This window comes from Motacilla alba, chromosome 3 (genome assembly GCF_015832195.1).
Source record: "Motacilla alba alba isolate MOTALB_02 chromosome 3, Motacilla_alba_V1.0_pri, whole genome shotgun sequence".
NCBI lineage: Eukaryota > Metazoa > Chordata > Aves > Passeriformes > Motacillidae > Motacilla > Motacilla alba.
Genome location: NC_052018.1, coordinates 102,087,219 through 102,231,397, shown reverse-complemented (window position 1 = coordinate 102,231,397; position 144,179 = coordinate 102,087,219). Strand labels below are relative to the sequence as shown.

The following is a 144,179-nucleotide window of genomic DNA, read 5'->3' as shown; positions in this document are numbered from 1 at the left end:
ACATTAACATAGCACTATTGTGCTAAGAAAAATGTCCTGCACATGAACAAAGCTAGGAGAGCAGTGCCATATGTCATTCCAACTCGGAATGAGTGTCTGTTTTCACTGGTGATAACAAATGTAGAGCCTGCTCATCTGCATCCCAGGATAGTAGCTGTAAAGGAAGAAGCTGCTTTGTAAATGCTGTGAAATGGTTTCTGATTCTTTCCAGTGAATTGCACTGGAAATGAAGGCACAGGTTTGTGACTCTGCTGCTCTGAAAACACTCCACAGGAAACCATGAAGCAAAATTATCATAAATTTACCAGCAGTTTTTAAAAATGGGTTTCATCAGTGGTCACTGGGTCAGCCCCTAAAACTGAGTTTTCTTTTCCTGGGGAAAAGAATTTCTTGAACACAACATGGCTCTGTCAGCTTTTTGCTTGCATTAGTTATTCTGGTTTTAAAGTTTAAGGTAATAAAGCCGATTGGGGGTTAGGTCTGTATCTGCTCAATCTATTTCATAATGAATTTTAAAATAATTTGGAGTGCTACAATGACAAATACTTTACCCCTTCAGAGTGACCTAGCCTAATGTACTTTTCAGGACTGATAAATAGAGCTTGCACTTTTTGACATCAGCCTATTCCCTTGAGTGAATTTTAAGTTGCATTGTGTTCACTGTGGGGCCATCTTCTGGTCAGTTTGCTGCTATAAATAAGCACACTATTTATAACTGTATGGAAGAGGAAATCTGCATTAGAAACATTTATGGTATCTACTGGAAGTGCTAATTAAATTATATGGTGCATACGTGCCTCACTGATTTAAATATGTTGAACAGTTCACAATATTATTTTAAATAAATGAACATATGCTCTCTTCTCCCTTGCTACCACTCTTTCTCATTATCCTGTTAAACACCTTAATTTTAATTGACTCCTCCGCAAAGGCAAACAAAAATATCAAAATTCAAAGCTGCATGAAGGATCTGTGGCATTCCAGAAGCAAATACCATCTCCTGTAGTCTTTTCTTTTTTCTTGATCAGTTTTTCCCTTGGCAAAAAAATCCATGGTGCGTACAAAGCATGCAGTGAAAGATCATGTATGCCATTAAATGACTGATTTTTCTCCCCTTGTCTACCTGGTTTTTCTTTTAGTTTTCATGAATGGAGAGCTAGTTAACAAAATGAAGCTATTTCTATGATACTGTACAGAGAAGAATGCTTTCTTGGTCTTAAGAGCTACTTGCAAACTTTTAGAGGTCACAAACGTGTCAGTCACAATCCATTACCTGTCTTTATTATCCATGAAAGCTATCTAAGTGGAAAGTTACTTTCAGTCATGTAATATGTCCTATGCTATGTTCAGTCTGATTTTTACCCTACAACTATTGTTTTCTGTTTGTAAAACCAGCAGTGAATGATACTGCAAACCTCCAAAGCCAGGGTCTGGACTGAGGTATTCATATCTCTTGAAGGCATATTTTTTATCCAGGCTTGTGCAATAACTACAGCCTATTCTTTACTCCTATATGTGTTCGTCTGTGCAGTTTCAGCAGAATAATCATTTTTTCTGCGCGACAACTGTTTAAGGGTTAAGATGTTTATTACCAGCATTCTCGAAAACTTGCTCTGGAGTCAAAGCAAAAAACACTGGAGGGAGTGATTCCTGCCCACTCTGTGCTTTGGGTTCAGCCAGCAATAACTGGAAGAGGTTTGGGACAGAGGGTCGTTACCTAGGCAAATGGCCTCAAGGTCATGATGATAGTGGGTTATGATGATGATTATCATTATTATTACCTGTAATTACAAGTGTTAAATCAGCAGTGATATTACAGGTGACATGCCCTGCCCTTGGCCCAAGAAAACACTGATAGAACACAAGGAAGAATTTCCCATCAGTCATTGTTTGGAGAAAGGCATCAAAATAAGATGGATTCTAAGCATTCAGGCCTGCTCACTGGGGAGGGGCTGTCATCAAAGCCTATAGGGAAATCACTATGGATTGGGGTTTGTAGCTTTACTGAAGAATTCTTTGACTACAGGCTTGCTGTTGGAGGCAGAAGGTGAAAAAACCCTCCACAGCTGGATAAGGACCACCTAGATTTGAACTTTGTGATCTTCTGTCCCTCTTACCATCTATTTTCCTTGGAAGTCCTGAATTGTGTAATCCTGAAGTGTGTAATGTCTTGGTTGCTCCTTTTTTTTTTTTTTTTTTTTTTTTGGTTGTTTGTTTGATGGTTTGTTTGAGGGGGTTTTTTTTGCAACTTATAGCAATCATTTTACAGGGATAAAAAGAAATTATAGCATACCTGCTTTCACCTGCTTTCATTTTCTCATGGTGTTCTGTAGGTTGTGTCTAAGAAGTACCAGTGATCACATTATCTGTTAGGATAAATTAGCACAACAGCTGTGTTCCAAAATAAACAAAAAAACCCTGCTGTACTTGATAATGCATTAGTGAAAGAAGATAATCTCCACCTCTGTGGAGGTGCAGATTATAATAATCAAGATGATTGGAAAATTAGGGAGATCATGGTTGGTTTACAGTGTCTGTATATATTTCCAGTTCACAATGTTATTTTTTTTGTGCTCCATTCTTGTTTTAGATGAGCTTGAATCACTGATTCAGTTCTGCATTTGGGATTTCTTTCAGACTCCAAGTAATTTTTTCCTTCTTGTCTCTTGATTTTTCAATGTTGCAGCTGAATTGTTGTTTCTAGAAAGGTTTTTTTACCTATTGCAAAGGAAACTGTTGCCAACATAAGCATAAAGTGAGGTTTTGGGCATTTGCTGAACAAAACATGGAGTTGTTTTTTTTTTATCCCACAAAGCAGAGAGAAAAATTGTGCACAGGTAAAACACTTGCAGACTATCTGAGGGATAGATGAAGTTCTAAAGACGTTTTTTACAGTGTGCCTAGAGGCAAATGAGAAGGTGAGAAAAGGAAAGAGAATTGAAGTTCCCAAAGCAGTGGCAGTTCTTAAGTTTTTTAGCTAGCACACATCACTAGCAAAACTTAGTGGTGTATTTGTGTGCATGCATGCACACATGGAGGTGCTGCAACGGAGACTAAAGCAAACAGTATTGCACAAAACAGTAGTATAGGTTATTCATCGCTGGATAATGCTAAAGAAGCATCTTTACTATTTAAATGTTGGAAAAAAAATAAGCAGAAAAGGCCCTTACCTCATAAAGGAAATTGTAATTCTCTCTATTCACTTACAGCTCCATGTCCCTCCTTGAAATTTCAGGGATAGCCTGGGAAACTGTTTATGGTGGACAGTTGTACAGGTTGCAGTAAGGCTTCTCTTTTGGTGTCTTGCGTCAGGCTTGGTGCCAGCACTGTCACTGTTAGCACAAGAGGGGGGAAATTGTTAGAAAGTGGGGTATGATGGACCCAAAATCTTGTAGACTTAATATTCTCTAGGTTGTAACCAGCCATCTCTGAGAAGAAAGTGGTATTGGCAGTTAAACAACATCTGCATGGAGCTAAAAGCAATAAAGAGAAATTATGTCAACCCATTATTCCGTGGGGGTTTTTTGGTTGTTTGGGTTGGGGGTTTTTAGGGGGCTTTTGTTTGTTTGTTTTTGTTTGGGTTTTTTGTTGCTTTTTTTTATTCCTGGCTAGAATCACACAATGGTATGAAATTTAAAAATATTTATGTTAATGAATTTCATGCTCCTACATCAAGAATGCTCTAAACTGTGATACTTGTAGGTTGCAGCAGGTCCCTCCCAAACATTGTGTTTGAACTGTTCTCTTCTGGTAACCAGAGGCTGAGATCCAGGGGTTCCTTAACCTCTATAAATCTAAAAATCTATTCTAGAAATCACTGTCCATGACCCAGTGGAAAATTCCTGGCTTACACCAATTCATCCCTGATGAATTCAGTTTAGGGACATTTGCTCATAAGCGCTCAGGGGCCATATCTGCTAACAGAAGTAAACAAGTATGGATCATAAAAAAGTCAGATATTCAGCTGAACAAAACCACAGGGAGTTCCAAAAGTGGCAAAAAAAATGTGAGATTGCAGTGTTCAACATTTAATTGACGGTCTTTTTTAATAAAAAAAGACCTTTGTCCTTTGTATCTGCATGGAAGCCACAAAGGTTGAAAATCACAGAAGAAAATTGCAGTAGATGCAGATTGTTTCCATGCTGCTATCTCCCTTTTCCTCCCAACCTGGCTGAAAACACATGAGTGAGTGGTGCTGTGTTTTCCATTTTCTCCAAGGAAGTGAAATTCTGGGGTCCCCTCTTGTCTCTGACTTCTGAGTGACTCTGTGGCCCCCACTGCAGTGCCTGAGCCTTTCAGCAGCATATTGAGAGATGTCCTGATGCCTGTTACATGTTTCATCCTCTCTTCTCTTCACTTCTGGGCTGGGTTTTATTAGATTTCTGTGTGGTATACATATGTCCAATTCATTAAGACAGGTTGAAATCTGGTTTTCTCTTGGAAGTCTGCAGAAAATGTTGAAGCCTGTGATAGAGTCAAAAGTGTTGATGCTGCAGGGTTGTACTTCACAGCCTCGTAAAAGCCCCTCAAGGAAGTCTGTCTCCTGCACAAATGAGATTTAGCCTTTGCAAAGACAGTTCCTCTCTGCTTGAGGAGCAGCAATGCCTGTGATCTTCCTCTCAAGTTTTACATGCCATCACCACTCCTGGATATCTTTCTACAAGAGCCCCTTTTTGCATCCATGGCCTAATGAATCTCAAATCTTCATATTGTACCTTGGCAGTGCTCAGACAGTAGAGGATGACTGCTGCGGGCTATAATTTCCTCTGCATATGTAAAACAGGTGAGCAGCCTCCAGCCAAGCTGAAAATTTACTGCAAAAAAGACTTCAGCAATGAGAACAATTTCTCCTTCCTAGTGCCAGAGACATTGGCGCCATGATCAGTCACCTCTTGTTTCTAGAAATAACACACCATTTTTAGTAAAAACTGGGGAAAGTGGTCTGTTTGATGTGTTGCATGTAGGAACAAAAGAAAAAAACAAAATTGAGGATTCTTTTTGGTTTCATCATGAAGAGCGCTGAGCACTGTTTTCATGTTTTACAGTCCATATAAATTCAGTTTAGCCCTAAAATTCCCACTTACCATATAAAAATAATAGCTTTAACGTACATGGAAACTTTTATTCCCCTGAAACTCTGGGGCTGCATGCTTCCCTGCCTATGGAAAAGAACTGTCATTTTCTTCCAGGAGCCTGTTGCCAAGATTTGGATTCCACCTCCAAAATTCAATATCTTTATTTTTTTTGCTCACAGACAAATGTACCAGCATAGAAAGGTCTTGGTGGTTATTACATCCCCTGGGCAGCATCTCATCTGCACCTGAAACACTGGGACAGCCTGCTAGGGTTAAAGATAGGGTTAGTGTTAGATTTAAGGTTAGGATTAGGGGTTAGGGTTAGTGTGACATTAGGATAAGGATCAGATCATTTGTGTTAGGGGCTTAAGCTTCTGTTTCCTAAGAGAATGTGTTTTCAAGCAGGCTTCATAGGTCACCTTGATGCAGCCCTGACTATATTCATTTAAAAGTATTTGCTGTACTGGCCATTTCAGCTTCTTGCAAGCTTAGTTTTCTTGCTGTGGATATTGCTCTGCTTGCACGGATCATTGAACAGGGAACAGATATGCCCTTTGTTGCTCTCCTCTAATAATCAGTAAGGACATTGTAACTTATGTTTCCCCGTAATGAGGTTCTGAAAAAAACAAACAAGTGAACATGCAAACAAAAAAACTTCTCTGTAGCTCATGGGAATAGATGCTCTCAGAATTATCTTGCTGTGCTGACCCATTCTCATTGTAAGTGCTTATGATTTGAGTCCCATGACATTAAATCATGGAATGCATCCACATTTAAAATTTGCATATCTGTTGTTTTCACTTGCTTATCTCTGTGCCTTTACCTTCATCCTCTTGAAATCTGCAGACTCCAGTTTTCATGCCTAAGAAAAGAGGACGCATGGAAAAGCAGCTTCTCATGTACACCTAAACTTATCAATTTCAAAAAACCTTATGCTTCTTTCTGCAATCGGAATTGAGTCTTTCCTTCAAGATCTTCATATAGCAATGGCGGCTCTGATGCTTCCATCTTATTAAACAGCTATTAATACTTAATAGCGCTAATTAAATCTCATCAAGAAGCTCATTCCTAAAAGGTACTTTCCTTGGTGTGTCCATGTAAAAATAATCCAGTTTCAAATCAAGTAAATTAGTTGATATCAATTCCTTTGCTGTTACTGTGTTACTGAGAAATATAAAATCCTCAAGAACTGGCACGTCATTCTTAGTCTGTGTTTCCCACTCAAATGAGAAGCGCTCCTGTCTTATTTCAAATGCTGAAAAAGTTTCTCTTTATGGGCAGAAACTTTTTTATGTTATGTTTATGCTATAGTGTTTATCTTTGTGGTGTTCTGCACCACTATGGGTGACATGAGGCATCACATTGCTCATTCAGACCCCTAGCCTCTCCTCTTACTCATGTTTCCATAACACCAAAGCTATCTGCTGAAAAAATCAACCTAGATATGTCAAATAAAACCGCATTGAGAGATTGCATGAGAAATCAGTGATGCAGCCATCAGTAGGCAGCTTGTGTTTCTACACCTTGTGTCTCCTTCCTGTCCAATGAACAGGACAGTTCAGCTCAGGCTTTCACACAAATTTGCAGCAGACTCTGACAACATTTTCATAGCTTCAGAGTGAGGTATTTTCAATGGCTTTGGAAAGAGGAGCTCTAATATTGAGTTAGAATTGCTCTGGATGGACAAGTGCAGAATTCACCTGCAGGCACTGAATTTAGGTTGATGGCAGCTTTCACTTTCGAGGTCATTCTCAAAGCTCTCTCTTCTTCAGGGATAGATGATTTGGTCTAGCTTAGCTTTAGCAACAGTCCCTAAAACCACATCAGTGGGAGCTATACAGACCACTTCTTATAGCAGCAACCTCAGCCTTTTCCTCATCCTCTGCCACATTTTTCCTTTGGAATAAGTGGGAGTAATTGAAATGGAATGATTTTTCTTGTTGCTGACTGAATCCACTACACAGGCTTATTTCTGTAGAGGGAAAAGCTTTTGTGCAAGGACCACCCTGCCTGTGCCATAGAAGGTAGTGATGTTCAAACAAAGCTCAGCCTTTTGAACAGTCCTGCTGTCTGCCCAGGCAGAGCTGCAGTGCTGAGGGGCCACCTTGGGAAGCAGGGTTGTCCCTCTGAGCTCCACATGTCCCTGGATGAGCTAGTTCCTTTTCCACACTGCCCCTTGCAGAAGAGAAGCACAAAAAGTGAAGGTCATGCTGGCTGTCCCTGCAGCTCTTCCATAGCCAGCAAGCCTTGTGGCAGCAAGCTGTTAACCAGGATGGTCAAGTACTGAAGGAGAGGAGCCAGCAAAAGCAGCTTTCCCTTGATGCTGTACCTGGAAGCACAGGGGGAATATGCTGTTTGCAAGGCAGTCTTCTGGTTTGGAAACAAAGGAGGAAGAAAACTGGGGAGGCCGAAAGCTAACTGCTGTAAGAGAGTGAACATTGCAGTCAAAGATTCCTTGTGGGGCTTTTGCTTTATGCTGGCTCACAAGCAAAGACAGAGGGGTTTTTCCCAGTTCAGGAAGCCAGGACTATGGTAGAACCCTCAGAGCCCAGACCCACACAGGATTCCAGGAGCACCTGTTGATATCTGCTCACAGTTCTCTTTCCAGCCACCACAGAGGGTAGATTTTGACCTTGTGCTCATTCCACTCCCCTTGCCATGCAAAGGCTTGGTCATTCCTGAGCTTCAACTCATGCACAGGTGGTGCAAGGGGAAGTGCTCAGACTGCCTCATGTAGAGATGTGCAAAAGATGTCCCTCTCCAGTTGCTCCCTTCCTCCTCACAGCATCTGAAATCTGGGCAGGATTACACATGGATTACTGTCATGGGTAAACTCCAGCCAGCAACTCAGCCCCATGCACTCAGTTCCCCCTGGAGGAACAGGGGAGAGAATCAGAAGAGTAGAAGTGAACAAATGGGCATGTTGAGAAAGAAACAGTGCAATAACTGCAATAAAATTAAAATCATGAATTTTAAAGAAAAGAAAAGTTGCCAGAAGAGAGTGAAATAAAACCCCAAAAAACCCATGTGATCCGAATGAAAGACAGTTTCCCCCTAGCAGCTGAACAATGCCTAGCCTGTTCCCAAGCAGCAGCTTTCCCTCAGTTTACAGGCTGAGCATGACCTCACATGGTATGGAATATCTTTTGTCCATTTGGGGTCAGCTCTCCCCTCCCATAATCTTGGGAATCCCCAACCTGCTCACTGGTGGGGCAGCATGACAAGATGGAAAGTCCTTGACTTTGTTTAGGCACTGCCAGCAACAATTAAAACACATTATGAACATGCTATTGGCATCCAAAACCCAAATGCAGCTACTAGGGAGAAAAATTCACTCTGTTCCAGCAGAAAACCAGGACAATATCCTTGAAATAACACCAAGAGTAGGGATAAGAAAATCATAGCACAGAATAACGGAAGGCTCAATAATGAGACTCGCTTTTGGATCCATTGTGGTTTTTGCCTGGCTGAACACTCTGGGGTCAGGGACAAATTGGGCAGGTCTTGCCCTGAAAATATTACGGCTAATGACATAATGACCAAACCTTCCTAGCAAAAAGCTTGATATCTCTTTTAAACTTTACTTTTTCTCCTCTCTCCCAGCCTGCTGCACATTCTTCACCAATAGTTCAACTGGAAGACAGAACAAACCAAACAAAACCCAAAAGGGCTAAGCTTTTATGATTCCTTTGCTGTAGCAATTAAATTACTGCAGCACTGTATTGCACCAAGTGATGTCAACATGGAGACTGTGGTGTGAACCTTTCTTTTGGGAGCGAAACTAGAAATATAAATCTTGATGAGGGAAGAGTTCAAGTCATCATTATCCGTCCATTTTCACTGAGAAAATGAACAAATATTGTTATATGTTTCATCTCAAGGTCTTCCTAGTTTAAGGGATCCTGGCTTTTGTAACATAAAGTGTTCTCTGAAAACAATAAAAAACCAATAATAACAAGAAAAAAAATCTCTAAGCAAACAACAGGCTGTTATGAAAGGGCTTTGTTCCATTTAGACTTTTTTTTTCCACTGCTATTACTTTTTCTATTAAAATTTTTCAAAGCAAAAAAGGATTCCTCACTGCAGCTCTTCCCTTGAAAAAGCAGCAGTCAGACCATAATTGGAGGTGGAATTTTTGGGTACTAATTCAATATAAATAAAAAATGAAGGCAAGGAATGCTGGGTTTATCACCTGCCAATCAGTTTTTCCATCAATCATAAATACTTGTTTGTGTTCTGAATTACAGCCCACAGGTAGAGAACAGACTTAAGCATGACCTGTGATGCAAAATAAGAGGAATTCAGCTAAAATCATCATGTACCAAATACACCTGCCAGGCTCAGGGTTCAGCCTAAACCAATTAGTCCTTGGTTTCTGCGGCTCTGGCACCTATCACACCAGTTTGTATTCTAAGAGTTGGGATTGCCCAGAGCTGCAAAACCTAAGGTCTCTTCACACTTACACATTCATTCCTCTCTCAAGTCATTCCCTTCTGACATGCAGAGCACTTGGAGTGGAATGCACTAAATCAAAAATATTTGTCCCTTATGTGTCTTGTCGTTTTCAGGTTTTGGAATTGCCCAAGCATTTACTAGATCTTAATATTTCATAACAAAATGCTGGGTGAGAAGAGGTGTTTTCCTGCCTCTTTGCTTTTCATCAGGTTTCATTTCATGATGTGCTTTTCATCTGGGAAAATTACACCGTTTTAAGTTTATTTTCCTTTCTGAGGCTGTTTGCTGAGTGACAGTGAGTTTTTGTTTTTGTCTTTCTTCCTTCATCTTAAAATATTTATGTTACAAGCATGGTTGGGCATATGCCTTAATTGTATTGTATAAATAACAAGACTTCTCCCATAGAGGAAAACATAATGCAGAGTTAATGTACTTGCATATTTTCACCCCAGGGCTACATTTGATCCACGCTGTTGTGACAACCACACTGGCCTTACCAGCTAAATTAATCTCTTCCTCCTGAAATGCAAAATCCTTGCTAGTCATTTCAAGATACAGGAAATACCAGCCATGATTGTGCAAAAATATGTATTGCTTCCAGATTATTGGGGTGTGATGCATGGGCACACCAATCTCAGCCTTCGAGGAGTATAATATTGAGGAAGATTTGAGAGCAGAGAATCAGGGAAGGAGTGAACAGCCAAGGGTACTCAGTTTCCACTGAGGGACTGGTCAGTGCTGAGCTGTGTCTGGGGAGAGGGGGAAAGCAGCACATAGGATCATGGCTGGGGAGAGCAGACATGTGCACATGTGATTATCCTGCATCTTTTTTTTTCCTCCTCTGCCATAACTGACATGGCTCCTGTATTGTTCTTTCAGTAAAGTATTTGATAGAAGTTTGGGGGTTCTTTTTCTCAAGTTTCTGAAGGCACAGGCAAAGGCTTCAGCCCTTTCCAGTTCACATTTTCAAGCTTAGTTGCAGTGATGAAGGGAAAAAAAATTTGAACAATATTTTTTTTGAAGTGCTCTAGTGTTGCTGTTGGGTCAGCAGACTCCTGCAGAGCTGGTGCACACAGAGAGGTTTCTCTGCAACCAGGAGGAGCCTGGAGCACATGAGATCCTCAGAAGATTTTCAGACTGTCTCACCAGGGTGGTTTTCTCACTGCTGCACACCTGTTCCTAGTCCAGGGAATGCTCCACATCAGTAGAGACTTGCTGCTATTCACAGGATTTCTTTAGAAAGCAGGAAAGAAAAAAACATTCCTATCAAATGTGCCACTCCTTTAGGTCTGAAACCATATTCAGCCACTGTAGCTTTCCCCATCTCCTGCTTGTTTGATGTCAGATATTTCACCTGCACTTTCTGATCTCAGGGAAATGTTGTATTAAATCGAGGTTCTGAAGAGCATCCTTCTTCACATTCCCCTCAAGAGGTCTCATCTCAGCTTGGTTCTCTCTGCATTTTTGAAAGCATGAATGTTCTTAAAAGCCCCACTAATGCGAGGTTCATTGGTGCACTTTATGGTTCTAGTAATTTTTTTATGGTAAATTAGACTTTCTCTGTAATCAAGGTGAAAGAGGGAAGGAATGAACTGCAACATGGGGGAGGTTTTCTGTGCCAGTTTATATGTCTGGATAGCTTTGCAGATGGCACAGGGTTTAAAAAGATCAAGAACACTGATCTTCATTCTAAGCCCCTGAAAAAAAATGAATCTGATTGATGTCTTGTGGAAATCTCCCAAGTCAAATAATACAGAAATAAAGGGAGAACTGCTGCATTTTCTGCAACCTTATTTTGCTGAAAGAAAGCATGGGAAGCATTTTTTGAGGGTTATTTTTTGGTTGGTTTGTTTTTCTTAGCTTTGTCTTGCATTTACAAAACTGTTGGGATGGTTTGCTGTAATGTGTTTTATCTTCTCATCTACATGAGAAATTTCATGCAAGCCAAACTCAGATAACAGAAAAGTGATAGCAGATTAGACCTGCTTGTTAGGTTCTGCTTGATTCTAGTAACTGAGAAATGCTCAGACAAATTATGTTAATATATTACCTTTGCATTTTGAATTAAGATATTATCCATACTGGAAATGTTAGCACCCTCCAGCAATGCTGGGAAGGGCAGTGTCAGCATTGCAGGAGGCTCTAAACAGAAAGGGACTCAAACACCTTCACTCCTTAACCCTGCTGGTTATTCTGGTATTTCTCAATGACAGTCTTCTATAATCTCTCACTGAAGTGAGGTTTTATCAGAGGTGCAATTAAATAGATTTTTCTGCACTCATGGTAATACAGCACATGTTTGCTTGCTTGCCAAATTTAGGTTTTACTGCTGGTGGACCATTGTTTGGTGTGCCTGTACACCTGCACTGCTGCAGGGAAAATCTTGCACTGTTGTCGTGCATGGGTCCTCCTGTTTCAGTGCCACTGAACTCCAACCATCTCACTGGCAAGTTTGAACACAAGTTAAAAAAAAAAAAAATCTGTATTTCAAACTGTAAAAAATATGTAATCTGTCTCAAAGTCAGGAACTAAATGCTTTCTAATTAATGTCCATCTTTTCTGGCGTTTGCTTGGAGCATTTTTTTTTTGTTTAAATGGAATTAAATTTTGTTGTTGAGAGAAATCTGGTGAGGAAAAAAAAAACAACAACCCTTGTTAAAATGGCATTGAAGAAAGTGGTGCTGAACATAACAATTTGTTTCTGCATAGCTAGGGGGGGATTAATGTATTTGCCTTGAGCTTTTGCATTAGTATTCTCAGCTACTGAAAAACAAAAATCATAGGGCTTCAGTTTGGTTGGGTTTTTTTTTTTCTTTTGAGCATTTTGCCTAGCCCTGGGTGATATGCTTACTAGTTAGAATTAAAAAAAGCCATTAATTTTTACCTAATTTATTTCTACCCCTCTAGGCTCTTACTTTCTCACAGGAAATAAGGAGGGCTCTTAGCAGCCTTTATTTGGATGTATTACACAGACTTTCTTTTTTTTGTTCCCCAAGCATGCTGAAGCTGTAGTGGCTGGGCACAGATCCTGACTCTGAACCCAGACTGACCCATTTATTACCACAGACTCATGTAGTCTCAAAAGCCTTTTCTTTGTTCTGATACATGTATCAGTAATGCAGAGTTTTTGGCATTACTACAAGGTGAACAAAACCTTTTTTTTTTTTTCCAGTAAACCATGTGACCAAGAAAAAAGAGAATCAGGTCTCTTCTGAGCACTTTTTTCCCCCCTCTCCATAACAATTGCAGCATTTGCTCCCTGAATTACTTGGGGGATGTCTTATCACAAGCTGCTGCTGTTTCCCAGTGCCAAAATGGGAGTAACTCAGAGAATGCTGAAGACAAAATATTTCACACACAATATACAAGATTTTGGGCTAGCCCAGTATTTGGACTCCCACTTGAGACAAAGTGCAGAGGCTTTTATTTAACAGGAAGAAAAGTGCTCATTGTGTCTCCTTGTATGCTTGTCCTTGTCGTGATACACATAATTCCTACTAGGTTTTTCCTTTCTTTCTCATTCTTTTGGCTAGGGAAACGTGAGAGCATAGCATTTGTGAAGGCCTGCACAAAGATGATGGTCTGTGTCTGCTGCAGTGGTCTGGTATCTGCTGTTACCTATTGTAAAATCAGGGTGCCCTGACAAAGGCAGGAATGATGCATCTGACTCCATCTTATCAGAAGGCTTATTTATTGCTTTATTATACTGTATTATTTTAAAGAATACTATACTAAAGAATACAGGAAGGATACTTACTGAATGCTAAAAATATAATAATGAAAACTCGTGACTCTTTCCAGAGTCCCAGCACAGCTTGGCCCCAGTTGGCCAAAGAGTCAAAACAACTCACACTGGAGACCAATGAAACAATCACCTGTGGGTAAACAACCTCCAAACACATTCCACATGAGCACAACACAGGAGAAGCAAATGAGATAAGAATTGTTTTCCTTTTCCCTGGGGCCTCTTGCTGCCTTTCAGCTTCCCAGGAGAAAAATCCTGGGTGAAGGGATTTGCTCAGAGAACATGAATGCCACAGTTAGCCTCTCGTGATCACAGCAGGTGTGATGGTGGGAGCCCTGCTCCCATCCAGGCAGAAGAATCTAAAGAGAACAGGGTGAGAAAGGGGCTTAGCACTGACCTGTGCAGGTGGCAAAGAGACAGGCTGAGACACCCACTGCCTGCTCCTCTGGGGAGGATGAATTTTAATCCTGGTCACAAATAGCTCAGATGAGTAATGATGGGAGCTGGAGAACTGTTCCAATTTTGCTGCTTCAGCACAGCACTGGAGGTGTGAAAACAAGGGCACAGCTTACCCCATCGTGCTCAGCAATGCCAGGATAAGCCACTGCAGGAGCTGCGAGGCCAGGGTCAGGTTGCTTGTGTATTGTATTTGGGTTCCCCCCAATGATGGAAGGAATGATGCATCTGACTCCATGTTCTCAGAAGGCTAATTTATTACCTTATGATACTACATTGTATTAAAGAATGCTATACTATAATATACTAAAGAATACAGAAAGGATACTTACAGAAGGCTAAAATGATAATAATGAAAACTCATGACTCCTTCCAGAGTCCCGACACAGCTTGGCCCCAACTGGCCAATCAGTCAAAAATAATTCACAGCAGAAACCAATGAAACAATCACCTGTTGGATAAACAATCTCCAAATACATTCCACATGCGAGCACAACACAGGAGAAGCAAATTAGATAAGAATTTATTTTCCTTTTCCTCTGAGGCTTCTCAGCTTCCCAGGAGAAAAATCCTGGCTGAAGGGATTTTTCAGAAAATATGAATGTGACACTTGTGGGCTGGGCTTGGTTTTGGGAGCATGCTGGTGGTGCAGCTGTACCCTTGGGAAGCACCTCTGCCAGATGATCCTGCCACGAAGTGCATTATCCACAGATTTGCATGAGCATCTGGCCTTTGGTTAGAGACTCTGAGCTGTGTTTATCCCTCTGTTGGGAATCAAGAGGCAGTTGTCCTGGAGAAATTTGTAAAAATGAGTGACACAAATTTATAGGGCCAGGTCTCTCCCTTCTCCTCTGCCTGACTCCAGTAGCAGTCCCAAATTGGTTTCCTTTGGGGAGACATTTTTGGCAGTGTGCAATACCAGGAGCTCTTGCTTGAACTGGGTAAAGTGCATCCAACGTGCTTTGAAATGGATTTGATGGTTGTCTGAGTCTGGAATGCTCAGAGAAGTGGATATTGATTGCTGCTTGGCAACCACAGCAGTCCACACTCTGGAGCACATGAGGAACAGTTTTCAAAGATAAAATGGTGTCCCCCCATAATATCTTGCATTTGTGACATCAGTTTCTTGGAAGTGAGGCATTACAGGTACTTCTCGTGTCCTAGCAGACAGTTATGATGCAAGAATTGTACATCCTGAAGGATGCCAATCAGCTAAGAGAAATATTGCCTTTAAATATAAGGGTTAAAGTGACAGACGTGAATCCCTAAATTATTGTAACATAGGCAATAAGATAATTGTGGCTGTTTATTTGTATTTCAAGAGGCAGCAGGTACATTGGATGTACTTTATTTCAGGTTATGGCGCATATAAACTGAATAAATTTGTGCTATCTATTAAATCTAATTCACATTATATTTATTTTGCTTTCCCTTAGCAACTCAACTAACAAAGATGCAAACAAGCTTAACAATTAGAAATATTTATGCATTTATTCTACCTCATTTACTCAGACCTACTCAGGTTCCTTTTGGTGCTGCCCTGAGATTCACCTACGTTCACCAAAAACCCATCAGAAGAAAACTTTAACCACGCTCTGTTCTTGAACATTATTGTTTAAGTCCAGGGAGAAGATGCCATTTTTATGATTAAAATGTTCCTTTGCTGTAAGGGTTTCCAATCAGGAAGGGAAAGGAGCCCATCTGGAGAGTTTTGTGGGGAGGGGGGGCCAGCCAGTAATAATGGCATACACCTGGTGGCCTCTCAGGTGTGTCACTGCTTCACCAAATCAACTCCTTGTCCTAAATCCAAGCCGAAGAATTACCAGTCCCTTTCCTTCCTGGACTGCCATACACAAATAATGCTGCAATTCAGCACACTGCCCTCATCAAAATGCAGTTGTTCTTATTTTCTAGAAGGTGAGCTTCTACTTGCTGTCAGGTTGACTCTCACTAAATTGTCTCAGCTGCCTCTGAGTAGCCAGCAAACAAAAATATGCCTCTCCTACCAAATGAAGGACACTCCTTGAGAAACTACTCATTGAGAGCTAGGTCAAAAAGTGCTGATGTTTGATACTCTTGTAGCATATTGCCTCTTTTTTGTTGTTGTTGTTGTTATTTTTTTATTATTGTAACTGTTGTAATTGTTCCATTTTCCTGGTAAATGATTAACCATGTACTTGTTCTAATTTTCAGTGCCTGCAGGTGGTAGTGAGCCGAGCTGTCTCCAGCCCTGCTCTGTAAACAATACAAGTATTATTCTTCATGAAAATCACAGTGTAGCTTTCTATAGCACAGAAAGTAGCTCTAGGCACTAAGCTTTGAATTGTGAAATAACTTTATAATTTAAATGTGGGCTCACATTAACAAAAAAGAAATACCACAGTCAAAGTGACTACTATGGCACAAATTGTTCATTCTGGCCAAGGAGGCATCTGTAACTTGTATTTTTATGAGCTGATAAATTCAGACTGGAGGTGGTTAATGCCTGAAAAAGGTACTTGAACCAGCAACTCTTTTCCTGCATGTCTACTATGAACCCCCATTTCTGGGCTTGTAGGGGATGGCCTTTGGCTGCTGAGTTGGTTCTGCTCACCAGCTTTCATCCAAAGGAAAAGGCTTCACAGCCGTGCCGTGTACACTTCAGGATTGCACTGCTGTACTTTGAGTTGGAAACAAAAGAGGAAAATGGATTTGAACCTGGGACTACCTTTCAAATGCTTTACAGGCTTGCATGGTTGGTTATAATTAAACTGTCTCATCATTTCAGCCATTAAATATAGTGGTGGTATTAAAAATAACTGAATCCAAGAAGTGTTTGTTGTCTTCAGAAATGGTTTTCAAAACTGCAGCTCCAGAGTTGGCACAACAGCCTTCCAGCAGTTAAAGATGAGTATAAAACACACCCCCTAGACTATGAATTAAACTAAACAGGGGTAGTTTGCTGGGCAACAAGCAGATGAGGAGATAAGTGTAATCTTGCCTGTAGCAGCCCTTCTGGAATTTCTAGCTAAGGACTGATAAGTGCTTGAAGGTGAGATTTGTTTTGATCAGATGGATATTACAATTTTATCTGTAGATAAACAAGTAACAGTAAAAAAGGAAATTCAGCAGTTATATGCATCAATTCTGCCCAAGCTGAGATGTGTGTGGTCCGAATTCTCTTTTTGTTTATATACTTCTGATCAAGGTTTGTAACCACAGTGTCACTATCACACAGGAGTGGACATCTGAGAGACAGGACAGTGCAGAGTCTTTCACTGCTGCAGCTTTGTGCTCACAAGATGGGGTATCCCATGGATATTCATTCCTTGAGGTAAGGGATTTCTTCTTCATAACTTTGAAACTTGCATTTCTCTATAAAAAGAATGCCTATTCTATTAAAAAACAAACAAAAAAACAAAAAACAAAAACAACCAAAAAAACCCAAAGCAACGGTGCTTAAGTCAATGATAATCACCCTTTCTCTACAAAAAAATATTAGGCATCACTAGAGAAATTCTCCTGCTGTAAAAACATTAAAATATTAATCTCTTTTTACCTTTCAAGGGACTGTGGGAGGGAGAGAACGAAAACCAAAACTTTAAGATGCCTGTGCAAACAACTTTTTAATAGAATGGGATCTTGTCTTTGTATTTAGTGTAGTAACTTTAGACTCTCAGCCCTTGCTTCAGTTAATGTTCATTAATCCACACACTAATTACTGAGTCTGACAGTGGAGATGTATAAATAGTGAATGCAAAGCTTGGACAGATAAAAGTGGAGCTTTCAGTGGTATATCTTCTGGTGAGTAATAATTGATTATGAGATTAATAGGTATAGCTTTCCACAAGGTGTCAAAAATGGGGCAAAAGTGATACTTATCAAGGGTGTTAGAGACTAACTGGTGTAAATTTTCCCTTTCAGTAGAAATTTGCTCTGACATTGAGATAACAAATCAACAAATTATTAGAAGCAAACAATGTAAATTCATTGGCATATTTGCAATTCTTTGCAAATTCAGCAGTAACTTCTGAGCACAAAGTTATCTCCACACATCTCTTTGACATTAAGTATCTCTAATGACAAACATAAAGAAAACATGCACTCTTAAGTCATTTTTTGTGCCTTAGTGCAGACTAGTGCAATGCATTTTCTACCCAGTGAATTACTTTTTTGTGCTACATATATCCATAGTGTAATTGTTACAGATAGCAGAGATTTTTCTTATAGTGGCTGGTCTGAGAATTCCACCTTGATATGCTTCGTTCCTTTATTCAATAGGAAAAAGGAGATAGGAATTTAAAAAGGTACATTTTCATCACCTGTACATTGCATACTCATTTTGCAGGACCACTGCCTCTCCCATCCAGGGCTGGTGGCAGAAAAGAGCTCACAAGTCCTCTCCATTGCTTCAGCAACTTTATGACAGAAATAAGATTTTAAACCCTACTTTCTGTTTTAAAAGCCATAACATGTCTAATAACTAATGCTGGTCATGCATATTTTGTGATCAAGAAATTAAGAAATGCCCGATAATCCAAAAGGATAAGAATTGTGAGGAAGTCAAAGTTTGTATATTCCCTTTCTCACCAAACTGCTTCCTTGGGATGGGATAAAGTATTAAATTTCTCTAGGAGTGAATAAGAGTTTTCTCTGTTAATCCCAAAATGCACAAAAAACTTAAATCCTTTTTGGGTAGGGGGAAGGTAGAAGAGGCTCAATAGTACCAGAAAATTGCAAGCACCATAAAATGAGGTTAGAACTGAAATTCTGAAAGCACTGTGAAAACCAAGCCAGGCATATAATCCATCTAATAAGTCTGAATAGTTCTTTTTTCTAAAATATGATGGGGTTTTTCCTCCTCAGTGCCCTCTAGTACCTGAAATGGCAATACCTTACTCCTATCCACAGCCCAGCAGGCAGCTGCCAAAATGCAGTGTTTTCTGAAATGTGTTCTAGTCGCTCCTTGAGAAATTAAATGTTACTTAGGAAACTCTGAATAAAGGTAAGGGCTCTCACCAGGCTTCAGGAACCTTTTGAATATCTTTATTTGACAGAACACCCGACTACATAGAAAACATGATCAAGCTTACAAGGTGCAGGAATGAGGATTAAGAATGACAAGAGGGATTAGCCCACTGAGACAAGAGATGAAAGTCCCTACTAGTAGCATGGGACTTCAAGTAATGATTTTTCAAAATCTACTGCTACTAATGGATCGTTGATGCATGGCTCCTAAAAGTCCTGGCAGTTCAGCAGAGGTATTGACAATGTTTGGTTTGCATAAAAGTCATTACACTCAATTTCACTTTTATTCCCCCTTATCTGTTTCTTTTTTTCTTCTTCTTCTTTTTGCATTAGCAAGTGGCAGTTTATTGAGCTCTTTCTTTTCTTCAGACACTCACTTGACCTAGGCATACTGATAGAAGACAGAGCCATGAAGTTTCACAGCAGTGAGCAATCTCCAGCTGCAGCACCTTTAGAGTAATGAGTGGATAGTTGGTAAAATATCCCTACATAGCTTTGGCAGGCAGCACAATTTGGCTTTGTGCTGCACTGTGCTGGACTATGTCAGAACTCACTGCCTTTTCCTTTGAGAACAAAACATGCCAAACAGATGACAATGTTAGTGTTCCTGAAGCTGACAAAGGAAAATACTGGTAAATATCCCGTTCTGTGTAGGTTGTGTGTCATGTTTCGTCAGTGGCAGGCACTAAAGAGACTGGATGTGGCACTCAGTGCCATGGTTTAGTTGAGATGTTTAGGGCATGGGTTGGACTCGATGACCTTAAAGGTCTCTTCCAACCTGGTCATTCTGTGAATTCTGTGATTGCTGTATTTAAATACAGAATATATGGTGTAGCTGTATGACCAGGCTCCTTGCTTTGTTCCACTGAGGACAGACACCAGCTGTACTCCAGCTCTTATCAGACAGGTATCAGCTGGCTCAGCACTGGGTTCCTGTGGCTCAACCCTTGAACAGCGGGACAGACCCGCAGCAGGGGCTCCAATCACAAAAGCACAGGAGCTTGCACCTTTCTTTAAGGACAATCCTTGTGACTACATAACCATGGGAAGGCCTCATGTGCCCTGTAACCCCCCTGGGCTGGCGGCTTACACCTCCTGTGAGTGCAACTGTCTCACTTGGAAGAGGCTTGGAAGATGAAAGAGAACCTTGACGGTATTGTATTTGCAGGGACCCTCGTGGCAGGAAGGAATGATGAATCTGACTCCATGTTCTCAGAAGGCCAATTTATTACTTTATGATACTATATTATATTAAAGAATACTATACTATACTAAAGAATACAGAAAAGATACATATAGAAGGCTAAAAAGATAATAATGAAAACTCGTGACTCTCTCCAGAGTCCTGACACAGCTTGGCCCCAATTGGCCAATGAGTCAAAATAATTCACACCAGAAACCAATGAAACAATCACCTGTGGGCAAACAATCTCCAAACACATTCCAGACGAGCAAAACACAGGAGAAGCAAATGAGATAGATAAGTGTTGTTTTCCTTTTCTCTGAGGCTTCTCAGCTTCCCAGGAGAAAAATCCTGGGCGAAGGCATTTTTCAGAAAATGTGAATGCCACATTATGGGGCTGAGCATGGCACCCTCCCCATGAGGAGGAATCTGCAGTGGAATTAATGCCTGGCTCTGTACAAACCACTCATGCAACTGCACTATTGTGGTAGCCCCCAGTGGGTATTTTTAGAATTAACACCGCATTTTTAAAGGTGTGCTCTCTATGAAGCAACCTTTCTTTCTTCCAGACATGCTATTTTTTTTTTCCTTTTTTTGGATGTCGATCTCTCATTCCCCAGAGGGCAAGCTCTTCTATCCAGCAAAGCTTATGGTACAGTAGCTGAAATCTTCTGACCTCCGAAAGCCCCACATGTGAAATATAATACCATGAACCTGCCATGGTATTTTCATTATTTGGATAAAAATCCCACTGGCCCAGTGAGAGTTATGCTTCAATAGGAACCCAGGAGCAGAGAAGTTCCCGTCAGCTCTCACCAGCACACAGGACGTCTGAGGGAGGAGTAAAGGCACAGTCAGTGTCTGTACTAATTGTGTAACTTTTTGTGGACAACACAGCACCTCCCAGTTTGCAGCTGAGCTCACCTCTCCTTCTTCTAGACCAGCATTAGAAGAGAACTCATTAATAGGAAAGCTAAAAAAAAAAAAAAAAGAAAAAGAAGGAAAAAAAGAAAAAAAAAAAGGCAAATAAACCAACCAAAAAAAAAAAACAAAACCAAAAAACCAACAAACCCGCAACAAGGGGAAACGAGAGGGGAGTAAAAGGATTGATCACACAGGAGGTAATGTCATGGATCACATCTTCATGGTAAAACTGAGCCTTCCCAAGATTAGCAGCTGGTGCCTGGGGTCAGATGTAGACCCACTGTTCATCACAGCTGCTTGTTTCTGGAAGGTATGTATTGGGAGGTCTGCATTGGTTGATACCTTAAAAGACAGGAGAAAAAGTAAATTCCTGGACCAGTCAGCTGTGTGCCATTTTCTGTGGCACATAGCTTACCAAAACTCACTTAATTTACTGAACCTCAAATTTCCAGAGTCACTGAGGTCTCATTTCACCACAGCATCTGGCCAAAAGAACATCAGACTTTTGGTAAGCCAGTACTTACCCTCTATTCTGTAAATATTCTCTGAAGTGGATAATTCAGGAGACAGCTGCATTGCATGATATAAAGCAGCAGTGTAAATGTCTTTTGAATGATGTTCTTGCAGTTTTAGTAATAAAGAAACTGGCCTAGAAGTGAGGATGGAAAAGAAGGAATGCTGCTGAAGTTTATATGCAGACCTCTAGGTTTCATTAGCAGCATCAATTTTATGCAAACTTGTCAAGCATCCTGAAAATTCACCAACTCTGTAGGAGCAGTTCCACTGAAACCTAAGCTGAAGGTGCAGTTTTGATTTGTGTTTTTTTTCAGTTCTGAACCCTTCAGATAGATAAAAACTCACCCATGTCAAACCAACATGAACAGCCTGTGACAACAAAAGACTGCATCTTTTAGAAATAGAGCCAGTTTTCTTTCAGCTATACTTTGAACCTCTCGGTATAAATGCAGAAGAGTGATGAAAATATCCTGACAAACTTGGCTCACCAGGACAGGATTTAACAACCTAGACACTGTTTTTAAAAGGTGTTCATCTCAAGTTGAGTGGCTTAAGGAGGAAAATGTAATGATATGTGGAAAAAATAATTTAGAAAAAGCTTCTGTTAGTGCTCTGTGTATTTCTTTGTTTTCTGTTTGCTCTTGGCTGTTAAGGCAAATGAGTAGTTAAATTATTCTCTGGGTCAAGTTGTCTGGTGAAAGCTTTTCCTCTGGGTGAAGACTGCATGTGCTGGCTTGGTCAGTACAAGACACCAGACAATCAAGAAAAGAGTATAAAGAGCCTGTCCTGGTGTGTGATGAGTGAAGGCTAACAAAGAGGGGCAGGCTGGAATGGAGGCAGTGAGCTGAATTTGTGTCTGTGTATGTCAGGATACCTAATGGATGATGGATGATGACAGCTGATAAGTGCAGCATATTAGAAGGATTTTTGGGGGGTTATGATTTACTTTTTCTTTTAACTCTTTGTCTATAACACACAGAGTGACACAGGGAAAAATTTTAACCATAAATTATGGCAATTGGGTTTTCTCTTAAAACCATAGTGAGTTGCAGTTTTACCCTGAAATCAAAGATTAGGAAAGAAAGCCTATAATAATAATTAGTTTGACTCAAAGCCTGGTAATTTATGTGAAGAGAGCATAAAATTTCGACACTGAATCTCACCTATGATTCAGTAGGAGAGGATGGTTCATTAAGTCAGGGCAGCCCCATCCATAAATTGATAGGACCCAAAATATTCCTTTTGAAGAAGTTATCGCATTCTTTTCCATGGCACAACAGCACATGTTTGTCAAAGAGCAAAAGCTGGTCTCAAGAAAGGGATCATCTCCACCTGATACTTCAGCCCTGAGAGGCTACTGGTTCTCTGCTTATAATTAACACCTCTCTGGTGTGCAAAGCACAGCAGCACAAGTGTGGGGTCAAGCATTCAGCTTCTTGCAGCTCATCTTATTATCACACTTGTGGAGCACCTCAAGCCATGTAAAAAAGTGCCAAGACCACACAGCCTGTGGCAGAGCACTTTGCTGCAGATGGGCTTCACAGCCCCTGGACTTGTGCTGCCAGAAACAAAGCAGCATGAAATTCCTTTAACCTCTTCTCTTCTGAGACTCAAGGGATGAATGGACTGAAATGACTCTCGCTAGTTTGGTAAGAGTAGTTCTTATGTAAAAAGGCCTCTAAGCCGAATGTTTCACATTTGGGTGTCTACTGCATTGAGGGTGATTCTTCCCTGAAGGGTTGGTCTGTATCAGAACAAACACCATCAAATCAGCAGACAACCTTAACAACTAAAATTCAAATGTCTCACATTCAGACTCATCAAGATTTTTTTTTATTTTAAATCATGTGATCAGCTGCAACTTTAATTATTATCGGCTGAGGACTACTGTAAAAAAATCCTCTTATTCTTTCTTCAGCATCCTTGTTTTGAATCAGCTGCAAGGACACAAAAAACTGAAGAACAAAACATGAATAGAAATTTAATGTCCTCAGCAAGGGAACATGCAGTACAAAACTGAAACAGAATGGAGAAGAGAATAAATATTGAAAGGCAAATTATTTTCTTCACCTTAATAATGCAAAAATATACATAAATATATATACATATATAAATATAGAATCTTTTTGGAACTAAATGCAAATATAGATCAAGAAAAATTTTACTTATCTACTAAAAAGCATGTGTTTAAATGAAAGGTATGTTAGAGTGTTTCTACACCATTTCTCCTGTCAAATATATTGGGTTTTACCTGGCCAATTTAGAGCCTTCCTGACTTCCACTGCTTTCCAGAAGATGAGGTTCTGACATGTGTAAGTCTCTATTAATTCGTCAAAGGAATTCATCTCTTTTTAAAGTAAAATGCAATAAAACCAATCAAAAAAATGTGTGAAGGCAGCCAAATTTTTCTAGACAAAATGTGTCAGCAAAAGGACACAGCCTCATCTGCGAGCAGACACATGGCTGATGCTTTATTTGTTGCTCTGTGCTTGAACTTAGAAAAATATTGCAGTGGAAAAGAACGGCCTATTCTGAAATCAAAAGTAATTAGGAAAATTTCAGATTTTGTCCTCACACATGATAAAATACTGCTTTAAGTACCTGAAATACCAGGAAGGGAAAAAATTAACAATTTCAGGACTTCAGGTTTAATGCTATCATTTTATCATTTCTCCTCAGATAGAATGTCATGGTTGTCCTCTTAGCAGGCCTCAAAGTTTCTATTTGAACAGAACTGGAATCTGATTCTCTTCTCTCCTGGTAATGGGCTCTGGCTGATAATCTCTTATAAAATGCTTGGTCTAATTTGAGTTTTCGGTACAGGGCTCTTGCCAGCTTGTCTGGTCTAATTAGCTCCTTCTAAAAACCTAGTCAAGAAAAAGCATGTGCTTTTTGGTATGTTGAACTGGTTGATTTAAATCCTTTTAAGGAGGGCACACTCATCTTCAACTCTTCTATGCGGCAAATTCATACATTTTCCATATTGCAAGAAAAACTTTTCAGCAAGCAGCCAAGTTAGCAGCTCTCTGTTGAGATGACCTGTGTTGGATGGAGTGTGTTTGCTGTGGGGCAGGGGGTGATGTGGCACAGCCCATAAGTCTCACATAACTCACTGCCAAGTCCTAGAGAGAGCAAATCACTCTCATTTTTAACGAGGACACAGCGGGATGAGGAGAGCCACAAGTACTCTTCACTTGATCTCTCTGGCTCCAGATAAGTTCCACAAGGCACTCTGTTGCCATTAGGGTTTTATGGAGGTGGCTAAAATGCACTTGTGTTGGGAAGAAGAAGCTGCCCTTTTGCAGTGAAGCCGGAAGCATCTCTCTGCTGAGGGAGAATTGCATCCCACTGAGTTTTGCCCTTCAGATCTCTCTCTCACATCCAAGAGGAAATGGCTGCTCCTGCTCTCCCAGTAAAATGGGACAGTCTTCTGGAAACACCATGACAGGGCAGCACAAACCTATTGCTACACTCCCAAAGGGGAGGGTGAGGAAGAGAACTACGCTCACACTGCTGCACCGGTTCTGCTAAATGAGGGGACAAAGTCAAAGCACCAATTTTGTATCTTGCTTATTCTGAGTAGTCACCCCAACACAGTGAGTACTGCAAGTCTCTTTGCATGAAGGGACTTGTCAGACCCTTGTCAGGAAGGAGAGCTGTGGGAGTCTGAGCTCCCCTTGTACGTGCGAGCTCCCTCTCCCTGTGTTACCCAGTGTTAGCCCCCCTCAGCTGACAAGTTCCCCACCTCAGGAGGATTTCTGAGTCTATCTCTGCCTACTGATATCAAGTTGAAACTCACAGGGCAGACATCCAGGAAAGGTACGTCTGATAGCTTGGTTGCACTTTAGCAAGCTGCCAAGTTTGCCTACCCATAGGAGCAGGACAGAGTCATTTAAATGGTTAAAGACCTCAGTCTCAAGGTGTTCTTTCCCTTCAAGGGCATCTGAATCTCTCTGAGAACAGGCTGAATTTCACCAGAAGTAGAGAAAAGAGTTGCCACAGATGTGAGTTGGTTCTTGTTTCTTCTGCTTCTCAGCTTCTTCACTGGCCTCCCTTGAAGAGATACCTCAATACTTGTGTTCCTTGGCTTTCAGTTCCCCACCCCAACTTTTCCTGACGTTCCCTCAGCTCCTTCCAGCGCTGGCATGTTTGGAATGACCTTCCAGCCCTGACTGTGCACTGGCTGATTCAGCCACCACATCTAGCAAGCTTCCTACTTGTAGCTCCTTCCACTTACCGGAGCCTCCTGTGAGCCAGAGCTGTCCTGGAGATTAGCAAAGAGACAGGCTTTGTCTTCTCTTGGCCAGGAATCTTCTCTCTCTGTTTGCTAAATGTCAGTGCTGGTGATGCCCAGCATGCAAGGATGGGTTTGTACCCTGAGTGTACTGACAGGAGCTATGACTTTTGTGCCCCTGGGATTTTGGGAGACAATTCCTGCCAGTGCTGCAGTGTTTGATTCACATGGAAATAGAAGCCAGCCACGTGCTCTCCACAAAAGTTCTTCCCCAGCTAGCACTGATCCCAAATGCAAATCTGATGCTTTAAAGCAAAGACTGGGAAAGGATGGATCTTTTTTTTTTGTCCAGTTTTGTGACAAAATTGTATATATATACACCAAGTGAACTGAACTTTGCTGTACCAGCACACATCACACTCTTCTCTGGAGAGAGATACATGTCTTTAACCAGCCCAAGTGTTGGTTCAGGGCTGTGAAAGTCAAGGGCCAAAGATTTCTGCCCAGTAATACTACACTGAGCAATTGTTTTTTTCAGTATTTTTGGCTTTTTCTCCTGAGGTCTCTGTCGAGTCGTACAGGAAGGGATATGAGCTGCTTCTGCTGCTGATGCCAAGTAAAGCACTGAATAAATGTCAAAATATTTGCATCCCAAATAAGGTGCCCATTCTTATTTTTCCTGTAGAGCATAATAATCTTTATTCCAGACAGTTTCTCTCACTCCATCAAGATCAACCTGGCCTACTTTATATGTAAACTTCAGTTTGCCTAGCTAGATGCTAATATATTTTTATTTTAAAACCAAATTGGAAAATCTGTGAACATCCAGGAGGAGTGAATATTGCAGTATCTGATTCTCCTCTTCTCCTATGCACACTTCCTTGGTCCTGTACAAAGTGGGCTTGAGTTTTGCCAATCTGGTCTTCTCTGAGAGAATTTACAGCCACACAGGGAAACAAACACGCAAGTCACAGGCAAAACAAGCTGTGGTCTTTAGCAAGAAATTGCCAGTGTGCCTTAATCCCCAAAGAATGTTGCCTTCCTCCCCAGATATGATCAGTTCACTCTCTTGTAATTGTTAAATGCAACCATGGCTGTTATTGTCCTCTGAATGATTTCTGTATTTTCATTATTTTGCTGCTATTACTAATGCAGATTCACTTGTTCCTGTGGAATTGCTCTTGGCTTCTATGCAAATACCTGTCATCTTTATGTCTCAATCAATCTCATTAGAAAGAGAAGGTAAAAAAAAAAATGCTTTTTTTTTCTTCTTCTTTTTCTTTTTTTGACAAGCAGATGCTACATTTCAGCTACTGTTCTTTGGTAACTAAATGTTATAAAAACGATCAAAGAGATGGTGAAATATTAAGTAGTTACTTTCATTGCCTCAAGGACAAACCCAATGAAGCTTTAGTGAGCTGCTGGAGTGAGTTATGCTACTTGATATGCAGTTTAGTGTTTACCAGTTACTATTCAATCAGATATCTTTATGAGAGGTAGCCTGCAAACCCTAAAAATATTGCTGGGTCGAAATGAATTCCTGCATGACATCATGCAATAATTTTCATTGGACTCATTGCCAGATGAGGAGAAAAATGAAATGAGACCAACTGATGAAATGAGCTAAGAGTGAGGATTTAGATTAATAGCAAAAAAAAAAAAAATCAGGCGCAGGTGGGATATGATGAATCCCGCAATTTTTCAGCATTAAGACAAGGAATCAGAAGAATCCTTCGAGAGGATGTGCATGGTGTTTATTTGTGCAAAGTGACCTTGTGAGCCAAAAGCCATTAATTTGATAGCACAGAACAGGATCGCCACCCTGTGGATGCTGGGGGAATTGGGCAGGTGAAACGCATTGCTTAATTAAAAAGGCAATTAATCCTACCTGCTGCCGAAAGCGAAGGGGTTTGCATGTGCTTTTTGGGAGCTTGGAGGGGATGGAACAGTGCTGCCTGCTCCTTTGGGAATGGAGTTTGAGAGGTGAGGTTCTAACATGGCTGGGAAGAGAGGATTTATTTTGAAGGTGGAAGAGTCTTACCTCTGTCTGTGAGCTATATATTTTACAGGTTACTGAGTTGACAGAATGTGGCTTGATTTTCACAAGATGATGAAAGACACATCCCTGATGAAAACCATATGGAAAAGCTGTATTTTTTTCTGTAATTCTATATCAAAAATTGCCCATTTTCCTTAAAATTTCCCATGAAAATGTAGGCATGCCTAGAAGGACTATTCACAACATTGGTAATAGCTTAATAAGAAAGTAGCCTTACACTGCCTTAATTTTTTGAGAGAAAGCCCTGCCTCCCAAAGGCAATTGTATTCATGAGGCTCTCTGTATGGTAAGCTACTTTACCTGAGAATTCTTTATTTCTGTAGAGGAAGAGTGAGGAGATTGTGCTCCCACCCTGGGAATGCTCCTGGCCAGACTGGATGAGTCTCTGAGCAACCTGGTCTAGTGGAAGGTGTCCCTGCCCATGGCAGGGGGCTGGGAAGTAGATGATCTTTAAGGGTCCTTCTAAACCATCTAATTTTTCAGTGGATAAACATCCTATCTTTAAACTTCAGATACGTTTAAGAAATTTATAAGCAACATGAAAAAAAATTCTCCAGTGGGAAGTGTCAGGTGATGTTTTTAATGAAACTGGCTTCCAATTCTATCTGCATTTTTGTGAATGCTTGGTGTTCATGTGAGGGACCCACTATTATAGGCCAATAAAGCCGGGTGCAGTGCAGACTGGTGGGAAATTAATTTTCCACAGAGCAGCAATGCATGGGCAGCTTGAGCTGCGTGGGGGACAATAGGGCTTTCTGCGGCTGTGGACAATCTCCACAACTTGTGGTCCTAATCTGCAGAAAATTTCTGCAGCATGGACTGCAGCTTCAGTGAAGGAAAAGGTTTTGTGGAGCTTAAAGCAACATCTGTTTGATGCTGCTGGATTGGCTTTCTCCATCTTTGTGTTGGATGATAAATGTCTCATCTCTTGGAGGGGCTGGAGTTGGTCTCTTATCAGAACACCTCTCTAGTGCCATACTGTTCCTAAGCTATTCAGAAAGGGGAACTTAAGGGTGACCAGCTCAAACTTTACTCACCTGTAATTTAATTTAATTTAGAACTGAAAGACTTTAAAAGTTAGGTGAATGCATTTAACCCACTGCACACTTGACCTTCAGCACAAATTAGCCACTGTGGACACCCCACCCTACAGTGGGAGCTTATGCTAACATTTTTCTTCTACCAAATGCTTTTCCATCATACTGAGATCCTGTAAAGGACAGGAATAAATATAGCCACTCACCTCAAAATCAAGATTGGAGGTGAAGAAATATAACAGCAGTGCAGTGTTACCATAGTAACAAAACCTCTAAAGTGATCTAATCTACTGTTAAATTCCAGATCAGAGATGAACAAAAATCAACATAACAGAATAAATGTTATATTAAAAAGGGAATGAGGCTATTTTGAGACTGATATTATATTTGTGTCCCAAAATATAACATGAAAAACATATTTGAAAAGAGAGGACATTTTTAACCGTTAGAGTTTCACATTTACTGTATTTGTTTCTAATTTGGACTGTAATTAATCTCTGGTGAGGTTGGCTATCAGATGACTTTTTGCCACACTGCCCAAGTTTACTCACACAGATACATTGCTTTTCAGAATATTCCCCTCCTGCCACTCCCGTAACGCAGATGGTGAGCGATGGCCCATACGCTTTATGTCCCAGATTTTTCCAGCCATTAGAGCCTCACACCCATCATTGCTGCAGGATCTAAATGAGTTCAAACACAGAATCTCTTCAAAAATTGGTTTAGAGCATGAGGAGCCTCTGAAGGGTCTTGCATTGCAAGGCAGAGCTGTTTTCAGTGTGTGTTTCTCTTTCTGGTGAATGTTGGTATGTCAATAAGCGTTTCCATTCTGTTCCCAAAAAAAAAAAAAAAACATTATTAAAATTTCCCTTAAGGTTCATTACCTATCTCAAAAAGTCACTTTTGAAAAAACGAAGTAGAATTTCTAAAATATGGCTATTTCCTGCACTTTTTCATGGCAAACCACTCCAAGCATGGACACCATGAACAGGGTGACAGTAACAATTTTCTTTCAAGCTTTGTTTTAATATCCTTAAGGACACTGTAGCTTTAGATGTTAGGGAAGATTCAGTCCGTTTGGTCTGGGGAAATGAAGGTAGAGGTTTTTTATGTTGAGCTGTCTCTATTTGTGCTGCATGTTTGAGATTTTAAATACCTGCTATTTAAGCATTTCTAGAGTAGATAAGAAATTCATATCAGTAGTCTAGCTGAGTTTGATGTAATTTTGGCATATGCATAATAATGGGAAAGTAAAAAGAAAAACATCTGAACCAGCACCAATATATTTGAAATAATTTCTGAAGGAATTTGATAACCGATGTTTCAAAACGTTCAAGGTAAAGAAAATATATTCTAGTGACAGAGTTTGACCAAAAACCCAGTCCCTCTGAATCTAAGCACCTGGCATGTATTTCTTAACAAGATACGTCTTCATGATCAAATATACCCCAGAATCTCTCTCTGCTTCATACTGAAGAATAAATTAACTTTGTGTATGTTTTAAAAGTAGGTCTTTGAGTGTATTTCATCAGCAAGAAACTGATTAAAATAGAGTTTGCAGAGCATCACTTTCAGTCTACCTTAATAGCTTACAAACAGCATGTGAACAGCATGCTTTTCTGTTAAGTTTTCCTTTTCTAATGGGAGGAGATGTGCTCTTAGAAAATGACAACTCATTTGCATGCAATTTGCACACTGCTTTTTTTGCAGGAATGCATTTGACTTTCTGCATTTTTCCCTGGTGGTTGCATTTCATTTTCTCAGTGCAGAATAGAAGCGTTAACATCAGATTTTAACTCAAGAGCATTATTTGCAAAGACAAGAGGCTGCTCTTTCCAGCTCTCTCTTGCAAGCTGTGTAAAATCCAATTTTTTTTTTTCCCCTGGTATCAAATCATGTATGTGTTTCTTTCTTTTTTATACCATGCACCAGACACTGTCAAATCTTCCATAAAGTTCTTGCCTCGTTATTGAGAGATAGGGAAAGCAGAGCTATTTCTGAGGCAATAATCTCTGCTTTTATGGTCTATTCTCCTTCACATTGATTGCTTGAATTTGAAACTCTCATGGCATTTTGCAGGCAATAAAAACCAGAGAAAGAATGTGTTTCTTTTTGCCAGTGTATTATTATTAAGCCAGGCAGATCAGCTTACAAACTTGGTGCAGTCACTGCCACCAAATTCAGGAAAATGAGGAAAAAGGAGCAGTTTCCATGGAGGATGGAGCTGGAGCTTCCTTTAGCTGATTCAAAGCATGAAATTCACTTGAAAGTAAAAATAAGATCATTCTCTTCTCTCAAGCTGGCCACTGAACCAATATTCTGAAGTCCAGTGCAGTTTCCAAAGGCACTGGGAAGGCTTGAGAGTCCCTGCCCCTCTATGGGCATCAGGATATGTTGCACTCTAATGGACATTTTTGAGGTTTTGCTGTATTCCTCACACTAATGCAGCCAAGTAGAGTGCAAGATTACCTATATTGATCAGAGGAGTAGAGTCAAATTTTTGGTTCAATTTTCAGGCATGTTTTCTCAACAGGGTTAAGATCAGTATTGCATGTGGGAGTCACAAAAGGATGAAAAAAAAATTACCTTGCTTCTTTATCTGTATATCTATATCCATATATCTATACATACAGATAGATATAGTGTAGATTCAGGCAAATACAGCAACATGAAAAGAATCTTCTGGGCAAGCACCACTTTTGACATCTTTTTCTCATCAAAGCTGAATCATTATTTTAGTTACATTTAAGGATTCCATCTACCATTTCAATCCCTATGTTTTCTGTATTTTGAAATCATATTTTAAATAGAAAAGTCAAAATTTGTCAACTGGGAAAGGGAAGATCTCAGTGAGAGCAAAGAGATCTGGGTTCACTGCAGAAGTAGCAAATGAGTTTATGATGCCACGACAGGCTACAGATGAAGCCTGCTCTTTTAGTCCCACCTTTCAGGCCCTCCCAGGTCATTCCTTTCATTAACTTATCTATTGTTTATATGTTGGTGGCTTGCCTTTTTAGATGCTGGTTCCCCCAGTGTCCTTGGCAATCAATTTTGACATTTTAGTTATAGATTGTGTTCAAAATGAGAAATCTGCTCTCTTTTTCCCAGATTTTATCTGCTGCCTGATAATGTTTAAATTAATAAGAAACATCAAATTAAACTGAGGCATAATGAATAACTTGTTCTCTAAATACCTTTGCAATGACATTCTTTATTTGGTACATAAATCCCTCCTACCTTTCCTTGACTGTTGCTTTCCAAGTTTAAAAACCTTAGTCTGTGTAATCCTTCTTGTATGGATTCTGTATTTTTTTTCTGGGAGTGTTTGATTGTCTTTATATGTTTTCTTCTGCTGCTCTATCCTTTTAGAGGTGGGGTGCCTAGAAAGACATGCAGAATTCAAGCTGTGGGAACACCACGGGTTAATAAAGTGGCATAACAATGGTTTTGCTCCTGTTTTTTCATCCTTCATTAATGATTCTTGCTGTTCTGTTTTACTTCTTCACTGCTCCAGATCCACAAACTAACATTTTCAAAGAACTATCAATAATGACTCCAAGATCTTTCCTGAAGGCTAGGAGGTAATTTAGAGTACATTTATATATATATATATATTTAGACTATTTTCCCCTCAAATGTTATTCTTTAAATTTCACCTGGCATTGATTGACTGTCCCATCATTCAGAATTGTGAGATCATTCTGCTGCTTCTTGCAATCCATTTTCATTTTTAGTGCCATGAATAATTTTGAATCATAAAGAAATTCTGTCACCTCACTATTTATTCCTTTCCTGAGCTTTAAATGCATTGGTTGGGGACAATTCATATGGGCTCACAGTTTAACTTCCCTACATTATGAGCATTACTATTTATTTTCATTCTTTACATTCTGCCTTTTAATAAGTCATTTATCCTGGAAAGGACCTTCCTTGTAGTTCCATAGGTCTTAATTTTTTTAAAACCCTTTCATGAGAAAACTTGTCACAACCTCATAGGAAATCCAGGTATAGAAGATCAATCAAAATGGCCTCATCCCCATTTATCATCTCTTTCAAAAGAGAGCCTGAATACCCTTGTGAAACGTGGCTTTGTGTCCTGGCCTTGCTGTGTTGTATTTATTTGTCTCTGTGCTGCTCATTTCTTTATTACAATTTTTATTAGTTCACTTGGTATAAAAAGTGAGATTTGCTGGTCTAGTTTTCCACTGATCTGTTAAGGGATTACTCAGGATTCTGTATGTATGAAGCCCGTATGTTTAAGCTAGGAGTTATTCTGTATGTTTAAGCTAGGAGTACTTCCGTATGTGATTACTTTCAGGACTCTTACTAAAATTCTACTAACTTACCCTTTCTGGTCTAAAACCTTGCTTGTTTACACTTTGGTTTGAGGCAGTTGCTCTGGCTTTTCTCCTGTAGAGAAGCTATATATCATCTCTCAATTATTTCCTAACAGCCACTGACTGCATTGATTTCACGCCTCTAATATAGCACAAGCCTTTTGACTAATTGCTGCTTCTAGAAACTCTTCGGCAGACACGCTCCTATTGATACATCATTTTGGAAGAAAATCTTTGCTTTTTGTAAATTGATCCTTGACATCTCTTTTGCCTGTCCATACCATGATTTTCAGATTTGACTTCCTAACATGCCCTTTACCATTTTCTTCAGCTGAGTATAGCTTCCAGTTCTTGATTTGTTGAGTTTGCTGGAAGCTCCAAACGAGATTCCAATGTGATTTGTTATCATCGTTCCCTCCCTTCATAAGAAAAAATGAAACGGTTAACAGTATTGACATGTGAATTATCTCTGCAAGACACTCAAATCAATCCTGTGCTGAGGGATTTCACATCCCCCCACCGCTCTCTGGAGACTTGATGAAACATGAGGATAAATGAAGACACAGCAGCGTGGGCTTTAGTCTGTTGCTAATGCTTTGCTGGCTGAAGTCAGTGCTGCAGGATCTTCGGTGCTGGTGCTGCTGGAGATGTGTAGATTAAAGCTCAGCAGCTCTGCTGCCTCCTCTCCTACCTGCTGTACAGGCATTACTCAAGCATTTCCTACAACAGCACCTCTTGCCATCTCGGTTGCCAGAGACGTGTCACCTTTGAGGGACACTAACTCCAAACCCAGACACGGTATTCAAAGTACGCTTTGCGTGCGTGGTTTCTACCAAATATCTGAGCATGCTCTGAAATCAATGTCATGAAAGCAGCCCCACGAAGGCACTTGTTATTAACAAGCCTCATTTCTTTTGCTGTTAATATGCCCAGTGCTGCTACTGGCATCAGTAAAACACCTTGCAAAGAAAATTCCCCTTTAAAAGGAGGCTCTGCATGCTGGCTCACCACCTCAGAAATACCGAGGGAGAATGCTGTAGATGCACACTCTCTGACTCTACAGATCTCTTGCTCCTCAGTTTTGAGAAGGGGAGACATTATTAATAATCTTGGTCAGAGCATGCAAGGGCAATGACAGGTGGTGGAAGTAAGGGAATGTTTCTACAGAAAAAGGTTTTCCTGGCAGCAATCAGATTTGAGTTTTCACCTTCAGCCAGTTCATGAAAAAAACCAACCCCAAACCAAAGAGAAACTCAAAAAAAACTCCTTCCCAAACCAGATTTCATCAAGAAAATTTTTAAGGATAGACCACATATTGAGCTTCTCTGAGATACTCTCTTTGCATGTATTTAGGGTTTGCTTCCACTCCTGAAAGATCTAGCAACTGCTTTTTAGATAGAATATTCTGCCGAGTGTCATGACATCTTTGTGATGAGGCACCCTGCTGCCTGCCACGTCAGCAAACCTTGACCTTAGAGCATTCAAGCTTCAGTTTCATATCCTAAATGCAGGGACTATATCCACATAGCTGAATTTGCCTCAGATTTAGATGACACAGGAGTTGCTAAGCTCATGAAGGAGCATCCAGCATGTTAATTCATGCAAACTCAACTCTGTGAAAAAGCCTTTCCAAGACATCTAGTTCAAGAATCTTGCAATAAGATATTTAGATAATAATACTGCAAAATTTTAAGAATACAATGTCTGACTGAAATAGGAGTTTCTGATAAAGAAATAATATATCACAGCCTGGATCCTAATAAATGCAGTATTTCAGTTTTTAAGATCATGTTCTGTGAAAATATTCTCCCTCAGTATTTAGGGACTGTAAATTTGGAGTTTTCAAAAGCTTTTTAGGAGTTTGCCTTGTACTTTCTGATTGAAACTAATATCAGCTTTTTTTATAAATGATCAAACAATCCTTACTGACTATGATTTCTGCAGTCTTGGTATCTTTCCATGTTATAGTATTGACATTTATTGGCTACATGTCCTTCTTTATCAGTTCTTCCTATTCACTTCAGCTTCACTTCTGCATATGACAGACTATTAGGGTTGCAAGAAATCTCCAATGACTTATTTAATCTCCTTGGAACTCTAATAAAAGTAACTTTCCCACTGCAGACCACCTCTAATCCATGGATATCCTAGTCTAGGATACTGCCAGGATATTACTAATTTGCACGATAACTTATTCCTAATGCTATGTGTTGCTGTCTGTATTTCACTGTATCTCTTCCCAATTTTGATGACAAAGTGGGTATGGGTATTTATACATCTGGTATACATTTTCTCAAGGACAAGCAGGGTGTAATTTAATAATTTCTGTAGTGTTTCAGACATCTATTTTTTTTATTTTGTTGGTGCATCAGACAGCTCTAGACTAGTCTTTGGACTGGAACACTGGTTTGCGTTTGCTGTTGGCCTTGAAGGTAATTTTATTCCTTATCCTACTTGCACTCTCAAAATCTGATCCACCTATTTAGAAAGTGCATTCATTTCTCAAAATTTTTAAGATCTGTAGGGCAAACCTTGAGTATGGAATAAGAAAAAGAGGATTATTTTTACTTTAAACATTCTTTTCAAATATCTTTTCTTTAAACTCCATTCCTGCTGGTCTTTTACATATTTATACACAATAATCAAATATGGTTTTGAAATGTAAAATATTTTCACAAAACTTTGAAATTATTTCCTTTTCCACTAAGATATCTGAAACAGCTGCCGCTTGTCTTTTACTCAGCCAGGGTCTTTCTCACCTCTGAAAGGCAGAACTTTGATACTCTGCTTTTGCTACATCTAAAGTAGCTCTCCGTCCATGCACCAGTAGATAAGTAGAATAAAAATGTTGAGATCTGTGATGCAAATGTCACAGAAAAGGTTGCACTAAAAAGTAGTAGGGAAACTACTGGAGGTCTATAAAATTTCCAGCAATTTGTTTTAACAATCTGACTTTGTGGGTAATTAGGCTGTTATCCTGTCAGCTTAATATGAAACTTTTTTAGCAATTTGCATGTTGACCCTTATCCATAAAAGACATAACAACAAGTAATGATCTAAAGGCCTGTCTTAAGATGATAATGTTTTGACTACTGCACCCTTTTCCACAAAGTTAACAGGAATTTTTATGGATCTGGAGTTCTCCTCAAGTTACTCCATCATATCATAGCACAAATAAGCATATGATTCAATCCCATTCAGGGAGAGAAAAACAGGTTATGTCTGCACTTTTTTCTCTGTTGGGAATTCAGAGCAGGTTGGTTGCACTTCTCTTTTCCTAAAATAAGCCCAAATTTCTGTGTAGTGCAGAATTCAACTCAGAGCATTCGCATACAACAGAACAAGCACTGTGTGCTTCAGAAAGCTGTAAATCCTAGTGCTGGGCTAAAACACAGCCCAGGGGAGTGCAGCCTTGGCTGGCAGTGCCTCTTCAGGCTGACAGCTCCTCTTCTCAGAGAGGAGCAAGCACCTTCCCCTGTTTCTCCTCTGGTTGTAAACTGGTGTTAGTTAGTATGCTGCTGCTGTGCAGATTTTCATTTCTGATAAAACTTAGCCTGAGAGGTATTTGTTGATGATTGTCAACAATCAGATGAATTATAGATGATGTTGGTAAACAAAATGCCTCCTTGATGAATGATGACTTGGCTATACTATGACACGACTGCTAAGTCATTCAAAGCACTGATTAAACCCATTACAGTAAAATAATCACCATCCATTACCTTTAATGTCGTGAACTGACAACCTAGTTAAGGCAGCTGATGGTGTCAGCAAAATGATTTGTTGGTCCTCATGTCCAATGACAATAAATCACTTCGATAAATCAATGAACAGTAGCAATAAAACAATATATTTTCATTTTTCTTGACATTCAATTACAGAGTGTGTATACAGACCTATTCTTAAACATTCAGAGATATGGCAGGATTCAGCATCCACCAGCAACTAATACATACAGTTCTTGAGATCTTGTTTTGTCCAATCATGTTTTACCCTTGGTTTTGTTTTCTGCTGCATCTGCTGCTGTGATACATCACTTGTCTTACAGAGCCAGATTCATTTTCACATATAAAGGCAGAATTTTTATATTCACTTTTCACTTCTGAAGAAGTTTCTTCTTCTAAATTGGTTTCTCTAAGTATTGCATTTTTTGCAAGATTTCAAGGATAATGATCACATTCTTCTTTTTCCACCTTTCTGGTATCACCTCTAGGCTAATAAAGTCTATAATTTGGCTCGCAGGTTAAACTAAAAGTGAACTTAGTCATTTGATCACGCAGAATTGGGCTGAGGCTCCTGTGCTGCTCATGAATAAGCTAAAAGTCATTTCAGCCAACAGGCACCATCTCCTCCCTGTTCTGCTGTCACTGGGGCTGTGCTAAATGCCAGTCCTGGCACACAGACAAACAGATTTGGGAGCACTGGATTTTATCCTAGAAGTATACATCTGTGTCTACTCATTTCTCTTTCTTGTCATAGATATGTTTGTGAGGGGATGTGTGAGCAAATTTTGGGCATGCAGAGAAGTACCAAACCCTAGAAATCAAACCTACACTCACCGGAAATTGTGAAAGGCAAGACACTTCCCAGATACTTGATTCATGCTTATCTCAAGATTGACAATGTCAAAATCTTTATTTATTATTTTTGGCTAAAGAAAATGAAAAATAAATTTTTCTCTGGGTTCCTTCCTCTTCCCCACCTATGTGCACACACTCCCCCAGACTCTAAAAATACCTTGAGGAATTCACAGAGCATAACTTTTTAACATAATTCAGGTTACCTATTACCCAGGAGGGTCATTAGAAGGCAGAGATGGAAAACAAGAGGGCTCTGGATTCAGTGGACTGTCTTTTCTGGGCTGTCCCACCATTCATGTGCCCTGAGTCTCCACCTGCATGGACTGAGCTTGTTTGTGTCATTCTTGCATTGTAAGAAGTTTGCTGTTCATCAAGAGCAGGCATTTTCCACACTTGTACGAAGTGAAGATTCAGTTTTGGTTTCTGGTAGTGATTTAACATGGGATCTGTTTCCTTGAGCACTTGCCTGCCGCAGACAGAAAGAGCATCGAGATGAAACTTTTCCATGTGGCTACGTTGCAAGGCATATGAAAGATTTTTCTCATTTCTTTCTAAAAATGGGTCTGTCAGTAGAGAATGATTGGTCTCAGTGGACATATGGGCAGTTAGAACTAGGAAAGCTGAATGTCACTACGGGAAGGTAAAAATGAAATGTTTGACTGTAAATTATTTTTTATGTCTTATTTAGATTACAGTATAAAAAATGCAAGTAGTCAATATGAGTTATGTAGCAGACATGAGAACGTGTCAAGAAGTGCTCCATTTTTGATGAAAGTGAACTATAATGGAGACTTGCACTGACTTTGCAGGAGACATAAGTTGATCCTTATTCCAAAAGTAATATGTGCAACAAACACTTCTGAAATGGTGACTTTCAGAACTTTGTGGGCTATGTGCTGTGTAAGAGTTATTAAGAGGTCATTTGAGATAACAATCATCAATTTGGCTCTGCAAAACCTCAGCAGTTCCTCAGAAGAGAGGCAGTAAAACAGACTGCTGTCCTGTATAGAATCGCCTGCCTGGGAGTCTGTGCAAGCAGTTAAAGTTTGTAAAAGGAGGGATGCAAGGACCTTTTGTGGAAAACTTTGGTATTTTCAAAGATTCTATTAAATTCAAGATTATCTGTGCTACCATGGGTGAGAACTGCATTTTTTCCTGTAACAGTGATTCATTTAGCTTATGATGTCCCACTCCCCAAACTCTACACATATCTGCATGTTCAATCTCGTGGCCTTTTCCAAGAACTTCTTGACACTAAAGTCTTGCCTTGCAAAGCAGACCCAGTGCCTTTAATCACTAGGTGTGATTTCATCTAGGAATTTGCTCTTTTGAGGCCTGTTTTGGCTGGTTCATGCTTTCATACTTGATCTTAGTTTATCAGCTCAGCATCAGAATGGTCAGAACAGGGCTGGGAGCATGGCCTGGAGACTGAGATTCCTTCCCAGCTGTCAGAGGGCCACCTGGGCATCATGGATCAGTCAATGCTCCCTCTCTGTGTCACTCCTGCTGTTGAAAGGAGAGGAAGGGAGCAGGGCCTCCACAGACCCTCTCTTCTCTTGACTAAAGCTTGAACCAAAACCTGCAGGACAGCAGGTTCAGGTGTTCCCTCATGCCAGCTTTACCTGAAACATGATGCCAGTGGCTTCTGGCAAGGTAGCTCATTTTCAAGCTGAAATCAAATGACCCCAGAAACATTGAGATGAGCATGGTGCTTTAGAGTCCTCACCAGAGATTGACAGCACCAGTTGCCTCAGCTCTGGAGGAAAGTTAAGGTGGAATTTCATTTTAACCTGGGTCAGCCTGGCCAGCTCTAAAGTTTGACTAGGCTGGGTGGTATTTCTGCTGGTGTAGACTATTTACTGGACAGTCTGCCCGTGGGGAATGAGAGGATCTAGTGGGCAATTTTCAGGATGTGCTGTTCTGTACCTTGTTAAAATTGCAAAGGGCAACAAGAAAATGTGTGATGCACAGTAGATGAGCTTTGAAAAATAACATTCATCTGATGATTCTTTATAGGGTCCTAACTCTGTCTGAGGAGTTGTGTAATATTTGTTTTTTTTAAAGGGAAGTCATCATGTTTTATACCCTCAATAGCTGAATTGAGATTCTTGTAAAATGGTGGTACTTACTGTACCTTTGGAAAACATTCAGCAGTGTGTACTGGCTCTGTCTGAGAACATATACCCCAAAGTGTTGTTTCAATGAGGCAAAGAGGCAAGCTGTTATGAAATTTGCTTTCCTACATTCGTTTTAAATTTTCGAGAGATCACACTTCAATATTCCTGTTATCATCACCCTGAGATTAACTGGACTCTGACAAAAAAAATATTGATGTGAAATGTTTATTTTTACTTAGGTATTAACATTTGATGTAGTTTTAAAGTTTTCTATAAAACTACTTTTACTCAGTATATATATATGAAGACAACCTATTATATGATGGTCTGTGGTCCCCCTTAGCTCAAAATAAGATGAATGCATTAACCTTTTTCAAATGTCACCTATAAAATCCATGCAATGAAATAGTTAAGCACATAATCCTCAACACAATCAATATTTCTTGGTGAAACTGGCTCTGCAGCATATCTTTGCCATCTCTATAAACATTTGTATAGCAACTTTAACATTTGTGTCTGTTTCCTTTCAAAGCTGATGTGGAATTCCTGAAAGTGTCCTAGCTTGTTAATAGCATCAAATATTGAAAGCTGACCCCGAAGTTTCCTTCTCAAAGTCCTTCTGGTCTTGCTCGTGGCTGCAAGAAATGAAAAATTAAACACTGAGAACACACAGATCCCGTTGTTCAGCTTGAAAGCTCTAACAAACCCTGGTGATCCCTGCAGTGCAGCATTCAGTATTGCTGCTTGTGGCACATAATAGACTGGGCAGATTTGGCTCATTAGGGCAAGTACAATTTAAAGGTTTGTCCTAAAATGGGAGGAGAAGGAAAAATAATGCAACTAGCATCAGCAGATTGATAGGGGATTAAAAAAAACAACAAAAAAAAAAAAAAAAACAAAAAAGGCAGTGAACAACATCTGAAATGTAGCTGGTATTAGCTTTTTGGTCACATTTTATCTCTCCATGGGCTGCTGTCACCATCAGAGCAGCAGTGTGTGGAGTGACTTGTGCCACAGCTGGAAGCCAGCAGTGCCTCAGGGCTTGGGCCAGCAGGGAGTCTGGCCACTGAAGCATCCCCAGAGAATGAGCATGTCCACGGACTGGGACAAACACCAGGATAAGGGCTGAGAGGGGAGAGGAGGAGAGCAAGTACATCTAATTTTTACAACTCCCCCAGTCCTTTTCCTTTCTCTTTTACACCTGGCCTGGAATACACACAGCACACTGCTGATTCACATCTTGTCACCGAGACCAAAGCAATGATTACATTCTGATAAGAAGGCAATTTTCTTTCACTCTCGTCTAATAACTTACAGCAAGTAACTGCACGGTAGAGATGATTTTCTGGGGAGAGAATGAGAGGTTCTTTAAATTGTCCAGTTTTTTTTAATACCTTCCCACTGAAGCCTCCAGATTGCCATACTGTGGCCTTATAATAATATATTATAAAAAAAAAAAAAAAAAAAGAGCAAAACAGAAAAAAAGCTCCCCCCCCCTTGTCTTTTCTACTTTGTCAGGTCAGCATAGGATGTTCAAAGCCTGATATTTTTTGTTTGTTAATTCTGGTAGGGGCTGGGGTAGAAAGATGTAAACAGCTTTTAAAAGCATTCTTCCCATGACTTGCTGGGAAAAAGCAGTGAAACTTACATTTCATCATTAAGTTTGCTGTTTTGACAAAAATGTTCACTTTATTACCTTGTAAGGCTCCCCCATTTGCCAATAATTTCAATTTATTAATTTCTCCCATAAGAAGAATGCATTCAGGACTGGAAATCTGGTATACAATGAGGCTATATTTGTATTTGAATTCTTAGTTGGTAAATTGCAAATATTTCTCAAAATATTGGCAAGATTCAGAGCAATTTAATGATCATCCGGAAATACAGGGTTAAGCAACTATCTGTTTATATAACACCTACCTTGCAGAATGTCTTGCAGAATAGCTTTTCTATTAGATCTGTATTGGAATATCTCTGGTAATGGAGTTTAAGAGCACATTTACCTTTCTCACAGCTGTAGCCAATTGGTGACCCATGGTCCCCATGAAGTAAATTATGTTCTCGTTATTTGCGCTGCTCCTGGCAGTGAGACATCATTTACTTTAAAGGCAGGAGGGGGAAGGAGGAGAGCTTCAGAGTAAATGGTGAGTGAGCTCTCTGAAAAACATCCTCCAGCAGATCCTGCTGTACCTGGGTAAGATGCTCCTGGCTGATTCTGGGTACATGGGGTGCTTGGACAAAGTGACTTGGAAATCTCACTTTCATTTCTTGAGCCTCTCGACTTTTGTTGGTGCTGGGAATTTAAACTCATCAGTAAGCTAGTGTTGCTGTGGCATGGACACAGGTCCTACTGAGCCATCCTTGCTTCTGGCTGATCATTTTGGTAGGAAGGGCACTTGTGTGACAGCTTTTTAGCAGAGCCTGGAGCCTGTCTTGCCTCTGGCTGAGTCCTTACGAGTGTGGTACCTGTCAACAGCTGTTACCAGAGTGGCTGCACATGAGGCTCCCCTCACAACTGTGGGTACAGAAAACTTTTTTGCTGGCATTAAACAAATTGATGACATGAACAGACTGACAGCCATTTTGTTGGCTCCAGGAAGGGATCTGGTTCCCCTTGTCTGAAAAAGGTGGTAGAAGGTTTTATCAATACAAAGAACTCCATCAGTAAATTCTCTATTTTTACACTATCCAGAAAACAAAAATATTTGCTATTTGTTAGGATTTTTTCTGCTATCTTATTTTCCAGTAGTGCCTAAATAATCAGCACAAGTCACAGTACTTGTGTCATTACATCATTCCCTGCACAGCCTTGTCCAGTTGAAAGATTTACAAATGTTATGAAGCACAGGGGCTCTCATGCCAAATGTTTATTTACACAGGGAGCCACCTTATCTGTCTCAATTCACACAGCATATGTTTTCCTTTTCCTGGTGGCCATTCTGCCACGCCACTCCCACTGAAGGAAGCAGCCTACAGTCAAAGCAAAGAGCTCACAGATCAAGCATGGGTCCTTTAATAATATATTTTTTTCCAGATTATTTGAAAAATATTTGCAGAAACACTCAAGGACAGTCAGGCTTGATTAGGAAAACTATTTGTGTCCAGATTCTGACATGCCATGATTGAGGGCTGGCAAATGCAATACAGATGTGGGCCAGCTATCCAGCAGGTATGTTTGAGGATTAAAACCTTTAGGGTTTTGTTTCTTTTCTTGTTTTTCTTTAATGATTATGAACTGCGTTAGCACAAAGAGACATTAATTGTAATCCCTTCTCTCCACCTGACCCATTTTTGTGTAATAATTGAAATTTCAGATAAGGAATTAAGTGCATTCATGGCAGAAAAGAAGCATAGTGGTTGAGGAAAGTCAAGAAGTTTGATGTTCTTTCTTTGTTTTTTTTTAATGGATAATGTGGATTATTCATTACATCCTTTGCTTTGATGGTTAACAAAGCACATTGAGCTCCAAGGAACAGCATGGGATTAAATGGCTTTGTCAGAGGCATCCTTAGCTCTCATGAACCAGAAGTCCATAGGTCTCCATGCAGAACACCTCCATAGGCACTAGAATTTAATTCTTTTCCATATGCATTTGTTCCATTTTGTTGTGCCATAGATACTTGAATTCCTCGTTGTCCTAAAGCTCATTTACAGAGGGTTGCTGTGTTGAGCAAGGGTGGAGAGCTCTTGGGAACTGAATTTTAAAGATGTTTCTGCTGCAACTGCCAGGAACAAGTTACTGCATGGCAATGAGGATGGCAGGTTACACCATGAGAGGGAGTCCAGAGTCAGTGCAGAGTGAAGCAGATTTCAGCAAGCCTGCCAGCTTCACATTGTCCTCTGATGTCCCTCCTGCCACACAAAAGGAAGGCAGCCCTGTTCCCTTGTGCTGATGTTGTGGTTTAACGCAGGAGTCTGAGATTTGGTAAACTGGTTAGAACCAATCTGTACCATGCAAATATAAAATATGATGTAAAGCCAAAATAAAATGTTTTTTGATTCAAACACATACCCTCAAAGCAAGCTCATGAATATTCATATTGAAGGTACTTATCCAGCTGTCTTGAAAGGCCCCTGAGAGTTTATGAACTTTTCCAACAGTGACACCAGAATGGGCTGAATCCTACAAATCCTATTTCAGAAATTGCAAAGACACTGTAGCAAACTGGTAGCATTATTTATGCTTGGTTTTATGAGATTATGGTTACACATGCTGTCTTTATCATTGCTTTAAAGTTTTCTTAGTCCCTTTAATTTATCATTGAAGTATTTTCACCATCCTCCTTCTATGATTCCATGCTAGGTCTCACATGCCTTTGAAATTTAATGGATGTTTCCCTTAGTTAATCATTCTGTGAAAGGCCTGTGGTTTGTTTGTTTCTCAGGTATGCAGTTCCTGTGGTTCTTAATCAACAAAGAGATAAATCTGAAAAAAAAATTAAAACTAGAAGAAAAGAACTAAATCCTGCAATTATAAGGTATAAGTGAGGCAGTCAAAAAGCCAATGAATGCTGGAAGAAACTTTATTATTTACAGTCAATAAAAACAACAAAAAACCTTTTTAAATCTCTGGAATACTACTAAGATTACATCCTCTTCCACAATAAAAGGGATTTAGGACCAGTGTAAGATACACTGCAAAATGATGCTGCCTTCGTGCAAGACGGATGTGCAGTGTCAGCAGTGAGCACGCCTGCACTAAATATTGGTCCTTTTACTATTATGGTCCCTAATACTGTTATGATCCCCAGGCACATAAAACTAAACAGGCTGTTTGTGAGGAGATCTGTTTGTAAAGGTGCCACAGCTGTAGTAAGTCAGCCTGGGAATGGCTCTGATGCCTCTCCTGGCACGTCCAGGAAACTCCTGTGGTGAGCAGTTGTACCACCCTCCTTACTGTGCTGTACCTTTTTTCCACCATGCTAGTCCTTGTAAATCTGGGGCCAGTTTTTGCCTGCCTTTTCTTAATTGCTGATGTGAACATAACTAGCTCCTGCACTGTGGACACAGTCTTTTTTGGCACACCTTCACATCCTGGGGTCTCTTAATCCTATGATTGCAGCAGGTACTTGGGCACAGCAAGTGGGTAGGAACACTGCCTTGTCCTCTAGCAGGGTTTTGTTGGTCCTCTGGACCATTCACATCCTTTTGTAGCAATTCCTCTAGCCAAGTTTAAGCTCTTCCATGTTTTCTTGCCACTGGTGACATTCACTCAAATTTTTACCTAAGGAGCACTAGGATTCTAAAGCTCCACTGCTGCCCAAATTCCATACCTGCCTCGTATAGACCAGTCCCTTTGTAGTTTTCCTTTTGTCTTTGTTTTGACCAGCTATTTGGACCAGACTGAGCTCTGCCTGGTGTGCCCAGTCATTGACACCTCTGCAGAAAGCTGCTAGCTCCATACAATACTTCTGTGTACAAGTGTAAACCCTAAACAAGATCAGATTTCATTTTGTGCAGCTTTTAACCACAGCCTGCTGCTGCCAGCTGGCCTCAGAAGACTTATTTTCCATCACCTGCAGTCGGTCACACTTGCCCAGCCTAAGATTGCTGCTTATCACTGTTGTTTTAACAGTATTACATGTGGCACCACAGCCCAGCTGGAATCAAAACATTCATTTAATAGTACAGCTGCAAACCTGGCAGCTGATTGACAGGTGCCTGGCTTTGGCTGTGTATACACTCCTTGCTTTTCCTGGAATTGCACTGCAGACATCATCCTCTGAACTAAAGCCCTCTGCATCCTTGGGCTGTGCAGGCACTGCTCACTCCTTCCTTCCTGAAATAGCTGCAGCACTGGGGATTACAGATGGCTCTATTTCACATTCTCCTTGCACCTCTCCCTTTCTCACGCCTCACGGCTTTCTTGAACTTAAACCTCTTTCTTTGTGTGTGATGTTTTTTTTTGGTGTTTTTTTTATTATTGTGTGGTTTGGGGTATTTTTTTGCCCCCAAACTGCGATTTTCCTGTTTTTTCTAATCACTTGAGTGGTCCAAATGGGGTGGTAATATTTGGATGTGCCTCTCTGGAGAGAAAGCACTCAGCAAACTCTCCTGTGGCTGGGATCCTAGGTTGGTAGGGAGTCACCCTGAAAATTACAGGTAAATAAGAAAGTTTAAAATTCTTGCTACTTATTTTTGTGTAAGTACATGATAGGTCTCTTCTGGCTTATTTTTTTGGGGGGGGATCATAATGCTTATGTAGCATATGATGTGTGATCTTTCTGTTATTGTTCTTAGCAATGTTTTTTATCTTAATTTTCTTTTTTATTCCCAGTGTGATGGCTAATACACATCTCCCTTCTGGCTTTCAGTTCTTTATTGCATCTATCACTAGATCTGTACACAGACTTTGCTTTCCCTGCATTTCTATTCGTGCCAGATTCTCTTTGTTAGAAATTCAGCATGGTCAATGATCTCAGTCACTCTAAGCTAATCACCTTCCCTGCTTTCCTGTGCATCTCCCTGGTCAGCCTTCACCACATTTCACACACCACACGTTGGCTCATAAAACAAGAGGGCTTCATGCTGGCACATCTAAGTGGCTCTTTATTTAGCAGCTTAATTCAGGGTGCTGCAAATGCGGGGCACACTCCTCCCACAATAAATAGGTGGATGTCACAGTTCTTCCCTCATCCTTTCTCCTTTTTTGCACTTCAGGTCTGAACAGGGAGGATATCTCTAGGGCTCAGACAGTCCTTTGAGCTCTGATTTCCATGAGTGTTCAGCACTTGTGTAAGCAGCATGCTTACTCTTTCTAGAAAAGGCAGCTCGCAGTGCATCCAACAGCCTATGCCAGACAGGCAGTCATCTGGAGTTGTGTGTGCATCATTTTCCTGTCCTGGAAAAAATTCCCCCTTTTTTCCACCCACTGGAAAAACTCCACCTTTCTAACAGGCAAAGGGTCTTAAAATCTGTTTGGTTTGTTGGGTTTCCTTAAGTAATGGTGAATTTAGTTACACTGCTTGCACGTTTTTTTAATTGTAGTTGTAGAGTTTATGTATATCTTAAAATGAGAAGCTTAAAAGAGGATCAAGAAAAATAGCAGAGTTTTTGAATTTCTGACTATTCTTATACATATTCTGTGTTCAGTGAAGTTGTTTGTGTTCAGCTATTTGCATCTTTGCTTTCCTGGAGAATTCTCATGTCTTATTCAACCTTTTACAGTATAGGTTGTTTTTCTTTTTTATTTTGACTATTAAAAAAACTTTTGTTACTGCTATCACAGAAGTGGATGTAATATAGCAACTTATAAAATTATAAATTTTTGTGCCAAAGTAGCACAAACTGTCAGACCTGGCAACAGGTCTGACAAAGACAAGAGGGTGGGTGTAGCCATATGTAGAGAGCTGCCAGGGATTCATCATCTTCAACAATTCAAGTCATTATTCCTCACTGTGGATAATCAAGGGTGGGGAGAATTAAGTATGCAGTTTTATTTAACAGAAATGTTTTGAAGATGTATGGAATTCTTTGTGAATAATTCATGTTCTTTAAGATCAGAAGCCCTGAAACAAAAAAAAAAAAAAAAAAAAGGTGGGCAATTCTGCTGGGATGTGCCAGTTTAGAAACAAAGCAGCAGTCTTGCCACATGTAAATGCAGCTGAAACAGGATGGCTGTAACATCAGGGAAAAAGTTCTTTCCTAAAAAGTCTGTAACAATATAGATGATCTCTTCTTCAGAAAGTAAATTATTCATTTTGTCCTTGATCAATTGCAGTTAACATGTATTTGTGGCTCACAACTGCTTCTCCATAACATAAGAGTGGCTCACAGGGGAAAAGAAAAGTCATGCTTGGGGAAAAGAGCATCAAGAAAACCCTGCCACAATGAAGCCTTCTCCATCTTGTGCCCCTACCAGGCATCTCTGATTAAGCAACCCTTTCAATGACTTTGGCATTAACAAGTCATTTAAGTTTTCCTTGCCTCTCCCAGTATATTGTTCTACTTATTTTTGCTACAATATCAGACACCGAATGAAAATAAAAAAGGAAAAGAAATATTGGAATGTGCTTTTGATTTAGGACAGCTGGAGAGCAGCAGGTGTAATGTGGGCTGTTAGGGGGAAGCCTGTGAGGGACAGGTGACAGCTCTGCCACTTCACATGAACTTTCATGTGCTCCCTTCTGTGAGCCTGCACCAGCAGAGTAACATAGGTATTTATTTACTTTTTTTTAATATCTCCACATCAAGTCCGTGGCTTTGCAGTCCAAACTGAAGTCGATGGGTGGTTACTAGTGCCTAAAAATCATTGCTTCTTGTTTGAGGAGCTGGGACCTTGTGGCACAGGCCAATTATCCCCCAGCTGATCACTGCAGGGTCTGCTGGGCAGCAGGGCACTGCTGGGGAGCCCCTGTCAGAGGACAACCTTGGAGCTCTGTTCCATTTGTGACATTCCAGCAGCACCTTCTGTCCTTCCCATGACAGAGAATGCATAAAGCAAAGTGTTCTCCAGGACTGGTATTTCTATCTGATTTTCCCAGCACTTTGAGGACTTTTGTAGATCCAATTTATCTAGCATTTTAAACCTCTTGGGAAACTGGATGCAAACTGTTTGTGTTCAGCATGCAAAAGCTGAAATACCTCCATCAGTGTTCCTGTGTACAAGAAGAATCCTTCTTTCCCCGTGTATGCTGGCTATGAGCATATCTCCTCTTCTTCTCAGGGATGAGAAGACACTCAGGAGAGGACACCTTTGGCTACATGGTCATGGGGTTAGGTAGAAGCACAATGTGCCCAGTTACACCCTAATGTCAGGACATTTTCACTGCCTTGGGCACAAAATGATACTTGTCTGGAGAAGCCAGACAGAACAGAATGCACCAACTTTTTAAAACACTCCTTTTCCACCTCTTTGCTACTTTTTACAAGCAGAGACAAATAAAACTGTAGTTTGGTGGTAAGGTTCAGCCAAATCAAACTGTCTGAACACCGAGCTGTTTTTGGAACTGCCGCAGTGTGCCCTGCACCACTTCTTTTCCATTTTACACGCATGCAGAGAAGGTCAAGCAGTGAATTAGCAGACACCTTTGATGGTGCCAAAGACAACAACCTGCTTCAATACATTATCAAATAATAGACTATAAATTATGTAAGCACTGAAATGCCAAGCAGCAAGCAGCATTTTCAGTGCTAAATAGAATCACCAAAATCACTAGAAACTGCTAACCCCGATGATGCAATTTTTTTGAGGAGTCTGAACATTAACTCTTTGTCACCACACTTCCTTTTCTTTCTGCCTCTCTGTCAAATGTGATTTTTTTTGATCACAGTCCCTTGTTATGCAATTCTGTGACACTGTGCTTCAATTCATGTTCAAACCAACTGCACAAGCTGACAGAATTCCAAGGCAGCTCTGGAGGGGCACCATGTAAGAATAAAAATGTTGAGTATGCAAAGCTAGGGAGTAAAATCCCTGAAAATGGAGCTGACAACATGGAGCTCTGATCCTTTGTGTCCTGCTTAGCTCCCTGCTTTCCATAAGCAGAAGATGGAGATGTGAAAAATCCAGAGGCTGGGCATCATTGTGTTATGTCCTGAGATAAATCCTGCAGCCTCTGGGAGATGGAAATTGTAGCTGGCCAGGGCTTTCAGCATGCATGGTAGTGAGAAATCAGAAAAAAAAAAAAAAAAGAGAATGTTAAATACAGATTTTTTTAGAAATTCAGTTATGGTTTGGGGTTTGATGGGTTTTTGGTGTTTGGTTTGGTGGTTTGTTGGTTTTTTAGGTCTTTTTTTAATAGAGAAACATCTAAATAAATAGGATTGATAGAAAAGTATTGAGCACCTTGGTTTCAGGGAACACAAAAACCTTGTTACTAAGAGCTTGATGTATCCAAGTCAAGTGAGTCTTCTAGAAGTTGAAGCATCCTTGGGAAGGGAAGTATTTTATCTGCAAACTTGTTTTCACAGTTTCCCAGAGGCGGTGGGCAGATAGTGTTCTGCTAATGCACTTTGTTAGATACACAAGGGCAAGGAGTGCCACATGTGCAGCAAAAGACCATCATCATTTATTGACAAAATGTCTCATAGTCTCAAAAGACTAACTAAAAATTAGGTAAACCAAGCCATATCCAAAACCTAAGGTAAATATTAATGTACAAAAATCCATAGTCTAGCATGCTGCTTGGTCCCTACTCAAGCACAGCAAATGTCATGATTGTTGGGTACGTAACAGGACTCAGGCAAGTGCTGAGGTTTGTAGGGAAATGTAGTAGCTCACAAACTTGTTCTATACAGGCTGCTATCCATGCATTATCTTGGAAATCCACAAAAAATCATGGAATCATTATCAAAGGATAAAGAACATTAAGTTAAAATACATCAGAAGTTTCAAATCGAGGCATTTGCCACTGAGCATTTTACTTGCTAAGGCTTTTTCTTTCTGGCAACTCTGCAATTCCTAAAAACAACTTTTTCTTTTTCATGATCACATATAACTTTTAGGACCAAAAAAAGAAAAAGCATCTTTCTTTGTGTTTTATCTCAATATTTCACTGAACAGTGATTTTTTTTTTCAAAGCCTCCAAAGCAGACAATTTGCAAAATAATTTCTCTACCACTTTGAAAAAAGAAACCATCAGAAGATCAGACCATGTCCTATGTTTCTGTGAGAGAGGCTATGGTAGGGAACACATATTATTAGGTGTTTCACAGCAGAATTTTGCTCTGATTTCTGTACTTGTGATAATTTGCTAGTAATGCTGCTTAAGGCAGGGCTGCAATTGTTCTACCTCCTAGCTCAGGTGCTCTTTGTTCCTTCTTCTGCAAGCAAACTTGAAGTCAATGATTAGAGAAACATCTTTTCTCCTTTATTTACTCCATGAAACAAAAGACCAGAGGTCTGGTGTGTATAGGTGCCCAGAATTAGATCAGTTTAACAGAGAAGCAAAAAGGGAATACTTTGCTGCATCTCTTCAGAACAGGGCAAGCTGTCTGTCCCTTGCCAGTGGGAGTCCCTAAACCAGGAAGATTCTCCAAGTTTAAGCATGAGTTGTGATTTTGGTATGTATAAAACATTTCTAATTCATAAAATTAGACATCTACTTGGCAAGCAATTATTTCAACTCTTAGTAAAGAACCACTGTCCTCACACGAATCTGAAGGCAGTAGAGATCTATGACTCAAGAGCTCACTACCAGAAAGTGTCTCCCATTTCCAGAATTGTCAGTTCCAGAAAATTTCACTGTTATACCTTCTATACACAACAGTGAGAATGTTGAAGAGAAAACTTTGAAGATTAATATAAATTAAGTATTTCTATTATCATAGTAGAAGGTCTTCATCTACTTCAGCTACTGTAGAAAGCTAATTCTCTTTAAGCCAGGACTGGCTGTTGCGGAGTCTTAATGCTGGTGACAATATTTAAACCAAGGATTTGCTATTCTGTTTCCAGAAGGGCTCTATACATGGACACCTAAAGCAGGAAAACTTATGTAATACCTTCCCTCATATTCTTTCAGCCCTCAACTTCATACCTTTCTGAAGATTTCCTAAGTCTCTTGTGGCTTGTTCATTTAGAACCCTAAACCATCTCTTTTTCAGGTTATCATACAATTTTTCTTTGAATTAATGTCCATTATTGCACCTATGATAACAAGGAATTTTACAGATCTGCTCTCTGCTGTGTTCAAAACCAGCTCTCCTGGCTTCATGTGATAACCCATAGCTCTTGGAATGAAAGAGATGGCAAAAAAAGTTGATTCCAATCCTTTACTTCCATGCCAACCCTTATTTTGCAGACTTGTACCAAAGTCTTTCAGATCTGCTCTTTTTTTCAGCCTCTTCATTTTGACCCCAGCTATTTTTTTTAAACCCAGTCAGAACTCTTCCTTTTCTCCCTTACCTATTTGACTTTGGTGAGGAAATTTCAAAAACCTTTTGAAAATACAAATATCAAATAATAGAATTTCCCTTTTCTTCAAGGATCTGCAAGGCAGGATTTCCCTTAGCAGTTTCTCACAGCTCTGGCAGATTTCCACACACTGCAGATGCATCCTTGATTACAGTTTCTGCTAATTTGCCCAGCGTGGTCATGATTACAGGCCTGTGATTCCTCAGATCTCTCTGGAAACTTATCTTAAGGATTGATATTGCACCCATTCTTTAGATTGGAGGATATTTTAAGTGGTTGGTCTGCTTGCAAATTGCCATTAATAACTCAACTGCTTGTTCTGAGTTCTCTTACAGCCCCTGGGTGACTGCCATTGGTTTTTGCAAAGGTTACTGGTCATGTGGAGCTGAAGTTAACCAGTGTAATTGTATTATCTGCCCTCCCTGGCTCTCTGATTCCTCTCAGCACAGAGCAGCCACTGCCAGCAGCTTCCTAAGGGACATCCTTACCACTACCTGGATGTGGTTCAGCATGGTCATGTGCCCCTCGTCCTGTTCTAATGATGTTTCTGGAGCTAATCCTCCTCTACAATCCTCTCCCCATCCTCTTCCTGGGAAGATGCACTTAAAAATAAATGGAAGAAATGTTGAATACTGGACCTTTCTCTGCTTCCAGCCTGCTCCTGCCCCATGCTGTGCCACAGTCAGTTCCCCTTGTAGGCGGCATCTGGCTTCAGCATTAGGGTTGAGCTGAGAAACCAAGTACAGCTGGGACTGTGGGATCTATTGTTTCAAGCTTTTTCCAGAATGGGGTGGATTCAGAGTTTAGTATCTGAGAAATGTTTGATTTTTCTGTAATGAATCTGGAGCTCTAATCTCATCACAGGATCAGAAAACTAAGTAGGATCAAATAGTATTTACTCTTCTGCTGCTGTCAGAAATGAGCCACATGACACTGGCAGATCAGTTGAAGACAAAGGAGGAAAGAGATGAAGTAGGAGCTATTTACAGATGCTTAACTTTGGTGCTGTCACCTTCATAGATGGCAGAAATGTCACCTTCTCCTACACACATCAGAGAATGCTCCCTCCAACAGCTGTGGTCTGTCAGTGACGAAAACCAGGGTTTGTGGTAGGATGTGAAAGTGTGAATATTGGCCATGATCAGCCTTGGGAACTTTCTCCTGCTGCTGCTGCTGCTGGCAATCTTTCTGCCCAGAAGCTGGATGGCTTTCTGGTGTTCTGTCACTGATGTAGCTTTAGATTTGGACAAATATTCTATCTGAAGGGCATATTTGGTCTGGGTTTCTGTTTCACCAAAAGCTTTATAGACCTTGGTAGTGGCTTGACTTGTGTACCTTGACTGTTACTCATTCTTTTTTCCTTTATGCATAAGTGTGCATACTGTTAATGCCAGCATAGCAAGCTTGCATAACAACATGAAGAGGCTAAATATTTTAATTTTTTTTTCTCCAAAGAGAGTCTTTGTAAGTCATTTTATTCCTCATTCAAAATTCAATCCTCTTCCCACAGTTCAGTGTCACTGCTAGCATTTGGTAAAATCACTCCTATAATGAATTTGAATTGAGATGTATGAGGGTGACCAGTGGCTTAATGGCACAACTGTAACTACTCCTTGAATCAGCTCCTGGGTAATAAGTGAGGTAAGAATAGCTCCTCATCTTGTGTGCTGCACTACCTGAGGTTCCTGCAGGCAATCATTATTACCTGCTACTTCATACTCTGTTTGGCCAGATAATGTCTTGCAATTAGGCCTTAAGAGCAAGCGATGGAAAGCTCTCCATAAAAGCTGATTATATTTGGGCCCAGCAGCACATCCCTACCACCATTCTCTGAGATTTATGACCTTTTTGATGTCTCTCTGCTGCTGCTCTGATACAGAGGCAAGCTGTTTATCCAGGCTGCTGCAGTCCAAACCTTCAGCAGTGGTGCTCTGGCATAGCTGCACTGAAGTCAAGGACAGTATGGCCTGGCTCCTTCTCACTTACATCCCTTCACATTCTGTAATGTGAGCTCGATCCTGCTGGCACTTTTTCATTTCTTTCATTGCCACACTCATTTTCAAAGGGTATAAATACCATGTCCACATTTACTCAATGGATCCACCACTGGGATCGGCTTTGCTTTGTGTTTTTTCCATGATGATGCTGAAATGTTTTTGGGGGCTGTGGGAGAAAGGACAAACATAGAAAACTCTAAAAGTTTGGTGGATGTCAATAGAGTTTGGAAAACAATCTTCCCTGACATTGATGCTTATGGTGGCAGGCGTGGAAGGGATGGGCAGTTAAAGTGGCCCCAAGAGTAGCCCCACATCCTGAGGGCGTACCAGCTCCTTGGCTCCTGCACAGCAGCCAGCAAGCACAACTGGCTCCCAAGGACAGGCAGCACTGCAAGCCCAGGCTTAGCAGATAATTCAGCTGGGATTCTGTAAGGGAATTTTCAGCCCTCCTGCATTCCACAGAGGGCATGCTTATGTAGCCAAGTGCCTCCTTTCCCCTTCCCAGAGCTGCTGTGGTTTGGGAGGGTGTACAAGAGTATTCTCTTGCTTTGTATTTGGACAAACAACATTGATGTCCCCACGGCTGGCAGTGCAGCCTCCACGTGTTACTCTGCTAGCAAAGGCCACATCGCTTTACCCACAGGCCAGGCCAGTCAGGAGTGGCATCAGGAGAAACACTGGTTAGCACTGAGCATGAGCTAATGAGCCCTAATGAGATTTCTGTTCAGCTTGGAACACATGCAGAGCAGACTTGTAAAATATAATCATATCACTTTCTAAGAGACAGTACAAAAGCCTCACCTCTGAGAGCTTTTGGGTCTCCAAGCACTTTGAATTTCATCTGGGCAAGCAAAAATTAGTCAAGGTCTGGTCTTCATTTGACAGTGTTTAACAAATTGTGTTTCACCTTTGTGGTCCTCTCAAAAACACCAAAGGAAGGTGACAATGAAAGGTAAAACAGTCTTGTGGTTTGGTTTCAGGTTGTTTTGCCTAAAGTGTGGTCAGCTTAGTCCCAAAAGTTTTTGGTTTTTCATCTCACACAACAGGATGTGTCAATTGTTGATAAATTATATCATGCTAAACCATGTCACGTGAGTGAAAACTGTAACAGAGATAAGAAAAAATAAATATATTGAGGTAAGAAAAGTGAAATATGTGGTGGAATATGTCCTTTTTTTCTGCTTTAACTTACAGCACTCAAGAGATTTAAATGTCTTTTCAATATCTAAAACTTGTCTTCTGTAACCCATCAGTGAACGACATCCCAGCATTGTCACAAGGGTGGTAGCAGCCACAGGAGCCCTTCTGAGTGAAAGACATGCAATCTGTCAGGGTGGGCAGGCTAACACAAATCTGTTAGCACTTGCTTTTCCTACACAGGTCAGAGTCTTCGGAACACTGGCCAGATTTCAATTTGGGTAGCTGTACATCTGTTAGGACTTCAACTGTGGCTTGTAAAGTTTGTTTGAATCCTTTGAAGAGCAAGTAAATCCTGTAGAAATGTCAGGTCTGATGGGGTTTCAGAGACAAGGAAAATTTGAGATCTTGGCTGGGATGAGAGGAGGAACCACAGTGCTTCTCTGTCCTTCCTCAGCTTCCCAGGGTGGATGCCAGTAAATCCCCAGATTCTTCTGCATTGCCAGGTCACAGCTGGATGTGCAGAGAAGCAGAGTGCAGATGCTAAAAGTGGCTGCAGATGGGCCAGGGGGAGGTCAGAAGTTCCATGTGCGTGTTTGCAGCTCGGGACCTCAAAGCCCAGCTTCCCAGCTTGGACACGTCTCTTTGGGGTTATACTTGTTGTGCACAAATCTGCACCTCTCTGGGGTCTCTGGCTGCACCCCAGGGGATCTACCCACCACCAGGCAGTAGATGTGCCACATGAGTTTCCCTGGCATCATCTGTAAAATGATGCTGGAGGTCTTCCTTTGCTACAGAAGTGGGGACGAAAATGGGCATTAGAACTGTGGAGCACTTTGATAACACGGTAATGAGGGCTAAAAAGCACCTCAGAGATATGGACAAGCTTCTTTTTCATCATCTGCAGAACCTCATTAGCCCACCTGCCACTCTATTCTGTGCCTTAAGAGCAATGTCAGGACCTTATTCCTCTCCTCTTGCAGAGACCTGGGCCTGACCTGCTCCCCCTGCATCGAGGGCAATTGCAGCAGACAAGGACTGGAGGCTCCTCTGTCACCTTCCATGCAACAACCTGCTTCCTGACAGAAAAAGTGTCAAAAGACAACTATTCCAAGGATGAATATATCACTGGACAGTCTCACAGCACTAATTTGAGCTTTCTGAAGCAACTTGGAGCTGTTATTTTTAATTTTTTTCCAGGGCTACAGCTGTGTAAAGACTTAGACATGCCCATCTTTACTTTCAATGCTCATTCGCTTGCTTTTTAGTGCATGTGTCATTTTTCATTATTTTATATGCTAAGGGGAAGATCCTGAAATTTTTAGCCATGTTTGGCAGAACCTTGTTCCATAAGTAATCCTATTAACTCCAGTGGATCTTTTTGTGCAAAACAGTACTGTTCAGCAGCAGCTGAGCAGTCCCAGCAGGAAGCTCAGGGAAGAGTGGAAGAGGAAAATGGCTTCCAGAGATCAGAACAATATTTAGATTTTAATGTTGTTCCACATCAGCCACTGAATAAAGCAAAATAATTTTTTTTTTTTATTTGCTGTAAAAGCTCCAGCAAAAGAAGGAAAAACCTTGGATGACCTTCAAGGATGCTTTAAAACAAATGTGCAATATTCATTCTCGCTGTATAGTGCTAAAAGAAGACTCAGTGACTCTTTGGCTCCTAATTGTCACCTCAGGCAGCTTATTTAGCCTACCTGTCATGAAGGTAACAGTACACAAAACACTATTCCTGCAAAGTAATTGAGCCAGTTTTTTAACCTCCTTCTATCAATATTAATAATCTACTCTAATTGCACAATGCTTCTTTTTTTCCTTTCTCCTTCTTCTTCAATCTGCTATAGGGATTAGTTAGTCATCTGCATCTTCTTTAGAGGTCTTAACAAATGTTAATTTTTCACTCTTGCCTCTCTTTTTTTTTTATTAAGTGTCAGAATGAAATTAATTTCCCAGAAGGATATTTAGTGTCTTTCATGTATCAATCACAGCTGAGTTCTTCCTTTTCTCATGCAGAGATGGTTTCTCTTAGGCTGTATGAGGCCAAAAAAATAGAGGATAGATATATTGTAAAGATATTTCCATTTCAGATCTTTTTAATGTATTTTAATGCTGGAAATGCTCATTCAACCTCAGTTAATTTAAGGAAATTTGGTTTTCAAATGGCCAAACAACAGGTTGTTAGCACTGTCTATGGCCCAATTTTAAGTATGAGAGGAATTAAACAAATTTTCTCTTTACAGATATCTCTGTACTTCAATCTTTGAAACTTCTCATGTCTGCTCTGCCAGGCAACTCTCCTTAATACGAGACGATAATTATGGCATGTGGCGGAGGCATCATTAAAGTTTCTTTAATTCATTTTATGTCATAATAAATTGTACTTGAAAGAATTAATAGCCTCTTGAATTCCAATGTGTAAGAACTTCAGGTTTGTCACTAAACTGTCCTGAATGGCAGGTTTGTGAACTTTGAAATGCTGGACAGAAAGCATTGCCAGCCTATTTTGTTCATGCTGACGAACATTTCTCCTTTCTTTAGGGATTAAAGACTAATAGCTGAGTAGTATATTGTAACCATGCTCAAAAGCAAGTGGCAGTGTAGGTTTGAGGAAAAGCATGAGGAGTCAGTCTCTATTTTAAACATCTTAGGGAGATTTTTTTCCTCCCTGAGCCAGAAGTAGAATCACAAAAGGATTCAGGTGAAAGAGGGACCTGGGGAGGTCCCATGTGTTGCTCAATGTGAGGTCAAACTGGGCTTCTCAGGGACTTATTCAGTCTGGTCTTTCAAGCTTCTGTGGAAGGAGAGAATATGACCTCTCTAGCAGCCTGTGCCACTGCCTCACTGTCCTCAAGGTGAAAAATTATCTCCTTGTAGCCACTCTGAATGTCACTTATTTCAACCCAAGTCGGTTATTTTTTCTCTCTCACCCTTCACCTCTGCAATGAGTCTGGGCCCACTTGTTGATCACCATCCTGTAGGCTCTGGGGACTATTTTTGTGTGCCTGCAGGCCATCCCTTCACAGGCACTGGGGGCTGCTTTTAGATGTCCACAGGCCACTCCTTCTCTAGGCTGAACAAACCCTGTTCTCACAGCTTCATCTCACAGAGCAAGCGCTCCTGCCCTGACCATTTTGGCTCTTCCCTGCCCTCCCTCAGTTAAATGATGTCTGCCTTCTACTGGGCATCCCAGAATGGATGCAGTGCTGTCCACATGGTCCCAAAGTCCTGAGTGAAGGGGAATAACCACATCTCTCAATTTACCAGCAGATCTGCTCCCTGAGCAGGCAGTGCCCAGCCTGCATCACTGCAGGGAGTTTGTCCTACACAGGTTTGGGGCTTTGTGTTTGTGAGTCCCTGATGGATTCCATGGGTTTCCCCTGGTGCTGAGGTGAGCAGTGCATGGTTATTGATGCCCGTGGGCAGGGCTCCTTGACTCCAGTCAGGCAAGGTTTCTCTTGCGTCACATCCCTGACCTTCAGGTATCTTTTGCTGGCTGGGGAAGGCATCAGAGGAGAATATATGATGCAAAGTGTGATTCTAGGCAGGCTTTGGTGTCTCTTATGCATTATTTTGGTCTAGTCAAACCCACTCATGGACAGTGCAAAGAAAAAGTACATCTATAACTGTGCTTCTACAGACATGTGATAGAAACCTAGCAGATGGGCTGCGTCTTTTATTATCGGCTGGGGATGAACAGACCTGAACCCGAGGAGCAGCACTAGATGGAGTGACAAAGATTATTCTCTAACTTCACTCTTGTCTCTTGCATATGTCTCCTGTGCGATGAAAATACATGAGGTGCTTATATCCTCAGATTGCCTCAGAAAAATCACACAGATAAAGGGCTGAGTGGGAGCTTGTTAGCCATCAAAGCCATAAAAGTATTGGGGCTGAGTGAAACAAAGAAAGTCAAAACTGCCCTGCTCCCCCAGCCCATAGCACAACCTCACTGAGAAGTGTCAGCAGAAAAATTAGATGTTTCTGAGACTCTTCCATGCTGGGCAATGTCCTTCCTGAGCTAAATAGATAGGCAGGACTGTTTACACAAGATCCTAATTCGTCTTCAAGCAGGAGGGAAGTAAGAGCCACAGTGCAGCTGCTTACTGCTGCACTGGACACAGCTCCATGTGATGTGCAGCTCCGGCTTCTGCAGGGGTGCAGTTTAACAAGGGAGCAACTCATCACAGCCAAGCTGGGAAGTCAAGAGTCAGACAGCCACAGGAAATCGTCATGAGAATACTTCCATGAAATTTCTGATCCTTTGCCTTACACGTGTGTGTTCTATTCCCGAGTCAATGCACTCCCTCTGGTGGCTGATTTACTGTCTCAGCTCCACTCCGCTTTGGAGTTGAGGTTTCATGTGAGCAGATGGCTAAAGGAACTCAGAGAGCAATAATACTGCTTTTATTAGGCTACTTTATCGTTTTATGTTCTCAGCACCGAGGGCACAGATAAAGTCTGTCCATTCAAATGTGTTTTAAAATAATCCCCATTCGCAGAAAAAGGTGAAGCTAAAAATATTCTGTTCAGAATGGCTATTTCTGGAAAGCGCCTAAACCATTCTATTTTTATCAGGTCAATGATCTGTTTGCCTCAATGATCTGCTGTTTTAAGACCCATGTTGGTCATTCACAAAAGGTAAATCAGTGATGTGTCAAAGACCTTTTTTAGTAATTTCCTCTAATTTCCTTTTAGGATCTGCTCCAGCTCACATTGACAGCTTTTCTGGATAGAAAACACCTTTATCTTCTCATAGCATGGCAGTCAGGACAATAGAGGCTATTGGAGCTTGTAAAGCCACAGGGAGAAAGTCCGTGCTGGAAATCCTCAAAAGAGAAAGAAATATCCACTCTGAAAGGATAAACCTCTTTTGGATATTTTTTTTTTATGTCATCTGTTCATGCAGGTGATTGATTTGCCTACACATTTTTAGAGAATGCTTATTGTTAAGCCATGCCACTGATGAAGAGGCATTCAGTAATTAAACAAAGTTCTGAGGCTGGGAAACATCAGTAGAAACAGTATTTACTTAATTAGCTGTCATGCTGTGTTGCAGAGGAGAGAAGCACAAGCAGATGCTGCTGTGAACTTGCTTGCCTCTAGGTTGATGCAGTCCAGCACCTGGTGACCTTCCTGCCTTAAGGAAGAGCTGCTCCCACACATCCAACTGCTGGATTTAGGTGCTGACCTGGCCACATGTACACTGCAGTGAAAGGGCTCAGAGCTGCCTTTGAAGCAAGTTTATTGAGGGCAAGCGAGAGAGAGGTGGGATGGCTCATTTTATTTCTCACTGTAACCTCATCCATCCAGGTGGCAGCATGGCCCAGGAAAGGCACTGCTGCTTGGTCAGAGGATGGAGTCTGCAGATCCCCTTGGTTCCTCTGGCTCAGTGTTTGCAAAATTCAACCAGAGCTAATTTTAGAGGCCAGTGCTGATTTTAGAGGCCAGTCCTATCAACCAGACTCCCTAAATACCATCTTAAAAAGATCCCCTGTTGACTACATAACCTTGAATCAACTGTTTGTCTCAGACATCATCTAATTTCATAATCTGTAACATCATCATTGAATATCTATCATAATTCACTTAATTGCATCTCTGTTGCTACAGTGCTTCAATTTGGGGAAATTTCTGTTTTCTTACTCAGGAAAACAGTTTACACTCTCAAGACCAATTTGCCAGCTGGAGCATAGTTCTTCTGCAAATGGATGCAAAGATAAGGCTCTCATAAATATCTGAAAGCACCATCATCTCTGCATTTACACATTCAGCAGCACGAATCTCAATGACAGTGCATGCTCTCTCCTAGCATATGATGCTCTGATGGTGGTCCCCTGCAACAGGTCCTGTGGGTTTTCAGGCATGGTCATAGCTCCAATCTGGCACTCAGGAACGACTTGGAAGTGCAGATTCCACAGAAAGATACCAGGAAAGTTTTCCCCCTCTTTTATAAGAATTTTCTTCCCAAGAGGAGATAACTGTGCTCCTGAGCTGGGAGTGAGAGGATCACCAGCTGATTCATCAGTGCAGGGGACTGTGCTCATGTGGCCATGTGCCATTTGACATTCATGTGCAAAAATAGGACAGAGCTCCCCAGTTCAAAACATGAATAGGCACCAGAACCTATTATTTAAGAGCTTGCATGGTATGTTTAAAACAACTCAGAGATCCTTCTGAATGTTCATGTATCCTCAGGGAGTTTTAGTGTGGCCCTGATTTAGTGCTTGTTCCAATATGAATGAGATGTCAGCTCTGTTTGGCATACTAGCCTGATTTTATTGAATGTAATGATACTTGCATATTTCCATCAAAATCTTATCTCTGCAGTATTACAAGAGAAGCTTGCAGTCTGGATAAGGGGTTTATATTATTTAATAATTGTCATCTCATTCTTAACTGATGTAAGTGAAAGTGGAGCAGTGTGTACTGTACTGATAAAATGGTCTCACCAGACAAAAATGGAAAAGAGACAACCTCCCTACAATATTTGCTCATTATGTTCATGATTTTCTACTGAATCTGACCTGATGTTTTAAAATATATCTATTTTACTAGCTGTATTAAAATCAAACATACTTACTATAGTTTTGGTTTCCACTAATTAATTGGAAAAATCCCTTGAAATTGTTGTGATATTTTTTGATCTCCTGACTTTTTTATGTGGAAGAATTATTGCTATAATTTGAAACAACTTTCATGGTTTGATATATGAATCCCAAAATTAATCAAATTTTGATGTCTTCATATCAGAGAAAATTGTTTTGACATTCAGAGAATGTTACCACTTTTTCAACCATGTCAAAAATATTACTATCCATTTCATCAGTATAACATGACCATTTATACTGATGTATTTCAGTATGAAGACATACAGCTTAAATTCCTTTCTATCCAAATATTCTTGTACCTTTTATATGCCTGAAACTTCACATTTTGTATTTTTGAGATTTTCTCAGCCTGATTTTAGTCTGCGACTGCAGGAGTTAAGGACTTTGTCTTAAAAAGACAAAAGCCCAAAAGCCTCAAATGATTTGTCTTTCTGGCATTTGTATAAATCCTGAAGTGTGTCGTTATTCCAACTTTCAGTGGGCCACAGCAAAAATTTAACTAAATAGGAATTTGTTTGATCATAGGGTGCAATTCTGCAGTCTTCATCCCATTGAGGATGAAGGTGACTGAAGGTTTTACTTATTTCAGAAGACCTTGTAGCTTTAAGATCTTTCAAAGGAAAGGGAAGACAGAGAGATAAGGAAAAAGTCGGTCAGTAAGGTTTTAGAAACTCTTTTTTCCTGGCAGTCACAGTCTTTCTCATGAAACTCAGAAAAATGGACGCTGTTTTACACTTACAACTAAAAGAATACTCTTACAGCTCATTATAAGCCTACCATTGTTAGAAAAAGATTGTCATGATTTTTCCTTACTTTTTATTTCTATGTCAATCTAAATTCTTGAGTAGGTTAAAATGACTGGGGGAGGGGAAAATAACAAATATTTGGTACAAATGGGGTAAGTCTTAAGGTAAGTTTAAGAATTATTGTAATTAGTTAAAAAAATCTTAATTAGTTCCCTTACGAAACATCTATATTATAAAGCTTGTTTTAAAAGTGAGAATGATGGAAACTTTCGGTCACACAGTTCAGAGAAAAGATGCTGTCTTTTATCTCATTACATTTGTTAATACTTTTTGATTATGAAAGAAAAGGAACAAAAACCAACCATTAAAAAAACTATGGCAAACAAGCTAACAGCAGCTTTTAACAAGATTAAGAAATCCTTCCAAGCAATGGGAAGAATTATATGTGAGTCAGGTTCAACAGAATCACCCATGGCTCCCTCACTTATTTAAAATGCACATGATTTATAAGCTTGTTGTGTCTGAAACAGCTATTTACAGTTTGAAAGAAAAACAAACAAACAAAACACTCAAAAAACCAATCAAAAAGAAAACACCACAAAAAGCCCTTTATGTCAAAATGCTCTTTTCATGTGTCTTGTAGAGAAGCTCTGGTTCCAGGTGATGGCCTGGTGCAGCTTGACTCAGTGACAGCAAAGAGTTCACAGGGCCCCTTCCTCAAGGATTAATATTTGTAGTGAGATAATTTAGCTCAGTCAAAAAAGTAAAAACAAAAAATAGGGACTCAAAGACAAGATTTAACATCCAAGCCTTCTGATGATATTCTTGAGGCTGTTTTTCTCCCGTTGTGTCACAAATAGTCATTTGACAATATTTCTAGGATTCTGTTTTAGACAATGAAATTAGTTTACCAGTCCACAGGGACAATTTGGATTATGGAGTTTTCTTCTGTTTGGGTTCCAATAAAGGCGCCAAAGGAAAAAAGGTGATGAGTCAGCAACTGCATGAAAAATAATCACAGTTGTGAAAAGAAGCTCTGGCTTCAGGTCTATAGAGCTTTTACCCCTTGAGGTAGACTATATAAAATAATACCACCTTACTTTTGCATAGGAGAAATACAAAAGCAGGGGTCCTTGGATCCATGAATGGGAGCATAAATAGTGCCATAAATAGAGTGTTTCTCCTTCAGGGACAAAAAGGGTCTGGGCTGTAGAAAATAAAAATGCTTTGTTGTCCCTTGGTCTCACCAAGTAAGACATGAAAAACAGCGTAGCTGAGAAGGAAGAACCTTTCCCCAGCATATTTAAAGAGCCCTGGTTAGTACAGCTGGGCCCCCTGATTTCAACACCACTTGAAATACAAAATACTTATGTCATGAAAAATCAGCATTTCTCATCTCTATCCCCACTCCAAAGCCATAAGGATCTGGGGTCATGAAGTGAAACTTGCTGAGAAGCCATCCCCTAAGAGCCACATGGTTTGTCCCAGCTTTTGGGGCGGATCTTCCATCCAGGGAGTTGGCCTGGGAGGTCTCTGCGTTCTTCCCTTTCCGATAAAGGGGACGGGCACAGATGTGAAGGCAGAGATGTCTCCAGCTCTCCTCGCCTGCCTGCTGCTGCTGCTCCTGGCGGGCTGCCTGGGATGCCAGCACCACGCCTGCCGCTGCCTGGCCAGGGTCTTCATCTGCCAGGAGAGCCAGGTGGTCCAGGTTCCCCGGGACATCCCTGCCAACACCACCGAGCTGTAAGTAGGGGAAGGGAGCGGTTGGGAGCAGCAGCCTTGTGGCTGGCTCTCCAAACGAGCTGCTGCCTGGCAAGCCAAAGGTCTGGTTTGCAGGGAGTCACTTGGGAGACTCCGTGCCGGCCGTTTGCAGAGCACGGCCCTTCCTCCAATGCTCACTTAATTACACCTTGAAACTCCTCTCCATTTCTCTGATCGTGCTCATTGTAAGATCTCTGTTAAGAAAGGATTTTGTGCGTTATAATACAAGGTGCAGGCTAAATTTGAAACAAGCATCCTTGGTGCTGTGACAGTAATTTGAAGCATAAAGTCTAAGCTTTCTTTACGGCTTTGCTTTAGTGTTGTCGGAACGTGCAGAGCAACTTGTCTGCCCCAAACAATTCAATGATGAGTGTTTGTTTGTACTGCAGGAGCTTTCCTAAGGTTTGTGTTTGTTTGCCAAGAAGCAACTTAATGTTTTCCCTTTGAAATCTCAAAGGCATTGCAGAAAGGACTCTGATAAACATTCAGAGAGGAATCCTCCTCCACCAGAGGAGCGGCGTGGCTGTGGTTGGAGAGAGTGAACAATGTGAAGATGGAGGAGGGTTTTGTCTATCTTAAAGCTTCTCATTATTTTTCATAAAAGTAACGTGAGCCATAGTGTGTGGCAGCTGTTTTCTGTGTCAGTAGCACAGGCAAGCAAAAGCTTGCGCAATGGCAAGTATCTAACTACATGTGATTGTTTTCATTTTAATAGTTTGAAGGTAAATATCACCCTTTGCCAACACCCCCACAGACATCTGGCATTGTTACAACCTAAAGCAAAACCAAAAGGAGTAGTCCTGGATAAAGCCTTTGGTTATAAGTGGAGTGGCAAGTTTGAAGGGAGGATACAATGAAGAATCATGTGTCGCTAGGTTAGAAAAATATACCCCCATCCCGGTTTTACCCACCACAGTATATCCATGGTTATTATGCCACAGTTTTCCTAGGGCAGGAGTTTCGTTTTCTTCAGAAGGAGGAGTTGTTATGCTCACTGACTAAGCAGACTGCAGTGAAAACTTGAGAGAAATGTCTGAATTAACCACAAAAGGTCAGTAAAAGTTTAAATCATTCTCACAACTAGAGGAAAAACTAATCCATCTGTGATTTAGGTCATCAAAATCCTGAGTGAACTGTGCTCCAGGCATGTACAGCTAATTTTGTTTAATTTTGCTTTGATTGTTTCTTTAGATTACACAGTTAAGGTCTGCCTTCTAGGGATTAAGCAAAAGCATTTTTAAATTATTTCGGCAAAGAAGTAGAGTATCACTGAAAAGCACCTGTTAGTAAAATGGGATTTGTTTTCTCCTTGTTAACTTCTCAAGAGTTTGTTGAGGATGCTAATTTGTGTGTTCTTAGCACGAGTGTTATTCTCTGAAACAGGCAGAATACAACATTAGTGTGACTGAAAACAGCAAACAAATCCTTTCTTCTGCCAGTGCTGTGCAAATACTGGATTTAGAATCTCTCAACTTGACTCTCTTCTCACTTTCTCAAAATAAACCAGCTTTTGGTTTCTCTGAAAGTAATTCAGGTCCTATTCCATTAGTATAGCCCTGGGACTGATTTCAGCATGCCTTTAAAAATTTGAAAACTGCCTAGAGTAGCTTTGAATACACCAAACCTTAGCATTACCAAAGGCAGATATATTAGCTGAAGAGCTATCAAGTGACAAATAAATCTTAGATTTTTCCTTCAGGATCAAAGGGGAAATTTAGAAAAGTGCTTTCTTCTGCATCTCTCCACTGAGTGCCCAGTGGGGTGATTCAGGAGACTAAAATAGGTTTTACTGCTCCAGATGACACTGCAGGTACACTCCTGGTAGCAGGAAAATCTTGTTTATGTTTTCTCAAAAAAGTCTTAATGGGTGAAAAGAATTTTTTGATCCATGTACCAACTTAAGCACAGAAGGCCGTGGTGTCTAAGAACCCTGTACAGGACACAAGCAGAGACTTCTTGCTATGTAGAGCTCCTGTAAGGTACTTTCTTCACTTAAGAGCTCATTCTGGGAGTCTGGATGCAGTCTGGTTTTATTTATATAAATATAAAGGAGAGGGGTTCACTTCAGTATACTTACAGCTCTTCACCTTCCCTTATGTGATCTTGAATGCTTTCCTAAGTTATCTTAGAGTCCTTCCCTAGTGCCTTTAAAATGTTGAATAGCATGCTGGTGAATGCTTTAGAGTGAGAACAGGAGCCTGATCAGCCTCAAGCACTTCTCCCTTTGCTGTTTGTTTTGTGTTTCTATTTCACTACAGCTGTGCGTGAAGTTGGGACACTGGCATGTGGCAGCCAGCTCAGACACTTGGTAGGAAAACTCATGATAAAGGTAAAAATAGGGCCCTCCCTAACAATTATCTCTTTGCCATTGCTGAATTTTTTAATTGTTATTATTTTTTAGTGTTTGAGTGTCGGTCCTTAACATGCTCTGCCATGAGGGATTTCTTTGTTGTTGGCTTCCCAACAGAGAGAGCTTAGGCTCCAAGGGAACATGAGCTCTGCAGTGTGGTGCACGAGACAGGGGTTTGTTCCTGGCTGGATCAGCATCTGCTTTAGCAAGGGTGCTGCAGAGGGAAGGCGGTGGCCTCTTAGGGTGAGTGATTTCATTTTGCACTTACCTCATGGAAACAGAGCAGGGATCAGAATCAACATGCTTCCATCACTCTAGTTTCCACCACATCTACTTTTTCACTACCAGGCCAAAATCTCATGAGAGGATAAGTGCAGCTTGGTTTGTCCATTGCTTTTTGCAGATTTCCAAGCATTCTGCAGCTAACATATTCTAAGTGTTTACAGGGGAGGCTGTGGTTATTAGCTGCTTTGCTTTATAATCTTTGCCTGGATAGAAGAATTTAGGTATTTTTTATACATACCAAAATGCCTGAGAGATGGCTCTGACTTACAACTTTGGAGTCAATCCATTAGAAACCAGAGACCAGCAGTTCAGATGGAAAATGTAGGCTCATTATCTGTATCAAGTATTAACAATTAAATAATTGTTAATTGCCTCAGAGGAAGAGGAGGGAGTGACTCAGTAGAAACTGCAGGCAGTTTGCTCTGTGAAGATCTATTCCAGCCTTAAAATCCAGTGTCAAGTTTTGTAATCCATCATCAGTATTCAGCAGGATTTCATTTATCCATTAGAGGTCTTGCTTTGTTATGCAAACAAAAATAACATTCTCAGAAGGGATTCTTCTTAAGATTTAATAAACTACTTTAAGTAGAAATATTTGGATAGCACCAAATAACAGGAAAACAGGAAATGGTCCCAAGCTATGCCAAGGGCAGTTTAGGTTCAATATTAGGAAAAATTTCTTCTCTGAAAGGGTCATCAGGCATTGGAATAGGCTGCCCAGGGAAGTGGTGGAATCACCATCCCTAAAAGTGTTGTGGATGTGGCACTTGGGTACATGGTTGGGTGGCGAACAAGGTGGTGTTGGCTTCACGGTTGGACTCAATTATCTGGGGGTTCTTTTCCAGCCATAATGATTCCATGATTCTAGGAGGCAGTTTAGCCATTGTCAGAGCAGTTTAGAGCTATTTTATATAGAGTGTCTTCTCCCAAGCATCTGCAAACTATAAAGAGCAGGGTTTTTTACTTGCTCGCTGCCTAGGTGTTTTTTTACAATTGCTCAAGGATATTTACTTTAGACTATCAAGTCAAGGCTGAGTAGATGTCTGAGCACTAAAACATCAGCTGCCTAGAAATAGCAAGTCCTGTGCTGTGTACCAAGTGAGTCAGATGTGCTTCCCAGCGACAGAAGCTGCAAATGATGTGAATTGTAGCTGCAACACTGTTATTGACAGCTGCAATTAGGATGTTTCTTTATTCTTTCACACTTAGAGTTGAAATTACACTGAAACCTGCAAACAGCTACACTTCTTGCTTGGGTGTTGATACTGATGGACTGACCTTAACCGAAGAAAGGCAAGGTGTGAGACGATAAAGTAAACTAACTAAATTAAGACCCATGAAGCTTTGAACTCTGTGCTGTGGTAGTTAATCATAGAGTCAATCAATAAATCCACATTTTTTTCAGGAATGAGATGAGAATGCTTTCACAGCAGAGCATATTGAAAAAGTCTTACATGCTGACTAAAGCCTTTTTAATTATTTTTGTTTTTAATTCAAACCAGCTTTGCATCTGTTAGGGTTACATTCTTCTCTTCCTGAATTTATGATCAGTTCCTACTTTGAAACAGAAAGCAACGGAGTTGCTGTGAGATTGCTGTCTGTATATCACTGCAGTGGTCCAATGCTTAGGCTGGATTCTGTATTTGACATTGGCTTGGCCATATACCTTGGCTGGTATAAATGACCAAAGACATATATATTTACAGAAACATTCCATTTCTATACCTTCAGGAGCTTTTGAACACAAGGAGTTATGCTGCATACAATGGAAGCTGCTTTGCAGTGCAGTACTCAGCTGTCTTACTCCTGATGCTATAAATAAAGACTTGCACATGGCTCTCACCTTACTTATAGGGTCTGCAGCTTGATGCATGTATGAGAGAGGTATGGCCAAGTCTGAAGATGTATAGTTGTCTATATATATATATATATATATTTACATATACACATGTATGTATGTATAAAATATATCTTTGAAATGAAAGTGCATTCACTCAAAATTTAATGACTTTCTAAATCACTGAGCTTTTTGCAGGGAAACAGTGAAAGCCAACACTTGATTTTGTTTGCGTGCAGCACTGGGAGGGTACCAAGCTGATTCTCTTCACTGCGGTCAACTACAGAGAGATTCTCTCAGTGTATAAATTCTGGTTTTTCCAGCAGTCTCTGTTATGCACATGCACACACACACACACACAAACCAGCCTGTGTCACATCCCCACACATCTGAAACCAAGCAAAATGGGCTCCTGGGCTGATGAGCTGAAATAAAGGCTCTCTGTTAGACATTTTAGATATATTCTGGTTCAGTTCCTACAAAGAATCAAAACGTGCCTAGTGAATGAGATAATAATAAATGTTTTTCTAAAGCGTTTGGAAGATTAAAGTAGTCATTTGTAGGAGTTACATTTTCTTGTCTCAAATATGGTGTCTTCATCTTGTGTGTCTTCCCATTCAAATCATTAATATAGTTAAAAACCCAGGAGACTTTGACAGTAATGTTATTCATGAGATGGGATCAGGTAAATACCAAAGTTAGTGTTGAGGCACAGCAGGAAAGAAAAGCCCTACTAAGATCTGAAATTAGTAGTTTTAAACTAAAATATGGTAAAAATGGGGAAGCTGGTTAGCCTAGGGGACATTGCAAAGTAGGATGGAGGTCTGTCTTTTGCTTCTCCAACAAGAACACAAATCACTAAGCAGATTTGAGGAGTCATGAATTCACTGGTGTCACGCACGCAGCAGTTAATTTCCTTTGCTCTGAATGGTATGTTAGGCTAAACACTTCAACAGTATGGATGATTTCCTAGCTTCATTTACTCCCCTTACGACAGTTTCTCACAACTCATCAGTTTTCACTCTGCAGAAGTAAAACACTGTATTTCAGACTTTGTTGCCTTCTCATGTCTAATACTACAATGTATTAACTCCATCTCTCATCCCATGCAGGGACACTTTGGCACAGGGAATCCTGTTGAGTATCACTCAAAGATGACTGCTGCTAGCTGGGAGAGCAGAGCACAGTCAGAGCTCTAGGGAAATACTTTCACAAGTTTGAGTGACATTAAAGTGCTTATGTGGCTCAGTCTCAGCTTCAATGAGCTGCCTTCCCATCCCTCACATAGGGAGCTGAGGGTATTTATGAAGAGAGGGATGCAGACAGGGGTGTGTGTGTGGGTGCCACTGATGCTCGGACACAGCAGGGTACAAGTTGGTGTACTGGAAGAGCTACCAGTTTCTCTGTTATCCTTGTATTTGTCCATGCAGTTGTGCTTTCAGCTCCTCAGTCAGGTTTATACATGGCCTCTTGGGAATTTGAGTTAATAATTTTCTAGATCAGACACTTAGCAGATTCATATCAGCATTTCAGTCTTGAAGAGTAAAGCTTATTATCTCCCTTAATATCCCAGGCCATGCCACTTAAATAAAAAAATAAAATTTAAAAAAGCTTCTCAAATACTTGGTAATCCCAGATAAATTTCTGAGATGATTTCTGGAGAAGACACCCCCAGTGGGACGTGTCTTTAAAAGCTGCAAATCACATTCCTCTGGAAGAGTATCACACATAGAATGTGTCACCTGATAAAGCCAGCAGGAGCAAGTCTGCTGTGCCCCTCCAGGGTTTTCTTTGCAGATGCTGAGGGGGTCTCATCAGGCTGACATGTCACTGGAAACACTGCTTGTGTGAGAGTTTAACAAGGGTGACAGAAGAGAGTGGATGAGGAATGCCACTAAAACAGGAAAAGAATTGCCCAGAGGAGAGATTATAAGTAAAAATATACATCCCAAAGGGAGAGCTGCTCTAACTGCCAGCAGTGTGTGTGCAGGAGGGGGTCCTGCAGAGGCAAGCAGAATTATCTGCCAAAGAAAAATAAGCAAACCTGTGAGACACCCAGCTGAGGAGCCAAAGAAACCTGTGCAGAGTTCAGCATGCCTCACTGTCTCCTCTCTTGTTGGCAGTTTAGTTTAGTTAGTTCTGCTTAACTTTCCCAAGTCCTTGTGCAGGCAAGTTAACAGATAATTGGGGTAGGCTTACAGTTAATTTAAATTGTCATAGCTTCATTAACTTCAGTGGAAAGAACTCCAGTCATTTTCACTATCTGGCAACGGGGAGCTCTCTCAGCCTTGTGTTGTTCACTTTGGCAGCAGCTGATTGGGATTGAGTGTGTGTGTCTGTGTGTGTGTGTGTGTGTGTGTGTGTGTGTGGCAAGTAAACAAGATAGTTTAGGCACAAAATACAGGTATTATTTTTCATAGCAGTCTCTTAGTTTTACACAGTGAGGGGCAAGCACTCTGGTAGAAAAAGCCACTTTTCTATGTTTAAGACCTTGACCTTTTCAGACAAAATCTGTAAATTATTTCACACACTTTGCCTGTGGTTTGATTGGGCTGCTCTTATTAGTAGTGAAATTTAAGTCATTAAAATGAAGCTTATTTCAAATTATAGATCAGACCAAGCATGGATTTCATGTAAGAGTATAGAAAATTATTTCTTGTAATTGTCTTATGTACACTATAATAAGGAGCCTGAATTCTGCCTTTTACTCAGGTGTATTTTCTTAGATCCTAAGGGTTTAGGGTCAGAAAAGATTGTGGTTTGTTTACTTTTGCTCCATGTTTTCCTCCAACTATCCTCAGGTCTTTCAGGAGCTCAGCCTGGAAGGTAGGGATGCTTTTTATCTCCCATTACCTTATCAAGCCACCTACAATCATTTGCTCCTGGGTAGCTAGAGGAGAACTTACAGACTGTTATTATATGCAGAGGGAGATATGTGTCTGAGTGAAATGAAAACAGCCTCCAACCCAACTCAGCTGAACAAATCCTTGCTTTTCATAAGTATATTGAGCTTGCTGAGTCTCCCTATTTGCCTGGACTAACTAAATAATTCTGTATCCTTAAAAGTAACATACTCAGATCTTCCTACAGACAGGACGGCCTCAATTTTAAGCATATACCCACTGGGTGAGCTGCAGGCTGAAGCTTTCAGTTCTGGTCACTCTCTTATCTATTCAAGAATGCTATTACTGGTCAGCATTTCAACATATTTGCCTGGAAAATCTGGTTTGTGAATGCCTATGGAGCATGATTCTGAGAATGGTCCAGTTGACATAAAGTTTCCCCATATCCACTTAGATGAGGATGTACTTTCTGATAGGAATCCTTGCCCAAATACAGCCAGTTAATTGGAATTTATTTGTAAATATTTATTAGGCAGGAATCTGTGAATCTTCAGTGATTTTCCAAAAACACTGTGTGCATAAACATCCACTGGGGAAAATTTCCAAATTTTCAGTGTTTCATTCATCTTTTGTTTGAGAGTGGAGCAAGGGGGGGAATATACTTTCAAATGAAGATCAGAAGACTTTTTTATTTTATTTGAAATAGTAGCATGCAATGAAGAACTGGATGGACTGTGTGAAGATTAGAAAAGAAAGTGGTGCTTGTTTTCTCAGATTTTTCTGGTGTCCTATATTTATGTTGCAAAATTTTGGGATACCATGAGATACTTATAAAGACATCTTCCCTCCCTCTTACCCCCAAAAAAAATCCTACCCCAAGAAGTGTGCCCACACACCTGTGTATGTGCACAGAGTGTCTGTGTTTAACTTCTTCCTACGCCACTTTGGCCCTGGGCAAAGAGGATGAGACTGGAAAACACCAGCATGGATCTATAGCTGTAACTCCTTAAATGGCCCAGACTGAGGTGAGAGAGTAATAATGGTAGGAGGGACCCTCTGCCTGTCCCTTTTTCCCAAAACCAAGAGCATAGGATGGGAAGAAGTAATATGTAGTTTTTTGAGGTTAGTTTTCTTCACTGAAAAGGATGTCACAAAGGCAGGCTAAGAATTATAATGGTTTTCTTTTGGACACACCTTTGGAAGCCTTCTAATGGTTTTATATTCTGTGCTATGTCTTGTGCTTAGAAATAATCTCTGGTGTAACAGCCCTGCCTACACTTGGCTTTGAGAGGTTCAGATTTCAGGGCTTACCTTAAGGGTAAGCTTTGATTTCTTTTTTTCACCATCACATGGTATAAACACATTGGGCTACTGCCTTTAGTAGCCCGTTAGGCATTTTTGAGGGCCAGATTCTTTGTAAAAGTGTATCCTATTTCGTGGGGAGCATTCGTGCCTGTGAGAGCCACAGATATTCACTGAGGTAAGAAAGCACATCTGGCCCCCGCAGTAGAAGCACCACCTGTGCTGCTTCCTCTGGCATCTTCAGTCTCTCTGCCACTTTAAAAAAAGAATACCAACAGCCAAATCCATTTTTTCCTTCTTGATAACTGCTGGGAAGCAATCAATTCTGAAGACTCTTTCCTAGGAGTCCAGTCTCCCAGCAAGAATATTTGTAGACACACATAAATTTCTGAGCAAGGAAGGTATGTGTAGAGGGGCTATGAACCCATGGAAAGGCAGTGGGTTGATGCTAAAAAAGTTCTCTTGTCCCCAGAGTTTTCTTTGGCCAACAGCACTGCTATGGAAATTTTTGCTTTTCATTTTTGGCAAGTAAAGAGTCATAAAAGCAGCACAGGCTGTGCTAGGAAATGACAGCAGACCAAGAACTGCCTTGGCAGAACAATTTTCTAGGTGGAATTACTGGTTTGGGGAAATACTCGCTGCATCCGAATCCCACGAGCTGCAATTTCCTATCTGCAGTATATTGCTGCCATGGCAGATGAAGCCCAGACCTCATTCTCCAGTCCTTTGAAATCAGCATTAGTGGCCCCTGTGAGGGAATACCCTACAAGAAAATCCAGGGTCTGATTCCACAGGCGTTCATACACATCCTAATTGCTTGCCCAGGCTGCTCTGCTGCTTCCCAGTGGGACAAATCGCAGGTGCAAAAGTACCTGTCTGCACTGATTTGCAGATTCAGGACTTTGTGCTATTGCAGCAGGCAGGAAAACACTGTGAGGAAAAATAAAATGGGCGTTGAACACACAAATATTTTTTTTTTAATTTGCATTTGTTTTAAATTATTAGGGGAGATTTTAATTGTTTTAATGGGCTGCATGGAATTGATAAAATTATCTTAGGGCTCACAAAGTTTTCTATCTTAACAGATTTCACAATATTCCTGGTAAGTGTGTAAACATAATTTTATCCATTACAGTAACAGCAAAGCTATGGGTTGCAAGAGATGAGCAGTTTCCCAAGAGTACAGGGTTTAACCCGGTGGCTTAGCCTCACCTTATTCACCAGACTGTTCTCCTATGGCAAAATGTTTTTCCAAACAGCAAACAAAAAAAGCCCCAAAACCTCTTGCATATTTGTATATTTGTATTTCTTTCTAATAACTATTTCTCAGCAGAGAAAGTTGTAACTCTACTATTTTTTAATGTCAAGTGAGGCATAAAGTTTCAGGGCTTTTTTCCTCAAATGCATTTTTATTGACTTGGTACATCTGCACCATCACCTTTTCCACTTTCTTCCTTTCTGTACTTTTCTTGTATCAGCTTCTGTCACTGTATTAGAAGAGCAGCATTTCACAGCAGTGTTACAGTCAGTAATTTAAAGACAGCTGAGGTGGAGATTTTGTGAGTATTTCAATTATTGCTAACGGTTGGCTCCGTTATGGTCAGTAGGGCTGCCTATGGAGCACTAATTGGAAGGTTTTCACCCTTTTATGAGTTTAATTGCTCTCTGTATATTTCTCCTTAGCTAAAGATCTTCATAAATGCATGAATGTTGCATCTACAGGAATTTTTTAGTATATGTTTGCAGTATTCATATAACAAACAAACAATATTTCTTTACTTCCTTCATTTCTCTACGTATTATTGCTGTGTTATGTCAGTGTGGCTGAGCACACTGCCTGGGCCCACACCCCAAAATCATGTTGGCTTTTGAACACTTTACCCTAGAAATTGGAGCATGTCCATCCTGAGCTTAACAGAGCACTGTACAGGCTGGACAAGGAGCCAGCAGTTTCCATGAAGTTCCCACTGAGGAGTGCTTGCCCTTGCATGTACTGATGTCCTGGTCTGGTGGGGGCAGCGTGTAGCCTCAGGGCTGTGGTCCAGTGCCAGCTCAGGCATTGCCATTTTGTTTGTCTGTTGAGAGGCATGGACGCTGTCTGGAAGAGACGCCCCGGCGACACTGGAAATCAGGGAGACTGGGTCTTTGTTCAAGGCTTTGAAAGACTTTGCCTTTGTTTCACCCTCCGTGTCAGGCTGCCAGGAGCCGGCCTTGGTTCTAGGTGTGGATTCATCTCTTCAGTGTCCTCCAGGCTGAGCAAGCGGTGGTTATCAGCTGAAACAGGCAACGAGGCAAGGGGTGCCTCAGAAGTTCCTGCTTGCGTCTCCTTGAAGGTTTTCTGCATTCCACAGAAAGCTTGTTAACCTCTGATCTGGTGGGGTGGCAGACTGCTATTTTTATTAGGCTGACTGACCAGCTAGAGTACATCTTTACAATGTCCATTGTGTAAAGGAGTTTATAGATTTCTGTAAAACACCACATGCTGGTATCCTACTTTTATGAACAGCTTTGGGCTTCAGCCTAGGTTGCATAGCAACACTCAGGGTTTTGTTAGTCCGAACTCAAGTGATTCAGGATGGCTCTCAATCCTAGAAGCCCAAAAGTCCCAGAAGCCTTGAGCTTCAATAAGATACCAACTGCTTTTCTAAAAATGGCCCAAAGAAGGAAAAAGGTGCACCCAGACTATTTGGAGGTCTAAATTTCACCTTCAACATCAAATATAGCGCCAGTGTAGGAGTTTCCATAGCTTTGAGTTCCTCCCTAGTGGAAGGTCTTTTTCCAACCTCAGTATCTGTATTTCAGCAGCTGCCTAATAGTAACTACTGCCCATGTTTCCTCTGCCAGCCTGCCTAGTAGCATGCTTTCCAAGCTATGCCTAGCTTGCATGGTCATCTGAATTGTCTTTGCCTTTGCTGATTTTATTGAAGAAGAGGTGATGGAAAATACTGCCCAGAAAGAAAACAGTGTCAAACCAATCACTAATCATTCCCTGCTATCTCCATGCTGAAATAGCAATACTCACCGAGAGGCTACTTCTGCCAGATAAAGGATAATCACCTAAAACATCTGTGTGCCTTGGAAGATTACCCTTGAGTGAAGGAGATAGGAAAATCAAAAAACACAAGCAAAGGCAGAAAATATTTTGGTTTTGGCTTTCTATATTTTCAATGTTTGCTATACAGGATGAAGAAGAGGCTGTGATTTGAAGAAGAGGCTTGATTTCTTTTTTGCCTCTTTCCCAGTAAGACCAGTTTTCCTCAGGGTAACCAGCCCCCTGAGCTGGTAGACCGGTGTGGAGAGAAAATAGACCCCCTGTAATTCAGGAGGAAGTAATTAGTGATATGCTGGGCCACCTGAAAACTCACAAGTCTATGGCACCAGATGTGATTCACCCAAAGGCACCAAGGGAGCTGGTGGAAGGGCTTACCAAGCCACTCTCCCTCATTTACCATCAGTCCTGCTTAACCAGGGAAGTCCCAGACAACTGGAGGTTGGACAATGTCACGTCCATCCAAGCAGAGCTGGAAGGAGCATGCAGAAAACTACAGGCCTGTCTTGGTGCCAGGGAAGGTTATGGAAGAGATCACTTTGAGTGTGATCACAAGTGCTCACAGTGTGAGCACATACAGGATAGCTAAGGAATCAGGCCCAGTCAGCAGGGCTTTAGGAAAGGCATGTCCTGTCTGACCAGCCTGATTTTTTATGACCAGATGAGCCTCATCCCTAGTGGGTGAGGGAAAGCCTGTGGATATAGTCTGCCTGGACTTCAGTACAGTTTTTAATGCTGTCTCCCACAACATTGTTCCAGAAAAGCTGGCAGCCCACAGCTTGGACAGATGCACTCTTGGCTGGGTTAAGAACTGGCTGGACCCAGGGAGTAGTGGTGAAAGGGGCCACACCCAAGGTGCTTAGTGGTGTCCCCCAGGGCTCAGTACTGGGGCCAGCCCTGTTCAATATCTTTATTGATGATCTGGATGAGGGCATCAAGGGCACCCTCGATCACAGATAACACCAAGCTGGTGGGAGTGTTGATCCGCTGGAGGGCAAGAAGCTCTGCAGAGGGATCTCTACAGGCAGGATAGATGGGCTGAGACCAATGGTATGAGGTTCAGCAAGACCAGGTGCTGGTCCTGCTCTTAGACCAAAACAACCCCGAGTGCTAAAGACTGGGGGCAAAGTGGCTGAAAACTGCCCAGCAGAAAAGGACCTGGGGGTGCTGGCTGGCAGCACCGAACATGAGCCCAGGTGGCCAAAAAAGCCAATGGCATCCTGGCCTGTCACAAGAATGGTGTGGCCAGCAGGACCAGGGCAATGATTGTCCCCCTGTACTTGGCACTGGTGAGGCCACACCTGAGGTGCTGTGTCCAGTTCTGGGCCCCTCAATACACGGAGACATTGAGGGGGTGGAGACACTCCAGAGAAGGGCAATGAAGCTGGGGAAGGGGCTGGAGAGGGAGTCCAAAAGCATCAGAGAATATTCCTTTAAACAATGCAGCCTTGTAAACAAAGCCCTGGGAAATAAACATCCTTTACAACTGTCAAACTCAGAGCAAATGTCCATTTTCTCATTGCCAGAAGCATTCCTTAGCCTGAGAAAGTGAGAGAGAATGGCTGCGATCATACCTACTCTTTGAACAATCTATTTGCAAGAATAGATATGAATGTCACACTAAAAAAAAAAAAAAAAGTAGTTGGCTATTGAGGTGAAATAATCAAAAGGGCTGAAATAACAAGCACTGAATCTAACCCAACAGGTCAAGGAGTATAAATTAACAGCACATTTTCTTGACAAAGTAATCAGCTACAAAATCCATGCATTCTCACACTTTTTTGCAAGGCCAACTTGTCTTTGAAACGTAAAAGACTTTTTGCCACGTAAAACAGAGGAAAAAGATAGGAGATTCTGCAAGGAAGCTGCAATTAGAATACAGTAATGTTGCAAACCTTTGAAGTAAATCTGAGGGGACAGGTAATGATTCTCTAAGGGTAAGTGTGAAACTTCATAGGGACATTTCAGGTTCAGTGGTTGATGCTGACTGTCATTTTTTTCTTGCCCTTAAACTAAACCAAACATGGTTAACCAAGCCTCTTGCAGCAAATTCTATCAGCTAGATAAGATGTGCAGCACTTAATGTACAGAACGTTGGCTGATTGTGAATGTCGCCGGAGAAGAATGTGAGGCCAACTCATTTTTTGGTTAGAAACTCTGACTGGGACAATTCCATCTCAGCATTAAGAGATTATCACTGCACCACTGATTGGTTAACCTCTGTTCCTATTATTCAGGTTTCTGCATGCAATGAATTGTCTGTCCAATATATGTTGAAAAATCAGTGGAAGAATTCCTATTGATGTCCCTCGGATTGTGTCATAATATTGGGCCCAGTCTTTTACTGCATTGCTTTAGCACTTGGTCATCAGCACTGAAGTGTCAGCTAACAGAAGCCAAGGAGTTGTGGCAATATTTTTCTCATGTGACTCATGAATGGATGTTTAGAATAAAATGAGAGCATTAGAAATAGCCAAGTTCTTATGCAACTTATACCCTTTAATTACCTTCTGTCACAGCAAGTTATCATTGTTTTTAATTTAGCAGATGCCCTCAGACTGGCAAAATTTGCTGTTTCATCCCTACTGGAAATGTTGGTTTGGTTTTTTTTTTTAATTTTAATATGAGACCTCAAGGAGGTAGAAGGAGAACAGGGGTTTCAAGCACCCTGACATCCGGCACTGTATCTTATGTTTCCCTAACTCTCTCTTCAAGGTGAGCAGTCAAGATAAGCCAATGATCTGCAGCCCATCTAATTTGTTTTTCCATCATTTTCTTAAGTTGTCTTATGTGCAATAATCATTACAGTGTAAGTGACACTGCTGGGAAAATCAATTCTTCCTCACTGAATAGAAAATAAATTATACTATGCTTGAATCATAATTGGTATTTTGTTTATTTTGTTGGACTTGAAGTTAACCACTGGGTACTTTGCCCAGGAAAGTTCTGTGTCTTCTGGCAAAGGCACTGCTTGCTATAAACATTAAGGAATCTACTTCCGATCGAAATGTAATAAAAAATGTTCATGGATTTACACTGAATTTTCTGTCAGATGTTCAATATTATGTCCTTGAAGACTATAAAGTCTCTGAATATTTATTAGCAAGATGGAAGTCTATTCCAGATAGGCTTTGAACCACGCTCACCACTGGAGCATGTGAATGACTTCCAGTAGTACATCTGTCATATATTCTATTATTACAAGATTACTATTCCTCTTCTGCTGTTTATCTATAATTCAACCATAACAATGAAAAAGACTCTAATATGCTATTCATGAGCACAAAGCCCACATAACTGATGCCAGCTTTTCAACCTGAGGATGAATGGGAGTTAGCAGAGGTTATCAGCACCTTGCATTGCTCTCACACATCTAGGGTGTTATCCCATAGTGTGCCAAAAACCTCTTCAGTTTTACTATATTTGAGAAAATAAATTCAGGACTGGTAGTTTGTACTTGGCTTAAATTAAACAAAAAGTTTCATAGAAGGGGAAGAAAAGGGGGGTGGAGTTGTTTAGGTGCTTTAATTTTCTCTGTGGCACTTACTCCTCAGAGCAGGTGCTCAGGGGGTTCAGGATGAAGACCCTGTGATGAAAGGGGTGCTCCTCAGTGACCAGGTTCTCCCATTAGTAAAACACTGCAGCTTCCCAGGAGCAAAGTCCCTTTGGAAAAAAGAATCCAACAAAACAAACAAAAAGGATAAAGGGGAAAACAAGGTGCCTGTGTGCACCCATCCCCTCCCATTGCCCAAAGCCTGATTGAAGTTAATTCACCTCCCTTGTTCCCCTCCAGTGGATAACCCTTGGCTGAGCTTTAGGGTTAGAGAGAACTTCTCAGTGTTCTCCAGCACCCTTTCCTAACCTACTCCATGGAAATAGACTTTTCCAGTGATCTGACCAAGAATCTCTTCACCTGAGCATTAAATCCCATATATAATGCAGGATACTTGGTGCTTGCTTATCTATTTAGTTCTGTCCTCCCTGTAAATTCCTTCATTTATCTTCAGAGGGAAAAAATAAATTATTTTTGGGTTTTATTTATTATTTTGGGTTTTTTTGGTTTTGTTTTTTTTTTTTTCTTCCTTCTGTGGAAAAGGAAAGGGAGTCTGTGTTTAGGTTGGGATAACCTGGACTATTTTCAGTATCCAGCTCTGTGTACAGCTGTTCTGGGAGAGATACTGAAAAGCTGCAAGTGGATTCTTTTGCCATCTTATCACATTCAGACAAGAGAAGACACCCCTTGGCTTGTAATGATAAGCTACAGCCTTGATCGATTTGATCTGTGCTTTTGTTCTTCTTCATAATCTGAGCTATTGATTCTATTTATTAAAACTAATTTAAAAAACACAAGCCCTGAGTGCTCTGCTGTTCCAGATCAGGCTGCTCCAGGCAGTCTGTTCTGAAGCTAATCCATTCACTGCTGATTTATTTTCACTTTGTTTTCAAGCAGAGTTCTGTTCTGTTTCTTTTTTTTTTTTTTTTTTGTTCTCTGTTTCTCTCTGAGAAAAAAAGGCATTTTGTTTCACACCTCCAGTGCAAGCAGGGATGTTTAGATTCTTTTTTTCTGATATATGAAGTGAGCTCAGGAAAGTTTACCTGACTCTTTTTCATGCAGGTTTTTGTTCAGAAGGTGGCCCACTGTGTATTGTTCTCTGTTGTCTTAAATCAAAGCACTACCTTTTTGCTATGAAAAAAAGTATTTTCTTAAATGCACTCAATCTTGCCATCTTGGAGTTCATGGTAGTCACCATGTTCCTAAACTAAGGGCCAGCAGAGGAAATATTTTCCCTGTACCTCCTGGGAAGCACAGGTTTGTCTAAGGGCTGGTTGAGAGTTCTCTAAAAATAAATACATTTCTTCAGACTTAGATAAGTAGAATGAAGCCCTTATTATTCCAAATAGATTAAAAGAGGAACCTTAAGGAGACAGACACTTTTCAGCACCAAACTGGCTTTGAGTTTCTGGGCAAAGGTCAGCATTTAGTGCCTTTGTGGTATTTACTTACTGTAGGTGTATTTTGTTAGTGATGCTATTGGGCCTTCTTTCCCCAGTTTAACACAATTATTTAAATATTTAACCTGCAAATTGTGTGGCTGGTTCAAAGCTCTCTGAGTGTCCAGCTTGTGCAGAGACTGCATATTGTGCCTACTGCATCTTTCAGTGTTTGCTGCTGTAATGTATTCTTTCCACAGTAAAAAAAACCCTCATATTCAGTTCCTAATTTATGCTGAGGTCTGCTTGGTCATCCTCACAGTCCAAAGCCTGCCATTTCTTTTGCAGCATGTCAGAACTATCAGCTGGAATCTATCAGGCAAAACATAAGCCTTGATATTGTCATGAAGGAAACAGGCACAAGGTAATATAGAGTAATATCCTCTGGAGCCTTGGTCTGGCTTTGAAAACACTGGGCTTTACTTCAGAACCAATATGGGCACAGCAAGATGGAGTCAGTGTTGCTGAATATATCTTTGTAGGTTAGAAATGCCTTATGTAGTGCATTAGGAAGATATCTTTGTTTTGACTTGGGAGCCACAGGTAGATTATTGATGGGATACTTGCTATAACCAACATTTAAGAAAAACCACAGTTGTTCGGATGCAGCTTGTTTACAATGTGATCTTGCCCCAAACCTTCACAGAGATGTTGTATAGCACAGAGAGCATCTTGTGCAAGGGGTCAGCAACTCAAATTTGACCCATCAGCTCCAGCTAAGGCCATGCTATTCCCAGTTTCCGCTTCCTTGTCCCTGGGTCTCCAGGCAGGGTTACAGCCCAGCAAAGGCAGATCATGGTAAGTTTTTCCTTCTGTAGAAAGGGACCCCCTCCTTTGCCTGCTCTCTCCCTACAATATCAGCTGTGGCTGTAAGTGAATCAAGCATCCTATGCACAACAGGGAATCTTAGGAGCTGCTAAGGGTAGCTTAAGAGTCAGAGAAGCATTCAAGATATTTTAACACAATACTCCTCCAGCCTCCAAATAATGCCAGCCCGGGGGGTTGCCTGGAATTTGTGTCGAAGCATCAGTCCTTGCCCACCCTCTCCAGGACTTCTGTGGACCTCTAGCATCCCTTTAAGCTTTGCATGCCAAAAAGTCAAATTGCTTATTCCTCTTACAAAAGTCGTATTGTGTCTTTGATCAGCATTACTGCCCCATTCCTTACCTTTCCCAATACTCAAATACACTTTTTGAGATGGAAGGGATCAGAACAGCACCCTCTGTTTTTACAGTAGAGAAGGGAGAGGAAAGTTTTAGAAAAAGAGTGCAGCAAATAAGTGACACAACACCCTCAAGCATTTAGAATATTGTGAGCCTCAATTTGCCTTCTAGTCCACCTCCCAAAGAGGGCCTGGAAGAAGAGTAAGGGACAACTTGAGACTTTGCACTGGCAGTTCAATTGGCCTGATTTTACAAAGATTATCAAAATTACCTAGGAAAAGAATTTATGGTGAGCTGAAACATTATTTTAATATTTCCATTATTAAGGTATGCTGAACTGTTCTCATCACATTTATTTTTGGTAGTGTCTTGCAGAGCCAGTTCTGTGCAATGAAATAGGAGTCTGAATGAGGTGCTGAAAGCATTAAATCGTATCAGCAAGTGCCATATCCACATGCCTTTTTTTACCCTGTTTTATGCAAGGAGATGCCTATCACAGTCATTTAGAGAGCTGATGTCACAGTCAAATCAAGAAATATGATGGAAGGGTGTGTGGGAAGGGGGCAGAAGTCTCATCCACTGAGGTTAGGTGTTGCAAAGAATATATTTTCCCAGGCATAACTGCTAAACTCTTTCCTAGAGGTCTTCCATAATCTGCACCTGTGCCATGAGCAGGTCAAGTTTCTCCCATCTCTATTTCACTCTTTTATCACCCTTTTTAGGAGGACCATGTATGTTTATTATTTTTAAGTGCTCTATGAAGGGTTCATGTTTGAGAAGCAGCCTGAAGGTGAAAGCAGGAAACACATCTTTATTCTGAACACAATCTAGCATTTCAGTTGCCAGTGTGGTCAAGGTGGCTTCTTTCTGAAACAATTCTACTCACTTTCAAATACAATAAAGATCCATGCTTGACAACAGTGCAGGCTTTGTCCTGTGTATTACTGAGAAGAGGCCTGTCAGTCTTAAAGGAAATAGTACAGTTAGTATTTTTAAGGATAACGGCACATTAGCTGCCATGCTATATTTAGTCAGGAGCATCATTTTAATGTGTGAAAATAAATCCATGGCTAATGGAAGGTAGATAGATAAATTCAGCTTTTTGCAGCGGCAAGGTAATTTGGGCTAAAATAATAGGAAAATGTAACTATTTATTTTGTTTTGTACAAGGAGAAGTAAGGAGAATTCCATGCTTTTTCATTTCCTATCAAATTGGTGATGTCTGTGGGGAGGGGACCTCAATAACAGAGAAAGACTGTGAGGGAGAAGAGATACTCTCAGGAGAGTGCAGAACAATATTGGAAGAGTCCAGGCACCTGCAGTTGCTATCCCTGTGATTGTTTCCCTCAGCAATCTCCAAGAGATGAGCTGAGAAAAGTTCTTGACATGGGAGCTCTGTGACTGGGAAGAGGACCAGTGATATGGGAGTGTGTGGTGAGCAATGGCACTGAACAGGATTATTTACAGGACTTGAGTAAAATGTGCAAAGTGCATTAAATTGTAAGGACTGTGAGCTCTTTTACAATTACAGGAACCTGTTGCTCACTTTAATCTCATGGGAAATCCCATTCTCAGTGTGCTTTGTGGCTCACCCGCTTTCACACGCAGCAGCAATTCCAAGAGCCAACCCCTGAAAGATTCAGCAGAGATTCAGATTAGAGGAAGGTATGACCAGAGGAGATTTCCTTTTTTGGCATGGTGCTGGAGGGACCAAAGTTCGGGATTTTTTCCACTTTGTCACTTTTAGTGTTATTTCAAAACTTAAGCATTTAAAATTTAAATGTGTGCTTCAGCAGTTAAAAATAAGTAAATTCTCCACTTGCCATGGTGCCAGAGAAGCAGGAGCATGGGGCACAGGCCCAGTACATTTCTGTACTTCAGGACAGCTGTGTCAGCACAAGTCTGGCTGGTGCCCTGGGAAGAGCAGAGTAGGTGCTGTGTGCCTCTGGGACCCCTCCTTCCAGAGAGGCTGTTTTCCTAAGAATTCCAGTTGAGTTATTTTTGTTTGACACTCACGCTGCTCTTTGGAAAATACAGCACGTAGTAGATAGCAGAGAGAATATTTACTTTTGCTAAGCTCATATACAGATAGGAAAGAGGAATACAGTCGAGTCTCTCAGCGCTGGTTCTTAAATGGTTTCTGACTGCTCTGGCACTGGGAGTATCTGATATCTCATTACAACTTCAAACAAGCCTTTGCATGTATCCAAATTAATCCAAATATTTGGTGGGGACCCTGTTACTTATTAGACTGTGTGCTAAGTAGGGAATGTAACAGTGAGTTTTTATTTCATTAATATTCTGGGATATTTCAGCTGTGTCCCATGAAGCAGCATAGGTATAGGGCCTATGAAGATATGGATGGGAAAGAAGATAAAAAGCACTCTAGCTGTTTCTAATGAATTTATCAAGATAAAGTGACACAGTTACAAATAATTGATTTGGTGTTTCGCTATCCAGTGATGGTTCAGTAAGAAGTTCTGCAGAAAAGCTTTCTTTTCTCTTTTACCTTCCCTAAGGCACCCAACTCAGAACTGAAGGGATTTTGTCCCTGGACGATTTGTCTCAGTCCATAAAAACAACACCATGTATGGTGGGCCTGTCAACATAGAAAGTCCCAGAGTCTTAGAGGCACACAAAGAACACTTGTCACCTTTCGGGTACGACCTCAGATGATGAACAAACCCCAGTTCTCTCCCTGCTGTGAAGTAAGATCTTTTTTGACTCATTCTTGGGACAGGCTGTGTGTGAGCAGGATGGCTATTCTTGCACTGCATCAGAAGAGGGGGAGAAAGTTGTGAAGACAATACCTAAAAAGTTTCCCATCTGATTGGACTGTGGACATTGTCCAGAACTGTATTTGCCTTGACAAGTTGCCCATGGGAAAGAACACAAAGTGAAACATTCTTTTTGCAAGAACAAAATACCCAGTACTTGTACAATGCTCCTTTTGTTAGGAAAATATGCAGAGATATTAATTTAGAGCTATTAACACAAATAGATGTTACACCAAGAATGTTGCTCAGAGTGAATGAATTTTTAATGGCTCCTCCTCACCATAAAGATGGTTGCAGATATCAAGGTCAAGTTTTAAGGAAGCTGTGCATTCATCATATGCTGCACATTTCTCAAAGGCCCCTGTGAGTAAGCTGTGAGGAACAAGGATGAGCTCTTCTAAAAGTAGCATAGTGTCTTACAGGACAATCAATACTAATAAAAGTATAGCTATTTGTAAAAATAAAGCAATCACTATTTCCCGTCTCTCTGTAACCAGGACAGGATAACTTCATTCACTGCTGTTATTTATCTTGCACAGAACACTTTTCACAGCATGCCTTTGACATTAATAGAAGCGATTTTAACTGTGCTTTCAAGCTTACTGCTGGCCTTTTTTGTGGTAACTCATTCCAAGCAGTTAAACTCTTCCCAGATGCGAACATGATAACTGTGATTCTGCTCAGAGGCCTAAAGAGGACTTGTTTGTTGCAATTTGTGCTCGGCAGCAAAACCTTTTTCTCTGTATGTGTATATACTGTAGAGGAATCCAGATCTCCAGCTTTGCTTTGCTACAGCTCTAGGTAAGCTTAAAGCAGGGAGGAGATCCTTCATGCCAAGACAGCATTGCTTTGCCTGCTTTACCTGATGTCATTGTGTAGCTACTGCTACTTGCACCTAAATCTTCAACAGGATTGTCAGGGACTTTATAAAATCAGTTAACAAACACAGGCAGCTGGTCTGAATAATCACAACTCTTGCGCATCTCCAGCTTTGCCTCAGCATAAATCAACCCCACCTAAATACACTAAAATGACTACAATAAGTGTAGACTGTTAAATATCTCAGAAGGAGTATAAGTCTTGGTGTTGCATTCCTTTTTCTGATTGGGAGTTTTGCCATCTCCCTTTTTTTTTTTTTTTTTTTTTTATGTTCCTCCATGTCCAGATTCCTCCCACCCCATTTGAGCAGAGCTCTTTGAGAGCATCTTCGAGCTTTATTTTTAACTGGTTGCACGTGTGACCTCAGAAGGAAGCTATCTGCTGTGCCGTGGGGGGACCAGGCAGCGCTACTGAGGACAGTGTGTGCTTTGTCCAGAAATGAAAACGCTATCAGTGCTGAGACTAAACATGCCATGGCTTTGGAAAACTAACTCAGGGAGGAGGGAGAGTGAGCTTTGTAAGCCTATTGCTTGACCACTTTTACAGTCTTTTAGATTCTTGGTTGTTTTGTTGGTTTTTGGTTGTTTTTTTTTTTTTCTCAATAGTTTTCTGTTTCCTTATCTCTCCTTATCAGCTGTTAGCTGCCTACTGGCACTGTGGGCAATTAATTAGCTGACCTAAGCAAGGTCCTCGGGGAAAAACAAATCCCACAGCAAATTTGCTGTGTGCCTCTGGGAGCAGCATCACAGCTCTGCTGAGAAAACAGGCATGTTGTTATCCGTGCTATGGTGTTGTGGGCACTCTGCAAGTGAAAAGCCTACAGGGGATTGGGGGTGTGATCTTCAAATACTTCCCTGCAGCTTTCTGTGTCTGGGGGGCATTATTACACTGGGTAGGTGGTAACTAAATTTAGAATAAGAATGCAATCGGTACTATTAATTATCCTTTTAATCTAATTCCAAAAAGAAAAGGAAAGTGATTTTTATGGGAGGCCACTGAGAAAGATTAAGAAGTGATTTTTCATCAGCTGCTGTACTTATTCCTTTTAGATTCAGACCTGCAACGCAGATGGACATCACTAATAATTTTATCAACAGAGTTCTAATTGTATTTACTTTGTCTGTACAGTACTTTATATTTCATAGCTCAGAAACCAAAATATTTCCTTTCTCGTAAGTGCCATTTATATCACTCCCAGACCTGCAGAGATTCCCTCCCAGACAGGAGGACACGTTCCCACCCAGATTAACCCTACTTTTTCTGTCTTCTTCATAAAATGAGCATTGCCTAGATTTTCCTTGGAATACTCACCTTTACCAGCTTTTATTATCCCACAAGAGGAATAAACCAGCTGCACTGTCTAGATAAGTTCTTCCTCAAGCATTTAAAAGGGATGAAGAGCTGAGTTAAGCACATTAGGTGGATGCAGCGATCAGATGCTTGAATCCAGATTGTGCATGTTAGCAAGGGATTATGCTCTTTCTCTCATAAATCCATTTACATGTGTATGAAGTAGGGCCTCTCAGACACTCAAATCCATGGATCATGTCTCAGTTGAACAAATGAATTGCAAAGCTCTTCCTCCATTATTCAAGTGTGCCTGAGCTATCAGGGTCCACTCTTTGAAATGAATCTGTAGGTGCATGAAGAGTCATTATTAGAGAAATATTCCACTTGGCTTTGGGTTTCTCTTAAGATAATGCCATATCTCTCTGAAAAGATGAGCCAACAGGATGGTGGGAGATGTTTTTTTGTCACTGCCTGTGCCATTCCTCATGATCCTGCTTTACTTAGCTTTACAAAGTCCCTACTTCAGAATCCCATGGAATTGAGGTGACTAATACAAATCTTTTCCCATTCTTAAATTAAAGCCTCATGAGTGTTGAAAATAGTTTAGCAGCATGATATGAATGCACTCTAAAGATTTTAACACCAAAAAGCAAATAAACCCAAGCTTTTCACATTTAGCTTGATGGGTTTTGAAGCCTGATGTTTAGCATCCAATTTATGACTTTTGTACTTCTCTCTGCCTGCTATTAGGAAAGGGAAAACATAGCTTTGTCTGAAAGCACCTACAACCTACTTAATAGATTCCAGAGATTTTCCACCTAGGCAACTGAGTAGGAGAAATACTTTAATGTTCATATATATCCACATATGCCCCTTCCCAGTGAGATGCTCACTAGAACCAGGCCCTAGTCACAGTGAAGGCATATGACAGTGTGAACCCATTTCAGTGAGCTGGAGGCTTACAAATGTTCTTCATAAATTTAAATTAAATTGCATTCAGCTCTAAGGAATTTCATTATTCATTCTGGTGAGAATTAGGACAGAAGTTTAGGGCCAAAGTGACACAGATCAATTGATTTACACCATCTGGGATGTAGTGTGTAGTGTCTATTTGTCTCCTATTACAGCATAAAAAGCAAAATAATCCTTTACTGTTGCATTGACTCATCAAGCAAAAACAGAAAAAAAAAAAACACCCCACCAGGATGCAGGATCTTGTTGATTTGTGCATTTAATCAAGAGCACGTTAAATATGTCATAGAATCATTTTGCCTTCCCCTGATGTAAAGCAAAAATTCATCTGTTGCTTGTGCAGGAACCTCCAAAGCAAGAAGCAAAAACAAAGAAACAACAAAGAAACAACCAAAAAGAATTACAGAGAGTAAATTAAATTTCACTGTAAATCTTTGTTTGACAAAATGCACATTGCTGCAGAGGATTAGAAGGTGATAGCATCAGTCTATTAGCTCAGAGATTAAAATAAAAATGTTCTTCAAAATCCTATCACATTTATTTCTTTGGAACCAAAGTTGGTGATGTAGCATTATGGTCACTGAATCTTTTTGGCTTTTTATTTTATTTTATTTTGGTCTTTAAGTTATGAAGTTTATAGTATCTGCGTGATATAGTTCATTTTAACGTCAAGAATTTGCAATTTACATGAGGCAGAAAAGATAATTCTACAATGCACACTCTTTTCTGATTAACTGTGTGTGACTTAAGTAGATCTAAGAAATGTGTTTTAATGAGTGCTTTGAAAGACCTAAATTCAACCAGGCTTTATGATGCAGAAATTGTTTTATTTTTTTTAACCAGTCTAATTTCTGACAATCAGTGCAGTTTTTTGTTGTGCAAGGTTATTGCCAGTGGCAGGGGGAGGCCTTTGCCAAGGAAAGGAGCTGGGAGGAGGGAACACAAAAGCGGTGTGGGAGCAAGTTCTGGTGGAAAATTTGTGCCAAAGAGCACCTTATTAATTGCTCAAAAAAAACTTGTGGGACCAGGGTCTGAGAATTCTTTTGATGAATATGTAAAATGCACCATTCTGAACACAAATGGGTAACCTCACAAACACATTGTAGCTACCTTGGCTTCACTCCTCAGGTTTCCTTTGCACTTATTTTCCAGAGACAATTAGCAGAAATGACCTGTATAGGTCCACTTTTTTATCTTCTAATTTAACAAGCCTATTTAATCACCCATGCCTTGAGCATCAGATATTTGAATAATGACATCCAGTCCTCCATCCTTTCATGAAGAGGTCAATCTCCTTTCTATCACTGGAATCATGTGGGGCTGCATGAGAGGACATTCATTTGTCTGAAGATTTTTTTTCCTTTGTGTCTTATTCTCTGCCTGTCTGAATTACTTCAGCTGAAGAAGACTCTATTTTGAGAAAAGATCAGTAAATCTCTTTGTAACTGGAAGTGTTAGAGGGTTATTCCAGAACATTTTAGCAGTATCTGCTAATTTCTGTTCTTTGCATCATGTCTTCTATAGGCTTTGAGATTAATTTGTCACTGTGATATTTCTGTGATACTGGACACAACCATAAAGAAAGAAGATGCATTTCTATTGTTTGTTCTTCTATAGAAGAGTATTTGTTCTTCTATATAATGGTATAAAGTGCAAATCACCTGTGTCAGTGGCTTCATATTAAGTCCCAGATGCTACTGTTTTAAACATCAGGTTTAAATGTCCTATATAAATAAACAAATCTATAGGAGATAGTTCTGTGCTTATCTTGACAGATCAAGCTTTAAGTTGTAAAAATTTTTAGTAGCTTCATAATAGAGGAGTTTACTCACACCCATTCATGGGACAAATGAAAATGATGCAATAAAGTGATATGTAAAACAATTAAAAATGAAAAATGGAAAAAAGCTGTGGGAATTTTCTATTTTCAGTCCAGAGAAATATAGAAAGTGTGAGTGTGATTGTAAAACTAGAGCAGACAGCTTCAGTCCCTACCAATAAACTCCTCAAGAATCCCTCTCAACAGATACTTAAGTCAATTTTTAGAAACCTTTCCTGGATAATAGGGCATGTATTGAAGCAATGGGCCAGACTTAAATCTATCCTTTTACATAGTGAATAACAGTAGTTAATATCGCCATTTTTCTATTTCCAGCTATGTATATTGCCTTCACACAATGCAGGATAACCATGTGACCATCTGGGGCTTGTTTCCTTTTCCATGCTTCCTGCTGTGTCATTTGTTAAGTTTTTGGTGGCTCCAACACTGGAGTCCTTTGTGGGACTTTCTCATGCCTTGTGTTGGGCACCTGGCTCTGGGTTTTCAATTCCACACCATTCACTGAATGTTTAGGCCTTTCAATGCTTTCCTTGCTGGTACCTAAGTGCCAACATAAATTTTTAGGACCAAACACTGCATCTCTGTCTTAAGTACACATTTTTTAAAGGAAGCTTTTCTTTACTTGCTTCTCTTGACATGAAACGTGCTTGAGCAAAGGTGGGCTGCATTTATTTATTGGACCCTAAAACAGTGCCAGAAACAAAACCTAGGAAATGCTTTCCATTTATTTTCTCCATGTACCTCAGAATTGGTACTGAACAGCCAGTATCTCATGTTAAGTACAGATTGATTCTAGGAGACTAATTGGTGAGATTTATTGACACTAGAGAATTTGGCTAGTTATAATAGATTCTATTCATTATACAGTTGATAATTCAATGAGTAGCTGATTCTAATTTTCACTTCTAGCTATGTCTTTAAGTCTGACTTTCTATAGCTCACACAGAGATGTTTAAAAACAATTAACCTTAATTTTTTTTAAGTGGAATATGAGATTTCAGCTATTAGACTTCAATTCTGTTTTAACTGCTTCAGGGCATTAGACACGTGGATCCTGAATTCTGGCACCTTATTAATAGAGGATATCAGGATCTTCAACAAAGAAACTCAAGGTCTGATTTTTAGTTTTATGCAGATGTGGCTTTTCTCATACCAGTAACCCCATCCATGAATGAGGTTCCGTTCTCCTCATTAATTTCTGTATCAGACTGTAATTTCTTGTTGTGGTGAAGCACAGCATAGGCTAATGTTTAATTAAAAATTGCAAATGTCCTGATGCCCTGTGCCTGCAGAGAGAGGATTCATTTTAGCACATTGCCATAAAAAATGATAGGTGGCTTTTCAGACAAAGCCCTCGTTTTAGGGCTCAAAAATTAGGTGTGCATTTCTACAAAGCAGAGTTTGAGAGAGATTTCAAAGCAGATCAAAGTTAAAGGGTTTCCTGATGGTTCAGCTTTGTAGCACTAAGCCTGCTGGGTGTTCTGCAAGGATCCATTGTACCCATCCACTCTGAAAGCACAGCCACAGCTTTGCATGCATTACACCAGCCTCATTTTCAGCCGGGTTTTACAAATTGTCTAATCCAGGTTAGGCCTTTTCTGGAAGCTCTTTTATCCTTCTAACATTTGCATAATGATCTCAATACTGTAATTCTTGTGTGACAGTGTGTTGAAGCTCTTTCTGATTTACATTAACGATAGTACAAGAATAATGAAATACCAAATTGACTTCATCATCTTTCACAACTGAGAATACCATAAATTTCAATGTTTAAAATAAGTGTGGGACCAAGTTCACTCCTGGTGTAATCACTATGACATCTCTGGAACTAGGTGAGGTGTGCATTGACTTTTTCCTGCTTAAGTAAATATTAACTCATGAAGGGGTAGATTCTATTAAAGACCTACAATTAAAAAATGTGAACTTGTCACATTGGTACTCTGACAGAATAATAGGTTTTTTCCCCCTAAAATTTTGATTAAAACATTATAATCTCCCATGAAAATTCTCAGCTAATCATCTGAAATAAAACATAGATGAGGATTGAATGAATACTTTATGTAAATGGTAAGGAAGTAAGACTCTAGTTTTGAGGCATTATGTTAAAATTTGCAGGAGTGCACAGCAGGTAATAGCAGGCTGAGGTGCCATTTCTGTCCTCCTGCAGACCTGACAATGAGACAGCATATGAGCTGAAAGGTGATCCCAAAATGCCATGCAAAACCAGTTCTGAGATGATGAAAATTAGAGGCGGTCTGGCAGATATGCCCACTGGAAAAAAGACTTCCATGGTAATGCAGAAAAAAATTCATCTCCACTTCCACAGAAAAATAGACTAAGAAACTGAATCCCGGGTGTGTTGTACGTATGTAATATGTTCATGTATGCAACTTGAGTGGGTGTTTTTTAAAATAAGGGGAAAAACTCCTTTTTAACAACTATCTCTCAATGTAATCAATATTATCTGACGGCTTGTGATGAGCAGGTCATGTTAATATATGCATTTTTTGTGCTAGCTTCTTATCAATGATTAAATGAGTGAAAGAAAACAATCATGCAGATGTCACCTTATTTCTCTGAGGAGTAGTAGAAACCCTATATATCATTTGCTGAGTTCTATCAGAAGTTTTCTAGTGCTTTTTGTTTATTGAGAATAAAGGAGACAACTCTAGGTTAACAAAAAGGCTTACACTTCAAACATTTCAAATGGGTATTTCAAATGGGTTTTCTTCATAAAGCATATTTTGTGACCTTTAAAAATGATAAAAATGTTGTCCTGATGTATGTGTGATCAGGTATTCCAAAGTCCAAATTTTGTGGCACATTATGAACTAATTAGAAGAGAGAGTGTGAGACACCATAAAGGTATTAAAGTTGCAATGATGGGAGACAGGAGCTGACTGCTCAAATTATCTGTGCAGCAAGCAGGTCAAGGAATTTTCCTGCGTGAGCATGGATGGAGCACTTTACAGCCCTGAGTAAGCACCTCATCCCAGTCTGGCTCCACAGGGGTGCTTCATCCTGTGCTTGAGCATCACTCAAAAGAGCAGTTGAGACAAGAAAGATGCTGTTCCCTCTCAGCAAATGGAAAAGCTGCAAGTTTGGATTTCTTCCTGAAGGAAACAAGGAAATGGCACCTACTGACGGATGCTTTTTCCCCTGAGGAGCCCCAGTGCTGTGCTGTAGTTTTGGATGTTACAGCTGTATTTAGATGCCAAAGCCTTCAGCCAGGAGACCATCCTTGTGCACGTGAGAAAGGCTTCTCTTGTGCTGGCAAGGCTACTGCACAGTCCTGTGTTGTGAATAGTAAATAATCACCCTGTTTTCTCTATTTTCAGGCGATTCGTCCTCACCAAGATGAGAGTCATTCCCAAAGGCGCTTTCACAGGGCTTGTTGACCTAGAGAAAATGTATGTATTGTGTTAATATTTACTAAGAAACAACTATTTTACTCCAAGCATGCCCTTTCTGATTGCAACGCCTTTTACAGCCTGTGAGCGAGTCCCTATCACTGAGCTTCATATAGGTTTATCTTCCTGTTTAAAGAAAAATTGAATTTTTTTATTGACACCTTCCAGAACAATGTTGTCATAAATGCATTTTCATATCAGCAGCATATCAGGCAGTCTTCAGTCAAAGGGCTGGTTGAGCATGGAGTGTCATTGCAGTTAATAAATACAGTGCCATAGAAGAAGATCACAGGAAACTGAATATTTTGTGAGTTGTGGAATGAAGTAGTTGGAAAGATTAGGGAGGAAAGAGCTTCTGTTAATAATAGGTCAGCTAATTCTCTTTTCACTAATGAATTAGGATTGTTTTGTGCATGTTCAGAGGCAGCTGGCAGGATGCGTGAGAGAATTTTCTTACAAGTGATAGATCCAAAAATCTTAGTACACAAAGGGTGTAAGCAGCTCATTTCTGTGAATTTTAGTGATCAGCCTGGAGGTACAATTATGAGCACCTTTGATGAACAGATGTATCTTACATTCATTAGTATGCTATTGTGGAGGCATTGCAGCTCCACCACTAGAAGGGAAAACCCTTAGTAACATGTTTCCTACTTCTCTTTAACAACAGAAAATCTATGGCTTAGCTGGTGCTAGCACCAGAAATTATAACCCTCACTCTCACTGTCCAACTGGAACTATTCTGCCTCGTGTATGATTTTTCTGAAATATTTCATATATGGGCAAATCACATTTTGCTTAGAAACAGAACAGCACTTGCACCCTGACAGGAGAGGATCACAAACAGGCTGTTCACCCAAGAGCAGTCTGAGTGGGAGTGGGGAAATGTGCTTAAAATGCAGTACCTTTTTCAGTGCTGTGTGTGCAATGGCAGAACTCCAAAGGACATTTCTCTGCATCATTTCTACCCTTCTCCCTCGTACTCTTGCATGAATAAGGGATTTAGCGAGAAGGTGGTGATGGTTCATTTCAGCCTCGTCCTTATGGAAAATCATTGAGCACTTTGGACTGTGAAGTGAGTTGCAAAGTGCATTGTGAGCTGCTTCTGTTATCTTTAATTACTCAGAAACCATATGTCAGTCAGACGTGTATGAAGGCATTGAATGGGATATTTCTAAGTGGTGATTTATTGTTAAACAAAAAAATTATATATGGAAATGGGCTCAATTTGAAAATACATCCATCTACTAGTAGTACATGGAGGAGAAATGGGGACAGTCAGTTTAGAGCAAAATTTCCTTGAAAATAAAAGTGTGATAAATATGTAAATGAGGCCAATCAACATCAACAAAACTGTGGTATTTGCAGATGATATAGCAAACAGATAAAATTTGAAATAGCTCACAAATCCTAAACCTAACCCATAAAACATTCATCAGAAATATTCATGATAATGTAGGGACAAAAAAAGTAGGTAATCAAATAATAGATTTGCATATAAAAACACAGCCTTTGTATGAAAGCCTTTTTACTCTTGCAAGATCATGCACAGAAAGAAAGATTAAGCAAACTGTAGCCTATTTAAGGAAAACAGCTATTAATAATGTGATACCTCCATATGGTAAAATGTGGATGGCCTGATGTATACAAATGAGACACTTCAACGTAGTGTATGTGCGTGCTCCCCTAGAACTGAGTAGGCTAAAAATGAAGAGTGACAATATTTCCTGAATGTGTTACTGAAGAAAAACAGCATCTTCTTCAGTCCAGCATAGCTGCACTCGTGATTTTCATCACTAATACACTGTTCCTAAGTGTGTTTCTGAGAACAGGGTAGGTGTTAAAGCCCAGAATTTGGAGGGAAATGGTGGTCTTTGGAATCATCCCTAGGGAATGAGGCAGTTGATTGCAAGTTAGAAATGTGATGGCCAGAGGCCATCTTGGGCATAGGAGAATTTGGCCTGTTTAGGAGACTGGTTCAGAGAGTCCTTTGGGAAAGAGTCCTGAATAACAAAGAAGTTCAGAAAGGCTTCAAGAAGGAGATCTTAAAGGCACAGAAGTAGTGTCTTTATGTGCTGAAAGATGAGCTGTTGGGGAAGAAGACCAACCTGACTAACACAGGGCTTTGGCAGCAACCCAGGCAAAAAATAGTTTATGATCTTTGGAAAGGTCAGGCAACTCAGGAAGAATACAAGGATGTTATTAGGTCACATAGAGAGAAAATTAGAAAGGCAAAAGCTCAGTTAGAATTCAATCTGGCCGCTGCTGTGAAAGGAAATAAAAGGGGGTTTATAAATATATTAATGACAAAAGAAGGGCCAAGGAAAATCTCATTCCTTTAGTGGACCCAGGGGGAAACATTGGCACCAAAGATGAGGAAATGCTTAAGGCTTTCTTTACCTCAGCCTTTAGCAGAAAGACTGATTATCTTCTGAACATCATCTGAAAGGAGGTTGTAGCCAGGTGGCCTTGCCCTCTTCTCCTAGGTAAATAGGACATAAGGAAATGGCCTCAAGCTGTGTCAGGAGAGGTCAAGGTTGGACCAGGGAGAATGTCAGAATTTCTAGAAAGGGTTTCAAGGCATTGGGACAGGCTGCCCATGGAAGTGGTAGAGTCACCACCCCTGAAAGTATTCAGGAAACAACCGGACATCACAGGTTTACTTGACGTGATGGTGCTGGGTCAAAGGTTGGACCTGATGATTTTGGAGGTCTCAATGATCCTTGAGGAACCCTTCCAAATCAGAATGTCCTGTGAAATACCTGTGTTTTCCAACCTTAATGATTCTCTGATACTAGGTTAATCAGAGGTGAGTCCTCCCTCAGAATCCTAACTCTATTATATTTCCCCTCAAAGTGAATGAAGACTTTTGAATTTTCTAGTTTTCAAAGAAAAATAATTCCTTTCTCTTTTCCTGCTTTTGCTATGCATTTTACTATCCTCCTAAACATTCAAACTGCTGAGACCTTTAAACAGATGTATTTTACAAATACTTTTCAGTCACAGTATCCAGGCAAGGTCTCATTTTTTTTTTCTATTTGGACTGTCGAAGGACTTTCCAGAAGACACTAATGACCATGGTTCACAATGGAAAATCTAGTGTGACTTGGAAATGTTGGCATGGAGATGTTGATCTGACCTCCCTGATGAAGCTCTAGTTTTAGTTACCAAAATGAAATCTTTTGGGTTTCACCTGAAATTTTTTGTTAGTTTGTTTTAATTTGGCAATATTGACATTGGAATACTTTTGCCTTTTTTTTTTTTTTTTTTAAGAGTGAGAGCCCATTTGAACCATTCTCTAGCTTGCCATTATCTTCTCAATCAACTAAATTTCTTCAGTTGCTGACAAAACATGAAATGACCATTCTGCAGACTGTCATATGGCGCAACAACTTTCCTGAAGTATGTTCTGGGAGAAGGATCTTTGCTTCCTAAATAAAATGTTTAAAGTTATGAAATAAACTTACAGGCTCTAATTATCAGAGGCTTCTCTTACTAAACGTGCAACTTGAATTTTGCTACAGAAAATCCTTTCAGAATCCCGCAGGTCTGAGGAACAGCCTTGCCATCTTGTTGCCAGCAGCTCTCCGACTTCTGCACAACTCTGGCTTCATGCTAATTTAGCAAATAGGTGTTCAGGAAAGCAGATTGGTTATTTTTGCTACATGTTTAGTCCGCTCCTAGGTCTTAGTCAACTGGAACGTGGCAGTTCTTCTGGACTTCTGCTTAACCAACTTGTTTACACTCCCAGAACTAATTAACCCTCCAGTTACTAAATTAAAAAGCAGTCCCATGCAGGCACATACCTGGCAAAATCAATCTGACATGCTCAGCAGCAGCTGTGTCATCCTCAACCTGCACAGAAAGAGCTTAATTGGGAGTAGAGACAGTCAGAAGCAACACTAAGTCTCTCTTTTTCTGGTTCTGGGTTTTCTGCTGGTTGCTATGAGATGGCAAATTTATGAATCTTGATCTAAGAAGGCTTGATTTGGGCATTAAATTTATAGGAAGTTTGATCTGATTGTTTTACCCTGTGCAAGCAAAAGAGGCTTCATGTCTGTACCCTGAAGCACAATCCCTTTGAAAATTCATCAGTTATTTGTTCTTTTTGGAGGGTTTAAGCTAAAACATAATGCTTTGGTTCATCACTTGCTCTCAAACCCAACCTATGTGCAGCCTAAGGAAACTCAGCTGGGAAGATGAAGTACTTCTTGAACTAGAAGATGTCACAGAGGGGAAAAAAAGCACCATTACTGGCCTTATTTTTATTTTGGAGTAATTGGAGGGAAGAATTTCTTTAGCAGATGCTGGTAAAGACAAATTTTAAGAGCATGAACCATGGTATGGATAACAGAGCTTAATGAGCTAAACCCGTAATGAGCTCTGCAGATCATGGAAAGCTAAAGCTTTTAGGGTTGAGAGAAGCCACCAGAGCTGACACTTCTGGAAAGGAAAGTTTTCTGTCCATGGAAGACAGAAGCTATCTACTTCTTCCTCATGAATTGGTAAAGAAAAATAGCCCTGAATCATGTATTTACTCAATTACTTAGTGCATTCAAGATTTCCTGGTTTTCTCTTTGTTGAGAGTGTGGATCCAGTGATAGTTTCTAAGGACAAATGCTGCTGCTCTGTGACACAAGCACCAGCTTATTTCACAAACAACAACCAACCTGATGGATGATGCTAAAACCTCTCCTGTTTGCCCCTCTAGGCTAAAAGGCAAGTCCCACTTTCCTTTGACTCAGTTGGATCACACTGAGGGATCACACTGAGATCACCTTTTATGTTTTGTCTAAACTCAGAGGAGTTACTTGTGGAAAACAGAGACCAGAAGACAGAATTTTGAATCAAGGGGTGTCTCTCTTTCTGTGTCCGGGGAAGGACCAGAATTCTTGGTTTGACTGTAAGTCTCACCTAAAAAATTTGACAGAATGCAAAGACTTCACTTTCTCTAGCAAGTTATAACAACCTGGCAAATTGATGCCTTCACCATCCAGACCTTCTTCAGCTGTAGCCATCAGGCTGCCTGGGCTAGCAAGTGGCTAACCCATCCCATGTGCTCCTAAAATCAGCTTCATTAAACTCCTGCAGGTGACTCTGTGACACTTTTCAGCATAGAGCCCAAAGACGTGGGCGAGAAGGGGGGGAGGCGGGAATCACAGGATCACCTAAGGACAAGCAGTCTGTGTCTTCTGCTACCAAGAAAGCTGTTCAGGGTTTCACAGCTTCTCCAGTTTTTCTTGTATTGTGTGCTGCCTCATTTGATATGCAAAAGACTGGGCTTAAATAAGTTCATTAAAGCTGTTTTGAGAAAATGGTTATGATTAAGTGCAGCCAAAGCATTTGGAAATTTTATCTAGGCAGGAGTTGCTTTCTACCTTTTGTTGCATCATTTGGATTAACCTTCTTTTTTTTTTTTGCAAGTGGAAAAATATGGATTTTTAGGATCTGCTGTGATATATAAGTTAAATAGTGCATGCTTATAAAAGAATTTATTTACATCCCTAAGGTGAAAGTGGTACACAGACCATCCTGTGTACCAAAATACCTACTGAATAAGGTAAAAGTCATCCTTTGGTAACAAATACTCCAGGGCATATTCTCAAGGTGCAACTCTATGGATATTAAATTCTAATTTACATTATAGGAACTTCTGTGTAACTTCCTCCATCTTTAGGGCAGGCCGTGAAAATAAGTACGCTACTTAATGCATTTAAATTAGTCTGTGCATTTTCTCTCAGGGAACAGAGAACTACTGCTCAAAAACATTAAGGCAAGTAACCAACAGAAGCAAAGAAATTCAAAATCCAGGCTGTTATCCCAAAGAAAAAATGTTTGAATGGAGCCATTACTGTGATGTGGGGCTTTCCCTGAAGCCCTGGACAAGTCAGCAGGCAGGGAACTATCACAGGAGGCTTCCTGGCTCCTGCAGCTGGTGTTGCAAGTCCCAGATGTCCCCACTCCAGCTGACAGTCTGCATTTGATGGTGATCAGCAGGTTGGAACAGGGCTTTTCCTCAGAGGAGAGGTTGGTGGCACTTCAGGCCTCTGGTGCTTTCCAAGATGGATCCAGCAAAATCACAAAAGAAAGCTTGTCCTCAGCCAGATGTGCATTTCAGGGTGTGTCAGTCTTCTTTTGCCCCCTCTGCCCTTTGCGATGGGTTCCCACAAATGGCATGTGGGAGGTGAGCAGCCACAGGAGCTTCTCCCAGGGGTCCTGTATCCATGGTGGTGGAGGAGCCGGGCGGAGCAGTGCCTCTGCCTCTGTCGCTCCATGAGCTCCTGGGGTACTTCTCCTACTCCGGGCAGTGCCATTGCTTCAGACAACCCTTCATTGCTGCAGCCTTTTGAAACATCACCCCCTGGATAGCAAACTTTTGTGTTTGGTGTGAAAATATAGGAAGCTTGGCGATCTAAATTGTTTATTTCATGCCAGGAGAAGCTATGCCTTGCGTTCTAAACACAACGAGCAATGAAGGAAGACTGGGTAGCTTTATTACAATCCATAAACCTTTTGCTGCATCATCACTTGGTATTCTGCTTTTCCCTGCCAAAGCTTAACTGTGGAAGAGATCTTCCCCCTGCAGTATCTGTTGTCATCCCTTGCACAATTAAAAAAACTGAAGGAGAAATTTATTATCCATGTCTGTTACTCACTGCCGATGTCAAAGGGCAGAGATTTAATTACAGTTTTGCTACATTTCAGGGAAAGATAATCTGATCTCAGGATTTTTCTAATGCTTGGGTGGAACAAAATTACAAATAAAGTAAAAACCCTTACAGGAAGGAGCTAGGAAATGTAAAATCAATTAATAGTGTCCATATCAACATTTTCTAAATTTTCTATTCAAAAAGTCACCAACAAACACACTAATATTTGCATATTTTAATTGAAACACATCAGAGCACAAGAAAGAAGTATTCCATAATTCTTTCTATGTGGTTTACTATCTTGATGCTTGCTTTCTTTGATAAAATAAATTTAGAAAGAAAATACATTTTGTCATTACTTGCTTTTGTTGAGCAAGAATGAGCTTTGTGGTAATGAACTGTTAGCAGAATCTTTATTTGTTAACTGCATTGGTGTGAAGCCAGCATTAAAGACAAGTATTTAATGGGAGAATCATCTTGCACATCATCTCAGGTCCCTGTTTTACAGCTGTCTAGACAGAGAGAGAGAGAAAAAAAAAAAAAAGGGAACCAACTTGTCTGAATGTATGCTAAATGCTTTAATGCCTTTCCCCAGTGACATACTGTTCAGATTACCTGAATCATAAAACATAAAATGTGGGCAAATGCTTGTGTGAGTTCCCACTCTGTTTCAGGAGGAAACTTTAACCCAGTGTTCTTCTGCCTTCCTCCATGCTAAAAAACCAGATAAAACTAAGTGCATGCTAAATTTTGATAGCCTTTCTGCATATATAAATGTAGGCTCTCAAGTAGCCTCATTTATCCAAAATAAATATCCAAAATTTTTTTCTCCCCAGTGGGGAGAAAAAAAAATCCAACCAAAAAAGCCAAACAAACAAACACCACCTCTTCAATTGAAAATGTTGTGAATTATCAAGATTTTTTCTCACTTGTTAAGATTATTTCTCAGTTGGCTTGCCCTGCTCTTGGACAATTTGCTGGGCTTCCCCTGCCACAACAAGGGAAAGAAGCTGTGCCAGACAAGGTTCAGCATCATACAGAAACATTTCCTTCCCCTGGACCATTAAGTTTTGCAAGGCAGCCCCAGTCCAGGTCCTTGCATTTGAGGTATGAAGCTGATTATTGTGACTGGCAAACCTAGCAAGGAGCCTCAGAACTGATGGTCATCCTGAGGGGCAGAATTAATCCCATCATCTTTCTTCTTTTCTCCCCTGGGTATGGTCACTGCATGCTGAGGAGGCAGCTATGTCTGCTTTCTGGCCAGCTTTTTGGCATTCATCTCAGGTGCTTTTGGATAGGTTTTTTGTTCCAAGAGGGAAGGATGGATGCTGGCAAAGTTAAATTTTTTTCCCCAAAATCTGTCACTTCTTCAGTTTTCATCTCTTTCCTCCAGAAGATTTGCTCTATTTGGAAAGAAAAGAAGTTTCAATTTGTGTTTTATTTTGAGATTCATGTGCTTTCAAGGTGGAATAAATGACCATCTAAGAGACTTTGTAAATATAAAAATACATATTTACTAATTAAAATAATCCTTAAGGTGGCTGAGTGGTACATTTATTAAATTTATTTGCATATACCACAGAACTTAGAACTCAAAATTGCCAGTTTTATTTACATTTTACATTTTCAAATATAATTCATCACTCATCCATGGCAAATTGTATGGTTTTTCTCATGTGATGAGTCAGAATATTATCCTGAATTAATTAATTAACTTTTTCAAGATAAAGTCAGTATATTCATTCTAATATTCCTAAATAATTTCCAAAAAATGTTCTCCTTTGTGTGCTAGTTACATATTAACTCCCAAATTTTTGATAGAATTCAGAATTAAAATGTACTGACTTGTAAACAGAACTGTAAATACAAAACTTAGTTTTTTAAGATAAAAAAAGAAAAAAATAGGTATTTTCTAATGATTAAAAAAGGTTTTTATAGGATTTTTTCTATTAATCTTGTTGAGTGTAATGTAACTGTACCAGTGAGTGAATGCAAAAGGTGTGACCTCCTTGAAATTGTGCCCAATTTGCTGTAAATGGGATTTGCCTCCATTTTTATTGTTGCCACTACTAAATATTGTTTGTAGAAAGAAGAAGTCTGGCACCAGATTGGAAATGGCAATTCCATTTTGGGAGGATTTCAGAAACACCTTCCCATATTAATTTTATCCAGCTTTTCTGTTTATTTTAGGAATAATGCTAGTGGAATTGACATGTTGCAATGAAGGAGTGTTTCCCATTGCTATACAAATGCTGATATAAACCTCAGCATTTATGGAAAACAAATGTTGAGATGAAGTCGAGACATTTATTTTCTAAGCAGGAGATGTTGGTTCTCTGACAACATTATATTGCACAGCCTTTATTTTTATTATGCCAAATGATTGATGTGGATTTAATCATTAATTTGATGGCTCCTTTGCTCAGTGGAGAGGCAACTGAGCATTTTATCATTATTAGTGAGCTGCATTTTGATTTTTCTATCAAAGGCTCTGCTGGCCCTAATTCATCCCAGGTGTAAAACCAGAGATTCATTTTGCCCATTGTTTGTTTTGTGACCAAGCCAAGAACAATTTGCTCACAAAATATTGTGAATATTTGTTTTGACTTCTAGAGCAGGAACCTGGTTTGGATGAAGACTCCCATATATGTGTGTGATTCTTTAAAAATAAGTAAGAGTGGTGTACCTTTTGTGACTAAACTACTCACCACATGGCAGAATATATATACTTATATACTTAAACACATGCATGTGTGCTGGTATATACATAGAGAGTAGTCTGGGAAACATTTAAATTGCTAGGATTTAGAATGGTAGACAGATACTAAGCCAGAAAATATTTTGAATGCTTGGGGAGCCAACACCACAGATGGAAATTACAAATGGTTGTGAGAGAAATGCAAAAAGCTGGAGAGCTCTTGGTGTCTGTAAGTTTTCCAGTGTAGTCAGCAGAAGACTGGGAGCTTGGGACAGGGACAGGCTTTTGACTTTCCCAGTTCAGAACCTTGCCTCTGAGAGCTGCTGATGTCACTTTCTGAAGGAGGACGTTCAAGAGAACATTTCTGGAACAATTGTGGGATAGTTCATCCACATGGAGAATGTATTTTGTCTACCTCATAGGGTGCTTCCTCCTCTGAGCAGAAGAAATGCACATAATCAATGGGGAGTTTCTCAGTACAAATGCTAGGAATGGTCTCTCCATTTTGTCTTGTGCTTGGAAGTTTCTTCACTAAAAGCAGGAATAATGCAGAATTTCATGTGAGGACAGAATTAAACCAGTTTTTGTTATTTGCAAGCATTGTTTACTTCTGTCTTGCTTTTCTGCTCAAGAGCCCGAAGATTTACATCTTTATCTGGAAGTGTTTATCCTTCCTAGTGTAATTATGAAGTGAAGGTGCTCATTAGACACGTCTAATCCCTTTGTCAATCTTATTTTTTATTTGGAATGAGGTTTTTATAGCGATCTGTTTTTCATCTTTATTCCCCACATTTTTAAGGCTTCTTGTGCTGGATTTTTAAGATTTTTGCTTTTCCCATCTGTGCTGTGAGAAGGGGTGAGCACGACGCAGTGAAAAGAACGTGCTTATTTGTTATTTCTCTTTCCAATTAGATGAGGCTCTTTAGGAGAGCTGGCAGCAGCAGAGCTCCCTGGAGGAAAGGCTGTTGGGTATTTCCTTTGTGATAAAGGAATTATCCCAATTCCTTTGGGATAAAGGGGCTTTGCAGATTTGAGGGGCTGCAAGTGGTAGGAGAGTTAGAGGCCAGAGATGGATGGATATGTGTCGCTCAAGGTCTGGCCTGGAGAGCAGGGAGCAGCCCCAGGGGTGATAGGCAGGATTTACAGGAGGTCCTAGCAGAGCTTGCTGCCACAAGCCATAGAGGATCTGGGCCCTTCAGTGTTTAGAGATGGACTGCGCAAAAGAGGGGGACAAACTTTTCAGCAGGGCCTGGTGCAACAGGACAAGGAGAAGTGGTTTTAAACTAAAAGAGGGTCAATTTAGATTATATATAAGCAGAAGCTTTTTACTGTGTGTGTGCTAAACCACTGGAATGGGTTGCCCAGAGAGGTGGTGGATGAGCCATCCCTGGCAACATTTAAGGTCGGGTTGTTCTGGTCTGTGAGCAACCTGGTCTAGCAGATGTCCCTCGGGGAAGGTGGAGTGAATAACCTTGAAAAGTTCCTTCCAACATGTACTATTCTATGATTCTGTGTACTCCAAACCTCCAAAGGCATTGGATGTCAGGGTAGGGAGGATATAAAATCTTCCCAGTTCTCTTCCAATATCCTGTAAGGTTTTTCTGCTTTGAAGTTAATTATCCTAGTTGATATTCTAATAAAAGCTGCCTTTTTTGAGCTTAAAACCCTCTCATCCTTCTTTGAGACATCCTGTGCAGAGGAAGGTCAAGACATATTGCCTCAAAACTCATGACTTGAAGTGCCCTCACATGGCACTGTCCAGACTGTTTTGTCATTACATTTTCACCATGTGCCACATCCTGGCTCCTCCATTCCCTGATCCTGACCCTCTGTGAGGGGACCCGGTGCCATGAGCTGAGGCTGGAGGCACAATTGGAGTGCCAATTACTCCTCCAGCAGCAGAGGAGTAAACTCCATGGAGGAACAGAGGACAGAGGACAGAGCCAAGAGGCAATGGATTTTCATAGAGGAAAGTAAGTGGATTTCAGTTCATCTGCGACAGCCATGTGCCCAGGCATAATTGACAACACAAACTGTTTATTAAAAATAAGCTTGGTTTTGCCTGTGTTTCTTGGTAGCAGATCTAAACACACTAACAAGTAAAGTGGTTTTTCACAAGCCTTCATCTGTCAATATCAAGGATCCTGTTTTGTATTCCCGGGACCCAGAGTAGCTCTGAACAACACATTATATTTCCATCCTACTGTGCTGCCAGGCACTGTGCTTTCAGGGTAACAGATAACATGTTAACGACTGAAACAGGCTGTAAAAATGAGGGGGGAATTGTGTCACCAGTGGGCAATCACTCAGGTCTCCAGACAGAGGGCCTCCTAATGGGACCTCAGCTAAGCACTGTACAGGCTTAACTCCCAGGCAGCACCTTCCTGTGAACTGAACAGTCTCCAGGTTTCAGGCACCTTTCCCACACAGGGAGATTCATTTCATATTGATAAAAATCTGGGACATAATTGTTCTTGATTTTGGTGGTGTGCAGTCAGCATCAGTCCCAGCAATGTGATAGTAAGGTTTTTATCTGCACACTTAGTGATGCTTCTATTCTCCATATTTTGTGAATCTGTTGGCAGGCTGAAAGCTCTCTGCACTCAAGTGGCAAAGCTCTCATTTGCCACAACTCCTTTGGTTCACAGGAGACTGAGTAATGGCAGAGCAGTAATTGTTCTTTGGGGAAGACCACCATTCTTTGAGGAAGACCATCCAGGAGCCCTGTCTTCCTCTTCTTGCTGTTATTCACTCCCAGTAGCCTTTTTTTAAATCTGTAGAGTTTACTCCAGCTCTTACTCCAGCACTGACCTTGTCTAATCGTATTGATTGTTAGTAACTGAAGGCTAATTAGGAAGCAAGTTGCTATGGCAATTCTTGAGTCACACATATAAAGGGAAAATACTGCTAAAACCACCAGTGCATGGTGACTATTAGCATAGTTAAACAAATTAAAAAATATAATTCATTCAGATGTATGCTGGAATTCAAATGAAGACCTAATACGCTGCAAGGAAGCTTCTCCCTTGCTACCACATTTTCCTCTTTCATGGTAGTTTTTTTTCTTTTATTTGTATGTTGAATGAGTTAGACATAATTTTAGGACTAAATGACAAAGTAGGCTTTGGGTTGTTCTCCACCCCCACCCAGCAGCCCACACAAAATATGTCACAACAAGTTTTGTGTGACAGGAGAATGGCTCAGGCAGAGGGTAATAGGACCTGGAACCCCCCAGATTTCTGGGTCATTTGTTCATATCCAGTCCGCATGTGTGTGATGAATGTTTTATTTTCACTTGGGTAGGCTGATGGCTGGCATACCATGAGAGGGTGAGCTCAGCCTGTGCCCTCAGGAGATGATGATTCATTGCAAGCTAAGGCTGCCACAGCTGGCTGTCAGCAGCAGCAGCCTCTCTTGGCCAGACTTTGAAATGGGGTCTCAGTGGGTGTCCACACTCCTTTGTGGGGCACTGTGGGAAGGCTTGATTGCTTTGGCCATGCTGTGCCTCATCTGTGGATAAATGGAAGATTTTTGCCATCCTCATCAATACAGTATTTTTACCTCACTTTAAACTAAATGTGACCTGAAAGAAAATCAAGTGCATTCTCTCTCTGTAATGGGGGGCCTTCCTTCTTCTCTTTTGGCACCTTCCTAAGTAATCATGTCGCCACCACATCTGAGCTCTCCTAACAGGTCTCCATCTGTACATTTTTAAGGAGGAGGCTATAAGAGCATGAATCCTGGTGCCACCCTTCTGTACTCTTTGAATGATGAGGCAAAATGGATTTAGGAGAGTCAGATCTAGGAGATCTAGGAGTCTAGGTCTAGATGGGAGAGAGTCGTGTCCTGAGTTCAGGTCACACCCTGAACTCCAGGGGAGTTTCCCTTCCCCTTTCAGTCTTCAGTGGATGAATGTCCTCAAATTGACTTTAGCAGCATGTAGAGAAAAAAGTGAGCAGAAGTGGAGTCATTTTAATGTAAAAAATTAATCTCTTTTGACAGGTCTCATAGATAAATATTCTCTGTGTGGTTTCTTGGGACTTGCATGCTTTCATTGAACTGAAAATAAGTTATAAAATTTATTAGAATTGTGTGCCAGTTGAAAAAAGACAACAACAAACAAACATACACACATGAGAAAACACATCCAAAAAATCAAAATATAAAAGTATGTTTGAATTCATTGAGATCAACTAAATCTAAAACATCTGATGTGGGGCTTTATGTGGTCCTGAAGTTAAATAGGTGCCACTGTCCTGACTCTGCCATTTTGAAGTACCAATTGCATGATTTCAGGGCAAAGACAAAAATTAAAACCCCACGTACTTAAGCTGCTGCTTAATCTGTCCTCACCAAAGGCATTCAGGTGGAGCACAGGGGATTCACTTGGAGAGTCTCTTAGCCAGAGCCACACTGCAGAGCCATCTTGGAACGGGTGGAAAGAGTATAATGCCACCCTATTACCTTTGTGTAGAAGAACGTGGTGTGTGCTGGTGCTGCTGGTTGCTTTCTGTTTGCTGGATCTTTCTGCATGTAAGAAAAATGCCCTTCTGTCCAGGCATCTGCTCCAAATTTGAATAATTTCAAGATAAAGCATTTTTCAGAGAGAATTCTGATTGTGTTCCATAATATTATATTTATTTCTTCCTTTTGCTATTAAAATAATTCAAAAATGCATGCTTTTTTCCCCATCTGGTGGAAAAAGAAACAGTGTATCATTTTTCTTTTAGTTTTAATTCCGTATTTAACATTCCTTTAAATCTGAGCTAATTTGCTGTCACAGGATTGCCTTTAAGATTGTGTACTTCTGTGTTCTGTGTATTGAGCTGTGTGCTTTCTAGAGAAAACATTTATTCAAAATTGCAGGAAAATATGCACTCCTCTAAAATGTAGAATGCTAATGTAAATACATTTCCACTATTAAAATCAAAAGATTTTCATTCCTTCTGCTGCAGAGTCTGGAATCTTCTTCAGTCTCAACTAAAGCAATGATATTTATCAGAAATTATGGATTTAATTTTATTTGCTTATTTTTAAGTGTGTTTTGTCATAATGACCTTTCCAAATGGTGATTTTTGTGGTTTGGAATCTCTTCAGGAATTGTTTTTCCCTCTTCTCAGTAGTATTTTCTCAGAGTGTTTTAGTGGAAATACAAAAACGTTTTGCCAGGCTTGAGTGCTGTGCAAACACTGTAACTTGCTTTGTATTTACGTCTATGCAGGAAGTCAGAAAAAAATATCATAAGTATATGCAATCCTGTTCAGCAAAGGAAAAGACACAGCAACTTTTAAGGAAAACGTGATTTTTTTTATTCAAACCACATTTCCTTTTCAGCCTCCTTCTTTAGTGCTGTAGCTAGGAAGGAAGATTCCTCTTTCCTCTTGATGAGGAAGGAAGAGTTAATTCCAATAAGGCTTTTTGCATCATCTGTAGGTCAAACTTCTTTCTATGCCCCAGGATAGAGGGGAGGAGAATGGTTCCCAGGTAGATCAAAGTATTCTGACACAGGAGGAACAGGTTGCTGCCAAGTAGCTGAGAATTGCCTCTGGGTTCTCAAGGGTTTTGCCTCATTCCTATGGAATGGTTCTTCCTGAGGGCTCGCCATCAAAGGGCTGGGTCCAGCCTGAGGATTTCCTTTGTGAAAGCCCCACAAGAGCAGAAAGCCTTTGTTTGTTTAGTGCTTCTCCAGAGAGGGGTACAGAGCAGTGGTGGCAGCAGCCTCCTTGGAAATGGGGTGAGGTGTGCAAAAAAGGCAGCTGCTGCCTGCTTTCAGTGAGTAAGAACCATCCTGTGGCCATGGGTTTATTATTTTTATTGCTTTTATTGCAATATTGTGTGTATACACACACAAACACATATTAACATAGAAACATATTATTATAGTGAATTTTGGCCCAAGATTTATGACATCTTCCCTTCCCCCTGTTTAGACTTTCTTATCTGTGTGCAGCCTTGCAGAGTTTGCTGATAAGGGTTGTAACTCAGGTGGAAGCATATGATTTTCCAAGGTTTCATAGAGGACAGCTGTTCAGTTATTTGTAAAATAAGACTCTAGGTATCTTGATTCAGGCTCCTCTTTGCTGCCACTTGGCAAAAGGGTTAGGGATTGTGTGCAATTCCCATGTTTGCATGTCATCTCTGCATCCTCCAATATAGAACCTGCAGATTTGGGCTTAGCAGTAATTGTTTCTGCTCATGATGATATCATAATTATATAAATAAGTCCTGTTGCACACTTGTTTTGAAAAGCTTTTGATTTAGTAGCTTCTTGGTGGTGCGTGTTTTTTTCTCTGGCAGTCTGTTGCAAGGCAGATGTTTGGATTTAACTTTGGAAGCATAAAAGAATATCCTTTTCCTTGGTTAGGCTATATGTGCTCATACAAACATTTATGCAGTGCCATCTTAGCTGAGCCTGGTGCCAAAGCTCAAGGATAAGAGTTTGTAGGGTCCAGGCTTCAGTTAGACACAAAACATAAGGACAGTAAGTTGCTTTTATGGAAGGGAAGAATGAATGCAGCTACAAAAGAGGAGACAAGGAAATCTCTGCGCTGGCAAGGAATATTTCACAGAGAGAACTCTTAACACTGAATAAGAGAAACTTCAATCCTTCCAGGAGAACAATTGAAAGATGTAGTGCCTGGTGCTGGCAGCTGTTGGATGATGCCTATATTCATAATTGGGCTTAACATTAGGCAATACTAATATTTTTCTTATGATGGGTCAAGTCGTGGAGATTTATTTTCACTGAAGTGGGTGTATGTACTATATGATTTGCTCTGGTGGATAATACTCAGTGTTCTGGGAGGATTTTTCATGCAAAAATTGAGGAGTAAGAACAATTTTTTTTTAGAATTTTCTATCTTAGCTAAAATGTTTAATTGTGCCTATCTGAGGCACTCGTTATTCTGGATATTCTGTTTCTGTAATGTATTTGAATTAGTAAAGGACTGTCCTCCAGAGGCCTCTCATGAATGTGTGCTTCCTTAAAGTATTTCAAAACTGTCTGCTGAAGTATCTGGGAGCATCTGCTTCAGGATGATCTGTGTGGAAAGGCTGTCACTAGACTTTGGGCTCTGGAAGCCACATGTTCTCCCAGCCCAAGACAGTCTGCGTATTGATTTTTCCCAGAAATTATTTGCTGTACTTCCTCGTTCAGCTGCTCTCCTGAATGATTGTCTCCAATGTAATTTCTTCATCTCCCCAGGTCATCTTAATAAACTATTCATCATTAGCTGGCTACTAAAGCCAAGAGAGGAGTAATAAAAGATAAGTGGCAATAAATGCTGCTTGCCCATTTCCATGGAAGGAGTTACAACTTAGGAATATCAGGAATATCTTTTCTGAAAGAAAAGGTCCCTTCCTGAGCTGAACACCCATCTTTGTCTGCCTGCATGGTCTCTACATCTTCTGGAGCCCGTCATGCCTGCGGGGAAAAAGTGCCATTGACTGAGTGGGTGTTTCTATTTTACACACATTTTTCTGTCTTCCCTTCAAGCTTTCATAGCCAAAGATAAAATTTAGTAATTCCTGAAGCGGAGGGCAGCAGACATGTCTGTCCCAGGGGCTGGAGGGCACTGACTTCTGAGCCCCATCTCTCTGGGCTGCCTGTGTGGAGCCAGATTTCTGTGGAAAGTTGCCATTTCCTCCAAAGACCCTTTTTCTTGTTTGACCCTACAAAGCTTCATGCATTTTCAGCATTGCTGGCAACAAACTGAAAGGAGTATAATACACTCCCTTAGTGCTGGAGTATGAGGAGATATCTGTCCCCTCCAACTATACTGATTATAAAATCAATTCTTGTAATGATGTAGCTTCGTCTGTTGGATCTGGTTGTTATCAGTCCCAATTCTGCAGACTAATCGTGTGCTTTTTCAGATTAGAGAGACCAATTTAAAACCTTTACATGGACAATTAATTTGATGCAACCAAACTCTCCACAGACTTTCATCTGGATTGCTGGCATGGTGCTAAAGCACAGATAGAAATAAAATCCCCTTTGCTTCTGTCTGCTGTGCAGAAATTTGCATTTTATTTTTTTCCCATGCCTGCAGGGATTTATTTGAGAACACGGTTTCCTGCCCTTTGGAGAAGACAGGAAGGCTCACATTGGCACCTCCTGATAATCTCCCTCAAAGACTGAGTGTGACTCCAAGTGTGGAGTTGCCATTAGTTTTCACTTGGTTAAATGGGTTTTCCACTTATTTAGTAAGGCCAGTACAACAACAACACGTGTGTGTGTGTGTGTGTGTGTGTGTGTGTGTGTGTGTGTGTGTGTGTGTGTGTGTCTTCAGCAAAGTAAAGAGAGGATGAGGAGAGTCAGTCCTTGATTTCATTTCTGAAACATCAATATCTGCTAAGAGATATTACCCTGTAACTCCCTGGTGTTCAATAAATCATGGCAGGGAGACAAGTTTTTCATGTTCACAAGGAAAAGTGACAGGAGAAAGTGTCAACTATCTATTTTTTAAAGGTCAAAAGTCTCTAATATTTTTAAGAAAAATGGCTTTTCTTTTGTAACCAGTTTAAATCAATGTAGTAGCATTTTGCTGTCACTTCAGAGGGAAGTTTTCAAAAGTAGATTTTAGACTGGCTTGTTTCTGATCAGGCTGAAGAAGTAAGAGCCACTCCATCCATGACAGAGAGACGGAGGAGACAGAGGTAGCCAGGTGTTTCATTTTTCAGTTCAGACACGTCTCAGGCTGGTCCCATGGGGGTTCACCCAGTGAATGCTGGGCAGGATTGCCTGGGTGACACCACATTTACTTGTGAAGCTTGACATAAATTGTGGCCTCAGTCAAAGCACTGAGTAAAACTGACCTGGAAAATTGCTCTAAAGGGTATTTATATTTATAGAAATAGGGGAAAATAAGCATTGCTGGCCTTTTTTCCCTTCTCCTTTCCTTTAAATGAACACAATGCTGTTGATTTGTAGCAGTACAGAGAGCACAGTGAGGCCACCTGCTCTGGGAATCAGTACCTTGAACCTCCAGTATCACTGATGATTGCAGGTGCCTGCAGAGTGAAAGAAAAGCATTCATGGGAATCCACAGGATAGCTAAGCCACAGAAAAACTGCATCAAAGGTGAAGGATAATAGCCAATAAATACCCAATTATAATGTATCGCAGGAAATACAAGGTGAACAGATCAAGTGTATAGCCTGTGTACACACCTGCTGTGAGAGGGAATTTAAGGAAGGCTGTGGGAGTTTACAGGGATGGAGTCACCACCAGGACCACAGGGTAGGCCCTGTGTGCCTGGAGAGGGGTGAAATCCCTTCTTCACACCATGTGCCGCATCTGTGTGCAAGGTGCACACACCAGGCAAGGACCAGAGAAGCCTTGACAGACAGGGCAGTCCCCCCTGCTAGTGCACCACGGGGAGAAGAAATGCAGAAATCCATAGATCCCACATTCACTGTGGCCATCAGAAAGCCAAACTCAGCAGGTGGGCAGCAGTGTCTCTCTGTCATTCCTGCTGCAGGAGCTACAAGGTCTTCAGGCTGGAAATCACACATCCCTGGGCATCGTGGGAGGGGCTAATGCTGGTCCAAGCGGCTCCTCTGCCTCGTGTATGCTCTGCTCTTCTTTTGACACAACTTAGTACTCACTGACCTCTGTCAACCTTCTGTATCTGTACACAGGCATTCATATATAAGCACACATTTTTTTAAAACAGTCATATTTTCAAGCAGAAGAAATTACCTTGTACCCTATCCCTGCGCGCTCCACTCTGATCCTGAAAGGAACTCCTATCATAAAAGACATAAACTTCCAGTCTATTATTCCTTTTGATTTTTTAAACATTAGACCACTTGGCCCCAAGACCATTAGTTTGCGAGTTTAATACAGTCTCATTTCTTCGGTAAGACTTTGGTTAGCCTAAGAGACTTTTCCTTCAGTGGCCTACAGAGAAACTGCCATGAACTCAAAGTCCTTTGCTAACAGAATTGTTTAAAAGGCCATTTTGATGTATCTTGATTTTTACAGGCTGCGCTCTGGGTGCAGCTGGTTTGAAGAGGAATCCTTCCTCTGGATCACACTGGGCTCTGCCACAGATGTCCTGAAGCTGTACCCCCGGCCTTGCCTAAGGGCAGCTTTGCAGGCAGATTAAATGATTTTCCATCTCTCTGTCTTCTAACACAGGCTCTGCTTGTCACACGTGGAAATTATACACTGCACTCAGTTGCTGGGGAATGGGTAATAATGATTCCAGTTTGCTGCTTTATTGGCAAATTAGAGGAGATCCCTCAATCATGTGATGTCACATCTTAGAGTCTTACATTCTCTTTGCGGAAAAATAAAAATTGTTGTCCTTTGTGCCTTTGGAAAATGCATTTACTGTATGCTTTTTCATCCTTTAGGCTGTATTTGAGTAAACAATTTATGCTTTCAAGGATCACTGGTGATTTCAACTCTGCATGCAGTGAAAACTAAGCTCAGGCAGATGCCTAAGCACTTTGCAACCACTGGGTGGTTTAGATATTTGGAGTTTTTTTAAGAAATTGCCCCTGACTGTTCTGCACACCATCTATTCCAAGGCTTGTCTGTTTCAGAAGTGATGCTGGGATTGCTGGCTGGGTTTCCTGCCATAGCTACCCATAGCACTAATAGTGTCATTCATTCCAAACAAACAACCTAACAACAGCCCTTTCTTCTCTCTTGATGACATATAATCAGATCTGCATTATGAGCAATCATCTGTTTGTGTGTATTTATACTGCAAGACAAAACACTTGCACAAACACTAGCCAGCAATCCCTTTTTTTCTCCTTGTAGCTGCTGTCTTAGGTGTTATTTGCTCTCCTCTACAGAGGATCTGAGTCTGCTGAGTTGGTTGTTTGATGTGAGCAGCAGTGGTTTGCACTTTTAATGCCATGGATGCCTGTATCCAAGACAGTGCTGTTTGGAATTTCCAGGAGCAGGTGTGCACTTTTTGCTAGGTATGAATAAATAGTTCACACAAATTATGCAACCAAACCCCAGATTAGTGCTGCCTATTGTTCACAGTGTGTGCCTGATCTCCTAAACAGAATGGTTTTATTTTATTTATGCTTCTTACCTGAATGACAGCCCTGTCAGGCTTATGTGCAGCCCAAAACTGGGATTCATCTGCAAAGAACAATGAAGAATAAGGTCATCACCACCCGGATTTCCTGGAGAGAGTATAGCAGAGGATACAGTTCATTGCAAGGGACAGAGGGTCTTTTCCCTCACCACTGCAATCCCCTGAACCCAGAGGATGTAGCCCAGCAGCACCAGAAGGGTTACTGCCTTCTGCCACTGACAGTTTTCCCTTATGTTCCTTTTACTGGTCTTGAGATGCTCATAACCTCATTAGCTGAAAAAGAGGTTTGCTTCAGCTGGAAGACAAAAAAATGCCATTGCAAGTGGACATATTTATATATGTCCATGTTTTCATTACCTGTTAAAAAAACCAAGACTGTTGCCTGTGTACCTGTGAATGGGAATGTTGGAATGAAAGCCAAGTCATTTCCCACATCTCTGACAGCCCCCTCACACAGGTGTTATTTAATTCTGTTTAAAACACAATCTCTAAAAAACTTACTATTTTAAAAACCTAATCTTGCAAAAACAGCTTAGAGATTCCTATCTTCCTCCCTCTCTTCATTCCTTTCCTTCACCATGCATTCTCCAAGCCTTCCAGAGTGCCATGGCCTGCTTGTGCCCCAGCTTAATCAGATCTGTATCTTCCATTCCTTGAATCAAAACAAAGCCCATAACCTACCACGCTCACAGGAAGCCAAAACACTCTTCTGATGCAGAAACATTCATTTTTAAGCAATCCATTAAAACAGCAGTGTCATCCAAGTTGTTCCAAAGTTAGATAGCAGATTGGATCATAAAAAATTATTACCCTCAGCAGCACTATCTGCTGGGTGAGGTCACAACTGTATTATGGTTTTTTAATAACCCTTCTTTCCCTGTATAAGGCCAACACATCTGCAACATTTTTTCCCTGAACTTCTTAGTGGTGTGAAATATCTTCTGGCTAAATGTATTTTTTGGTAATAAATGTGATGCTTTTTCTGAAGATTTTCTTTTTCCTAGACAACTGATTTTTAGATTGTGGGGAATGGCAAATATACACCTGACCACCCAAAAAGAGCACGAGGGAAACCAAACCAAACCTTAAAAGTGTGAGACACCTCCCACATTGTTAAATCTTTGTAGTTAGGCATGTGAATTTTATATTGGCATGTAAATACCTCATATCATATAAATACCTCATAGGGAGTGTTTGCTTCTATTCTATTCTATTCTATTCTATTCTATTCTATTCTATTCTATTCTATTCTATTCTATTCTATTCTTCTGGATATTTCCAGTTATATCTTGTAATCATTTTTAAAGAAAACAGGAAGGTGATAAAAAGTCTTTGAAGCTTCCCTTGCAATATCTGTGTATCTCAAGTGGCATGAAGTAATCCCTGTTTCCATTGAAACATTTTGTTGCTGCTGAAAATTAAGTAATGAAGAGGAACACATTCACATGTGGGCTGGTGGTTCAGCACTGCTAAACAAACCCAGTCCTCAATGCACCCTGCCAAGCACCTATTGTCAGTCCTCATGTACTTTTATTTTCTTATTCTCCAGCCAGTTTAGAGCTCCTGGAGCAGAGCAGAGTTGGATTTCTTCCATTAAAAAAAACTCGAGGAAACAGAAGGGAAAACTTCTTATTAAACTAAAAAATATTAAACCACTAAGGCATTTTTTAAAACTGAAAAGGTCAGGTGAAAAACATGTCTTCTTTTGCAAGGCTTCTGTTTGTTCTAAATGGGCAGGTAATCTGTCAGGTATGGTTCAGCTGTTACTTAGAAGAGAGTGGAATACATTTATATTCCTCTGATTAATTTTTGTGATTATTTTTTGGCTGTGCACCTGACATTACAATCTCTTGTTTTACCTCAGGCCTATTTGAATCTATTTGCAACCATCATAATTTCAAAAGAACAAGATATCCAGGAACAAGTGTCATCCAGTTTCCAATCTATTTATCCAAGGTTTCATTCCAAAGTTGTGTGCAGTTACCTTATGATTAAAATGCAATAGACCATGACATTACCACTGAATTACAATTGTATTACAAATTTTACTTCCTACAGCTGACCTCAGTCTGAGAGAATAACATTTTGGCACCATTTCCAAAAAAACTGGCAGTGAGGAATCTTTTGGCATGGCTGTCTTTACCTTGACCTTCCTGGTCAGTGCCAGGATAAGTGATGTGATTGGAACAGGGGACACTGCAGTAGTGCCCACTTGATTCACATGGGGAAATCCTGAGCTTCAAATTACGCCAGAGCCTGAGCCCACAGATTAAGGAAGCAAAGAAATATGTGTTCTGGACTTAGCAGGAGATGCATTCTGGTGTGGTGATAGCAGTAAAACTGGCCATTTATATTCTGCAATTCTGTGGCTGTAAGTGGGCATTAACTATGTACAGACCATGTCAAATAAGGTTCGCTCCAAGGTGTGGAAGACTTCTTCACTTCTATGGTCTCCAGCTGCTGCTAACAAGGGCACATCTGCTGGTGGCTTAATTTTAATCTCTGTTCTTCCCATTGAGTCAAGACAGCAGTGTCCTGTTGCTGAAGTTGTGTAATATTTCTTGGGAACTTTTTAGCTGTCTTTGTTTTCAGTCACCTTCACCCCCTCTTTTCTTCACTGAGTTAAAAGGTTTCATAAAATTTCTGTCAGTAATCAGTAATGTCAGAAGTCCAGTAGCCCATGATGGAGAGACCCTGACTTCTACTGCACAGGGAATGGTGACAGCAGGACATGCAGGGTTGATGCTGCAGATACAAACTCCAGCCTCAGATCTCTGTTCCTGACTGTTGTTGTTGCTTGCCCCAGCAGTACTCATCAGCATTTCTGTTTTCTTATCTGATAGCCACCTTGTTTTTAAAGCTCATCAGTAATCTGAGAAGAAGTTCCTTGTGAATTTTTCACTTCTCCATTTTCTGCTTCACCATGACTTGAAATATCTTGACTTGTAAATTATTTTTCAGAGAGATCTCACAGAATGATGCCTTGGAGGTCATAGAAGCAAATGTGTTTTCCAACCTTCCTAAACTACATGAAATGTAAGTAATGAGCAATCTAAATGCAAAGGAGACAATTATAAAGATTCATTATAGGCAGGTATCAAAGGTTTTGCAGTTTGGTTCAGGTAAGCACTGAAGAATTTGTAGCATTACAGGAGCATTTGAAATCTCCCTTTGTCTTTTCCATCTTCTTATCTAGCTGCCCCTTTCTTTGCCTGCTCAGGTGAAAATTTATCCTCAGATCACTGCCAGGATCAAAAGGTGGTGGGGTCTGCCTGTCCATGGTAGGCTGCTCCCTGAGGTCATCCAGATCTTCTGCTGCCAAAAAGAAAATCTCAGTGTATTGTTCCAGGGCATCATGGGACAAACACAATTTTAAGATCAATATATTGACATATTTTTCTCTGATATTTCATTTCCTCTTTGCAGAAGAATTGAGAAAGCCAACAACCTCGTGTACATCGATAAAGATGCCTTCCAACACCTTCCAAGCCTCAGATATTTGTAAGATCTTTTGCTCTTTACAACTCCTAGAGTCACTTTGAATTACACACCTGTGTATTAGTCCAGCTGGTGCTGAGCACTTTGGGGGATAAGACAGGATGATTCCCTCTCCTCACTACCAGTTGCACATTATCAAGACACATTGTCATGCCTGCACAGTCCTCAGAAAAGAAGATAAAGCTTCCACAGAGAAGTCCCACACACAAGTTCCTCGAGCCTTTCTAAGCAACAGGTTGAAAATGAGTGATGAGAAGAGGAGCTGGAGCTTTCTTATGTCTCTGGAAACAAATTTAGGTTGAAATTCCTCCTAGGAGCTTAGGCACAAAAATAAAATCTCTCATCTGTCTTTGCTATGGTGCTGCCTTCTATTATATGTCTCAAACATGATGTTAAACATTTAGATTATTTTTTCTTTGGCAAAGGTGGTGTTATTGCCATGGTCTTCATAAATGCCTGATGTGAAATGATTAGGTCTCCAAAACACAAACATATAGCTGTATACAGATACAAAATAATGGTATACAAAATAAAGCTGCATGTACAGCTTTATTTCCTCAGCCAGCCTCATCAAGAATATGATTTGCCCTGCTGTGGTTGCCACATCTGCTTCTGTGGAGTTGCCATCAAAATTCAGTGGTAACTGAGTGCATCCTTACATTAAGCTGGTTACTCAGATATATTTTCACTGCTTTTAGCTCATGGTTTTACTGTGACTGATGATCTCTCCTCCGTGTTAGAACCCCAATGAAGTCCAATGAACTCCATTTAAAGCTAGTTAATTTTAATGGTGGCAGCTTATACAGCTCAAATGGTGCCCTTTGGTGGCAGGATACCAGTTTATTCACCCAGCAGGATACCAACTTAACTTTTGTATGTCCATCCACCTGAACACATAAACCCTGCCTGATTTTCCTGACTGACACAAGAAATCTTACTCATACAAGAAGCCTTGTTTTCCTTACTCATGCGAGAAGTCTGGTCGTGGTTTCTACATTTCGGCACATAAAAGGAAATATTTAATTGTCTTGTTAGAGATTTCATAAAGACACTAGGAAATCAGGTAGTGGTCTGATAAGCATAGCTCCCAGTAAGCCAAGGAGTGTTTAAAGTCTCTGAAAATCACTAGTACCTGACAGGTTCTGGGCTCAAAAATGCCAAGGGGCATTGCTTTGAATTTTTACTTTAAGATTTGAGATTTAAGACTTGGACTTTAGGAGATAAGGTGTATTTAGCACTACAGAAGCCATTACAGTTTAAACCCTCATTGAACTGGAATATGTGTCTAGATTTGGAGTAGGATTTTCACTCTTCCCAGTATTTTGACTGATTCCCACTTTATCAAATTCATCAGGTGCCTTGGTAAACTTTAACTTTTGTGTTTGCATAACTGAAACACAGATTTGCTCTTGACAGTGGGGAAATAAAGCTTTAAGTTTTTCCTCCCATTTCAAGCCTGAGTCATTCAGCAGCAACTGCTGTCTTTGAGTAGCACTGGCCACCTAAGAACAAAACCACAGCATTTGTTTATCCCATGTAAAATCCCCAGAACAAGCTGCCTTGGGGAGTACAGTTGTCAGATGTACAGATGGGTAGAAAGAATGAGAGCACATTTATCTCACATGAAATTGAAGCAGAAATGTGAACATACTAAAGAACACATAGTGAGCATTTAAATATGGGACACAGAAATCATAGGTGAAGGTAAATTCTCAGTTTAAATAGCTGAAATAGGGAAAGTTTTCTCTTGGCACTAGTGGATGTTGCCTCTTCTGAACACTTGTCATTCCACACTCCCATGCATGTTGACTCAAACATTCAGAGGTTCCACCTATGTAAAAATTCAGCTGCAGGAGCAATCCTATGATCTATAGAAGCAACAGGTTGAGGATTATTTGTCTTGTCTACCTGACCATTCCCCCGTCCTCTTCAGTTAGTTTTGCTTGCTAGTTGATATCAGAGGAAACTGCATTTTGAAGGGGTTTTTTTAAGGTTTTTTTCTCTTGTGAGCAGAACAGACTCTCCAGCTGCTGTACTCCATTTCTTCCCAGATCCACTTCATATATCCCATTAATTTGGTGCCTTATTGAAATTCCTGATGCTCTTCACTGCTTTCCTCCATTTTCCAGGAGAGGCTTTTCTGTAAACTTTATGATTTGGTAACTACAAGATTTCCTCTAGTTTATTCACAGTCCCTTAATTTATGCTCATTCTTGTGCCAAGGTTTTTCTCTGATTTGGTGTTTACACATCTTTGGTGTTTACTCCACTAATGGATTCATGCTGCATCTGCCCTGTGCCTTCATTTGAGGAGGTAAAACCCCCCAGTCTTGCATGACTATAGAGCACAAAAGGGCCAGGTTTCATGGCTGGCAGCTTCTGATGACTGTGGGGTTTGTTCTAATAACAAGGGCTGAGGATGTGCTGGGGGTATAAATCTGTGCAATATTGTTGGCTTCAGTGGAGCTACATCATTTCCCAACACAGGGACCAGGAGCAGGACACAAATTTCTTGCTGGGGACTTTCTGCATCCAGTGAGCCAGGCATGATGCTGAGTAACATCATGCTCAAATCAACATGCTCAGATCACCTCTCTACATAGAGCCACAGCTTTGTGTTCTCCCCTCCATTTCTGGAGGAAAGATGCCATTTTCTCCATCCCCTGGCTTCACTGACTGGTGCTTGCTCTTTTGGAAACTGAATAGGCAGAAAGCTTTGCTGTTTGAAAGGGTAGGATAGGTAATTTAATGAGAGAGCAGAAACCTTGATGGAAGGCTGTAAAACACCATCTGATAAAGGTAACCCAGTCTTCATATTCACCTTCCTGTGACATGCAAGGAAGAGGCAGTGCTGAAAATAGAAGGTAAAGTGTCGAGGAGGTTAATAGATTGATGGTTTTTCTGTTCAGTTAGAGGGGGTTTTGTGGTGGTTGTTCAGGGTTTTTTATACAAGACACAAGCAAAAGGTTGTAAACATGTGGGACTACAGTTTGAAATAATTCATAAAAGGGTAAAGCATCTGTGTGGAACAGCTATTGCAGAAATGATAAAAATTTTAAGGCCATGAAAGGAAACTTGTAAAACCTGGAAACTTGTAAACCTGTACATCACTGCCTAATTTTTGCATTAATTGCTGTAAGTTAGGAAGGAATAGCACATGGTTTTGTCAATACCTTGTCCCATAACAGCTTAGGTGATTCTGTCTGATTGTGTAAGGAGGTACAGAGAGACCAAGCTGTAACCAGCATCTCAAAGTACAAGAACTTGGGTACCTGCCCATCTTTGGATCATTGTGGTTCTTCTGAAGCTCCCAGCCATGGGGACAGTCTGGCAGGGTACAAGACACGTGCTCTGATTCCTTACACAGTTCTGTGGCTGTAGCAGAACGCTTGAAACAAAATGCATAAAATCTTTCAGGAAAAAAAATACATTTACTGGTAGTTTTCATTTAGAAAACACAGGGGAAAAAAAAATCAGTCTCAATGTCCAAAAATGAGCCCAGGTACTACAGCCCATTAGTTTAATGACCTTTGCAACACATTGTTTGCAAGGCTTTCTCTGTGTTTCTACAAAAATAGTTGTATAGCCACTGGGTCATGTTTATGGGCAGGCAAGAAGCTCTAGCTAGCCTTGTCAGTCCCCTCATCAGTTTCATGGGCTCATTATGGCCACCAGCTGTTGAATATTAATATGCTTTTATCTCTGTCAACTTGGAGACAAATACATTTCCTCCCAGCCCCTTTGTCACTCCCTTTGCCTCCTGCATCATCATTACCAGTATGGCAAAAACACAAAGGAGAGGAAAATGCTGAAAAAACACAGAGCTGAACAGCCTAAACCTTCTAGAAACAGGCAACCTTAACTTTCTCACCAGTCTTTTAGAAGCAGTGAAGAGAACTGCTAATTGGTTTTCTTGGGTATATGCCAGAGAGACAGACTGCTTCAAAATGGTAACTTACTGACCTTTTCATGGGTACAAGATTATTTATCTGGCTCTCATTAGGGAGACCTGTGGCATGGTCTCCTTAATAATGTAGTGATGGCTTTTCAAACTCATTTTCTTTCCAAAATTAGTTCTCATATGTGATCTATGTCCTTTGGTTCATTTTTGAGGGGTGTCCATGTCCTGCATGAAGCAATCTCAGCTTACAATACAAAGATTTGAATGTAACACTCCTTTCAGGTTAATATTGAGGGCATACAGCTGAATTGTCGGAGGGGAGGGAAAATGTAGGTCCCAAAACTATAGGTTTTGCCTGCAGAAGGAGCAGAGCCCAACTCCAAAGTCTTTCAGCAACTTATACCTGTCTGGTGCTTCCTAAACACAAATCTGCATTTGCTGCAGGTGCAGCAAACCCCACAGAATTCCTGACCCTTTTCTTGGAGCTGACTCTTCAATAAAAAGAAGTGATGGTCCACTCCTTCCTTTGGCATGGCAGCCTCGCAGTTAAAGACCTTTCCCCAGGAGTGGGGGCTGCAGATTTAAGAATCCTGGGGTACCTGAATCAGGGGAATGTCCCGCTGCAATCAGGCTCACAAGCACCATCAAGTGACCAGTGTGATTAAGGGACACCAAGATAATGCTTCCTGAGTGAAGTTGTGTTTATCTCTAGCCACCTTGAGTTTGCAATTTAGCAAATACCTACAGTAAATTGATGAGGTAAACTGCATTCCCAGATTTGTCAGAATAGCTCCTACAATTTGGCACAAAAAAAGAAAACAGACAAATTGCTATATCTGGAGATAAGCAGCCAGAATCTTCCAGGAATTAGTTTCTGATTTTTTTTTTTTTTTTCTCTGCTGATTGTGGTGCTCTGTTTTCTTAAGTGCTGACTCTAGTAAGCCTTTTCAGAAAGACAATTAATACCTTGGAAAGCAGCCATCAGCAGCCTGGAAAAAAAAAATTCTCACCAAGCGGTTTATGCATGGCAAGGGGAGACTCAGTTATAACACAGATTAAAGAGGACACTTGTTTAAAGTGAGGTTACTAAGGATGTATACATTGTATGGTAAATATATTGACAAAGCTGTCCTGCAGGAAAGATATTCAGTAAATTGGATTATCTACATTCTAAAAAGATTATCCACTTAAAGGCCTCTGGAGATTTGCTGGTGGAATAAAAAGAGAGGGAAGATCTAGGCTACAGTCTAGCTAAATATTTTTTCAGATATTTTTTCTGCATTTAATTAAAAGAACATCCTCTCCCGCTCCTAATCACCATTCCGTGCTCTGTGCAATCAGTGCCTTGTACCACCTGTAGATTTATTTCAATATGTAATGATTTGTCAAAGATGCTTTCTCTTCATCTCATGCTGCTCAGTTGACACCAGTGAAAATTGATCCCTGAACACTTTGGAATTACTGGAAAGATCAGAACTAACCCAAGGCATTGGGGATGGTTTTTCTCCCATGTATGGTGAAAGCCCTGATAGCCAATATGGAATTTTGGTATGCTGGGATTAAGTTGCCCTTGGGAGCAGTGTTTGAATAGCAGATGTTAGAGGCTTGTCACCTTTCATTGCTGCACCATAAGGACCGAGATTTTCTTGGGGAAAGAAGAAAAAAAGAAAGAAAAGCTTCTTATGTCTTCTCTGCCCCACAGTAGCCACACACTGCTTGGCAGCAGTCTCCTCCTTCATTTTCCTACTGAGGGAAATGTATGCCATAATTTGTGTTTAAAAGGGGCTTGTAAAATAGGATTGCACGAATTTTTAGCATATGACTCATTTAAAATTAAAGGCAGCTTTCCACTAAAGCCCTGTACATATCCAGTAATTTAGAGAGTGTATTTTAAAATATTGTAAGAGGGAGTTACAGGTTCTTCTCCTATTGCTTCTAATTTTTTTTTGGCAAAGTCCTTTTATGAAGTGTAAGTGCAGAAATGTTTTAAGTAACAAGGGCCTTGTATAATCCACCTGCTTGGTTAATCATCCTTTCCATTTAACTATATGTAATAGTTTTTCACAGGCATTTTTGTGGAGCTTTCTTGGTCACACGTGACAGCTGTTATTTTTAAGTTAATGCAATGTCAGACCACTCTGAATCCTGAGACTAAACAGTTTTGACATTTCAGCAGCTTTCCCAAATTGACTTCTTGAATATTCACTAATACTACTTTAATTTTTCCCTGCATATGAACTATTGCTTTCTGTTACAAGATGAGACAGATCAAAGTTGGCTTTTCAGCATCTGAGGATACCCAGATACCATCTCAGGGAGCTCAGAGCAGTACTTATGCAAGTGAACGACTTTTTTACGGACTTATGTGTCACCCTGAGTTCCCAAATGTAGGATTTGGTTGTCACATGGAGGCATTCAGTTTCAGTTCAAATTATGAAACCTGAAAGACTGCAACTCTCTTGAAATAATCATCTAGGTTCATAAAGAAACATCATATGAACAATGTTACCTTTTTTCAGTCTCATCTAGTCCTTCAATCACAATTCAGCTATTCAGGAATGATTAAGGAAAGGAAAGAAAAGAAAAGAAAAGAAAAGAAAAGAAAAGAAAAGAAAAGAAAAGAAAAGAAAAGAAAAGAAAAGAAAAGAAAAGAAAAGAAAAGAAAAGAAAAGAAAAGAAAAGAAAAGAAAAGAAACAAAACTCCATCTAATAATAAAAGAATGTTGTTCTAAGTTCCAGGATAAAAAAAAACCTTACATATCCTGTGTTCCTTAAGACACCAATATTCTCAGTGAAAAATTACCTTCTTTACCATCTCATATATTAAAAATGCAAAGATATAATCAAACTTTTAAGAATCTGCATTTTCTCTTTGTTTGGTGGGATAAACAGGAGACTTTTTGGTGTCTGGGAAAAAGCTCCCAAATTTTCAGAAGCCAGTCCAGTCCAACTCCTCCTTCCAGCACTGAGCCCTCCTTCCAGCCATCAGCAGCCACCAGTCATCTCCTGCTGCATGGCAACATCACATTTTTTCCTGACCTTGCTACTGCTCTGGATAACAAAATTTGACTAAATTAGATGTGGTCCATCTCTCTGGATACCTGTGACCTCAGTGGCTGTGAGCACAGGGCTGTCCTTCAGAATCAGCAGCTCTGGGGTGCTGTTTCATGGACAGGAACCACAGTGCAGGGGCCAGTGATGGACAGTGCAGTGGGAGGGTGGAGGTATCTAAGGACAGAGGCTTGGGTCCATTTCCAGCTGCACAGGCAGCTGAAATGTTCCTTTGATTTTGGCTCCTCACTATCAAAGGTGCTGGGGAGTAAAATGTCCTAATTCTCGCCTAATTTCATCAATTAATTTCCCCTGGAAATCATGTGCCCTCTCTTACAGTAGAAGGTTAAAACTGTGGTGGGTCAATACTTTTGTCTTAAAACATCTGCCATGAAAATGACTGTCTTGTACCAGTGCAGTTGACTTCTTAGAATATTGTTGGAAAATTAATATGGACAATTTACTGAGATCATCAGGAGAGACTGTGTTATCATCCAAGGTAGGGTTTCTCCCTTTACATCTGTCAGCAGAATTCAGCTTGTGCTTTGGACAAAAACCTTTTTAAATTGCAATTTTGAGTTTCCTACTGGAAAACTCCACTTTTGTGGCTAAACTCTGCCTTTTGTGACAACCATTTTAAGTCAAATATTTTTTCTTCTTCATTAATTGATGCCCTCTTTCCAGGGGCAGACTGAATAATCTTCATCTTCTCTTCTCCTTAGGTTAATATCAAACACTGGCCTTCGGTTTTTACCTGCTGTCCACAAGATTCACTCTTTCCAGAAAGTTTTGCTGTAAGTTTGAACGTTTGCTTTTCACTTTTTGAAAGCTGCCTTTGAGTATTCTTCTGCTCCAGCAAAACCTTTCAAGACACGGTTCCCCATGTGTTCATTTATTAGCTCTGCAGTGGCGTGTTGATTGTGGTTTTGCAGGCACTGATGGTCAGAAGGTCTCAGTTCTCTCCAGGTCCCCCTTCTACAAAGCATTGGAACTTGTACCTTACAGACCACTCTTCCTTTAACTGCAGTGTGAGCACATGTCTGGGTGGCCCAGGGGATGGATAACAGCCTTTGACCCCTCTTTCAGAAGCTGAAATCCAAACAGGATGGTGGCAGTGGAAATTTGTTGCAGCCTGGTGAAAATTTTCTGACCTGCATGGGAAAAGTCACTGATCTCAGAGCTGAGTTCCAGCAGAAGTGGCCACATCACAAAGAAAAGAAAAAAAAAAAATAAAAACAACACCAGCAAACCACACCAAAATCCAAACTCAGAGGATTATCTACCATACCCTTTTCCATTTTCCTCTGTCAGTATAATTGTCTCCAGAAAATTAATTTTTTTTTTTCCTATGGAAAACTCCAGTGTCAACGAGGAAAAAAATATTTGTGCAAAATTTTGTGTGAAATCTGGCTGTTAATTTCCTAAAGCACTTCTTCTGCAGAAAAAAAATGCATATCAGAAAAACTTGGTTTCTTTTTCACTGAAAAATACTTTGACATGCATTTGTCAGTCCGTTTTTAGTATAACTGAAAACATTCTTTTTGGACAAGATTTATTGTTAATTCACATACAAAGTTCTGCATCTTCAGATGTTTGATTAGAAGATTTCAACCTGCAGAAACATTAATCCTGCAATTATTAATGGCTATCTTAGTAATACCCATTAATATCAATAAAAATGCTTATAAAACATAGAGGGGATGACTGAATATAGTAAGCAGACATATAAGATAAGAAATCCATTTCAGAAATACATTTGAGGTTCTTAATTCTGAGAACTTCAGTTCATTGCTCTTTGAAACCATCAAGGAAATGCAACAGCTATGGCACTACAGGGATTTTCACCTCTACGCCTTTGTGTTTATCATCACTCTTAACTAGACAGGAATTACTGTGTCCTGTACCAGCAAAAGCTTTTAATTTTTTAGGTGCAGCTCCTCACTTCCCTGTAAGAATAAATAGACCTTGATATTGATTCAGTCCCAAACTAGACCTCGGTTCAAACCTTGGACTCTCTGAGGTCAAAAAGAGAATTCCCCTTGCCTTCAGCTGTGCCAATATTTAAGTCCCAAAGATAGGTCTTGAAATTTATAAAGAGCAGAGCTTTAGTAGAGGGATACAGTTCACTTGCAAGGGTGCTGTGTTCCCTCCCTATTCCTGCCCCTGCTGCCCTCAGTTGCAGATTGAAGCCTCTGTGTAAGTGTCACTCTGTGCAGAGTTGTGGCTATATAGAGCTGTCAGCATGAGATAATTTTGGAACCGCAATTAATTTCAAGCTTTGCAGATAATTAATTTTGTTCCATGCTTTCCAACAGAAACAGCATGGAAACAGCAATATCCCCAGTCTAAATTATGAGTAACACTATTTAACTTCTCTGAGGCCTATATTGAGCCAGCAGCAGAACGTTCCTTTTTTTTTTTTTTTTCTTTTTTTTTTTTTTGTATCAGTCACAACAGAGGAAAGACAGAAATTCTTATTTGTCCATTCAACAAATTGCACTGACAGGGGTCCTGCATTTAAGTTCTTAAGCACATACAAAGCTTATAAGCAACCCTGTTGACATCAGCTGGGGAATGATTCATGGGCTGGTAGGTACCCTGCTGAATCAGGCCAAAAAGGCTAATGGCTTTCCTCCTTCTGCTTGGGAGGCTGGGAGAAGAAGTGGCCTTGCAGCCCCTCCGATTGCATTTTCTGGGGAGTATGTTTGCTGGAGGAGCTATTTCATCCACCTCAGGGTTATAGACCTGAGCTTATATGCATTTTAATGTCTTCAGCCTATTTGGGAGGAAAGTATGGGGGTGTTGGAAATGTTTTTCTCCAGCCTTTTTTATCAGGAAGGTTTGTGCTCTGTGGGAGAAAAATGTCCCGGAAACTTTGGTTATTACCCTCTGTCTGTAGTACTTCCTCAGATTGAGTATAAGGGAAAAATACTGTGTTTGAAGTAGCATATTGTATTGAAAGGCTCATAGAAGTACAAAAAGGTGTAGTTTCTATTGTATTTTATTTTTCAGAGATATTCAAGACAATATCAATATTCGTACAATTGAAAGAAATTCATTCATGGGCCTGAGTTCTGAAAGTGTGATTCTGTGAGTAGACGTGGCAAACTCATTATTCTCCTTGTTAGCTCATTTCTTTTCCAGAACAGGGTCAAGGATAGCAGGAGTTGGGCACTTTTTCATACACTTCCAAATTCAATTTGAGATTTTACATCTCTCCTTGCCCCTGAGATCTCTGTATTCTGTTTCCCTGCCATGAAACAAATGAATGCTTTTGGGTTTTTTTTTGTTGTGTTCTATTCCTACTCTTTATTTTAGAAGCAGATCAGAGAGTGAATTTAGTAATTACCAATGCCAAGGTTAAACACCTACAGCTACAGTTCCCTGTGATACAAATTGTGTTCAAAAGGATGGCACGACTCATAAATATTTACAGTCAGACACATCACTCAAAGACATTTATTACCTGGGCAGAATGTATGAAGATGTTGTGGAAATGTGCTTTCTTTGTACACAATGTTAATGCATTGGTACGAGTGGGCTCTCAATGCAGTTTGGAGCTGCGTGGTTAGCTGGCTCTACATTTGATTTGAGCAGTCATGTATTTTAATGAACTAGCTGGCTTCTTTGATCCTTTCTCTCTGTATATCAAAACATATTGTTTGCTTGCTAACAAGATGCCTTCCTTTCACTTAGCCAGTGGCCAGACTGGAAAAAATTCCCACCATGTGGTTTACCTGGCACACTGAGAGAGAAAAGTGAGGTTTGAATTGACTGAGCTCGCGTCGATTCTGGGTCAGACCATCAATAATGAAGAGAGGCCAGTAACAAGTCACTTGGCTTTATCTCTCCCTTTTCCCTATCAGTTATGCACAAGCTCTCTACACTTTTCTGAAGTTTAAACACACACACACACACACACACACACACACACACACACACACACACATATACACACAGACTTTTCTCAAGTATATATCTGCAAAGCACTGCACAACAAATACTATGTTTGTTTTCATGATACCACTGGAGGGTAAGATAAATATCCCAGGGTTTTGCTGTGTTTTGATCTCTCTGTGCCACTTAAGCAGCTTGAAGCTGGCTTTCCCCTTTCTCCCCAAAATGTTTCATTGCTTATATCAGAAAGAAATTCTTTGTTGTGAGAGGGTGAGGCAGCAGAACACCCTCAACCAGAACAGGTTGCCCAGAGCAGATGTGGATGCCCCATCCCTGGAAGTGCAAAAGGCCAGGTTGGATGGAGCTTTGTGCAGGCTGGTCTAATGGAAGGTGTTGCTGTCAGTGGCAGGGGGTTTGGGACTGGGTGATCTTTAAGCCCAAATTTTCTGGTCCCTTCCAGCCCAAATCTACTGTGATTCTGTGATTGTCACAGGCTCCCCACACCCACCAGTGTGTGCAGGAGCAGCAAGAGCTGTGTGAGCAGACCTGGCCTCCAGCTCCAGATCAGACAATGTCCTAACTTTACTCTAGTTCTCCCTAGACCACTTTGGGACAGAGGCCCTGCATGCACCCTTTGAGAGTCCCTGATTAGGCTTTCCTTGTGCTGTGGTGAACTTAGCTCATTTTAGGCTCAAATATGCCATTTTTCTATACAAAACTGAAGTCCCAGCAACTCAACAGAGTCACAGCAACATCATTTACCGCAAGCAGGCATATCAAGATTATTAAAATCATCCAGGACCCATTTAACCCTCACATTCTAGGGAGAAACCATTTTAATGGGCTTAGCTATGGAAGGCCCCAAGCATATTTCCACCAGTAATTTGGATTTAATCTTACGCTAGGCATGGGATCAGCGCAGGTGGGAACTCAGGAGACATTTGGTGATGAAGTGCTAGAAATTTGTGGAAGAAATCCACCTTGCTTCCAGGTCTACATGCAACTTAGTCTCTAAGATAAATCTTTCCAGTCCTGAAGTAGGGTGTGAATGGTACCTCAGGGACAGTGACCTCTTGCACTGGGTGAATTTTAGAGTTTTAAAAATCCGCTCTAGCCATGAAGTGGTAGGGAAAAGCCCCCATGTCCAAGCTCTGACCTCTGCCTCCATTGTCACCTTGCTAATGTAAGAGTTCGTGGAGTCAGTAAGGATGCTGGTTGAAGTCAGGGGAGAATATGCCTCAATAGGAATTCATCTATGTGTACTATAATGATGTCTCAGGACTTGGGTAATTTTTTTGCTCTTTTTACTACTCAGATGCTATTAGCCAGGTGACAAGAGTATATAGTCCACACTGTGTGGCTACAGTGACTGTTTTACAACCTCAGTATCTCATTGCATTAACATCATGTTCAGTGAGAGAATGCAGCAAGTGCTAATAGTGTGATTAAAAATGTATCTATCAGCCTGGCAGCTACAAATTTATAAGATCAATGTAATATAATAAATGTTTCAAATGCTGTAAGCAGGGACCTGTCTCTCCTCCGTGCCTGCTCACTCATGTCTAATAGTGCTGGCAAGTGAAGGGGATGGTGACAGTTCTCCTGATCCAGCCTGACAGACATTATAGACACAGAGCTATGTGCAGATGCCTGTCATGGTCAAAAGAGCAATCCTTTCAGCCAGACCCATGACTGATTTCCGTGCTGACCTTAGCTCACCACCTCAGACCTCAGATAAGTGGGTCACTTGTATGCTCAGCTTTCAAAGTGAATTAGAAAAGAGTCCAGCTCTGCTGACAGTTTAATTAAATCAGGCCATTTCTGCCATCAATCAGACCTGTCATTGCCTGTTGGAGAGGGCGTGAGCTGCGAAGTGACGTGTAAGGCGAGATGAAAGATTGCACCGTAAAGATGATAAATTTTACTGACCTAAATGTAAATTTTTAGCACCATGAAGGGACAGAAGGAAGGTCGTTAAACGTTAATTAGGTATGCACCAGAGTAAAAACTTGGCAGAGAGCCCCAGGAGCTTCAATTGCCAGGTTCACTACCTGTGGCCTCCTCCTGGGGAGAGGAGCCTGGGGAGGTAGGACTGGGCAGCAGAGCAGACAGGGAGTGTAATTTGTCAAGGCAGCAGTGTAGGAGGAATCACCTGCTTTCTGGGCACTTTGGCTGCCCCCTCCTGCCCTCCTGCCTGGCTCAGTAACCATCAGCCCCCCTCCTCCACCTGCCTGGCTGTGGATGTCAGCCCATGGCACACAGCAGGCTTTTTTCCCTAATAACTGGCAAAGGTGAAGCCGTGGCCCAGCATTTCAAAAACATCCCGCTAAGAGTAAAACTGAGTGGCACTGAGAGCACCAACAGGAGAGATTCTGGTCTCCCTGGCTTCTCTGCTGCATTCCCAGTGGAGCCATGAGCAACGCCAGCATCTTAATCAGCTCTGACCTTACTCTGGAATTTACTCCAGCTGCCATCTCTGATGGTAGCACTCCTCCACCCTGTTCATGTCTGCCCCCTCCATAGCCTTCTTCCACTACTGGAGTCTTACAGGCTAGGATTTGTAGAATTTTCACCATTTCAATGTCCATTTAATGATTTTGTTTGTTTGAGATTCCCTGTTTTGAATTGCATACATTTTAGTCATGAAGCATAAATAAGAACACAGCTCTCTTTTCCTTTTCTCTGTTGCAGATGGCTCAATAAAAATGGAATTCAGGACATTGAGGATCATGCATTTAATGGAACATACCTGGATGAGCTGTAACTATTTCTGTTGTTTCCAATTCTGAAAAATGAAGATAGTACTTTCTGCAAGGTTTTTTTTTTTTAGTCTCAGATTGTTTCAGCATAAACTATTGTGTTTTTCAGAAATCTAAGTGATAATCACAACCTAGAAAAGTTGCCAAATGAGGTCTTCCAGGGAGCCAACGGACCCGTTGTTTTGTAAGTAGTAGTTGGATAACATTTTTCTCATTACTGACTCCTTAGAAAAGGTCAGAGAAGAACATATGAATGCCAGTCTGGATTTCAACGTCTTGCACACCTTGGAGGTCAAGACCAGAAGTCTAGTTCTGAATTTTAAAAAAAGGAAACCACAACTGAAATTTCAGTCTAGAACTTTATTTTCACTTTGTCCTCAAGTTTTTGAGAGTATTGAAGGTGAGAGATTTAGATCCAGGTTCTTCTCCACAGTTTATTAAAATATACAAGAGAGGAGTCATTCTGCTTTGTTTTTTCCCCTAAGAAAAAATAATTTTGGTTTTCTGTTTGAACAAAATCAAGACCGGGTGAGTGGTTTTTAGTGCTGAAATCTGAATTATGTGCCACTGAAGATCTGCCCCTGCATCTGTGCAGCTTAATTCTGAAGTAAAACTCCCATCCTACAAGTGTGGGAATTGGGATAGGTATGAGATACATCCCACACAGTTACAGCAGGATGCCCTTGGTGGGTGATGAGCTGGGAATTGAGAACTCAGCGGTGGAAAATTCAGCAGTAGGATGCTCATGGATCTCAGCCACCATTATCTCAAGACACAGTTTGCCACAGGCTCCAAAAATATATGAGTTTGCACAGCTGCCTGTGTTTCTGAGCACAAGCTACCACATGCAAGGGCTGCAAGAGAGATGTGAGGTTCTTTTTTCATCTCACTGATACATTGGAACCTTTCTCTCTTTGCATCTATCCTGGTTGTCCAGAAAGGGCTAAAAGTCACCCTGAACAAGTGAGAGGGGTCATTGGAGCTGTTGGAAGATTTTGCACAGATGCTAGAGTGGCTCCAAATCTGAAAAGGGGGGAGAAAAAAAAAGTCTAATTAACCTTAAGTCCAGAGCTCTTCTGAAGGCCTCATTTTCCACTGTGTGATGGTCAGTGCACCTATGATATGAAGAGCTGGGCTTACTGCATTCTGCTCCACTTCCATTGTTTCTTCAAAGCATCTTCTTATTTTGGAAAAGACTGACACTGGAGCATCTTTGAATCAGTAATGTCGTAGGTGTTTCTTTGGGAAATCATTGTTTCCTGGTAGCGAAAAGTAAGTGCATTTTCTTTGCAGGCTATACTTGATACAATCATATTCTGGAGGTTTATCAAATTGATTTGCCTGTAGTTGAGATTCATTTGATAGTTCAATTTCTAACACTGAGTTATTTGTGTAAAAAGTTTTCTGTTCCATTACCAATACATCCACTATTCTGTGGATGGGAAATTACCTTTTTATCCTGGATGAGATCATGAAAGAAGAGCCTTCTTACTCATCCATCACCAGGGATGTGCTTTCACTTGTGGAAATGATTGACCCATAATCATATCTTTGCTGGGACAAATCATATTTTTGCTGCTGCTGCAATCAAATCCACGTTGCAGAATGCAGTGTTCTAATAGAATGAATATCAAGGTGGTTTAACTCTTGATCTTCCTGAACCAGTGTTATACAGTCAATTAATGCCAACTTCTATTTTATACTTCATTATATTAAAGTAATGTGAAAGAAACACAAACACAAATAGACAGCACCAATCATAGGCCTTGTGCAGGCTACAGAGTTTCACAAATTAATTTCTCTCTCAGACTTACAGCTCTTGGCTGAATTAGAATCTCTCTATGGGAAAGACATCAAATCTTTGAGTTAAAGGATTTCAGCATTGACAGTAAGCCAGTAAATCAAATAGCTAATAAATCCCACAACTATACATATTCCTTCTATACAGACATACATTCCGTTTCCAACTTGGAGTTTCATAGCTTCAATTTTCAGCTGCACTGTTTCATTTAATTGGCTGCTGCTCCTCTCAGAGCTGTAGTGGCTTGCACCAGCCTTTGCTGGTGTCCTTAGTTCTCTGGCTATGTCCTGGCTCAATGCAGAGTGAGGCATGGCTGTGGCCCATCCCACCCTTGCAATTTTTCTTCATTGGTAATCCCACATAGGGAGGCTGCAGGAGAGCTCCAGTAGATCCCCAGCTCCACAGCTGAGCCCCTGAAGTGCAGCAGAAATCAGTATAGATACAAGCATGAAGAAAATTGTTCTCCCCAGTCCGCCTATCCTGCTCTGATTTCTGCTCCAGAAGCTATTTTTTGCCATTTCTGTCGGTGTCTTTCAGACCTCATCAACTGGCCAGTACTTCTGCTAATCCAACAGAGACTCCCAGTGGGAAAGGGAAGTGATTGGAAGAGAAGGTAGATTAATTTTGCTGTTCCTGCACTGGCTGCTGTCAAGGCTGATTCACAGCCAAGCAACAATAACACAAGAACATGTATTTCAATTGCTGATGCCTTCTGTTTTGATTTCCTACTGCCACTTTATAATCTTGTTCATCAGGCTTATTTAATTTATCAAGCCTCCAACTAGAGAACAGCATCCCAAAGAACCTCTGTGCAGAGGTGTGTATGGTAACTCAGTGGAATAATTTACTAAACCACCTGCACAATGTCTGTGTTTGCTTTTTGGGGCTTTTCAGTGGTGTAACCATAGCTATCCCTCACAGACATACTGAAAAAAACCCCACAGGGGTATGCAAAGCACTTTCCCTAACTCATGTCTGTTTATGTGTGATAATGAGCTTAAAAAGAAAAGTTTCTTAAATAGGAAGTAACAATTTTTTTGTGGAAAAACTATTTTATATCTCTGAAACTATTTAGAGATGATGAAAGATTCAGAAAACTTTTAGATATTTTTAAGTGCTATTCCTATTGATATTTATTTCCACACAGTGTAATACCAATTTGGATGCAGTAATGCTTTTTAGCTAACAAGCCAATGAAAACATTTTTTTTCTGTGCTCTTGTTCAAAACTATGAAGTTACACATTCTCTTAATGATGCCATGAGAGATGCTGTCTGTGGATTTAAGCAGAAACCTGCTGTTTAGTTTTTGACTCATGAGCACATACTCTGGTGACAGTTTCCATTAGGCAGACCACTGAGGGCAGTAGTCAGCACGAGTGAAAATTGAGGCTGCTCATTGCAGCCTAATTACCTCTTCAAGCATCCAAGGTAGAAATCAATGGCCCAAAATTTCTCATCAGCTGCTGGGTTTAGCTCCTGTAGAAACAGGCCCAGGGCCCCAGGACCTCTTCTGTGAGAGGTGTGGCTTCTCTCAGCCTGCCCTGCAGAAGTTCATAGCACTTTGGAATGCACTGGTCTGTCTTCTGTAAAAGTCACGCTCCCACCTGGGGCAGTGGCGTGGAGTTTGTGCTTGCTCCTCTGCTGCCACAGCCCATTGTCCACTTGTTGGAGGTGGCACATTCCTTCAGAGCCTGGATGTAAAGCCTCAACTGTGGGCACAGCATGGACACAAGACCACCTTTACCAATTTTACAAACTGCCTTATCATCTGCCTATGAACATCTTAGGCTTGGCTTGGCTGGTGCTCAAGCAGAGCCCTTTCCTGGTATTAATTTTGCTTTCTAGACCAGAGAACAGAGGTGCAAATGGGTGTGTGGTACATAGCAACTGCCTAAACTTTATTACATGCTGCTAAAACCTGGTCTCCCTCTCACATGGTACCACTCTCCTGTATTAATGTGATAATAAAAACAATTTGTGCATGTTGGGTGATAGAGATCAAGTCAAATGTCCTGACATCACACTGTCAAAGATGCACTGGAAACTGTATCTTTGAGGGGACATGGAGAAAACTGCAAATATTGTCAGTCCAATTCCTTGATTAGGCAGAAATCTTTTCTTTTCTTGGAGAATAAGGAGCAGAGCAGCCTCAGCAAACACTGCATCCTGGATCAGTCTCAGGCTGAGAGTGCAGGGCTTAAAGGAGGAAGAATTAGTTTGTGCAATTCACTTTTACCTTTGCTCTTCAGAGAAAGGAGTTGATCTCAGGTTGTCATGACCTGAGGGACATGGTTTGTGTCCCAGTAAGGGAAATGCAGAGATGTTTTGCCCCAGCTGCTACAGTCTGGAGTTTTGGGGATTTTCAAGTATATCTTAGCCTGGAGATGGAGCACCCTCGGTCCTTCTTCCTTTTCTTCGCTTGCATGGCACAAGTCATGATTAGGTGTATGCAGAACATGTTTCCTTTTAAAAGCCCTTCTAATGCTCTCTTTAGTCCATTCATGGCTGCTGATTCCATCACTGCCTCTGATGGCCTGTCCCACAGTAATTGCCTTTCACATAACAACATCTCTCTCAACCTCCTGCAGTCGTGCCCCTTTCTTTGCTTCAGTCTCTGCTAAATTTGTTTTCTAAACCTCCAAGAAGGTTTTGTTGGGATTTTTTTTTTATTCCTAACAGCCTGAACAATGCTACCCCTGTCTCTCTTTAATGTTTTTCTTCCTAATGAGTACAAAATCTGATATCCCCAACCTGTAGCCACATGTGAGCTTCTCTCTTTGTGTTTATTGCCTTTTCCACAGCAGCCTTCCCATGATGTGATGTTCACATAGCAAACTTCTATTGTGACTTATCAGCCTTTTTTTTATGTCCTTTAACAGTATTATAGGAAGATTGCTGCAGTTTCTGGATATTTACTAAACCCAGCATCATATTGCAATAATAGTTTATATGCCTGCTAATTTTTATCCAGAACATTATGGGATTTTTTTCTTTTGTTCTCAGAGACTAACATCATTTGATTGTTGTTTGCAATGGATATGGATATTAGCTCAGTTTACTGGAGCTATATGCACCCAATTTAGCACTGGATCATCTTTTCAGTGTAGATTTCCAGCTGATCTGTTTCCAGTCACTACTCTGAGAATGAGTAGGACAGTCTAAAACACATATCCATTACTGAGCAGTAAATTTGCTTTTTACCAAGATTTTCATATGTTTTCTTAAAGGGATATTTCCAGCACGAAAATCAGTTTCCTGCCAAGTCATGGATTAGAACTCATTAAGAAGCTAAGAGCAAGGTCTACATACAATTTAAAAAAGCTTCCTGACTTAAGCAAATTTAGATCTTTGATTGAGGCAAACTTCACCTATCCTAGCCATTGCTGTGCATTTACAAACTGGAAAAGACAAAAGTAAGTGATTTAATTTGTTTTTCTTTCTGGTGCTTTTCAGCAGTTGATAGTGAATTAAATAAAATTCCTCAAAATGTGGATAGAAAAGGTCTCTTCAGTGCAGGTAAGTAAATGGATGGAAATAAATGAATACACAATATGTAAAGGTTTGTGCATGCTACACAGTGCACTGCCTCTCCATTGCAGGGAATTACTAAATTTTGATAGCATCAGCACTTTCTCCAGACACAACTCTGCCCTCACCTGTCATAAATCCATCTTTCACTGGGACGAGCCTGGAGCCACACTGAAGACATTGACCAGGAAACATTTGATAAATTTTTCCGAAGATAGCTGGAGGGGGAAGGCTGTGTTGGTAGAGAAGCTGGTCAACGCTTGTTCATCAGTCCAGGAGGGCAACAGGACCACTGAGTGATCCCAAGTTCTTCTTTAAGAAAGCCTCATTGATGTTGGAGCACTGCCCAGCCAAGCATCACAGATATATCATCTGTTGAGTTCATATTCGCAGCAATTTGGGACATGTTTTCTGAGCAGATCCATTTCACACAAATCAACAGAGTAGGGTGGGAGGCTAAGGTGCTTTTTTAGACTTCAAAGGCAATTTTCCATGCTATTTTTAGTTTACCATTACCAAGTTGCAGTGAGGCTTTAGGTATCATTGAGTATTTTCACCTCGGTCATACAGTCTTGAAATGTTCACGTTGAGTAGTTAATGAACCTCCTTAATCTGTGCCACTGGAAAACATGAGAATCTGGTTCCAACAAAAACCCTTGGTATTGTTTGAAATTCTTCCTTTACTGGATGTTCTGAAAGGCTTGGACTTTGCCATAAGAGAAAAAAAAGTATGAACCATGGTTACAATTCAAGACATCAGAAGTGGCATAAAACTTCAAAGAAAAGTAAATCCATGCAGAGAAAGCACAAACTTTTAATAGCTTCTATTTTAATATCCTTTAATAGTTCTATATTTTACTTTTAGCATTGTATTGTCTCCAGACAAGAGAAGATAACTGAGTTTGCTGATAGCTAATAAATGTCATCTACACGTGTTTACAAAACTGTGTAAAGAGTGCAAGTGTGATGCTGGAGACTGCAGTGATGACAGAAGTATCTGACGGATTCTGTCCCCCATCACCCATTTTTGATCCAAAATGCCAAGTTTTCACTAGAACAGTTGATCAGCAGGTGATGTTTTCACACACTTGTGCAGTCTTATGCAGACACAGTGCCTGCTGACTTCTAAGCAGAAATGGGTCCAGTCCTTCCAGAACTGGTGGCAAAGTGTTATTTTCCAATGAAAGCATGTTTAGTTCTGGATCTGCAAAGGAACACTGATATCACTCTGATTCATATTTTCAAAGGTATTGGCTTCTGGGCTGCTTGGACCTAATCAGGACCCATATCCCAGAATCCACCCCTTAAGTTAGGCAACTGGACGTATCAAAAACAAAGTAAGAGTTGCTATTGAAGGGAAGCTACAGGAGGAAATAGTCCTGACCCTGTGGTAAGCTCTCAGTATCTAGTCCCCTCATTTGGGCTTTGAAAAACTTCCATGCCACACACTTGCACACAGAATTCAAGTCCACAGCACTCACTTCCCCCTTAGTACAGCCCCACTTTTGGAAGCCTTTCCCTGGCTAGCAAGAAGGCAAGGAGAACATAATACAGCCCTTTCCACAGCCTGGGTAAGTGTAATTTTGCAAAGAAATGCCAAGAAACCTGTGAAGAACTCACATAGCACCAGTGCGGATGTTCGAAGCTGGGCTGGAACACCATGCCATGGTGGGGCTGCTTCTGGAGCAAGTCTGGTCACAACTCTACCTCCCTGGCCAACAGAACATATTTATCCATGCCTTTAATAGTTACCATTTGTATTTTCTACCAAACATTAGGCATAAATACAAAATGAGAGCCTATTACTTATAAGAACCCATTACTTACATGAGCCCTTCCTGTCAGCTTCTTTTTAACATGATTAAAAATTTTCATTTCTTTCATACAGTCATGTCTCTTGTAGTGAAATTGGTGTGAAACTGAGATCCTCTCTCCAGATTAAAGAGAGAAAGTGGATGCATGTGTTTGGTTTGAAGACTGAAAGTATTACCATACACTTCAGCAGAGATTAGTCACACATACAGTAGCTACACCCTCTTTCATTTCAAAGCAGTTTTCATGACAGCTGGCACAAGCTGCGTGTGCACTGAAGGCTTCTCAGGCTGTTTAGAATTTATTAATAGTTTGCATAGTGCTTGATCACACAATGTGTAATATTCCTTTGGTGAGAGCTGTGCTTGGCTCAGAGCATCAGGCATTGCTTGTGGTGATGGGAGCTCTGGTGCGACCTGGCTTGTCGTGCACCTTCACAGGAGACGGTCATTCCTTGTGGCCATTTGGCTCACAAAATACTTTCAGGTAGTCCAGGGAGTATAAAAAGGATGCCTCATCACCCCAAAAAGTGATTTTCTAAGGATTACAGCAGTAGCTGGTGTTCACATGAGAACTCTGGGAAGGAATTAAGACAGGGATGTGCAGCCCCTTTCTGGCTGCCCATTCATGTTTGATTTCCCCTTTTTGGACTTTTGCAGCACTCAAATCCCCAGATAAAATAAGTTACCATAGTGGGTCATGCTCAATCACCTCTCCAAAAACTGTCTGCAGCAGCAAACAGGTGCTGTTGTGATAATGGAAAGCTTAAACCTGTTACAGCAACAGTGCTTTCTAAGTTTTGGAGGATGCCACATCAAGCACAGTTCTGCCAGTCTAAGAAACACATTTAAAACATAAGACAGTTTTGATTTTTTTTCTCATTCCAATCAGGATTACATGCTAAATATTGATCTGTAGTTTGAATAATATGGTGCTGGTGTAAGAAAAGATAAGCTGCATTCTTAAGACAAGTCTAGTACAGTATGTTGAACTCCCCTCACGTTTTTCTGTGACTGGAAAATAATATCCTTGAAGTATGGATAGGGCAGAGGCCGGATGTTAAAACCCTCAACTTGACATAGGCCATTACAAACTTCAGCAAGATTTTGGCTTTCTTTGACATAAAGATCACCTTCTGCCCAAAAGAATGGCATTGATATGACTCTGTCCTTACACTTGATCGTTATTCTTTGGAGGAGCTGTCACTTGAATTCCTACTTTTTCAAAAAATGTGCTGGCATCAGGAATGGTGTTTGGGCCCCATCTCACAAGAACATACTATCAGTTGCTCACAACTCACTTAATGGCACTTTTTGGTGAGGATGATTGGCTTGAGATAGGACTTATTACAGAACACAGGTCAAGACTATTTATTCTGCAGAGCATGTTTCTCAGCACACAAGATCCTGCTGCCAGCAGATCCAGACAAGGCACATAAAATAACAACTTAAATAACAACTTGTACAAAGGTAGTAATTTTTGTTTATTTTTGTCAGAGCACTCCGCCAATTTCAATTTTGTTCTCTAGGTTGCCCTTTCTGCAGTTTATTTTTCTAGTTTACTTGAGCAAAATAATGTTAAACAGTAAGGAAAGTTTACAAAGAGAGGGAATGAATAAACTATATTATGACACCCATGGTCGCAATAGGAAGCAAGGACCCCCACATCCCTTGGGAAATAATGTTTTAACTTGCTGCTCTGAGTGCACTGTACAGCCCAAAGGGTGAGAAACAGAGGGCAGAGATATGACAAAGAGTCAGTATCAGAGGATGGCTCTTCCTTCCCTTGGGAGTTTCATCTTACCTGCTCCCAATACAGGGAACAAGGATACTTCCCATTACCCTTCCCTGGAGCAAACACCATATTCCTTGGGACCCTGCTTTTATTTGGGATACTGGCTGTAAAAATAAGGCAAGAATTATTGAATTGTAATAATCAGAAATATTTAATTGTCCTTACGAATCACTCTTGCCTGGGTATATATTTAGGTCCAGGTAATGCCTCCAAAATTTTAGAAAAAGTTTATTTTTGCCTCATGCTGGGAAATAATTGGCTACAAACATTTCCCTCGGTTCATTTTCAAAGAACCACCAACTGCTGTAGCTTTCAGTGCCCCCAAGTGCCTGTTGCACTAAAAAATGAGGGACTTTTTCTCCTGTTATTGCTCCTTGAAAGCCTATATTCCCTTTCAGCCAGAGAACTGTTGATATATTGATCAATACTCTGGACCCTTCACTCATCCTTATGCAAGTAGAACACAGGAGAGCAGAATGTAATGCCTTGTTATTGCTACTGTGACCTTCATAGTGAATATTTGACCTCACAGAAAATCAGTTTTCTGACTCAGCTGACAGGCAAGATAAAAAATATTGATAATAGTAGAGGATGTTCAGAATCTCATAGGAAATGTCCCTCACCATCTCGTGCTGGACCTTCATTAGTTTTCTTTTCTTGCAGACCCTTTAAACTCAATTTTTGGAAGATGTAGTGAGTGCAGAAAGTCAAAAGGTAAAACTGGGTTACAAAGAAGAATTCTCCCTTTTAGGCTGCTACCAGTTGTTAAAAATTTCAACTTTACAATCTTTGCCTAGAGAGTTCTTTTCTCAACTGTACCCAGAGTCAGGGTGGAAGATAAGCTGGGGTCCTGTCCTAGAAATTACACATCTAAACTGCAGTCTGGGTAGTAGCTGCATGTAGGCGGAGCTGAACTGGGTTGGTTTTACAACAAAATGTCAAGTATTTTATTCTATAACTCAGATTAGGTCTGCATCCAAAGCTGTGGATACAAGTTCATGGGACAACCAAATTCTAAGGCAGCCAAAGAGCTGTTGTAAAATCTCACCATTCATTTCATGTTTATATTTGATATTTCTTGATATTTATGATCTTGTTGGAACTGATCATCTTTCTATCATCAGGCAAAATATTTGTTTCTTCTGTAGGTCTATGCATGGAGAAGGGCACAGAGCTAATATGCTACAAAACAAAGCCAAACACAAAACTATCAAAAATGCTAGCATTTACTTGTGCTACTAAAAAAAATCTAAAATTTTTTTAAAATACTTTCTGACAGAAACAAAAACAACTACTGTTTCCATTAAAACGTTCAGTTTGGTTTGATTTGGTTTGGTTGGATTTGGTTTGATTTGGTTTGATTTGATTTGGTTTGGTTTGATTTGGTTCGATTTTTCTTCACTTCACTGTATTTCTAATCCACTTATTTTAAAAAACAGTTTTTAAGCAAAATGGTCTCCCCTGCCTTGTGTTTCTGTTGGCATCTGTCATCTCGAGATTATCTGGAATCCTGCATGAATTTATTTATGCTATTTACTTGTGTTACTGCCTAATCACTAATACAATGTGAGATACTAAAAATGAACAGCACAAAATGGAGTTATGTGCACTGGTAGAGTTACAAGATGGTGGTCATCAAAACCTTTAGGAAAAAGGGAATTTGACAATTCCCAACTGACTTGACTCATTCCTCAAAGCTCAGTCTTGCATTGGTGCTCATTGTCATGCATTGCCCACACGCTTGTCAGTGACAGCTTAGGTGAGAAATTCATTTCAAACGAGGGAGGCTTCTTATAGAGTGTGTTATCCAGGTGGATAACTGCATCCTGAGCATTAGGCAAACATTAGGTTTTCCTTTCCCGTGCAGTTTATGATGTTTCCAAGTCATTTACATGTTCTTGTAGTATTTTATAAATAGGGACCAGCCGCACTATTAATTTCAGGCTCCAGGGTAATCTGTATAATCAGCTAACCAGAAAAACTGCGCTGTTAATGGAAACTGGAGGGGTTTGTGTTTGTTTTTTGCCTCATACTGTGTTTCTTAGCTTCCAACTCTACTCTTTTTACAATTTCAGGACCGAATTACATCCCATATGTAGCATATCTCAGGTGAAGCAAGACTTTGAGGAGAAGCCTGGCAAAAAACTACAGAGAAGGTCTGCAGCTGAAGATTATATTTCCAACTATGGCATAGGATTTGACCCAGCAGAAAATGAATTTGACTATGGTTTATGCAATGAAGTAGTTAATGTAGTCTGCTCTCCTAAACCCGATGCTTTCAACCCATGTGAAGATATCATGGGATACAACATTCTGAGAGTCCTGATATGGTTCATCAACATTTTAGCTATTACTGGGAACACTGTTGTCCTCATTATTTTAATAAGCAGTCAATACAAACTCACCGTTCCTCGCTTTCTAATGTGCAATCTTGCCTTTGCAGACCTCTGCATAGGGATCTACCTGCTGTTTATTGCTTCTGTAGACATCCAGACCAAAAGCCAGTACTACAACTATGCCATAGACTGGCAGACTGGGGCAGGCTGCAACGCTGCAGGATTTTTCACAGTGTTTGCGAGTGAGCTCTCGGTCTACACGCTGACAGTGATCACCCTGGAGCGCTGGCACACCATCACCTACGCCATGCAGCTGCACCGCAAGGTGCGCTTGCGCCACGCCGTGATCGTCATGATTTTTGGCTGGGTGTTCGCCTTCACAGTAGCGCTCCTTCCCATATTTGGGGTCAGCAGCTACATGAAGGTCAGCATCTGTCTGCCCATGGATATAGAAACGCCGTTTGCCCAGGCTTACGTTATGTTTCTCTTAGTGCTGAACGTACTCGCGTTCGTCGTTATTTGCGTCTGCTACACCTGCATCTACTTCACCGTGCGCAACCCCAACGTCGTCTCTTCCAACAGCGACACCAAGATTGCCAAGCGCATGGCCATACTGATCTTCACAGACTTCCTCTGCATGGCACCAATATCTTTCTTTGCCATATCGGCCTCGCTCAAGGTTCCTCTAATCACAGTGTCCAACTCCAAGATCCTCCTGGTTTTGTTTTACCCCATCAACTCCTGCGCTAACCCTTTCCTCTACGCCATTTTCACCAAGACTTTCCGCAGGGATTTCTTCATTCTCTTGAGCAAGTTTGGTTGCTGTGAAATGCAGGCCCAGATTTACAGAACAGAGATCTCCTCGTCTGCTCATACTTTCCACACAAGAAATGGCCATTGCCCTCCTGCATCAAAAAACGGTGATGGCACTATTTATTCTTTGGTTCCCCTGAATCACTTGAACTGAAATGCTTGCATAAATTTCTGTCTGAGGCAGTGTGCTAATCACTTGTAAGTGTGTGAATTTGAATAATGACTTCAGCATAACATGCAAACTTGTTTTTTATGAAAAGAAAATTCTTTTCAATTCCCTACTTTTGTTCAATGAACAACCATCAGAGATGACATATCATCTTCATCAGTTCTTGAAGAACAAGGTGCCAAAGTGTTCATGTAGAACTGTCTCAAGAAATAAATGAGATCATAAACTGGTATCTCCCACCATGCAGGCAGAGATTCCTTTCATTCTAGGGAGACGTTAGTTGCTTATTGATAATGAAGTAGTGGTTATATACAATTTCAAAAAAAATGTAGAATCAATTTCTTTTCCTGTGAATTGTGTTATAGCAATACAGATAATTAGCTTTTTTCATTAATCACATCTCCTGGGGTTACAGGAGACAGAAGGCCAATTTAAGTCCTCCTCCAGCACAAGCTTGCTAGGAATGAGAATATCTCGTGATGTTTCCATTTCTGTTGAGCACAGCAGGGAGGCAGGAGGCATCTCCAGCTATGCTGAATCTTTGCTGTTCCACACTGTGTGGACCTGCCTTACCCTGCACAGAAGTGTCACTTTGGGTGGTATTTGTATTGGTTTAGATTGGCAGGCCCAGAGAAACCTGTTTCATCTGAGTTTGTATTAAAGAGCTGGTTTGGTTTAGGGTTTGTTTTCAAGGTAAGAAAGAGCAAGAATGAGGGCAAGAGAAACCCTTCATAATAAAAAGGGTGTTCTTTAAAGTTATTTTCACTGAGTTGAATTCACTTGTGTGTCTGGGAGCCTTGGATACGCCAGCATAGGCCAATGGGCTGCTCCACCAAGACATGTGAATCAGGTTTGCCATACAACAGCATTTGTGTATTATACTGCCTGGGCTGCACAAAGAACAACTGCACTCGTTGTGGTTTTTAAATCCCCGCACAAAAGTTCATGTGAAATCCTAATTTTTTGTGTACTCCTTTTAGGATTTCTCCTTCCCTTCTAAAAAAAATCCTTCATGCACACATTATTACATGCTGGTCCAGATTGGAAGACCTGAAATAAATCACAAGCCGCATATGTTGAAATAACAATCCCCCAAAAAAAAGTTGAAAAGAAGAAAGAAAAAAAATTAATCAAGATTTTTTGATTTTACAGGGGTTTTTACTTACATCTCAATGAATGTACAGAATTTTTACGTGATTTGAATATCTAATTTTCATGGTTCATCACTCTAAATTGCAATAAAGATTCATGGATGGGTAGGGTTTTCTCATGCTGATTATGTGTCTGTGTGTGCATATGTGGGCATAAAGAAAACACCAGGAGAGCAGTCTGGGCTTCATTCCCATTTCACATACAACTCACAGTTCTGCCCCATGAAATTATAAAAGCTTGGAGTCTCCATGGTTAAATGTGATGTGCTTTAAATGTTTCCTACCTACAGCTCATAAAATTTCAGTAGCAAATCTTGATGCTTCTATCCATAATTTCCCCTGTCATCAGTTTCACATTTCAGCATCTGACTCTTATGTGAATAACAACAGGAGGTGATTATTCATTCAGTCCTAGCCAGGGAAGGAACTATCAGC

General features: G+C 40.6%; 1 protein-coding gene across 4 annotated transcripts; it reads left to right on the top strand.

The window, feature by feature from the left end:
• The first annotated feature begins 63,647 nt into the window (after window positions 1–63,647).
• Window positions 63,648–143,697, top strand: LOC119699891 (follicle-stimulating hormone receptor). Of its 4 annotated transcripts, none has more exons than XM_038133936.1 (10): window positions 63,648–63,816; window positions 92,752–92,823; window positions 116,196–116,270; window positions 116,661–116,735; window positions 124,406–124,477; window positions 126,696–126,773; window positions 130,272–130,340; window positions 130,449–130,523; window positions 135,369–135,554; window positions 141,351–143,697. In XM_038133936.1, the coding sequence occupies exons 1-10, from the start codon at window positions 63,659–63,661 to the stop codon at window positions 142,576–142,578; spliced, it is 2,088 nt and encodes a 695-aa protein (XP_037989864.1). In that variant the 5' UTR covers window positions 63,648–63,658; the 3' UTR covers window positions 142,579–143,697. The 4 variants fall into 4 exon arrangements, with proteins under 4 accessions (XP_037989864.1, XP_037989865.1, XP_037989866.1 ...); XM_038133940.1 differs by lacking the exon at window positions 63,648–63,816 and adding an exon at window positions 64,773–64,885; XM_038133937.1 differs by lacking the exon at window positions 126,696–126,773.
• The last annotated feature ends 482 nt before the right edge of the window (window positions 143,698–144,179 follow it).

Excerpts from the sequence above, each read along its gene's own strand:
- LOC119699891 (XM_038133936.1), top strand. The coding sequence starts at position 63,659 with ATGTCTCCAGCTCTCCTCGCCTGCCTGCTGCTGCTGCTCCTGGCGGGC. Across the intron at positions 116,271-116,660 it reads CTTCCTAAACTACATGAAAT|AAGAATTGAGAAAGCCAACA; the intron begins GTAAGTAATGAG and ends TCCTCTTTGCAG. Across the intron at positions 116,736-124,405 it reads CTTCCAAGCCTCAGATATTT|GTTAATATCAAACACTGGCC; the intron begins GTAAGATCTTTT and ends TCTTCTCCTTAG.